General features: G+C 52.0%; 7 protein-coding genes, 1 non-coding gene and 1 pseudogene across 13 annotated transcripts in view; 5 read left to right on the top strand and 4 right to left on the bottom strand.

Annotated features, from left to right (window-relative positions):
* Positions 1–16,481, top strand: part of STX1A (syntaxin 1A) — a 17,128-nt gene extending 647 nt beyond the window's left edge. Inside the window, exons 2-13 of the mRNA XM_047089551.1 lie at positions 288–377; positions 5,254–5,356; positions 7,349–7,488; positions 7,544–7,621; positions 7,992–8,091; positions 10,797–10,871; positions 11,593–11,666; positions 11,770–11,878; positions 11,980–12,053; positions 12,819–12,956; positions 14,642–14,752; positions 15,004–16,481. Coding sequence (XP_046945507.1) covers positions 288–377; positions 5,254–5,356; positions 7,349–7,488; positions 7,544–7,621; positions 7,992–8,091; positions 10,797–10,871; positions 11,593–11,666; positions 11,770–11,878; positions 11,980–12,053; positions 12,819–12,956; positions 14,642–14,752; positions 15,004–15,081 — 1,170 coding nt within the window. The 3' untranslated portion in view covers positions 15,082–16,481. The remainder of the gene's footprint in view (positions 1–287; positions 378–5,253; positions 5,357–7,348; positions 7,489–7,543; positions 7,622–7,991; positions 8,092–10,796; positions 10,872–11,592; positions 11,667–11,769; positions 11,879–11,979; positions 12,054–12,818; positions 12,957–14,641; positions 14,753–15,003) is intronic.
* A 676-nt stretch (positions 16,482–17,157) lies between these two features.
* BUD23 (BUD23 rRNA methyltransferase and ribosome maturation factor) lies at positions 17,158–29,002 on the bottom strand. 3 transcript variants are annotated; one of them, XM_047089363.1, is made up of 12 exons: positions 28,934–29,002; positions 28,799–28,836; positions 27,394–27,489; positions 27,219–27,301; positions 27,024–27,120; positions 24,326–24,422; positions 23,212–23,262; positions 22,454–22,539; positions 22,214–22,259; positions 21,988–22,046; positions 17,556–17,645; positions 17,158–17,409 (listed from the first exon to the last, which is right to left on the bottom strand). In XM_047089363.1, the coding sequence occupies exons 1-12, from the start codon at positions 28,979–28,981 to the stop codon at positions 17,355–17,357; spliced, it is 846 nt and encodes a 281-aa protein (XP_046945319.1). In that variant the 5' UTR covers positions 28,982–29,002; the 3' UTR covers positions 17,158–17,354. The 3 variants fall into 3 exon arrangements, with proteins under 3 accessions (XP_046945319.1, XP_046945320.1, XP_046945321.1); XM_047089364.1 differs by lacking the exon at positions 17,158–17,409 and adding an exon at positions 18,272–18,381 and having other exon boundaries at positions 17,557–18,183; XM_047089365.1 differs by lacking the exon at positions 17,158–17,409 and adding an exon at positions 18,272–18,381 and having other exon boundaries at positions 17,559–17,645.
* LOC124519428 (small Cajal body-specific RNA 20) lies at positions 18,097–18,227 on the bottom strand. Its single transcript, XR_006964109.1, has one exon. It is a non-coding gene; the product is annotated as a small Cajal body-specific RNA 20 (non-coding RNA).
* A 186-nt stretch (positions 29,003–29,188) lies between the features above and the next one.
* Positions 29,189–30,328, top strand: DNAJC30 (DnaJ heat shock protein family (Hsp40) member C30). The gene has a single exon (XM_047089297.1). It carries the CDS (start codon positions 29,189–29,191, stop codon positions 29,867–29,869), a length of 681 nt encoding a protein of 226 aa, XP_046945253.1. The 3' UTR covers positions 29,870–30,328.
* Positions 30,329–37,473: 7,145 nt separating this feature from the next.
* On the bottom strand, positions 37,474–40,642 carry VPS37D (VPS37D subunit of ESCRT-I). Its single transcript, XM_047089130.1, has 4 exons — positions 40,505–40,642; positions 38,993–39,164; positions 38,431–38,513; positions 37,474–37,836 (listed from the first exon to the last, which is right to left on the bottom strand). The coding sequence occupies exons 1-4, from the start codon at positions 40,640–40,642 to the stop codon at positions 37,474–37,476; spliced, it is 756 nt and encodes a 251-aa protein (XP_046945086.1).
* A 26,157-nt stretch (positions 40,643–66,799) lies between these two features.
* MLXIPL (MLX interacting protein like) lies at positions 66,800–84,806 on the top strand. Of its 4 annotated transcripts, none has more exons than XM_047089461.1 (17): positions 66,800–67,107; positions 71,062–71,168; positions 74,661–74,743; positions 74,898–74,987; positions 75,271–75,315; positions 75,765–75,966; positions 76,092–76,172; positions 79,717–79,886; positions 81,137–81,683; positions 81,911–81,978; positions 82,056–82,203; positions 82,367–82,482; positions 82,575–82,694; positions 82,859–82,986; positions 83,102–83,225; positions 83,800–83,929; positions 84,246–84,806. In XM_047089461.1, exons 1-17 carry the CDS (start codon positions 66,815–66,817, stop codon positions 84,362–84,364), a joined length of 2,571 nt encoding a protein of 856 aa, XP_046945417.1. In that variant the 5' UTR covers positions 66,800–66,814; the 3' UTR covers positions 84,365–84,806. The 4 variants fall into 4 exon arrangements, with proteins under 4 accessions (XP_046945417.1, XP_046945421.1, XP_046945418.1 ...); XM_047089465.1 differs by having other exon boundaries at positions 66,815–67,107; positions 82,581–82,694; positions 82,916–82,986; XM_047089462.1 differs by having other exon boundaries at positions 66,815–67,107; positions 82,581–82,694.
* A 5,924-nt stretch (positions 84,807–90,730) lies between these two features.
* On the top strand, positions 90,731–98,434 carry TBL2 (transducin beta like 2). Its single transcript, XM_047089453.1, has 7 exons — positions 90,731–90,873; positions 92,589–92,719; positions 92,955–93,139; positions 93,618–93,769; positions 94,110–94,236; positions 94,524–94,676; positions 94,917–98,434. The coding sequence occupies exons 1-7, from the start codon at positions 90,744–90,746 to the stop codon at positions 95,377–95,379; spliced, it is 1,341 nt and encodes a 446-aa protein (XP_046945409.1). The 5' UTR covers positions 90,731–90,743; the 3' UTR covers positions 95,380–98,434.
* Positions 98,435–109,512: 11,078 nt separating this feature from the next.
* Positions 109,513–115,860, bottom strand: LOC124519366 (uncharacterized; annotated as a pseudogene).
* Positions 115,786–133,006, top strand: BCL7B (BAF chromatin remodeling complex subunit BCL7B). Its single transcript, XM_047089420.1, has 6 exons — positions 115,786–115,950; positions 119,527–119,602; positions 128,541–128,637; positions 130,837–131,007; positions 131,593–131,672; positions 131,937–133,006. Exons 1-6 carry the CDS (start codon positions 115,859–115,861, stop codon positions 132,027–132,029), a joined length of 609 nt encoding a protein of 202 aa, XP_046945376.1. The 5' UTR covers positions 115,786–115,858; the 3' UTR covers positions 132,030–133,006.
* Positions 133,007–137,610: the final 4,604 nt, after the last annotated feature.

Raw genomic sequence — 137,610 nt, 5'->3', positions numbered from 1 at the left:
CCAGGTCCCAGAGGGGTCAGATTCGCCCCCCATCCTCCGGTCCACCTTCCTAGCCCCCGAGCAACCCCGACCCTGGTGGTGTTTTCAGACCCTTCCCGGGTTCCTGGTCTGGTTCCAACCTGAACCTGTCTATTTTTCCACCTGTGTCTCGGGGCCCCCGGGGTGTGGCTCCCGGGGCGGGGTTCGTGGGGAGTAAGAGGATGCGCAAAGGTTCTGACCAGAGCCCACCCTTTCCCAGCCCTGACCCAGAGCCCTGCCGCCTGTTTCTCATGCACCCCCCTCCCCAGCCTCCCGTGGCCGCTGACGTTTACCCGGGCATTCTCACCTTTGCCCTTAGAGATGGCAAGCCTGGGGGCCCCGCGGGAGCAGTGAAGGAAGTGAAGCCTGCCTGTGGGGAGGGGGACATGAGGACTCTAGACCAGGCTGACCCTTGTCTGATCCCCTAGTTGACCACCCTGCTGGCTGGCAGGTGCCCTTCCCGTACCACTGATCTAGGGTGGGGGGGGGCCCGCTAGCTCGGTGGCCCCTCAGAGCCCTCCCCCTGCTGCCCCACCTGGAGCCAGAGACATAGGTCCTCTCATAGGGAAAGTTTCAAGTGTGCTTTGGGCTTTTGATCTCATGGCCTGACCTCTCTGTCCAGAGGCTCCCCGCGTTTGTGCCCCGTCTCCCCCATTATACCAGTCCTGTGTCCTGGGCAGCGCGGAGCTGCGACCTGTACCATCCAGCCTCTATCTCCCCCTGGCTCTGGCTACCGGCCCCACCCTCCCATCAGACCTTTTATTCCTGGCCAAGTGCCCGGCCCCTAGGGTAAACCCCACGAGGTTTCAAAGGAAGAAGATGGTCCCTCATGTCATATATGATGTCTAAACACTTCCCCCGCCAGCCCTTGCGGTTGCCCTCAAGCTTCCTGTGCTACGTTGAGTCAGAAAGAATGTTATCTTGGCGATGTATGTCCACGTGGTGCGTTTGCTGATGTTTGGGTGCCTGGTGGGTCAGACGACAGTATATGTGGGAACCAAGTGGTCAGGGAAACGCAGTCCTTTCCGTGTGACAGGATCTGTGGCTCATCAGCCTTCATCCCCTCTGATAAAGGGGAAACTGAGACACAAGAGAGCCTAGTCCCGAAGATAGACTTAGGCCTGGCTGGGCGGGGAACCGCCAGGAGAGCTAGGGTTGTAGGGAGGTTGAACCCAGGTGTTTGGCTCCGGTATGTGGCTCTGTGACCCCTCACCCCCACCCCACCCCCCACATACACATAAACACTAGCCAGCGTGGTCCCCTAGAGGGTGAGGCCTGGCTTCTCTGTGAATTGAGGGGGGCTTCCTCTCTAGACCCCACCCCTCAGGCAGTCAGAACCCATGGAGGTTTGCTGTATCCACTGCTGGGTGGCCCTGCCCATTGGGCGTTTCTTGCAACCTCCAGGAGCCCACACTGTGTGGGGTGGAACAGGTAGTCTGTGGGGGGCTATCGTTTCCCACAAGTCCCCCTCCGGGCCTTGAGTTCCCAGCTATATAGCAGAGATGAGACACCTAGAACCCAGTTTCTCAGGGCAAGAGGTAGTCACAGGTCTCCTGAGTCGCCTCCGTATTTCGGGGAGACCTTGAACCCCAGGAGCCAGAATTTTCAGATTAGAATCCCCAGGACCCAAGAGGCCGGTACTGGCTGGGCTGGACAGAGGTGGTGCTCGGGACAGTGACTTGCACCACCACCAACCCTCCCTCCCTTCTCCCCCCTCCTCCTTCCCCACCCAACGCCACCACATTTGGAAGGAAGGCAAAGGGAGCTTATTTATAAAAGTCACACTTGGGGAAGGAGCTGGCGCATTTCCTCAGCGCTCTGCAGGCCAGGCCCAGCCCTCCAGCCTCTCCCATCACTCATAAGGCTGATTCTCTAGTTGTGCAGACAGACCGAAGGGATCATTGGGGGCCCTCAGAGATCAAAAGGGCAACCCAAGGGCCTAAGAGGGGCAAAGACTAGCCCAGGGGCACACAGCCAGAGAGACTTGGGGCAAAGTGTCCCTGGGCAGCCGCATCTGGCACGCAGCTGCCTCCTTCCCCCAATTCAGAGGCCTCTCTGGTTTTCTTTCTGAGAACCAGAAGTTCTCAGACCTACCCCTCCCCGAGCCCAGGACGGTGTTTATCTTTGTCCCGAGTCGTGTGCGACACAGGAGGCCTGCTGCGGAAGCCAGAGGATGGAGAGGAGGGAGTGTTGGGGCAGCCAGACCCTGGGAGAAGAGAACTTGGGGTGGCCCAGAAAGAGGAGTTGGATTTAGATGGGGGGAGGAAAGGTGGTCCAAAAGGAGAGACCCGCACGAGTAAAGGCAGAGAGGTTGGGATGCCCAACCGAGAGTGGTGGGTGGTCTGACGCCTGCTCACTGGAGAGCAGGGGCAGGCCCGGAAGGGAAAACCCCGTGGGCCCCTCTGTCCCCCAGTTCCCCTTTTCTCTCTCATTGCCGGGAAGAGACAGGGTGCCCTAGGCAACACCAGGCAGGTTCTTGCCTTAAGCTCTCTGTGCCCATTTCACCCATACAGTGGAGCGAGTGGGATCCGCCTTGCAGAGTGGAAGAAATGGGGATGTAAGAGTAGGCCTCCTTCCCTCCTCTGACCTCCTTGGGGTGCAGCGAATTTGGGCACATTTTCATCTGGGGTGCAGCCGGAACGACCTCCAGGGACTGTCTAGTCCAACCTCCCCTTTCACAGATTGGAAAGCTGAGGTCTGGAAGGGGCCAGGGTGTTATCTAAGGTCACACCATGTGTTGGAGGGTGCCGGGCAGAGGCCAGCTCATCTCCTGGGGCTGAGGCTGCCTCCTGGAGCTGCCCTGGGGGCCTGCTAAGGGGCAGGGATCTGGTGAAGGGCACACACAGGATGCAGAGAGGGGGAAGGGATCAGATGCGGGGAGCCCTTCTTTACTGGGGATGCAGCTTGGCCTCGCATACCCCTGACTCAGCTCTGGGTCTGTCCGCTCTGGTGGTATTGACTTTGATTCGTCATTAAAAAGGAGGGGGGGGAATATAGTCCTCGAGGCAGACAACAGCAACTCCTGCTCAGGAGGAATGAATCAGCCCTGCTGGCTGGCCTCCCACTCTCCATCCCTGGGGACAGGCCTGGAGGCTGCCTGGCCTCCGAGGCTCTTGGAAGAATCACTTTTGTTTCCAGGAAGGTATCCTGGAATCCTGGAGCCTCTGCCAGGAGAGACCACCAGGGCTGTCTGGCCTCCACTAGAAGGTTGGGGCTTCTCCCAAGTGCGGCTTTCATTCCTGATTGCTTGGGCCAGAGCCTATGGAGAGGAGTAAGACCAGACCAGTGGTTCTCAACCCCTGGGGGGGGGGGGGGGGCGGAGCTTTTTAAAAACAGCCTCCCCAGCCCCACCCCCTGAAAGTCCAATTCAATCTCTCTAGGATAGAGTCCTGGAAGCTGGTGGGGGTTTTTTAAGCCCCCAAGGAATTATGGTCCTGGAACAGGGTTGAGAACCATGGAGGGATGAACAAAAAAACATCATGACAAGTAAAATATTGGTTGGATGTGAGAAGAAAAGGAAGAATGTGAATGTACCCCGGTTTCTGATTTGAGGGTCCTCGGGAATGGGGGCTCAGGAGAAAGAGGTGGAACCTCGTTTGGGCCAGATGGCAGGTAGGGTACATCACAGGATGCCTGGGTGGGTTTTTTCTAAAGATGTTTGTAGCTTCCAGCTTGTGACCACTCCAGGCTCCAGCTGCCACCTCCAGCTGCCACTGGGGACCCTCAAGTCTCCAGTCTAGTCCAGCCCTCTTTCTGGAGCTGTGACTGTCACTCGCAGAAGGCTGGCAGATTTCTAAGGGAGCCAGGGCCCTCATGATTTAAAACTATCTGGGTGGCCCCTGTGTGCATGTAGGTGATGTCTGCCCTGACCATCCCCAGACACTGGGAGATAGCACACCAGCCTACTTCCTACTTCCTTTTGGGTCAGGAGCGTGTCTGGGTTTGGGGCTTGTCATTTACTCAGTGTCCCATGAGACCTGACCTCAGTCTTAGTTAACCTGGAGGATGTCTCTAGAAAGGTGCCACAGGGCACCGGCCTAGATGTGGATGAGGTTGCGGGGGGGCAGCAAAATCATGAGCCATCAGATTCTCACAAAGTAGAATAAGGATCTGAACAAATGAATAAATGAAACAGAAAAAAAAGTCCTTCGCTTGAGCCTAAAATCCAACCAAGTAGACAGTGGTGGGGAAGGGCTTGGGGTTTTCCTGGGCAGGAAGTGCTATATGATCACTGATACGGTCATATATCATATATCGTACTGATTTCTGGTTGCATTAACAGAGGTAGACCACATAAAAAGAGGGAGGGGATGGGTCAGCTCTTTGGTACCATTCAGACCACAATCAGCAGCAAATTCAGTCTGTATCATGTACTGCAGGAGAAGATAGAGGCTGAACCAAGTAAGTCTGGGGCAAGGACTGCAACTTCGGGCCCTAGGAAGGATCTGAGGGGAAGGGAATAGCCAACATGAGTAGAAAAACCCAGAGAAGATGCTGATGCTGTCTTTAGATCTCTAGCAAGTCCAGCCCAAGGAGAGGGCACCAACAGGTTCTTTATGGCCTAGGGCCAAACTGTACAGGAAAGGGACAATTGGGGCAGCCCAAGATGGGCAGAGCTGCCCAGGAAAGGTAGTAAGCTCACCATCACAGGAGGTGTGCAAGCTGAGTCTGGAAGCTGAGGCCAAGGTGATTTTTCAGGTCCCTCAGGGCCTGAGAGTCTGTGGTTGTGGTTCCAGTAGAGAAGGGAATAGTGCAGGGGAAAGCAGAGGAACAAGATAGTGGGGAGCTGGGGAAGGCTTCTGGAAGGAGGCAGCATCCAAGGATGAGGGGAATGAATGCCAGCTTCATGGAATCGGCATTCCAGGCAGAGGGAATTGCATGGGGAAAGGGAAGACAGTTGGGTGGGTCATCGAAGCAGGGAAGTGGTTATAGGTGGGGCGTGCTGGGTCCAGTTTTAGGCTGCAGCAGTGAGGTGATGAAGGGTGGTGGGCGAAAAGTCCCGAGAGGAAGAAGTGCTGAGACTTGGTAAGGAAGGGGTCCCCGTGGAGAATCCCCTCAGGGTTTTGCTTGGAGCCACCACTGGTGTGACCGAGCCTGTGAAGTCAGGCCCTAAACCCTCCAACCAGCTTTGGGGCTAATCTGAACGCCACCTTCGGGACAGACCCCAACCTGGGGGCCCCCACCAGGCCCTGGCCCCAGGTATCCCCTTCCTCAGCTCTGCCCTCATTGACACAGGGCCTGGAGGAGAGCGTGGGCGTCTTTCCTGCCAACCCTGTGCTGGAGAAACTGCCTGAGGCCAGGCTTCTTCAGTCTTCTGGGGAGGCTGTGGAGGGAGCAGGTCAAAGCTCCTGGATGCATGGAGATCCTCATTTTACAGATGGGCAAGCTGAGGCCCGGGGAGAGCCATCAGCCCAGATCCCAGGGGTCTCTGGCAGCGACTCTCATCCTTGGAAACTCTGATGCCCTTGTCTTTGGCCCCCGCCAGTCATTCCTCTTTCTGGGAGGGGAGCTGGAAAATTCTCCTCAGTCCTTTCCTGTCCACCCTTGTCCCTCTCTAGACACCAAAAAGACAGGGCAGGGTGCTGAATGGCAGGCGCTCCTAGGGCCACCTCCCAAGCTGGCAGCCTGCCCTGAAGGGGGACCTGGGCTCCTCCAGACTGCACTCTGCCTCAGTTTCCCTAGGGAGTGCTCTTCCAGCTTAGCTCCCGGGCCTGGCAAGGCCCAAAAGTGTAGAAATGGCTCCTAGATTTTCTTTGTCTATAGGTGGGCTCGGTTGGGGGGAGGGGGCCACCTGGTAGCAGCCACAGACACTTGTGGGAGCGAGGATTTATTTTAGCTGCTGGGGGAGGAGGTGTGATCTCTTGATGAGAGGGGCCTGTCAGAGCCGCCTCCAGGAAGCTCCCAACCAACCCCGTCTCCTGGTTGGTCCCACTCCGGTGGGGCAGTAGGACCCCGAGAGCCCCAGGGGCACAGCCCTTTACAGAACATGCTGTGCTTTCCCACCCTTTCTCTGCCCTCTGTCCCTGCGGCCTGACATCGCTGTCCCCACTGCAAACAGGAGCAGACAGACCCAGAGGGCAGGTCCCTCAGTCAGCCCCTGCTGGGTGCAGAACCTGGGTCCCTCCCCAGCAGGCTAGCTGGGCCCAGCCCTCGGGGTCCCTCAGCTTCACCGACCCTCGACCTCCACCTGCCCCTATCCTTGGCTCTGACCCTGATGTAAGAGAGATTGAGGTGAACGCCAGTGCTGAGCCAGCTCATGCCTGCCCTGTGGGGTGCTAAGATATGAGATGTGACCAAGCCTGAGATCCCCAGTCCAGGGCGAGGCCGGTCCTGCCCTGGGTATCCTGGCTTTGGCTGTGGAGACGGACTTGCCCTTGCCAACAGAGTGGGCTGCCCCTGGCGACTGCAGGCGCCTAAGGCGGACAGTAATGAGCACGGCCAGTGCACTGGGAAGTCAGAGGTGTAATTACCCCGCCCCCCAGGGTGGGGGGCTTTTATACAGCTGCTCTCAGGGTGGTGGGGTGCGGCTGCACCTGTAGCTGGGGCCTAGGGCAGCCCCTGAGCCAAGTGACATGACTGGTCTTGCCAGGCCCACCTCTGAGCCTGGAGGGAAAGAGGATCGAGGTCTGATGTCAAGAATGACAAGAAGAGGGGCGCCTGGGTGGCTCAGTCGGTTAAGCGTCTAACTTCAGCTCAGGTCACGATCTCACAGTTCATGGGTTCGAGCTCCGTGCCAGTCTCTCTGCTATCAGTGTGGAGCCCACTTTGGACCCTCTATCTCCCTTTCCCTCTGTCCCTCCTCCACTGGCACTCTCCCTCTCTCTCAAAAATAAATAAACATTAAAAAAAATTTTTTTTAATTAAAAGGAAAAAAAGAATGACAAGGAGAGAACAGAGTTCACAGAGCCCCGTGCAGGCAGTGTCTCTCAGGCCTGCCTGAGGGGCTGTGGGACGGCCTCTTTCTGAGTCATGCTACCTTTTTAGAGGCAGGTGTTGTTGGCACATGGGCCTCCCCTTCCCGGGTGCCCCTAAGAAAGGGAACTCGGGAACTTTGGGCCCCATCTTAATTAAAACCTTCAGGCCCAGAAAGGAGAGAAGAATGGCTTCCAGGCAGCCTGTCTCAGGCCAGGTCTGTGAGTTGGGGCCACTGGCCAGGGGACCCAGCCTTCCCAGCTGTGCCCTAGGGTGAGGGGCATACTGGGAGGACCCCAGTCCTGTGGGGAAGGGGCAGGCAGCTGGGTAAAGGAAGGAATCCCTGGCCTAGAGGTGGAGACCCGGTCCGGTCACCAATTCGACAGGCCAGGCCTCTCTCCTCATGCTGGTCCCCCAGGGTCCTCCAGGCCTCACTGTGGCCGGGAGCCGAGGGCACAGCCGGACCTCGTCCCTGCCAAGATGACGGAGGGCAGTGGTCAGGGCCCTGGAGCTGAGCTGCTGAGTATAGATGCGGGGCAGTTTGTGGCCCCAGGTCCAGCGGGCCCCAGTGGGCCCACCACAGGTCCGCTCATGTGTCCACACCCCTGTGCAGGCCAAGGACAGCGATGATGATGACGATGTCACTGTCACCGTGGACCGAGATGGCTTCATGGATGAGTTCTTTGAACAGGTGGGAGCCAGCACACCCCACCTCCTTGGGCAGACCTCCAAGGCAGAACTCGGGGCGGGGGGGGGCCCACATCCGTCCTCTGAGTCAGGCCCAGGGCCCTTACACCAAATAACAGAGCCATTCTGAGGGAGAATAGACTGAAGCTCAGAGGGGAGCAGAGTTTAGGATTGGACTCGCCCACTCCTCCCCATCCCGTTCTAGAAGGATAGTTGGAGTCCCTGCCCCCACTGCTCCCCTCCCCCCTGCCCCGCTTCCCGAAGCCTGGTCCAGCCTCTCCCTGAACCTGACTGCCAGCCCCAGTCTGGGCCAGCCCCGGGCCCACGAGCCCCCTCCCTGGATCTCCCCCTGCCTGCCTGGCCCTGGTGCGCAGGTGGAGGAGATCCGTGGCTTCATTGACAAGATCTCGGAGAACGTGGAGGAGGTGAAGCGGAAGCACAGTGCCATCCTGGCCTCCCCCAACCCTGACGAGAGTGAGTGTGGAGGACCGAGGGGCGGGTTTGGGGCCTCCAGGAAGGCGCTGCTGCCCGGGAGGGGCTCCCGGAACCCCAGCACCCTCACCGTTGGTCGGCAGAGGGGTACCTTGGCGTGGCCGGGACGGGGAGGGCCCCTGTGGAAAGCTTCGGGAAACACAGTTGGCCCAGGCGTGGGGCGGGGTTCAGCGCCCGGGTCCCACGCGGACTTGTGCGGAGTGGGGCGGCCATCCTGGGGCCTGGGTGGCATCGGGCGCCAGCCCCACCCTCTCCAGGTAAGCTGGGTAGGTGGGTGCTGCCCAGCTCCCAAGGAAGCCTCCCCGCCCAGCCCCTCCCCTTCCCGAGCCTCCCGGGGGAGCAGATGGCGGTGCCGAGGCTCAGCGCCGTGGGAGGGCAAGCCGGCCGAGCGGGAGGAGCTTCCGGAAAGAGCTGGCAGCCACTGGTACCCCGGGGCTGGGCATTATCAGGATTCCAGGAAGTCACCTTTCTCCCTCTGCACAAGGAGCCTCTGTGTGTCTGCATTCCGCTCTGTCCCCAGACAAGTCCTCCTGACCCTGCCGTCACAGTTGCTGGGGAGGTGCTGATGGCTGCACTGCCCTGTGTGGGGCTGGTGGCATGCGGGCCCCAGATTCCTTCCCCTCGGCCCCAGGGAGTCCGCGACAGGGCTGGGGTCCCGGCCCGCGACCTGGACGGTTGACTGTGCATATATGCACACAGCTTCTGTCTGCTCATCTCCTCCCTCACCTCTCCAGCCCTTTTGGGAGGCACCAGCCCACGGGGCCCCAAGAATGCAAAGGGGAGGCTCCCATCCCTGGGTGGGCCAGGCGAAGTGTCAGGGCTGGGTTTCTGTGTCCTCGACAGCAGTGCGTCTCCATCCATAGGCCCTCAGCCCTGGTTCCACTGGTGTCCTCAAGCGCCCAGAAGACATCTCTCCACAGCCCCAAAGAGTGCTTGAACGTGAGACCAGTGCCAGGCCCTTGGGAAGCAAAATGAGTCCGCTGGGAGCCAGGAGACTGTGCTGGGAATGGGTGGGAAGGAGAGAGGGGTCACCCGGGGCAGGGCACACATTCGGTGTGGCCGTCATGCATTGGCCCTCTCCCCAGCGGTTTGTCTGGGAAGGCAGCTGTGACGTGGTGGGTTTTAGTGCGCATGTGTGTCTGAGTCCGTGTGGGCCCCCGTGTGGGCCCCTCCTGATGAGAGAGGGGGCTGCCGGTGAGAACAGAGTACTTGAAAGAGCTCGGGCATTGGCCTGTCACCCGCTGGAAGACGGGGAGAGTGTGGGGCAACGGAGATGCCAGTCCGTTTCTCTTGGCTCCCCTGTGCCACCTTCCACACAAGGTCTCCCCGAGTCCTACAGTCGGTAGCGACCCGCTAGGAATTGCCACCGTGAGCTGAGCAGTCAGGACCAGCCAGCGGTCACTGATGTGGGCTCACGGGCCATTCCTCATGGGGAGGGGACTCCTTCTAGGGCAGAGGGCGCCGTTAACAAGGAGTGACTGGGAAAGATGGCAGTGAGCGGGCGGGGGGGCTTGCCCAGGCCGAGGCTTGCTCGGTCTCCCCTGGGCGCGGCCATCCGGGCCGGGCTATTTTGGGTCTGAGCAAAAGCGGCTGAGACATCAGAGCAGCTGGTAACTAAGTTTCCTTTGTTTGAACGAACGAGGCGCCCTCCTCCGCTCCTCGAAGCCCCCCACCTCATGATCCACTTGGTAGGCACCCCCCCATCAACCGCTATAAGCCCCTCCCAACCCCTTACAGGAGAGGCCCCAGCCCCAGAGGAAAACAGACGGTGGATAAGAAAGGCTCGGCCAGGAGCTCAGTCCTGGTTTCTCCAGGAAGTAGAGCCCTGGGGTCGCCCTGAGGCTGGGGCGCTGTCCGGAGCCGTTGCTGCATCACCCCACGGGAGAGCAGCCCCCTGGCCCCCCTTGGCCGGCCAGCCCTTCGCTGGGGGTCGAGCAAGCTGAGTACCCCTATGGCCTCTACCAGCTTTAGAGAGATGGTTCCAGTTGGAACAAGGGCCCGAGAAACACTAGGTCACGGCCTTCCCCCAACTTCCCCCTCTTAGGCCCAGCCACCTGCTGCTTCACGGCCAACTGTGGGCCGAGGCCCACCTCTTTGAGGCGCTTCTCCGCCAGCTCCCATCCAGGCCAGGTGCCTCACGCCCCCGTCTACCCGCCGGGCTCAGCACCTGGGAAGGGGGGACTCTAGCAGAACAAGGTCTACCCCACCCAAGCTGCTTGCTTCGGCCTCTCTGGCCCCTGGCTCTGTCACCCCCTTGGCTGGACGCTTCCCCCTGCGCCAGAGCTACCAGGTAGCGCTAGGTGAGCCCGCTCCCCCCACCTTCGACTCAGGCAGGCATCAAGTAAATGTCCCCCAGCGCCAACTCCAGCATTGCCAGCTGCTCCACAATTATTTCTGCCTTAAATTTAGACCCATCTGTTATCTGCAGGGGGTGGGAGAGCCAGCAAAGGAGGAAGGGAGGCTCCTCGGAAGGCAGCACAGAGGGAGCTAGGCGATAGCTGGTGTGGCCCCCGCCCAGGATCGGAGGGGCAGGCAGAGCCTTAGCCGGGGGAAGGGGGAAGACCCAGGACCCAGGCTCTGCCCAGAGCCCCCCCCCCCCCCGGGCCCCCTGGGCCAGAGGCTGCGCCTGAACGGCAGGCAGCAGGGGAACCCCAGGTGTCTACCCTGTACCCCTTCTGCCTCCCCAGAGACGAAGGAGGAACTGGAGGAGCTCATGTCTGACATCAAGAAGACAGCAAACAAAGTTCGCTCCAAGTTAAAGAGTGAGTCTGGGCTCCAGGCCTTGCCTGGGAGGTGGAGGGGCCCTCTGGACCCGCTTCCTGTGTGTAGCCGTAGGGGTTCACTAACTCTGAAGGGTACATTGGGTCTTGCTTTCCTTTATGAGGGTGCCATCATGCGCCCATTCCCTCAATTGCTGCCTGGCAAGGCTTGTGTGTGCCAGGCTCTGGGCTGGGCCTGGGGACGCAGGGGCCTGAGGCTTCACTGAGGGAGTGCTCCCCTCTGAGCATTGTCCCCCACTGCAGCTAAAGAGGGTTCAGGGAGTGGCCAGCGCCACAGATGTGCCCACCCCACAAATGCACAGGACTGGGGGCCGTGTGCTCTGCAGGTTGTGGCCACCAGGCCCTCCCCACTCTGGGCATGGCCCCTTGTTGGGCGCACAGGAGGCAGGGTGGGCCTGAGCCACCAGGCCTAGCGCATAGTGGGCATTCACACCCATAGCGTGGCGTGCACTTGAGGCCTCACAAATGGGCCGCATGTATGCACACACCGAAGCGTGCATCATGCGAATGGGCCCTTTTTACCCCCCAACCCCATCAGTCCCGCGCTCCCTCCTCCTCTGCTTCCCATGTGACCCCACTTACAGACCACAGGAGATCCTCTCTAGGGGAGGAGGTCCTGAGCCAGATCCTGGGCATGTGGGTCAGGGGGATGGGCAGTGGCGAGGGAGACAGGCTATGGCTCAGCAGCCATTCGTTCCCCCAGGCATTGAGCAGAGCATCGAGCAGGAGGAAGGCCTCAACCGCTCATCCGCAGACCTGAGGATCCGAAAGACACAGGTGCCGCAGGCAGGCCTCAGGGTGGGCAGGCGGGCGGGCGCTTGAGGCTCTGGTGTTGGGTGGGGCCGGGCCTGACACCTGCACCCCCACCTCGGATCCCCAGCACTCCACGCTGTCCCGCAAGTTCGTGGAGGTCATGTCCGAGTACAACGCCACGCAGTCCGACTACCGCGAGCGCTGCAAGGGCCGCATCCAGAGGCAGCTGGAGATCAGTGAGCTGGCGGGGCGGGGCCGGGGCTTGGGGGCGGGGCCGGGGCCAGGGCCGCCGCCCATCTGCGGGGTGTGCAGGACTCGGTGTGACCCCTCCTCGCAGCTGGCCGGACCACGACCAGTGAGGAGCTGGAGGACATGCTGGAGAGCGGAAACCCGGCCATCTTTGCCTCCGGGGTGAGTGGGCACCACACCCCTCCCACCGGGCCCCCAGGTGTGCTGGGACAGGGCAGTATTTGGACACAGCCACCTTTTGAGCCTCAGAGAAGGCGGAGTCCCAGAGAGAAAAAGGGACCAGGCTGAGGCCACATAAATGTTAGTGGCGGAGGTAGAATTAAGACCCATGTCTCCCGGGTCCTCCCAGTTAGGTCCACTTCCTTGCTTCTCCTGTCCATTTGCCAGCTAGGGGTGCCTTCCACTATCCTCTGGGCCTTTTTCCTTTCCTGGGGAACACGGTGCCCTTGGCCGTCTCTCCATTCAGGTGAAGCTTGAGCAGGGGGGCTTTCTGAAGGAGGTGGCCACGGGGTGGAAGGCGGCTTGGGGATGTGGGTTCCAGGAGGAGAGAAGGGAGAGGCAGTTACCCTCTCTGGGAGGCAGAACAGAAGGAGAGGGGAAGAGAGAAAAGCAGTTCAAGGCCTGGGTCCTTGGGACAGTCAACTTGGGCTGTACAAGACTGGTGACAAGAACTACCACTTAGTTACCATGTGGCAGGCACAGGCGGGGAGTGTTATTAGCCCCGTATTAAGGAGGAGAAATCCATCTCAGAGAAGTCAAGTAACGGCTAGTAAGAACCAAGCAGGAAGTGGGAGAATGCTGTGGCTGAGGAGGGAGCCACTGCCATCCCAGCTGCCTTTGCCCTTGGCCTGCTGTCCTGGCCCTGGTCCCCATCCCTGCCCCCTTCAGCAGGCCCCTGGGTCCCAGCCCACTGCTCCCACCCCCTAGATCATCATGGACTCCAGCATCTCAAAGCAGGCTCTGAGCGAGATCGAGACGCGGCACAGTGAGATCATCAAGCTGGAGAACAGCATCCGTGAGCTGCACGACATGTTCATGGACATGGCCATGCTTGTGGAGAGCCAGGCGAGTACCAAGGGCCCCACTGCCCTCCGCCCCCCAGCCCACAGCAGCACCCAGGGCTGCACTAACCCCGACCCTTTCTGCCTGACACGCTGCCCTGCCCGGGAGGGACCGAGTCTCCAGGTAACTAACCGCCTGCTGTTGAAACTGCCTCCAGGGCCGTGCCCACCTAAAGGACCCTGTCCTCTGCATGGCTCTGCTACCGGGACCCAGTGCTGCATGGCTCTGCTTGGCCCTCCAGGACCCCAGGCCCTGCATGGCCCTCTACCCAGCCTTGTCCCATCGTATTCATCAGCTGTTTGTCACATGGGCACAGCGGACGGCCACTTTTCAAGGAACTGGAAGTATAGCAGTGACCAGGACAGCTGAGGGCCTGCTTCCCGGAGCTAATGTCTGTTGGGTGAAAGGGCAGCATAAGTATATGACAGATGGAATGTTCTCCAGTTGTGCCAGGTGCTCAGATGTTAGGAGGCAGTGTGAATGAGCGGTGATTCTCCAACTTGAAAGTGCCCGAGAATCACTTGGAGGGCTTATAAGTTTCCTGGTTCCCGTTCCCAGAGATTGGTAGGTCAAGGTGGGAGCCTGTAAGTTTGCTTTTTTTTTCAAGTTAATTTTGAGAGGGAGACAGAGAATCTCGAGCAGGCTCCATGCTGTCGGCACAGAGCCCGACATGGGGCTCGATCTCACTGGGAGATCGTGACCTGAGCCGAAATCAAGGGTCGGCCGCTCTAACGACTGAGCCACCCAGGCGCCCCGGAATTTGCATTTCTAACAGTTTCAAGGGCGATGCCGATGCTGCCAGTCTGAGGGCCACGGCTGGGGTAACGGTAATAGAGTCCCTGAGGTGGCCACTTTGGACGGGGTGGTCAGGGAAGACTTCTCTGTGGAGGTGGCATTTGAGCTCTGAAGACTTCCCGGGGTCACAGTGAAGAGCTGGCCCAGGCAGAGGGACCAGCAGCAGAACTGTCCTGAGACTGGCAAGAGCCGGGCTCTCGGAGGAGGAGGCCGTGCAGTTGGAGCTCAGGGGCGGCAGGGAGGAGGCAGAAAGTGGTGCTGGACGCCTGGATTCTCTTCTAGATGGAGGGTCTTCAGTGTGGGCATGGTGTGGGCAGAGTTAGGAAGCAGGGAGGCCACAAGGAGGCTGCTGCCACCGGTGGCTGAGAGACCGTAGCTGTATGGACGCCAGTGGGAGCAGTGGACTCGGAGAGAGCAGTCGTGTGTCACAAAGCTGCTGCTGGGGGTCTCAGCGCTGTGGTCTCCAGGGGGCTGCGTGGGACCGGATTACGGGGCCCAGAAGGGCTATGGGAGGGGGCGAGGAGTCTTGAATGTTGAAGACTGAAGACAGAGCTGGATAGAACCACTGTGCCTGCGGAGGACGGAGTGGGACACCGTCCAGACCGCCTGCTCCCGCCCCGGCCTCCCTCTGCCGCGCTCCAGGCCCCAGCTCGGCGCCCTCTGCATGGCCCCCATGCCCTTGGCTGAGACCGCATGGCCAGTTCCCTCCCCCAGGATGACTGCTCTGCAGGGAGAGGAGGGAGCTGCCCCGGGGTGCCTGGCCTGAGGGGCACAGGTGAGAGGCTGTACCCCATCCTCACACCCCCACTTTCCTTTCTCTGACTTCAGGGTGCTGCCCCAAAGTCCTGCCCTGAGGGGGGCCCTGCTGGAGCTTGAGTGCCCTGGCCCTGCAGGGGGAGATGATTGACAGGATTGAGTACAACGTGGAACATTCGGTGGACTACGTGGAGAGAGCGGTGTCTGACACCAAGAAGGCCGTCAAGTACCAGAGCAAAGCACGCCGGGTCAGTAGCCTCCCTGCCCCCTCCCGTGAGGGCCCCGGGACCACCGTAGATCCCTCCCCACTCTGCCTTGACCGCTTGCCCCCACCTCGGAGCTGAGCAGAGCCCCCATCCTGAGGCCTTCAGCTCTTGGTGTCACCGCCTCTGGGCTGCACCTTCCCCAGCCCTCATCGCCACCCCTCTCAGAGCTCTGACCCAAGCCCTTGGCCTCCCTCCCTCGTCTGAGGCTGCTCCTTTGTGCCTCTCCGGTGCAGAAGAAGATCATGATCATCATCTGCTGCGTGGTCCTGGGCATCGTCATCGCCTCCACCTTCGGAGGCATCTTCGGATAGAAACCACCCCACCTGCCACCCCGCTCGGGATGGTCTGCCCTCAGGAGGCCCCTTGGCTGCTGCTGCCTTCTGGCTCGGAGCCCCTTCCTCCCCGCCCCGTACTGCTCCTTTCTCTGCCGCAGGGCCCTCCGTCCCCACCCCGAGCCGTCGTGTGCATGATCTCTGTGACCGTGTGTGTGTGTCTGTACGGGGAGCCAGCGGGGAGCCGGGCTGGGAAACAGCCAGTGGGGTGGGGCAGGTCAGCAAGGCACAGACTCAGGCCCTGGCCCAGGCCGCCTCACCCTTCCCAGGTAGTGCCACCCAGGGTAGCCATATTCCCCCCTCCCCCTTCCCCTGCCTTCCCGAATTCCACTCCAGCCTGGGGTCTGCCCTCTCCTGGGACCGAGGCTCGCTCTGGACCCCAACCTTGCCTCCTCCTGACTGGCCCATCTGCCCTGACCTCTGTCCTCTCCAGCTGTCCCCCTAAGCCGAGCCCCCTGAGGGGTGGGGACCAGCTGGCCACATGGTGCTGCTTTTCAGGTTAGGGGAGGGGTGGCCCTGAGAGACAGCCCAGCTCTAAGCCTCTAACAGCTGATCACTGCCAGGGAGGCTCAGGGTGCTGTGGCCAGGTGGCTTCTGGCTGTCGAGACCAGGCTCCCTCCCCTGCCTAGGGGCAGAGTCCAGCGGGTCTTGGCTGCCTCCTCCTCCCTTCCCGCAACCCTGCAACCCCAGGAGCAACCCCTTTGGGCTGTGCCTGACCCCAGGTAACATTCCACAAGAGACTGTCCGGTGCCTGGTTTCCAGCCACCCTTCCAGCCAGGGAGGCAGATCGGGCCCGTCAGTTCTCTGCCATAAGCCGAAGCCTGCACCCTGGGCCAGCCACTCTCCCCGGCAGGCCTCAGTCAGGTCCTCAAGCCATTGTGTTGCATGTTTGGGACAGTGGTTCCTGCTCTCTCGTGCTCTGGGAAGTCAGGTGTCCCTTCAGGCCTGCAATCGCGTCCTGCCCTTGCTGTTCCCCAGTGATGTGCCACGTGGGTGTCTGGTGTCTAGGATGCAGTATTCAGCAGCCAGCCAGGGAGGAGTACCTCCCTCCTCCCCATCTCGGGGCTTCTCAAGTCAGAAACGTGCCCCCACCCAAGCCCCCCTCTTCCTCGTTGACAGGCAGGGAGTGTGCATGCGAGTGCATGCAGTAGGGGATGGGGCCGCATCCGTGCCCCGCCTTCCCTCAGCTCTGCTCCTGCCCAGTGACTGTGACCACTGTCCGTGCTGCCTTCTTTAACAGCAACTTCCCTTCCTCCACCCCTTCACCAAAGGTCTTGGTACAACCAGCTGCCCCTTTTGTGAAATTTTTATGTAGAATAAACATTTGTATCTGTACCGTGTCTCTGCCCTAGGTTTCTTACTGTCATGAGGTCACAGCCTTAGAACTTGGGGGTAAATGTGCCCAGCACTAACCGGAAGAAGGGGTTCAGAGGCAGAGGATCCCGCCTCCCACCTCGGCCTTCAACCTCCAGATCCTCTGGCCCCTCCACCCCAGCCTGAACGTTTCTACTCCTGCTTAAAGCCTGATGCCCCGTCCCTTCCGTGCTGAGGGCGCAGATCTACCCCTCCTTCCGCTTTCCCAGTAGCCACAAATGAGGCCTGGATCCCCACTTGCTCAGCCTGCTGCTACAGACCCCCCTCCCCCGCACCCCAGGGCAGGCTTGCCTGCTCTCCTGACCACTAGTAATCGGACAGGAGACACACCCAAAGGCAACCGAGTGCGGGCCAATCAGCAGTTGGTGTAGCTCAGGGCCAAAGGTCAGCCCAGGCCCTGGCTGGATGCCGCCTTCAGACTGGGAGACAACCAGAGGCTGGGCGGTGGCCTCAGAACAGTGGGTCCCACGGATACTTTGACCCCACCCATTTTTCCCAAATTTGCCTAGTGCTGGAATAAACAGACCAAAATTCCATCTACCTGCGTTCCTTGTAGGTTAAAATAGGGTGCTTTTCATACACTCAAGTTCTCTGAGCCTCTTTTGGATCAGGGGAATCAAGTACTCGGAGAAACTCGAGACTTGTTCAGGATCCCAGAGCTAGAAAATGCCAGAGCCACAGTTCCACAGAAAGTGGTTTATTGCTTTTAGAACAAAATAAGATGCTTTTAGAACTTTTGTTAAAGAAAAACGGTTAGAACTTGAAAACGTTTCTAAAGCAATGTTTTGTCAGCGGATGCAAGTAGGCACTTCGACCGAGAAAACTGCCCGCTTGCAACTGTGCAGACCCAAGCTGCCCGGTTACGTGGAGCGAACGGCTTAGAAGCGGGGCTTGCGCTTGCGGCCGGTGTACTGGGTGTCGGGTCTGACCTCCCTGTGGCAAGGAGACAAGGGGGCGGTCTCAGAAAAAAGAACAAAGGACCTACACCTCAGGGACGCTTTCAAGTGCAGGCGATCACTTGGTGGCCACGGACCACCCCCTCCCCCCATCCCCAGCCTGTCCCCAGCCCAGGTACTCACTTGCCCTGCCGCCTGCGGCGCTCCTTCTTCTCCAGCACCCACTCACGGCTCTTCCTCACCACCCCGCGCCTCGCCATCCTGCGCTGGATCCTATGCGGGAAACACAGCTCTGAGGGCACGGGTGGAACCCACGTGGCACTCAAGCTAGTCCACGCAGGGAAAAATAGTGGTCCTCCCCGAGGCAGGCGGCCTCCGATGCCCCTGCCACAGAAGTCCCTGCTTCTGGACACCTCTCCTCCCCCAGTGATATCCCCTGGGGCCAAAGCAGTTGTCTGGTAGAAGAGCGGGAGGTGAGAGGCCCCGCTCCCTCACGGGCATCTTTGTGGCAGTGACCACCTGTTTAGGTGTGTTCCCTTGTTAGGTGCTGCCTGTCGGGCAGGCAGGGGGCCGAGCTACTTTTAGGGCAACACAGGCTGGGGTCAGCCTGGCACTGCCAAGGACAGCCAGAGGCCCGATGCCCAGTGCTGCCGACTTCGGACCCTAGTCCGGCTGCGGGGTCGGCGTGCCTGGCATAGACCAAGTGGGGGTTCCCAGCAACGACAGATGTCTGAGGCAGGAAAACAAGGCTGTCAGCTCACGGCAGCCGCGACAAGGATCCTCAAGCACTGATGTTGGCCTCCAGCCCTGGCTGAGGAGAAAAGGGACCCCTCACAGCCCCATGGGAGAGAGGCCCTGGGAACAGGGAGAAGCCTTTTGTCCCTAAACCACATCCCCACCTGGCAGCTGGGCTCAAACGATTTCCAGCATAATTCCTGCCACGGAGGGCCGCTCGCCATTTGAGTAACAACCATTTCCTGAGCACCTGAGCGCCGGACCCGTGGATGTCCTACGGCAGATACGAACCAGGCTTGCCCTTGAAGAGCCCACGACTGGGCCAGGGCAGGGACCAGCCACACCAGGCAAAGCGAGTACAGAGACCCAGCAGCTACTGAGGGAATGACACGGAAAGGAAAAGCAGAGTCTGCGGAAAACAAGAAGGCTGCTGAGATAAGCGGGCATTTCTGCAGGCCGAAGGTGGGGTGGCAGCAAGACCAGAAGAACCACGCAAGGGTGCGGCACTGAAAGGACCGAGGGAGAGTTAGGGAACAAGAGACCCGTGTGCCAGGCGAGAGAAGGGGAGGGGTCCAAGTGAGATCCTGAGGGTCCAAAGCACAAGTTCCCTCCTTGCATGAGGGCCAGTGCAGGCCGGATTCCAGCACAGACCATGTTTGCAGCTACTTCTCATCTGTTCTGACCTAAGAATAAAAGTCAGAATCATTAAAAACGAAAAAAGCTCAGGGGCTCGGTCGGTTGAGCATCTGACTTGATTTTGGTTCAAGTCATGATCTCATGGTTCGTGGGATCAAGCTCCGTGTCAGGCTCTGAACTCAGCATGAATCCTGCTTAAGAATCTCTCTCTCCCCTCTGCCCCTCTCCCCTGCTCACACGCTCTCTCCCTTCCTCTAAAATACAAAGTTAAGGGCGCCTGGGTGGCTCAGTCGCTTCAGTGTCTGACTTCAGCTCAGGTCATCATCTTGCGGTTTGTTGAGTTTGAGCCCCACATTAGGCTGGCTGCTGTCAGTGCAGAGCCTGCTTTGGATCCTTTGTCCCCCTCTCTCTGTGCCCCTCCACTGTTCATGCTTTCTCTCAAAACTGAGTAAAAACACATGAAAAAATTTTAAAAAGAAAAAAATCTCAGAATCTCACTTGGCTGGGCCAGTTCACGGAGGTGTGAATACAGGCAAGGAGTGTGCTCTCCCTTCAGTAAGCAGTGGGCGGCCAATGAGGTTTCACAACAAAGAAGTGAGACAATGTGATCTAGACACTTCAGCACGTACAGGCAGTGGTGCATGAAAGAAACATTAAGAATGCCCACAACCAGGGGGCAGGAGTCTGAGGCACCAAGTGCAAAGCAGGAGGCAGCTGCCAACAGGGGGCTGGAAGTACAGGACTAATGATCAAGGGTCTGTAAGGAAGGACAAGCTGGGTGGCAAGCTGGGAGCCACAGAAGTAATGATGGGAAAGAGTCATGGGGGCAGATAAGAGCAGCAGGTGGGGGCAGTGAGCGACCCAGACCAAAGGTGCCAAGAAGGAAGTTGGGCAGTAGTGGCAAATGCCACAGGTGGACCGAGTCATCAGAGAGAGTCAGAGACTGACAAGAATGATGAGACAAAGGGGCGCCTGGGTGGCTCAGTCGGTTAAGCGGCCGACTTCGGCTCAGGTCATGATCTCACGGTCTGTGAGTTCGAGCCCCGCGTCAGGCTCTGTGCTGACAGCTCAGAGCCTGGAGCCTGTTTCAGATTCTGCGTCTCCCTCTCTCTGACCCTCCCCTGTTCATGCTCTGTCTCTCCCTGTCTCAAAAATAAATAAAACGTTAAAAAAAAAATTAAAAAAAAAAAAAAAAAAGAATGATTAGACAAAATGACAAGAACACGAGAAGGCCAGATCATCCTCCCAAAGGACAACAGCCCCCTGCCCCCCCACCCCCCAAGCCGAGGACCCACAGAGCGAGTGCCCACAGAGCCAGGGAGACAGGCCCGTGCCGGGCACTGTGCCGGGTCTGCCCACACACACGCGCTCTGCTCCTCCACACGCTGCCCGGGTGCTGGCATTATCCCCTCGCTGAACAGCCAAGAAACGGACGCTTACCTAAGTTTACAGTTAGCACATGTCGTCTGTAGACCCCAGTGTGAGGACAAGAGGGATTCTATGGTGGGTGGAGGGGGATGAACCACGTGCACATCCTCTGTGAGGTGGGAGAGGGCGCCACTCGCTGGGAGCAAGTGGTGGGCGACTTAGAGCAGAAAACATCTAGGAGAGCCCCCCCACCACCGGCCCGCAAATCCCCACGGGGAACACGGGCTGAGGAAGCTAACAGAGATGACCGTGGGGAGGTCAGGGGGCTCCACTCTGTAGTGGACACAAGGAACACACTTGTGATCTTCACCACCCGTGGCCTTCCTGACCTATTCTCTGCGCATTTTTCCCCTTAAACGTCTTAAAAGTCTTCAGGCTTCTCACTCACATCAACCAGAACTAAGAAATAACCTCCTTCACTGCCTTACCATCAATTATCCAGTTAGCAAACACCGGAAACCTTTCACTAACAATAAGACCCTACTCTGGGATCAGGGACACACCAGCAGAGCCCAAGTCCTCCTTCTGGCTGGGGAGCCAGCAAGCAAACAAACACACAGGATTCAGAACAGTGAAAGGTGGTAAGGAAAATAAAGGGTAAGGAGAACTCACCAAGGATACTGGAACAGATAAATGGCATCGTGTGATTTCCCTTTCTCAAAAATTAAAGGAAAAAGAAAGAATTCACCTTGCTGCTGTGCAGAAAATCAATTCAAAGAGGCAAAGTGGAAGGAGGCCAGTGCCGCAACTTCCACACTCCAGGCAAGGATGGTGGGGGTTCAGACCAGGGGAGGGGACCGGCTGTCACCCGGACAGACACAGAGGACTGGTCAGATGTGAGGTAAGAAAGACAAGAATGACTGTGTGGGGAAGGACAGAGGAAGGCAGTCTTGGTGTGAAAAACAAGAGCTGGGTTTTGTTCCCAATACTTGTGGGAAGCCTAGGTATGGATACTTAGGAGGCAGTTAGGAAAATGGAGGTGAGGTTGAGACCATAGGCATAAACCCAAAGCAACAAACCTGGAGTTGGTGATTAAGGCAGCAGAGAAAGGGTCCGGGCTGGGCCCCAGAGTGCTCGGAGAAAGAACAGCCAGCAAGCTGAGGACAAAACCAGGATGGCAGGCAGGAGGCCGAACTGGGAAAAGCATCGAGGGAGTGGCTGGCTGTCGTCAGTGCCCGAGGAACAGGCAGGTTAAGAGGAGGACAAGAGAGAAAGCGGACTGAGAAGCAGCCACAGATTTGGCAAGACAGAGGCTGGCGTGGCCTTGAGAAAAGCAATCCATGAGGAGACGGAGGTGGGAGCAGAGAGGAGTGAGAGAATGGTGTGGTGGAGCAAGCGGCACACGTGAGATGTGACCCAGAGGGAAGCCCATGCACGAGGGGGCGCAGCGGGGGGAGTTAGGGCGCTTAGGGAGAAGACAGAAGAAACAGGGTCTCTGCAAACTGAGGGAATGACCCAGGAGAGTAAACATGAGGACACAGGAGCGGGGAGGGAGAGCCAAGAGGGGACAGAGGCCAGGATGCAGGTGGTGGAGGCAGCCTCGGGGAGGGAGGAGACAACCCGGCAGTCCTGGCAATAGGGAAGGCAGAGAGAGGAATGAAAGATGGTTGCCTGGCTGTCCACAGACATCCAGAAGGGCCCCTGCTGCCCAGCCTGAGGCAGGAACAGGCACAGGCCCACAGGGTTCCCCACTGTTACCACCCTGGTGTCACTGCCACACTTGAACCTCCGAGACCTGGTGCAAGCAGAGAGCCACGTAGGACGACCCCGGCAGAAGCAAGCCCCCGCACTCCAGGCAGGGGTGACAACTGCTTACCTCTCACTCGTGAACGCAGACTCCGTGGCCTCCTCTTCATCAGTAGTTTCGGTCAGGGCCTGCGGGGACCAGCGTGCTCTTAGATCAACCTGGAGATCTCTCAACCCACCTGCCCCACCCCAGAAGGTCAGGCCACCCAGGCCTGAGTCCTTCCAACAGGTACCAGGCCCAGCCCCACAAGAAGGGAATCTAAAGGACACGAGCCTGCAAACTCTGGATCCCTCACCTTTGGCAGAAAGGTCGAAGGCCCAGAAAACAAACAGAGGTAGAACCTGAAACCAGAAAAGTACAGAGTGAGGGCTGGGCTCATAAAGCCACGCACAGGTACAAGTCTCCACACTCCTTCCCAGGAACAGGTGCAGAATGTGTAAGCCCCGGTGACCCAGCCGAGCACTCCTCTGGCCCACTCATCACCCCAACACCCTCTCCGCTCAACGCGGACAATACACTAGCCCCCAGCACTCACTTCTTTGCCTTGGCGCTGTTGGGGAAATCCACCACCACGCCACCAGTGAAGCCAGCCTTGGTGGCCTGGATCGTGATCAGCTCCAACTGAGAAGAAAACGGCAGCGAGTCAGGCAGGGAGACTAGGGGAGCAGACAGCTTCTGCTCCACTCCTTTCGAGAAGCCAGTCTGCCCCCCAGGGTGGACCCTACCCAGGAGAGCTGAAGGTCTTCATCAAACTGTTCCCAATTCTGAGTCCCCAAAAGGCGTATACACAGGAAAGTGCAGGCTGGAACAGCAACTCCCCTGGTTCTCACTTTTCTAGCCCAGGGACCCGTCTCCCTGCTCCCATCTCAGGAATGAAAGGCCACCATTCAGGAAACAAACTCCTTCAAGTTAGGGGCCGGGGACAGCTCACCACTGGTCTATCAGGGTCTGCACCTATATCTCCTCATCCCCATGGCGTGACCCGCCACAGAACAGACAGCTGTTGCCATCCTATCAAATCCTCCCCCCACTGCCATTCATTTGGTTACAGAAATCAGACACATCCTCATAATTGTAATACCACAGATCAGCCGAGAGGACACACAGGTCGTATCCTAGCCCGCAGAAACCTCTCCCTCAGGTACTCACTCCCTACTTTTCCCACCAGTCAGCAACAATTTCCTTGTTCCGTCACCTCCCAACAGCAAGAGGGCAGGTGAGGGAGGCACAGGACAGCTTACCTGTTCTGGGTCTCTCCCCCTCCCCTGCACCTCCAGTAGCCAAGGCGCTCACCTGCTCAGAGTTCTCAGGATACAGCTGCAGGACAGCCCGGGCTCCACGGACCTATAAGCAACAGAAACATCACTCTCCTACAAACATACCATGGGCTCAGGGCCCAACACTTCTCTCTTCCTCGTTCACTAAATATCTGAAATCCCACTGTGCACGTGACCCTGTTCTCAGGGCTGGGGATGTAGCCGTGAACAAAAGAGAGAGTGCCTGAACTCTTGAAGGCCCGTTGCAGTGAGAAAGGCAGCTAATACATGGTGGTGACTTAGTGCCAAGAAGAAAACCAAATCAGGACAAAGGAATGGTAAGTGACAGGAGACTATTGGGTTTACTTTTGGCTCAAGGAAGGCCTCTGTCTGAGGAACACTTGGGCAGAATCCTGACTGTAACGGGGAGCTGGCTGAACATAGAAGGGAAAACCATTTCCACAGAAAGGCAAACACAAAGGCCGTTAGAACCTCAGATTAACCCCAGTGTGTGTGTGTGCAACAGAAACCACATAACACATAAGGACAGCCAGCCATCCACAAGAAACAACCCATTCTAGGAAAACCAGGGATGAAGTGAGGTGATTAAGAAGAACCCAGATATACCTGGCCTGTTCCAAAAAGGAAAAGAACTCATTTTTAGGACTTAAAATCTCAAACTATCAATTGATCCTATTAAACAACTGAAATCAACACCATCAGTTACAAAAATAAAAAGCTATTGAAGGCTCTGTCTGTGATAAATAACCCTCCTGCACCCCATCTGAGCATCAGCAGTAGGGGAGAGGGAGGGTGGGAGTCACAGGATGTAAGCACTCTGCATGCCCTGGACAGGAGGTCTCTGTCCTCACTCCGTGGAGTCCGTGCCCCCACACCAACTTCCGATTAAAATTTAGTGCAGCCAGACACAGGAACTGTGATCAGTCTCAGACACCACCATCTTTTGCCATTTCATTAGGGAGTGTCAGACCACCAAGCTCTCTCTTTAGGCCAAGACAGGAGAACCATAAGGTCCTGCCACCCCATGCAGTACCATTTGAATGGCTTTCCCCTGGGAAACTTCCTACTCTGTTACTGCCTGTAGAAGGGAGAAGTGGCCAGCCCAGACTGGGAGACGATCTCATACTCACCAGCACAGAGTAAAGAGAAGAAAAAAAGCAGTATAGGCGCTTGGCAGGGATGTCAGACTTCTTATTTGCATTACAGAGCCACTGGACAGCAGAAATGCTGAGAAAGGAAAGGACCCCAGTCAGGACAAGTACCAACATGCAATGCTCTCTCCAGCCTCTTCAAGACTCTAACACCACACACAATCCTTGAGCCCCAGGTGAAACCCTCCTGCCTACAACTCTCTTTCTGGGCCTGTGCAGATCCACTCCAGGTCACCATTCTATAATACCGGATGGAGGAGAGTAGAGAGAAGGTTGGCATCAGCTTCCTTGTAGCCAATCTAAACCAGTATTTTCTCAACCTTGTTTCTCCATGCATCTCAAATTTAAAATTACTCAGTGTGTCAAGGCTCTCTGCCACCTACCCCTTCATTCCCTTCCTCTAATCAAGGGAAAACCCCTTTATAGTATGTACACGAAGGCACTCATTCACTTTTTCTCCTCTTCAATCGGTTCCTTCAACTGTACCTGTGTCTTCACCATCCCCAGATTTAAAACGCTCAAGCAACTATTATGTACTCCACTCAGGTGTTTCCCCCTTCACTGCTGTGTACATACATGAATGGAAGCCCAAACCCCACTTGTCTGTCCAACTGCCTCTCCCAGGTTTTACCTTCCTCTACCACTCTCCTGGTCAGCACTCATCACCACCTCCAGCTTGCTTCAACAACCTAACTAATCTCTCCTTTCTTTTCCTTTTTTTTTTTTTTTTTAATTTGAAGGAGTGGGGGAGCACATGCAAGCTAGCAGGGGAATAGGGGCAGAGAGAGCGACAGAGAGAGAGAGAGAATGAATCTTAAGTAGGCTCAATGCTCAGCACAGAGCCCAACACGGGGGTTAGCCCCACAACCATGGTATCACGACCTAAGCCGAAATCAAGAGTCGGCCCCTCAACCAACCAAGCCACCCAGATGCCCCTCTCCTCTCTTCTCAATAATCTTCCCAAAATACAGCTCTGATCTGGCTACTCCCTAGCTTCCCATCAATTACTGAATAAAGCTCAACCTTCTCAGCATGGAATTTAAAAAGCTCTCATTCTTGAGGTGCCTGGGTGGCTCAATAGGTTAAGTGTCCAACTCTTGAGATCGGCCCCTGAGTCGGGCTCTGTGCTGACAGCTTGGTGGAGCCTACGTGGGATTCTCTCTCTCCCTCTCTCTGTCCCTCCTTTCCTTGCATGCACCTGCATGCATGCTCTCTCTCTCTCAATAAACAAACTTAAAAAAACACCTCTGGTCTTTCCCACAATCTATCAGGTTCCTTTCCCTGGGCACTTCTGTGCCTTTGTTCACACTGTTCCTTCCCTCAGAGCCCCATCCCCAGTCCCAGGACTATCCAAGTTCCTCTGAGCCTTCAAGGCACAACCCCAGCCCCTCCTCCTCCTCAAGGCTTCCCCGTGCTCTCTAGCTTTTCTTCACCGCTCTGGTGGGTCCCACAACTCTGGTCACACCCCACACTCAACTTCATGTTTAGCTGTATGGCCCATGTCTCATACTACCTGACACACCACGAAGAGTTAAAAATTTAAAGAAAGGGGGGCACCTGGGTGGCTCAGTCGGTTGAGCATCCGACTTCGGCTCGGGTCATGATCTCACGGTTCGTGGGTTCAAGCCCCGCATTGGGCTCTGTGCTGACAGCTCAGAGCCTGGAGCCTGTTTCGGATTCTGTGTCTCCCTCTCTTTCTGCCCCTCCCCCACTTGCACTCTATCTGTCTCAAAAATAAATAAACATTAAAAAAAAAAATTAAAAGGACTGTGTTGTATTTCCACAAACCTCGCAGCACCTTGTACCATGTCTTACATATAACAAATGCTAAAAAAAAAAAAAAAAAAAAAGTAGTAAGTTTGCCATACTCTCTCTCCTCTCAAAAACAAATAAAAAGTGACTACTTACTCCTAAAACATACAGACCGTATCACCGGCCTTTGGTTTGCTGCAGCTTAGAACAATCTCACTCAACCGTTACTAAAAAGCAATTGCTTTCCTTGAAATGATTTCCCCCACTCTTGTTCCCAGATGTAAACTAATCCCTTACCCTAGAAGAAAATCTTCAAATCTACATTTTTACTGCTTACCCAGATCCCTAATGCTCAACCCACAATCACAGGATTAAAGCTGACTTCTTCCCCTATCCCCTACCCTCCACCCCATCAACAAAGAGAACAGAGAATACACCAAATAATCAACAATTTACCACAGGACACAAAGAACAACTTCATGTTTCTAACAGTCACTTCAACGTTCTAAGATCTGTTATCGAAGTACTACGTAAAGGCTCAAAACTTAACCCAGACAACCCAAAAAGGACTAAGCCACTGAAGAAACTGGCAAATCCCGGACCACTCTCCATTACAGTTAGTCAAAAAGAAGGAAACAAGATGGCTGCTGGGGCCCACAAGATGGCTCCCACAAGAGGTGTAAGAAGCCACCTCTCCACCACCCTCCAACAAAGCACAGAGAATCTATAATCTATACCAGTGGTACCTGAACCTGGCAGCGCAAGATGATCAAAGGAGTAGACAGTTTCAAAACACAAAAAATGCGTAATTGGGGACACTGCTCTAACCAGGGATGTGTATTTCTAAGTCTCCTGTGTAACTCTGCACAACCAGTTTAGGAAGCACTGACCTGCAGGACTAAAAGCAGGAACTGAAGACTCTTACCTGATACAACCATCAAAAGTGCCTGGTTTGAAGGGAATGCCCTGGCCCATGTCCCCCAGAAGCAAGTCTCCCTCAGTGTCTCGGTCCAAGGCCGCATCTACATTGGACGATAATACGTCAGGAAAACAGACGACGCGTAGCTGCTCCGTACTCATGAAGCGTAGTCTGCTCCAATGCTAAGCAGCACATACTTACCCAGCATGGCAGGGCTGATGTCGATGCCCACCCAATAGTGCCCCTCATCCGAGAGATAATCTCCACTCAGCCCAGAACCACATCTGGAAGACACAATAAAAACAGGAACTCAATAGTGTGAGCAGGAAAGACACTCCTCCACCTGGACAAGCTGAACTAGGCCCCAGGATCTCACCCAATATCCAACAGGTAACAGGGCTGACCCTCGGGCAGACAAAGGAGCTCCAATGCGCGCCCAGCCATCTTGGTCTGGACATCAATCATCCGTGAGCTGGGAAGGCAGAAAACACAAGTGATAAAGGAGTTCTGGGCTAAAACATTGCTCAGAGCAAAAGAAGAGAAAGAGAACAAGGCACAATCACCCTGAGGTACCGTCCCAGTCACCATACCCAACTACACCTATTTAAGAGCGACCCCCAAAGTCCATGTAATACAGCAACAAGTTATTTTGCGACACAAATTACAACTTTGCCAGCTGCAAAACTGATGTGAAGGGAATAAATCGCTTAGCTAATGACTAACTATTGCCTATTTTCAACTCCATGTGGTTCTGATATGTTTATTACTTCAAAACACGTTTTCTGGAAAAATTACCCACCATAGTTACTCTCCTGTATAAAGCTTAACAAGGTACAACAAAAATCCATAGCAGTTGCTACCCATGAGAAATATAATGCAAGCCACGTGGGACTTTCTTAGTGCCATGATTAAAATGAAATGCTAAAATTAATTGTAATAGTTTACCCAACCCAATAATCCTGGTAATATATCTTAACCCGATATGCTCCAAATAGCATTTCAACACATCATCAACATTCAATAGGTAAAATGTTAACATTTTCTTCAAAGTCATTCCGACCAAACATTTCTTCAAGAGAATACTGCCTCTTAACAAAACGGATCTTTGGTGTTCTCTGCCTTTCCCAAGATCAAGAGGAAGAATCGCACTGAATTCTGCAGCTGGGAAAAAAGCTTATGTTGCTACATAATGACAACCGGATCAGAGATTTCTGCTGGCCTTGGTCTTGGACTCTAATTTGAATGGGAAAGTGGAGAACAGTTATCTCTAGAGTAGTGGTATCAGAGAGAGCAGGCTTGGAAGTCCCTGTTCTAGCCTTCACCTGTTAAATGACTCTATGGTTAACACAAGTTAACTCCCCCCCTGAAATTCAGATTCTACACCACTTGTCATAAGACCTTAATGATAATGCAAACAGGGGCACACCGCATTCTGGGAATACTACTTCCTCCCCCTCAACAGCACTGACCCCCCTACACGTATCCACCGCCCCTGCCGATTTTACCGCATGCTTCAAACAAGCTGTCACATGAAACTTTGAGAACCCCCTAGAGAAAGTACGCACGATTCACCTCCATTTTAATGCTAAGTTCACCGAGGCCCAGAGGGTTCCGAGACTTACTCAAAAGTTGCCTTTCCCACCGTAAAAAATAGGAACAATCCGGGTCCCTTCCTTCCCCAACACCCCAAACTCTTGCGTGCTTTCCAAGTAGCGCCAGCTATCACGGTAACTTGCCGGCCCCCGAACCCCGACGCCGCGCAACATCTAGGCTCCCCTTACTTGCGCACGTATTTCCGGGCTTCATTCTTGTCATAAAACTGCGGGAAAGAAAAAGAGAAGAGTAGTATAGAAGGAATCAAGACGCGAGGGCCTTAAATGGAGGAGAGAAGGACGCGCGCGAGCCGCAAGCCTCACCAGCTCCGGGGGCCCGCCGTGCTCCGGTCTCTTCCCGCGGAACGCCATCCCCACGCCTCAGCCGCGAGACTCACGCTAGTGTTCCGGGAACCCGGCTTTTATGTCTTCGGCCCCGCTCCCGCCCAAAAACACGCATGCTCCACCTTTCTCCCCGCCTCCCTTTTTACTCGATTGGCTAGAGGGCCGACGCGCTGCGAACAACGCGCGCTTCCCATTGGCCAGTTAGTCTCGCACCGCCCGCATGGCCCGTTCAAGATGGCAACCAAGCGCGATCTGAGGTGGCCACGGCGGTTGCTGTGGGGGTTGTGGCTGGCCCGGGGCGCTCCACAGAGCCCGGGTTCCGGCCTGGGCCTAGAAGGGAGGACTTATTCCCAGGGCGACGGCCCATACTCGCGCACGGCGCTCTATGAACTGCTCGGCGTGCCCACCACAGCCACGCAGGCGCAAATCAAGGCGGCCTACTACCGGCAGAGCTTCCTCTACCACCCGGACCGCAACTCGGGGAGCGCCGAGGCTGCCGAGCGCTTCACGCGCATCTCCCAGGCCTACGTGGTGCTGGGCAGTGCCACCCTGCGTCGCAAGTATGACCGCGGCCTGCTCAGCGACGAGGACCTGCGCGGACCTGGCGTGCGGCCCCCCAAGGCGCCGGTCCGCGACACCGGCTCGCCCCGCCCCCCGCCCCCTGCGTCTCAGGCCCACGGCCGCGGTCAGGCCACCGCGGGCGGCAACCGCACCATGTTCGACTTTGACGCCTTCTACCAAGCTCACTACGGAGAACAGCTGGAGCGTGAACGGCGCCTCAGGGCCCGGCGAGAGGCCCTACGCAAACAGCAGGAGGACCGGGCCAAGAAGGGCTTCCACGGGGACGATACCCGAGACGCGACCTTTGTCTTCCTTCTCCTCACGGTCTTCATCATCATGGGCTTTCGTTTTTAAAAGGAGAGAGGAAGAAAGGGAGCAGCCCCCCGCCAGCCCCGAGAAAATGGCCTTTCCGGTGTTCTTGAACCCTTTGCCTTCCATAGTCTACCTCTGCGGGGGTCCGGAGAAACCGCTCTCCCCCTCCTGCTCCCCGCCCGCCCAGCTTAGCCGTCCACGTACGCTTCCCTCTCCTACGGTCCAGAAAAGAAGGCTTCTCGATGCCCAAGAAAGAGGCCCCAAGAAGAAGAGTCCCAAAAGCCCGAGAGTGAAGGGTTTTCTGGAGTCCCTTGGGTGCCTGCTTCCAGAGGTTGCCTTCCTGATGTCAGCTTCTGGAACACTTGCTCGGGCTTTATTGTAAAGCTCTGAGCAACAATTGTCTGCTCCTGCCCCGCGCTTGTACCGTGGGGCTCCTGTGTAACCTTGAACCGTGCAATGTGACCAATTGTTGGCTGCCAAAAGAAAAATTGTGGGGTTGTACGAACCTTGTCTTTCTGTGAGTTCCCCAGCCACAGGTGAGACCTGACGTAAGACTGTGATCTTTGGAAACCTTGCCATTCTTGTATGATCAGCCCCAGACCCCACTCCCTTTTCTGTTGATGGCATGTGGGAGTGGGAGAGCAAGGTCGTGGAGCATAAGGAATTGAGTGTTCCTGTGCCCACACTTATCTAATGTGTATGACCTTGGAGAAATTACTCTGTGGGCATGACAGCAGAGGAACAAATCATTTGCTCTCTTGAGGCCTGTCACACTTTATTATCTACAGTTCTAATGGGCTCATTGATTAAAACATGATGTGATAGAGTTAGGTTTATCCTTGGGACAGTCAGTATGCCTGTCTCTTGGTCATTCCTTTGCCAGCCAGCCCCATTGCTAACTGTGCAGCCCATCCCCTCCCAGAGATAGAGCGGCCAGCTGGGACGCTGAGTCGCTTGAATGTGGCCTGTCCTCTTGTTTAGCCCCACAAGCCAAGTCCTTGAAACCTGCTTGAGTTTAGGGTATACGGTAGTACAAGGGACAAGAGGCTTGTGGTGAAAACAAATTTCTTTATTCAGAGCTGGCTGAGGCTTTCTGTCTCTCCCTCTCTCTCTCTCTCTCCTTGTTTTGTTTTGTTTTTTAATATTTATTTTAAGAGCACATGTGTGAGCCCTGGAGAGGGGCAGAGAGAGAGAGGGAGAGAAAATCTTAAGCAGGCTCCATGTTCAGCCCGGAGCCCGATGTGGGGCTCCATCCCAGGACTGTGAAATCATGATCTTAGCCAAAGTCAGGAGTCGGACGGTTAACCCACTGAGCCACCCAGGTGCTCCTCTCTCTCTTTCTAAGCAGTTGGTCATCACTTGGCAAGAGCTGTAGAAGTCAGGCTGTCAACTCTGAGTCCCTGCGCGTGGTACATGTATTGGCTGTAAGATTTTAGGTGCTTAAGCATTAATGCATGGGGCCTAAGTGTAAAGCTGCGAGCTAGGGAAGCCTTTACAAGAGAGATCTACCACAAGGGTGAGGACAGAAGTGAGCGTAAGTTCTAAACAAAGCCAGAGGTGCTTGGGTATATGAGTAAGAAATCCTGCATTCAGTCTTTCATGTGAAATCCTTGTAATTAGGATAAGCCCACAGCTAGTTCAAACTGGTGTCTTGGAAACCATTTGATTCCCTCCAGCCTTGGAGGTCAGGGGCTGCAGTGACTGTACGATTCAGTGGTAAGGATTTGAGCCTGCTTGGATTCAGGCTTGGTGAGCTCAGCTAGCCTTGGTTTGGGGGGAGGGGTGTATGTACTTTTGAAAAGAACATTTAATGTTATTATGTTTCATATTTGGAAAACAAGTTCTTTTCGAAATCCAAACAACAAGTAGTGTTAAGCTTAGCAAAATGCACAGAAACTAGTGATTCTCAGCCAAGCTGTTGGCATTATTTGGGGCAAGGTTCTATCAAAGTTTCTATCAGAAAGGATTGGGGTTCTTTTGGGTTGGTTTATAAAAGCACTCGTGGTCTGTAAATTGCTGGGCCCTTTCTCATGGGCTCCTTAACGTAGACCTCAAGTTTGTTTTCTCTCGGTGAACATTCCCTGGGGCTCCAGAACATGGAGAAGGATAGAAAGTTACAGAAGACTGGAGGAAGGGGCAGACCCTGTGGAACTTCTGGAACATTCCATGCAACTCTGAGCAGGGTAGTCAATAAAGTTTGTTAATCATCCAACTGTAAGCCTCTCCTTAGGCATAGGACCAGGCTCACACTATATTTAACAGTGCCTTCTTGCCTACCTCAGGTTTTTCTTAGCCCCAAGCTGAACTCTTAAGTTCCTACTCTGTACTCTCCCTAAAATGGAGTTTGGGCTCTTTATGGAAGGGGAGATGTGTAGGAGGATTTTTGAAGGACCCTCAGACCCCTTCCCACCTATCCCCCATGCCCGAGGATCGTCATAGGTCGTTCTTTTCTCAGTTTCTTACCTGCTCTGGAGAGGAGAGACTGAACCAGGTCGTGGACATTATCCCCTGCCTTCTAGGGGCTGCTCCCCAATTCCTAATAATGGAAGAAGGCTCAGACACGCTCAACTTGAGTCCCTTTTCTCCTTTTGATCACAAACTAAAACAAAACTCCCTTGAAGGTTTGGACCTAGGACAGAAGGTGGACCAGAGCAGCCCAGCCTGCCTTGGGCTGTGTTCCCTGGGGTGGGGATGGGGTTGCGAGTACAGTATCAGGCTGAGTGAGCAGCACACACAAGGCCTAAATGGGGAGACCCGGCCGACAAGCCAGGAGTCAGGTTGTCAGGCAACTGTATGTTGTATACTGTCTTTGGACTGGATCAGGACTTCGTTTCTCCTGAGCCTAACTTTTCCCTTTGTCGCATTTTGTTTATTGCTGGGTGAAATGATCTATTACAAATCCCAGTGCTGAGGGAGCAGGATTCCTTGCTTCCCCTCTGAAGTTCTGGCATTTCGTTCACTCGGCACACCTTGCCTTCTATAGTGATCCCAGCGTGAGCCAAGATGAGGAAGAAGAGCCTACCTTAGGCCGGTGTGTGGCCTCTCTGGTCATTTTTATACACGTGTATATAGTCCTTAGAGCCAACAGCTGAGGTGCCAAGGATGGAACCCAAGTGAGCGGCCATCATACTCCCTTTTGGGCAAATGACGGTGGGGATGGGGGAAGGGGTGTGTATCTCGGACCTTCCTGGAAGGTCACCAGATCCCAGGAAGAAAGGCTGAAACAGGACAGCTGGTAAGTGGTGGTGTTACTTCAGTCCACTGTCTCGAATTCAGTGCACTAGATAAGTGCGCTCTATCCTGGTCTTTGCCTCCTCTCAGTTCCTCACCTGGTGACAAGGTCACACACTGTCACCTGCCTATGATCAGGATCATAGGAGAAGGCCCGCCTTACCTGTGCTCAGTGCCTTGGTTCTCAGGCCCAGCTTGTGGCCTCGGTGGCCATAGGGTTTGTGCAAAGCAGTTGAGGGTCCCTCTGAGGATGAGAGTGACCTGAGTCTGGTCCTCTGAACTTGCAAATACTGAGAATACTCGGTGCTGTTGTGCCCAAGAAGCAGGTGCAGAGAACTCATCTTCACCATTTGCTATGAGGTCATAGCGTCACTCACGATCTAGCCATCTCACCACCATCTCTTAAGCCTGTCCAAACCTGGGGTCCTCTAACCAGACTTGAGGTGTGTTTGCCTTTCCATCCTGCTTTGGCCCCTTCAGCGTTCACACCCTCAGTCCTGGGAGGGGGCTGCTCCTAAACAAAAGAAAGCCTGTTTCAGGAGGACCAAGGAGAGGCTGAGATTTGTGGGTCACAGGCCACAAAGCCAACCTGCACACAGTGTTTGGCTGTGGTTGGCACAGTGTCTTAAAAAAACTTTAGCCAACTTTCAAATCTTGGGAGACTGTATAAAAATCTAGAATTCTGACTTGTCTCAAAAAAATGAGAAAACGTGCTGCCATTGTCCTCACACACACACTCGAGTGTACTACCACGTGGGAGAAACTGTAACATTTGCCTTTGAGACAGGACATAGCCCCCCATTTCACTGTGTTCCCACCAGCAGACAGGAAATGTAAAAGGCCTTGATCTACACACTTGGACATTTTGCTCATAATAGAGAGGTGTCTATATTCCATGTCTGTCGAGATGGAGAAAAAAAAAAAAGAACCATGCATTTCCAAAAAAAATGAGGGAGGCTGTATTCCTTTGTGGAAATGGACTGCTTTGCACCTCTGTGACCTTCCTAGCCCTGGCAGACATTTGAGTTTGCAGATCCCTGGGCTACATCATATGTTGTTTTGAGAGCTCACACTGAAGCGGGGAGGCAGAGTGTAAACCTTATTTTCATTGTGGGACAAGAAGGATCTTTTGAGAAGTCTACAGCAATGGCCAAGGTCCTAGACAAAGCCAGAGGTCCTTTGGTACAGTAACATCAATTCCTGCACTCGCACTCAATCTTTTGTATAAAATCCGTGTATGTAAGTTGGGATAAACCAGCAGCGAGTCCAACTTGGTCTCTTAAAAACCATTTGATTCTCTCTAGACTTAGAGGTCAGGGGCAAGTTCTTAGCCGTGGCTTTGCAGTGACCACACCACAATTCAGTGGTAAAGATTTGAGCCCACTCTGGTTCAGGCCTGCTCAGTTCAGTAAGCCTTGATTGGCTCAAAAAATGGTATTATGTTTTATATTTGAGAAGGAGGGAAACTTAGGAAAATACTCAAAAGCTAGTGATTCCCAAACAAGGATATGCACATAACAGACTTTCTTAAATGGTGGGAACTCTTGTGTTGTGTGTGTGTGTGTGTAAGTTTATTTTGAGAGAAGAGAGAGAAAACTCCAAGCGGGTTCCGCACAGGGCTCGAATTCATGAACCATCAGATCATGACCTGAGCCAAAGTCAAGTATCAGACACTTAACCGACTGAGCCACCTAGGTACCCCTGGAAACTGTTTTTATCAAAAAGAGATAAAAGTTTTGTTCTTTGGACAATTTTTTCTTTTTGGTTTGTGAAAGCACTGGTGGTCTGTAATAGGTGAGACCTTTCTCATGGACCCCTTGATTTAGATTCTCAAGTTCGTACTCTCTCAAAGAGGAGTGCAGCAGCCAGGAACATTCCCTGGGTGCCGGGAACCCCACAACAGAAAGTTCCAAAAGTTGTCTGGCAGCAGAGAGTACACAGACCACCTGGAACCTTCCAGAGCCTTCCAGAACATTCCATGTACTTTCAAGCAGGGGGCTTAATGAAGTTTAATTAACCATCCAACTCTAAGACTTTGCCATGGCCCAGAACTGAGCCCACTCTACTCTGTCAGTATCCGTACCCACCTGCCTCAAGTCTTTTATGCTGGAGCTGAACACCAAAGAACCTCGTTCCGTACCCCTTCTAAAACTGAGTTTGAACCCTTTGAGGGAGGTAAGGGGTGTGTAAGACTTTTGAAAGACATCATCTAGTTCCCTTGTTAACACTCTTCCCCTCTCAGATCCTCCCTTGGGTCATTCCTGTTTCTACTTACCAGCCCTGGGGAGGGGAGGCTGAGCTACTAGGCTGCGGACATTAGCCTGTGCCTTCTAGAGGCTTCTCCCCAATTCACAATAGTGGAGGAGGATTCAGGCACGCCCAATCTTAGCTCCTTTTCTCCTTTTGGTTGCAAACGAACAACCCTGGAAGCTGGACCAGGAATGGAAAGCCAAGACAAGGGGGGCCCACCTTGCCCTAGGCTGTGCTGAGAATGTGGGAGGTCTTCCAAAGTTGTTCAGTCTTCTGTCATCTCAGGCAGGTACCTGGTGGTTCCAGTGTCCCTCAGCCCCCAGCAGTTCAAGTGCTGGCAGCAAGGACAGTAGGGGAACCAAGGCCAGTGTGGGGTAGAGCTTCTCAAGTGGGCACTATCTGTGTGTGCTTTGGCTGGGCCCCTGGCAGGGATACCTCTGCCTGCCTGCACTTGAAGGGCTCTGGAAGGCTCAAATGAGCCAGTCCCTCCAGCCATTGCTTACATCTCTAAAACTCCCATCAAGCAGTCACTGGGGTACTGCTCACACATCTTTGTGGTTGGTCCTCATTCTTCCTGTGGTTTCCACCATTGGTCTTGACTCTGACCTCCAGCTCTACATCTCTAGCCCTTGGAGATTCAGAGGCTAACTGTCTCACTTGTAGCCAGATCCCTCAACTACTCATCATGGGATTTAGTCCCAATCCTCTTTCTCATCATACACACTAGGGACATTCTAAGGAGACCAAAGGCGGTAGTTTGGTGGGTCGGTCCCTCTTACAGTGTAAAACTTCGGTGAAAAGCAGAGCCAACCCAATACTTTACTCTTTCTAGACGGTTCTATCCCTATTAACATGGACCAAGATCACACTCGCTTCTACAGCACTCTGCCCCCTCTTGTTTGCAGGACCTTCCATGCCTCCCTGCCAAACTTCATCTCATTAGGCTTGACCTAAGCTGATCCACGGCCTGTTTCTGCTCTCCTAACTTCTTGTCCCACACTCATCAGCCAAGCTGGTCACCTAGTATTCACCCTGGCTGAAGACCAATACCTTCAGCCTTATAGAAGCCCTCCATTCCTCAGCGGAGGTGGTCATCTGGCAGGCCAGAGCAGGAGCAGGCACCATCCTGACTGGGCTTACAGGCAGCCCAGGAGCAGAAGGTGCATACAGGTGAGGCGGTTGGGAGAACAGAGGTGGAGCAGAGTGTGCTTCTGGCCAGAAGTGCTGGGAAGTTAAGAGTTAGGAAAGACTCCCAGTCAGTAATCAGAGAAGGCTTCACGGAAGAGGCAGCAGCAGTGCTGGACCTGAAGGAGCTAGGCTTTGGACAGGCAGAAAGGAAGGGAGGGCATCTCAAGAGGAGGAAGCACAGGAACTCCGGTGTGGAGGCTGCAACGGCAGAGGCAGAGTGGCTGGTTGAGGGAACAGAGACGAGTCGGGCAGCATCGTCATCCTCATCATCACATTTATTGACGGCCCCTGGGAGGTGGGGCTGGGGACAGAACATACAAAGACAAGGACCTGCCCTCAAAAAGGTTCCATTCTAAGGAGACGGGGACAGAAAAATACAGAATGGTCTTTCCTGGGGATGGCCCACTCTCATCTGTGCAGGTCAGGAGCCCCTGGCCTACCTTGCCCCAGCGACCGGAGCATGAGTGGGGCACAGAGTAGCCCCAGGGCCATGGTGTCCCCGGCCCCGCAGCTGGGGTCTGACCACCTGGCTCCTAGGCTGTGGGCCCCAGAACTGGGGAAAGGTAGGAGCAGGACGCGATGGAAGGCGCTCCCGCGCCCGTTGTGCCAGCCCAGTGGAGTGGTAGGGTGCTTCGGCCCCCTGGGCAGGGTCCCCGGGGGCGAAGCAGGCACCTTTCCAGGCGCCCAGGCAGAAAGTCCTTTCACTGGGGCTGGCCCATTACCCGGGAGGCCCCAGCCGGGGAAGAAAAAAAGGCAGAGTTTGCTCAGCGCCAGAGACACCCTGCCCACCCCACCTCCGGCCCGCACTCTGGGCAACTTCCAGGTGACCCTCCTCCCCAGCTCAGCCTCCAGGGCCGGGGACTGCCTGAGGCCAGGGGGAGGGGCCTGCCCCTCCCCCCACCCAGGCAGTGGGGGAGGAGGAGGAGCCACAGATCAAGTTTCTCTGGGCCCCCCACCGGGGGGCCGCACGCCGGATCCTACCGGTGGGGGGGCTCCGGCTGCGAGGGCCGAGGGCTCAGCAGAGGGGCCGGGCCCAGGGGGCACCCGGGGGAGCCCTTCAGGGGGGGCACGGGGCGGGAGTCCAAGGGGGGCAGGCTCCGGGGCACTGCCGGCGGCCCCCGGGCGGCCCCGGTGGGCGGGACGGCCGCGGCGGGGAAGGGTCTGGGGGGGTCCGCGGCAGCGGTGGGGGCTGGCTGGGCAGACCGCTCCCGGCGCCGCAGCAGCTCCTGCAGCTTCTCCGCCTGGGTCCGCCGCAGGTGGGCCAGGGCGCGGCCGCGCTGGAAGGCGGGCAGGAAGGCCTCCAGGCTCTGCTCCCCCAGCAGCAGCTGCTCCATCTGCTCCTGGGGTGGGAGGGCCGAGCCCGTGTGAGAAGCGCACCCCCGGAGACCGCCCTCCCTCCCTCCCTCCCCGAATCTCTCCCAGGGGCCACCACCCCGCAGCTGGGAGATGAGGCGCCCGAGTTGTGGCCTGGGCCTGCCTGGGGCTAGCTGAGGGACAGCGGACACGTGTCCTCTACTCTCAAGCCTTGGTTTCCTCACTGTCACCAGACCTACTGGGCGGAAGACGAGGCAGAATCAGAGATGGGGCACACTTAAACTTAGGTGTCTCTCATCGAGTCCAGGGCCAAGGCCCCTCCTCCCCTACCTCCTTCAACTCAGCACTGCGCTCCCAACCCGGCAAGCTTGGAGAAGTCTGTCCCAGCTCCTCGGGGGACCCAGTCTACACTGTCCTACACTGAGACAGTCACAGGTGGTGAGAATGAGCCTTGCCGTCCAATGCGGACAGCAGTGTAGCGGGGCTCTCCTCGGGGCCAGGCACTCCAGGTGGGCTTCCTGGAGGAGGGGCTCTCAACCCTACCATGTAAGAATGAAGGGGGGGTGATGATAGTTTGGGTCTCCCACCCTGTCCCCAGGCGCAGCGGCCCCTCCCCTCACCTCAGCTTCCTGCTCGGCTTCTTCCAGCTCTGCCTGCAGCCAGCCCAGTGCGCAGTGGGGGCTCCAGCGATGCATGCTCTCCTCTGAAGGCCACAGAGGGACCACAGTAAATAGCTCCTGCCTTCGGGACCCATGGCCTAGGACAGACAGGCCAGAGCCCCAGGGCCCGATCCTGACACTCACTGAGCCTGTGTGTGACTCTATGCCTCTCGCTGGAGCCTCAGTGTCCTTATCTGTGCACTGCCCATGGGATCAGTTTGTGAACCTCCCCCCCTCCCAGGGTTCTGTCCCCGTCCTAGTGCAAAAGAGGAAGCAGGGGCTGTGTCCCCTGGAGCACCCCAGGCCACCTTCCTTCCCCTACTCAGGGCCCCCAGTTCTACTCACTTACTGCTCACTTCCCCAACTCAGTCTTCCAGGAGGAGGACCCCTAAGCCTCGCCCAGGGAAGAGGTCTGCCCACGTCCTGCCCTTCAGAGCCTAGCACCTCCCCAAGGCCAACCAGCCGGATGGCCAGCTGCCCCCCCCCCCCCCCGCCACAGCCAGTTCTCCCAGATGTCCCTCACCCAGTCGCTGCAGCTTGTCCGCACAGCTCTCGGCCACCTCTCGAAGCTCCTGGTACTTGATGGCGAGGGCAGCCCGGCCCATCTCCAGGCGGGGCCGCAATGCCAGGTTCTCCTTGGCTAGCGCGTGGTTGGAGGCCAGGCATGCCTCGCGCTCCAGCTGCAGGCCCTGGAACTGCCGGCACAGAAGAACCAAGAGGCCCGCTCAGGGAGTCTGCCCGCGTCCACCTCCTGCCACCCCGGGGGTAACAGGGCCCAAGGGCCAAGCCGAAGGCACCCCAGCCTTCAGGATGGCGGACTAACAGGTGGAGGGACTGGGAGAGGCCTGGACGGAGCTTTGCCTTGAGGTCCCTCTCTGGGCCTCAGTTTCCTCTCACACAAAGTAAGCTAAAAACATCTACCTTGTGGGGTTGTTGTGAGACCAAGTGAGGAAAACGATGACCGCCTCCACAAATGTTAGTTAATTTTTAATTTTTCAATTAATATGTCTGCTCAGGTCCCTAAGGAGTCCCCCGCCCTCCTCTGTCCCATTTTCCATGCATGGGCAGCTTTCCTCTTATTCCAGGCCTTTGTCTGCTTCCTCCTCAGGTGTTTGTGCCGAAAACACTCCCCCCTGCTCTTACTCTCCAGAGGGATGCCTTGGCCCTGTCCCTGCATGATACCCCCCTCAAGCCACCCTCTCTTTCCTTCGCACCCCTCCTTCTGCCCTCCAGTGGAATCCCCACACCCCAAGGAATACACACCCCCTTTTCCTCCCTGATCCCCAGCACCTGCTCCCAGCTTTCCTTCTCTTGCAGAAAGCAGACCCCCTTTCTCTCCTGGCTCTGGAGGATGCTTTTTCCTTCTGTTTCTCGGAGGGCCAAGCCCCCCTCCCTGCCCCTGGAGAACGCACTACCCTCCATCTGTCCCCTATAGGATGCACATGCCCCTCCTGTCTGCCTCCCTCCAACATACACTTTCCCTTTCTGCCCCCCACAGACAAGCAGCCCGGGCCTATCTCCTGTGAAATATACAACTTTCTCTTATGGTGGCCTATGGAATACACGCCTCAGCTTCCAGTACCCCTCCCCAGCGGAAGACACAAAGCCCCCTTCTGCACCCCTAGAATGCGGACGCCCTCCCAGAGGTCCCCCCAGGTGTCAAACAGGCCCCTAGTTCTCCCTCTAGAAGGCGCCTCCCCTTTTTGGCCCTACTGAACGTGGGTGTGCGAGACAGGGCCCCCCACAACACAGCCGCCCCCTGTCCCCGGAACACACCTCCCCGGAGCATCCGCTGGAGGACACGCCTCGCGGCCATCCCGGGGGTGCACGGGCGCCTCCCTGGGTCTCCGGCGCCCCACCCGCCCCAGGCCGGCTCCGGGCGCCCCCTCCCCCGGGGGCGACTCCGCGGGGCCCACTCGGACGTGCCAGGTTCCCGCGGTCCCGCGGCCCGGCCCGCGCGGCCCTTTGGTCGGTCGGTAGGTCCGGCAGGCCGCGGCCCGTCCCCCGCGCCCCCCGCCCGCGCCCCCCGCGCTACCTTCCTGCTGAGCCGCACGATCCGGTCCAGCTTGGGCTCATCCTGAAGCAGGTCCCGGAGCTGCCCGGTGCTGAGGATCCCAAAGCGCCCCGGGCTGCCGGGCTCCGGCCCCGCCCGCGCCGCCCGGGCCCGGTACATGCCGCCCGCCCGCGCCCCCAGCTCGGCTGCTGGCTCGGCCCGCTCGGCCCGCTCCGCCCCGGCTCCGCTCCGCTCCGCTCCGGCTCCGGGATCCGGCTCTGGCTCCGGCCGGGCGCGCCGCTCAGCCGCCAGAGGGCGCCCCGCCCGTCCTTAAAGGGGCCGCGGCGCTGGGGCTGGGGGTGGGGCGGGAGGGGGCGGGAGGGGGCGGGCCGCACCCCTAGCTGCCGGGGCAGAGCCTCGCCTCCCGCACCCGCGATCTCCCGGCAAACCCATCCTCCTGCCGCCAGGCGGGTACCCGAGGCTTCTCTCCCCGCACCCTGGCTCCGGCCGGCATTCACCACGCCCCCCCAATCCCCCCTCCCCCTGGCGCGGACTCTCCCACCCCAGACGTTTACAGTTTGCAGGGCTATTTCACATTTCTCCCTTGGATCCTCATAACAATTTGCTGAGTTTGGCTGGGCGCCAGGAGCTTCTGCCCTGTTGCTAACTTGGGCAAGTCCTTTACCTCCCCAAGACTCAGTTTTCTCTTCTGTAAAATGGGGTGACGATACACCACGTGAAGATTAGAGCTAGTGAATGCTGAGTGTCTTATCTGTAGGAAGTGAATACCTAATGTGAGTGATGGTTATATTAGAGATGAGGAAACAGATGCACACAGATGATGTAATCTCCCCAAAGTCACATTACAGGTAAATGATAGACATTCTCCTTTCTTCCTGTCTGTGCAGTATAGTATGCACAGAGCACATGGTGCCTCTCTGTGCTGGGCACTGGGCTGAGCTCTGTGAGGGCCTGGTCTCTGCCCTCAGAGAGCTCACGGATTAAGGCAGAGTCACATTCTCAGCTTCCTTTAATGGCAGGTATCAACCACATGATGTCTTCTTTTGTGATTCCCATGTGATGCCAGAGGATGTCATGGACCTTATCTTCAGGAATAGGTTTGGCCAGTGCCATTGTCAGAAAACAGAGCGTAAGTCACTTGTCTAAAACCAAACCGCAGGGGCGCCTGGGTGGCTCAGTTGGTTAAGCGTCCTCTTGATTTTGACTCAGGTCATGATCTCACGGTTCATGGGTTTGAGCCCCGCTTAGAGCTCTATGCTGATGGCACGGAGCCTGCTTGGGATTCTTGCTCTCTCCCTCTCTCTCTCTCTCTCTCCCTCCCTCTCTCTAAATAAATAAATGAACATTAAAAAAAAATAAAACAGCAATGAACAAGCTTATTCCACCTCATCACTCTAAGAAAGCACAGAGGTGGGACCAGGACAATCAGAAAACCTCACAGTGGTGGGGGGCGGGGAGGAAGGAGAGGACACCAGAAGAGGTGATGTTTGAGCAGGGTTTTGAGGGATGAATAGGAGTTCTGAAGCTCCCTATCTTCATAGGGAAAATAATGAAACCAAAGGGAAGCCCAGAAGCCAAGGACTCTCCCAATCCAGCCAGAGCACATATCTCTACATGGTAGAGATATCTGAGAAGCGGAGAGAAAACTGATGGAGCTGGGCGGGACAGGCTTATTGACAGACCACGACGATAATATTTCTTCCACATTTTAATGATAACTGAATTTGGTTTTCCCCTTCAAGACTCAGCTGGAACACCACCACCTCCAGGAAGCCCTCTCTACCTCCCCAGCCTGGGACGTGTGCCCCTCTCTTCTGCGCTCCCACTGTCCCATCCCTGCTGTCCCTCCATCCTGGTCCTGGCCATGATCAGGAGCACCTCTACACCTGCCAGTTTCCTGGCTATGATCTCCCTGGTTCTGGCCTGCCTCCTCAGGACCCACCATTTCCATTAAGCTTCCGTGGTTCTCCTAGATACCCCCCTAGCTGGCCCTCCTTTGGGCCCTCCTACTCCGGGCTGCAGGACCTCTGCACTCTGGGAGGCGCTGGTAAGATCTGATGGGAGACACCTACGCCGCTCCATTCCCCACCCTTTCTTGCCCACCCCCCTTTGTTCACCAGTCCCTCTGTTGAATGCCCCACAGCAGCGCCTCCTGCCTCCCGTAAACCCTCCCCACACTCCTCGGACCCTCATACCTACTCCTACCTCTCTCGGCAGGGGAGGGGGGAGAGGGGAGGTAACTCTGCTGCCTGTCACCTGGAGAAGCTTCCGCCACTTTCTGCCTCACCTCTTCGGGTTTTCTCTGCATCTGCTCCGCAGGCAGCCCTTCCTTCCCTCCTGCCTCCAGGAAGAGCAGTCCCTCTGGTTCCAAAGCCAACCCAGGTACCTTTGCTATGGGTCTCACCTTCACCTGCCTCCTCTCAGATGTCCTGATCCAATCGAGTAGTTATGTCTCTCTTTCTGTCTCTGTCTCCTACATCTTTAATCTCTGTCTTTAGACTGGCACCTTACTTTCACTACCACCCCCAATATTTTGTTCTCTCTCTCTCTCTTTTTTTTAAATATTTATTTATTTATTTATTTAAGAGAGAGAGAGACAGAGTGCAAGCAGAGGAAAGACAGAGAGAGAGGGAGGCACAAAATCCAAAGCAGGCTCCAGGCTCTGAGCTGTCAGTACAAAGCCCGATGCAGGGCTCGAACTCATGGATCGTGACCCGAGCCGAAGTCAGACGCTCAACCGACCCTGCCACCCAGGCGCCCCATCGCCCCCAATATTTTGAAGTAACTTATGATAGACTGAATACTTGTGTCCCCCCGCCCCGCCCTAAAATTCATATGTCAAAGCCCTAACCCCCAGTGTGATGGTATTTGGAGGGGGGCCTCTGGGGATGATTAGGTTTAGACTAGGACATGAGATTGGGGTCCCCATGATGGAATTAGTGTCCTTACAAGAAGGGGAGGAGAGACTAGAGTTCTTTCTCTGTAAGCCCGATCTGTGGTACTTACTTTGATCTTGGACTTCCCAGACTCCAGAATTACGAGAAATAAAAGTCTATTGTTGAAGCCACTTGGTCTGTGACACTTTATTTTGGCACCCCAAGCAGACTAAGATGTCCCCTCCACACTTCATTCCCTGCGTCCATTTCCTCGCCCTCCTAATTCCTCGACTCAGTCTGACCTCACCCCCTTCTCACCGCTTGGAAGTCACTGGTCTGAGCCAGGGCTGTTCTTTTTCACATTCACCACCATTGACCACAATCTCTTTCTTGACCACATTGCAGTCAGACCCCAGACATTCCATAGCCATTGGGCGACAAAAATTAAAACGTCAGATAACGTCAAGCGTTGGTGAGGATGGGAAGCAACAGGAATGCTCGTGTCCTGCCAGCGGGAGAGAGAATTATTGGTTCCAAGAGCATTCTGGCAAGCTCGTCATTCAAAGATCCCCGTATCACGTCCCTGCCATGTTGGACAGCATAGTGCCCCCCAAAGATGTCCACAGCCTAAACCCTAGAAACTTAATATGTTACCTCACAAGGCAAAAGGGACTTTGCAGATGTGATTACATTAAGGATCTTGAGACGGGGGGTGGGCCAATGTAATCACAAAGGTCCTTATAGAGGGGAGGCGGGGGTGGGGGGTGAGAATTAGAGGAGCTGGTAACGGAAACAGAGGGCCAGAGTCAGAGAGGAATCTGAAGACACTGCGTCACTGGTTTTGAAGACGAAGGAAGAAGCCACGAGATACAGAATGGAAGCCTCTAGAAGCTGGAAAAGGAAAGGAAACGCATCTTCCTCTCCAGACTCTGGAGGGAGCATGACCCCCCATGACACCTTGACTTCAGCCCAGTGAAACCCATTTTGGACTCGTGAGTCCAGAACCGTAAGATAATATCGTGTTGTTTCGAGGCACTAATTAGGTAATTTGTTGTAACTGCGAAAGGAAACTAAAGCAAACTCCTAGGAATTTGGGGAACGGGAATGTTCACGGTGGCCCTAACTTGTAAGAACGGAAAACTGGAAACAACCCAGACGTCCAACCCCAGAAGAACAGCAAAGGAACTGGTGAGCCTTTGTACAGGCACCCCTTTGTCCTAGACACCAAATACAGGAGCAAATCATAGTGCACACGACCCTTTGGGTGAATCCCACAAACAGCACTAACTGAGAAAAGGCAACCTGGGAAGAGTTCATCAAGTGTAATGCTGTTTACACAAAGTTTAGAAACAGGCAAAAGTATGGGGCGCCTGGGTGGCTCAGTCGGTTAAGCGTCCGACTTCGGCTCACGTCATGATCTCACCGTTCGTGGGCTCGAGCCCCGTGTCGGGCTCTGTGCCGACAGCTCGGAGCCTGGAGCCTGCTTTGGATTCTGTGTGTGTGTGTGTGTGTGTGTGTGTGTGTGTGTGTGTGTCTGCCCCTCCCCCACTCACTCTCTGTCTCTCAACAATGAACAAACATTTTAAAAAATTTAAAGAAAAGAAACAAACAGAATTAAACTTCATAATGCTTGGAGATATGTACAAAGGAAAAGCATGGGAACAATAAATACCAAATTCTGGAGCATGGCTGTCTGGCAGAAAAAGGTTGCAGTCAGGGAGGGACCAAGGGAAGTTCAATGGCATTGATAGATAGTTCGATTTCTTTCTTTCTTTCTTTCTTTCTTTCTTTCTTTCTTTCTTTCTTTCTTTCTTTCTTTTTTAATTGAAAGAGAGAGAGAGAACAAGGAGGGGAGGAGCAGAGAGAGTGGAGCAGAGGACCTGAAGTGGGCTCTGTGCTGACAGCAGAGAGCCTGATGCGGGGCTCGAACCCACAAACCGTGAGATCATGACCTGAGCGGAAGTTGGACGCTTAACCGACTGAGCCACCCAGGCACCCTGATCGTTTGATTTCTTAAGCTGGTCGTGGTACACAGGTATGCACAGTATTATTCTTTATGTTTTTAGTAAGTCTGAAAACTTTGATATAAAATTAATAATTTTTAAGGTCTATTTTTAGACTTTACCTTTGGAGTCAGACAGACCTGGATCCCTTTCTGAGTTCTGCTACTTCCTGTGTGGCCAAGAGTAAATTCCTTAATTCCTTGAGCCTCAATTATAGTAAAATGGGTAGTTGAAGGGTGTGACTTGATGTAAGTGTCTCGCATGAAGCCTGACATCCGGTCAGTGCTTCAAAAACAGCAGCCGCGATGTGTTTCTCTTTCTGGAAATGCTCCCTTGGTTTTAATTTATGGAGCACCTACTATCTGCCCGGGACGTCCAGGGGCTGACCCTACAAAGGGGACCCTTCATCTTCTCCCTGGTTCAATTTTTAAATTCATTATTCTCCAGGCGCGCCTGGGGGGCTCTGTTGGTTAAGCGTCCAACTTCGGCTCAGGTCACAGTCTCATGGTTCATGAGTTCGAGCCCCGTATCAGGCTCTCTGCTGTCAGGACAGAGCCTGCTTTAGATCCTCTGTCCCCCTCTCTCTCTACTTTCTCTTAAAGTAGAAAAGTAGTAAAGAAAGTTCTCTCTTTCTCTTAAAGATAAGTAAACATTAAAAAAAATAAATTCATTATTCTCCAAAAATCCAATCGCTACCCCTTAAAAAAAACAGCTCTATTGAGATATAATTCATATGCAATATAATTCAACAATTTAAATTCTACAATTCAGTGCTTTGGGGTACATTCAGGGTTGTACAACCTTCGGTACAATTTTAGAACATTTCCAACACCGCAAAAAGAAACTTTGTACCCATTAGCAGTCACTCCCTATTCCTGCCCCAATCCTGGCCTCACCACCAGCCCCAGCATGAGGCAATCACTAATCTACTTATTCTATAGATTTGCCAATTCCGGACATTTCATACTGATGGAATCCTATAAGATGTGGTGTTTTGTGTCTGACTTCTTTCATTTCACATAATGTTTTCTTTTTTTCTTTTTAATGTTTTCTTTTTTTATTTTTGAGACAGAGAGCACAAGCGGGGGAAGGGCAGAGACGGAGAGAAGGACAGAGGATCCTAAGCGGGCTCTGTGCTGACAACAGCGAGCCCGATGCGGGGCTCGAACCCATGAACCATGAGATCATGAGGTCATGAGCTGAGCTGAAGTCCTACGCTCAACCGAATGAGCCATCCAGGGCACCCCCCATTTTAATCATTTTTAGGTACACACTTTGTGACACTAAACACATTCACACGCTCAGGGACCATCACAACCATCCATCTCCAGAATGTGTTGATCTTCCCAAACTGAAACTGTATATCCATTGAATACTATTTCCCCCTTAGGTCGGATCCTGATACCTACCCTACTGTTCTACTTTCTGTCTCCATGAATCTGACTACTCTCGGAACCTCGTACAAGTGGAATCAGACAGTATTTGTCCTTTCGTGACTAGTTGATTTCACCGAGCGGAATCTCTCCAAGATGCATCCATGTTGTAGCACGTGACAGGATTTTCATCCTTTTTAAGGCTGAATAATATTCCACTGTACATGTGGTGTGCAACTTGTTTCTCCATTCATCAGTCGATGAACATTGGGGTTGTTTTCACTTTTGGGCTCTTAGGAACAATGCTGCTACGAACATTCGCACAAGTGTTTTTGTGACCTGGGTTTTTTTTCCTCTGGGTTATGTACCAATGAGTGGGTACATGATAACTTCAGGTCTAACCTTTCTGAGGGAAGGCCAGACCATTTCCCAAAGCAGCTGCACCTCCCTACACTTGCACTAACGATGTAGGCAGGGTCTGATGTCTTCACCGATACTGTTATTATCCATCTTTCTTGTCACAACTCTTCTGGGGCGTCTGGGTGGCTCAGTGGGTTCAGCCTCCAACTCTTGGTCTCAACTCAGGTCTTGATCTCAGAGTCCTGAGTTCAGGCCCCGTGTGGGGCTCCGCGCTGGGCATGAAGCCTACTTATAAATAAATAAACAAACAAACAAATAAATAAATATCCTAGTGGATGTAAAGTGGAATCTCACGATTTTGATTTGCATTTCTCTGATGGCTAATAATGTTGAGCATCTTTTCATGTACTGTTGGTCATTTTTTTAAAAAGTTTATTTCTTGGGGCGCCTGGGTGGCTCAGTCGGTTAAGCGTCTGACTTCGGCTCAGATGGTGATCTCATGTTCATGGGTTTGAGCCCTGAGTCCAGCTCTGTGCTGACACCTCAGAGCCTAGAGCCTGCTTTGGATTTGTGTCTCCCTCTCTCTCTCTGCCCCTCTTCCTCTCGCTCTCTCTCAAAAATAAACATTAAAAAAATTTTTAGGGGCGCCTGGGTGGCGCAGTCGGTTAAGCGTCCGACTTCAGCCAGGTTACGATCTCGCGGTCCGTGAGTTCGAGCCCCGCGTCGGGCTCTGGGCTGATGGCTCAGAGCCTGGAGCCTGTTTCAGATTCTGTGTCTCCCTCTCTCTCTGCCCCTCCCCCGTTCATGCTCTGTCTCTCTCTGTTCCAAAAAAAATAAATAAACGTTGAAAAAAAAATTAAAAAAAAAATTTTTTTAATAAAATAAAATAAAAAAGCTTATTTCTTTATTTAAGTAATTTCTACCCCCAACATGGGACTTAAACTCACAACCCTGAGTTCAAGGGTCACTGTGCTCTTCTGACTAAACCAGCCAGGTGCCCCACTATTGGTCACTTTTATGTCTTCATTAGAGAAATGTCTCTTCAGATCCTTTGCTAATTTTTTACTTGGGTATTTGCCCTTTTATTTTGCAGTTGTAAGAGTTCTTTATATAGTCTGGAAAGTAGTCTTTCATCAGATATACAGTTTGTACTTTTCTCTCATTCTGTAGGTTGTCTTTTCACACTCTTGATGGTGTCCTTTGAAGCACAAAAGTTTTTATTTTTTTTTAATTTTTATTTCATTTTATTATTTTTGAGGAAGGCAGGGGCATTTATTTCTTCCTGCGTCCCCCATGGGAAGCCTTCACCCAGGGGTCCACCTGCCCAACACCACTGGGCGCTTATTTCCTGCCAACAGGCACGAGAGTTTTTATTTTGGTGAAGTCCAATTTATCTATTTTTTTCCTCTGCTACTTGAGCTTTGACATTATATTGACGAAACCATTTCCCAACTGAAGATCACGAAGACTGGGGCTCCTGGGGCTCCTGGGTGGCTCAGTCAGTTAGGTGCCCAACTTCGGCTCAGGTCATGATCTCGAGGTTTGGGAGTTTGAGCCCCGAGTCAGGCTCTGTGCTGACAGCTCGGAGCCTGGAGCCTGCTTCAGATTCTGTGTCTGCCTCTCTCTCTGCCCCTCCCCTGCTCACATTCTGTCTCTCTCTCAAAAATAAATAAACATGAAAAAAATAACTTTACTGAGGTGTAACTTCTGCAAAATAAGCTGCTTAAAGTTTATTTATCTGAGAGAGGGAGGGAGAGAGAGAGAGAGAGAGAGAGAGAGAGAGAGAATCCCAAGCAGGCTCCACACTGTCAGAGAGGAGCCCAATGCAGGGCTTGAACTCCAGAAATGCAAGATCATGACCTGAGCCAAAGTTGGACGCTTAACCAACCCAGCCACCCAGGCACCCCAAGCTACACGTATTTTAAAGTATACAATTTGATGAGTTTTGGCTTGTGAAACTACCCTCAAAATCAAAGCAATGGGGGGCGCCTGGGTGGCTCAGTCGACTGAGCGTCCAACTCTTGACTTCAGCTCAGGTCATGATCCCATGGCCGTGGGATTGAGCCTTGAGTCAGGCTCTGCGCTGAACATGGACCCTGCTTGAGATTCTCTTTCTCTTTCTCTCTACCCCTCTCCTCCGTTTGTGGTCTCTCTCTCTCAAAAATAAACTTAAAAAAAATCACGGCAATGAACACATCCAAACCCCCTAAAAGATCATTTATGCTCTTCTGTGATTTCTCCCTCCAGCCTCTCCCCTACCCCTCAGCCAGATAACCCCTGATCTGGTTACTGACCAGATCCCTGACACTACTGATTAGTCTCCATTTTCCAGAATTTTATATAAATGGAATCGTACGGTGTATGCTATTTTTTTTTTTTTGGTGTGTGGCTTCTTTCACTCATAATAGCTATTTTGATATTCATCCACTCTGTTGCATTTATCTGTTGCAGTTTGTTCCTTCTTATTGCAGGATGGTATTTCACCATGTGGATATATCATAATTTGTTTATCCATCTGTTGATGGACATGTGGGCTGTTTCCAGTGTGAGACTTTTACAAGCAAAGCTGCTATGAACATTTGTGTACAAGTCTGTGTATGGACCTATTTCTTTATTTCTCTTATCTAAATACCTAGGAGTGATGTGGCCAGGTCAGATAGGAGGCACCCATTTAACATTTTAAGAAAACCCCAGTCTTCCAAACTGTTTCATCATCCCCACCAGCAGTGTGTGAGGCTTACTTGATCCACATCCTTACCCACGCTTTATAAGCTCAGCCTTTTCCACTTTACCCATTCTAACAAGCGGTAGTCCCTTCGCTTTGCTAAAAAATACTTTTTGTATACACACGTGCATCTAGACAATATACTATTTGTAGGTGTTTTGAACATGAAGGCTCTGGGGCGCCTGGGTGGCTCGGTTGGCTGAGTGTCCAACTTCGGCTCAGGTCATGATCTTGCGGTCTGTGAGTTCGAGCCCTGCGTCAGGCTCTGTGCTGACAGCTCAGAGCCTGGAGCCTGCTTTGGATTCTGTGTCTCCCTCTCTCTCTGCCCCTCCCCTGCTCACGCTCTGTCTCTCCCTCTCTCTCAAAAGTTAAACATTAAAAAATTTTTAAATAAATAGTTGAACATTAAAAGAAAGAAGAGAAAGAAAGTGAAGGCTCTGACCTCAGCCATCTCTTCTTAGGGCTGCACAGGACGCCCTCCTGCATTTTGATGATGCTCCCACCGGCTCAGGATAAGGCCCACGGGAGGCAGCAATACAGGCTGAAGAAACAGGCAGTGTCCTCAGAGATCCCCATCTGCCTCGTGGGAGGCGCAGACATGACCTGCCATCCTGACGACAACAGCCTAGTGGACGTCACCCCCTGGCGACCTTTCAAAGCAGTATCTTCCCATTCTGCCCGGTCAGTCTCCACTGCACCCCCTTATTTGGTTTAGGGGGTCGGCATCCTGCCGGCCAGCGAGGCTCAAACCAGGAAATCTTCCAGCTGTTCCCAGACCTTCTTGGTGCAATTCTGACGACACTTACAAACATGCTCTTTTGTTTCAGGTCCTGCTCGGGGGGGGGGGGGGGGGGGGGGGCTGGATCCAGAGTTGAAGGAGAGCCCAAGTCATCTGGAGAAGCACACGCAGAAATCATGGTGACAACCTGTCCCTTCAGTCTGGTGAGTCCGCCATCCACCTCCCCTGGTCGGTCACATGTTCGGGCCCAGCTCAGGCAGGCCTGCCACCCCTGGGCTAAGGCACCCACCCCCACGAAGCCTCCAGTCTCCTCCCCCTCCCAGTGCTTCCCTCTAGCTGCAGCCCCAGTAAAGCCCTCCCACCTTCTGCCTTTGCTCACCATCCTTCCATGGCTCCCTGCTCTCTCTCAGCTGGTCTTCATTTCTTTGCGTGACATCTGTGTTCCTCCATGATTCTCTCCCTCTTTCTTTTCCCCAATCTCGTACTCGACGCAGAGACCCTTTTCCAGTCGAGCCAGATGCCTGACAATTCCCCAACCTTATGCTGCATTTCCACATCTCTCCTGCTTTTGGACAAGGTGTCCCTCCACCGTGGATGCCTTTCCCCCCCACCACACGCCTTCTCCTAAAGCTGTAGAAGAACTGACCCGTCCTTCTTGACCTAGAACACACCCCCTCCTCCAAAGGCGGAATCAGCCTTTCCTTCCCAGCATTCCTTCCTCATGCCAACTTGACCTGTTATTAAAGACCCATCTATTCCCCACCTGAGAATAGGGGTCCCCTGAGAGCAGGAACAACATTTATGTCCTCTTTCCAGCAAAGGATCTATTTATTACACAGCAGGTGCAGAGTCGGGGCACCTGGACTCAGACTCCAGTTCTGCCACCTACCACCGATCTGAACCTCCCTGCACCTCTGTTCCCTCATCTGTAAAACCGGGAGAAGACACCCACCCCTTCTGGCCATTGAAGGGATTCAATGAGTTAACCCACATAAAGGGCTTAAGAGGTGTAGGCGGGACCCTGGTAAGTAGTCAATGCTGGGCGAACATTAGCCAGAAATGGTAATGATTTGTTGAGTTGAAATGAAACCCTGCCCTCGTTCTAGAGAATTTTCATATGAAGAGGGAGATACTTTCTGTTGATCTTCAGGAGACTTTCTTAAATAAGGAGCCCCTCCCCCCGCCCATGCCTCCCCAGCTTCCATTAAAGGAGAGTAGCCACTCAACAGAAGCTGTCGAAATCATCTTCTTTCTTTCTTAGCTTCAAAGTAACCATGAACATCTTCCTCCTTCAGGAAGCCCTCCAGGATTGGATTCCTTCAAGGAACTTCTTTCTTCTACCTTTCTCTGATGTGAAGGCCCAAGACCATCGCCATCCCCTTGCCCTGCTTCCTATCTTACACAGGAGGAAACAGGCACAGGGAGGAGAGAGAGGTCAGGAGGGGATAGGCGTTCTGGAAGGGCCAAGGGCTCCGTGAGGGTGGAGGGGTGTGTGTGTGTGTGTGTGTGTGTGTGTGTGTGTGAGAGAGAGAGAGAGAGAGAGAGAGAGAGAGAGAGAGAGTAGGGGGCAGGCTGCTCAGGGAGGAGAAGAGAGCCCAGGGAAGGGGTGGGGGGGGGGCTCGGTGAGGTCCAGGTGAGGAAGTGGGTGAGTGGGCTTAGAAGCCCAGCGGACTCAGGATAAGACCGGTAGAACCAGGGGCGGGAATGAAGGGGTTTCGGTGAGCCAGATGGGAGCTCAACAGAGACAGGGAATTCAGGAGCCAGGATGAGGTTCCCAGAGGGGCTGGGGCTCAGGGAGGTGACTGCAGCGTCCCAGGCTCTGCCTCTGTCCACCTGGGCCATGGTCCCATACCTGTGGCTCCTCCTTCTCAAACCCAGCCAGCGGTTTGGGAGCCTGGCACCAAGCCCTCCGGGAGAGGGGGGTTAAAGGTGAGCGGGCACGAGTAGGTCCCAGACGGGGATTGGCAGGCGCCTGGGCCCGTGGCCCAGGCCCATGGCTGTGCCACAGGCCGCCAGACGGGTGAGCGGCTGCCACCCACGTGCTAAGGAGAGAAGGAGGCACCGGAACAAGGGGCAAAGGACACCCCGAACGGGCGGGGCCGAGCAGTGCCCGCGTCCACACCCGCTGCTAAAAGCCGGGCCCAGGCCGAGGCGCACAGAGCCCTCTGCCGCCGGCGCAGAGAAGACGCGGCGGCTGCTGTCGGCGGTGGCCCAGGGGCATCCTGCGTGCGCCCCTAAGGCTCCCGCTCCCCAGACGCCGCCCGAGGAGGAGACCCTGTGGGCGTGGCCCACCCTACCCGCAGATCGCTCGGAATCCAGGCGAGGGGTGTGGAGGAGATCAGGTGGGTGCAGGTGCATAGCCCAAGGGGAGTCAGATCCTCCCCTAGGCTGGACCTCAGTCCCCGCACCTGTTCAATGGGGGAGGGCCACCGGTTCAGCTCTGCCGGGCTGGTGGGGTCAATACTCTTGTGTACTTGCCCTGGCTCAGCTGCCAGGAGAAGGAGGCAAGCTCAGACCCCAGAGAGGGCTTAGGATCAAGAATCTGAGAATTCATCCTGCCTGTTCTTCCAGGAGCGGAGGGTGAAGTGCACACGGGTTCCCACCGCCTCCTGGGCTCCCACCAGCTGGGGAAGGATTGAACGGTGCTCTGGGGACTCTCCATAGAGGTGACTGTGGGGCCGGGGAGGCAGGAGGGAGGGCCTTCTCTGTTACACCCTCTGCCCAAGACAGGTGTGGGTGCCAGGAGAGAAGCCAGGGTTCCAGGTGGGCCCTAGGATCACAGCAGCAAGGACTCAGAGCTCCCCCTGGCTGGGCAGGGAGAAGCCAGATGTTACCGTGGGGCAGGGAAGCCACGTGGATTCATGGCCACCAGACTTCTAGCCAACAGGTAGGGGCTAGGGAAATGGCAAAGGGCACTCCTTCTGGTCTGGCCCAGGAAGGCCAGGGCTCCCTTCGGCCTCCCAGCCACCCTACCCCCACCTCCGTGTCTGCTGAGGTCACCCTGGTGGGCAAAGAAGCCAGGGTCAGGCCTGGGTTGGGTTTAGGAGCTTTGACTTCTTGTCTGTGTCTGGCTGTGTGACGTTGGGTCCATTACTTCCTTTCTCTGGGCCTGGCTCTCCCTCTGTGACATGGGGAGGCTTGTTGCTGGGACGCTGGAGGGGAGATAGGGACAGGATTAAATGGGACGCCAGGATGCTTTGGAGGACAGGGAGGCCCACTCCAAGCAAGGTCCTTGTGGTCCTTCACAAGGAGGATGATGTCCCAGGGTCAGCTGGATCAGGTGTTGGGTGGGGCCAGGGACCTGGCCCAGGCCTCCATCTTGTCCAGGTGAGTTTCCTTCTGTTCTCTGCATGTGGCCTGCCCATCTCCTGCCCAGACCGGCAGATCCAGGGGGAGGACAACTGGGGCCTGGGGATCTCAGGCCTGGGAACATGGGCAGGGAGGCTCAGCTCCTTAGCTCCAGGGCAGGGCTAGCTCCTGGAGGAGGGGAAAGATTCCCACTGAGGAGCTCTGTGCTGTGGCAACCAGGATCCTCCCTCTCTTGAGAGGGCCATCCTTCTGGTTGCACCCAGGAAGGACACGATCTACCCCAGGCCAGGGCTCAGTTTGGAATTGCGCTCAGGGCTCAGGGTGGGATCAGGACTCAACCTGGGCCCAGGTGAGGGGGCCAGGGTCAGGGGCGCACCTGGGTTCTTGGAATGTTGTCAACGAAATCGTCTGGCCTGTGTGTGAGTAGCACTGGTGGAGGTGATGTTTGTAAACTGAGGTAGAGGGCGCAATGGGCTTTGAGGAACTGCAGGGTGGGACGGAGGGAGAGGGGCTGTGCTCTTGAGGCTCCTGTGGACTACACCTGCCCCAGAGCCCACTTCTTCCCTTTGGGCAGAAGCCGTACCTGGAGCCTCCCTCTGAGGCTGCCCTTGACTCTGCTGCCGGCTCTGTGAGGGGCAAGGGCAGGTGGAGACTGGGCTGAGAGAGGCCTTCATCAGCACAATTCTCACTCCCTGTTCAGGGCTGACAAAGGTGTTTGGGCTCAGATGTGAGGCAGGGGAGGAAGGAAAGGGGGGCTCCCTCAGGCCCAGGGTCGCTTGGAAGGGGGAAGGAGGGACTGAAATTTGCCGGACACCTACTACGTGCCAGGCACTGTGCAGGCATTTTCTGTCACTGTTTCCTTCTTCCTGATAACCTGAGAGGGAAAGGATATCGTGCCCACTTTATAGATGAGGAAACAGAGAAGTCAAAGCACCGGCTCAAGGTCACACAGCCTGGAAATGACGGGGCTGGGCTTTAAAACAAGCCACCCTGATTCCAAAGCCCTGATTTCTGCTCCCACTGTTACCTCTGCCTCGTCCCCTGTCACCTTCTGGGCCTCACCCTGTGCATCCGTTGACACTGATGCTGACACCGTCGAGAGCAGCTGTGAGCAAGCGTGTGTGTTGCATCCGGGGAGCAGCACACATCAGGGGGTGCACTCGTGGATGCTCGTGGGTGTCCACATGGTCTGCACCCCGCTCCCCACCTCCCCGCTGGACTTCCCTGCCCTTGAGCTTCAGGAGCAAGGCAGCTCACATTTGCCTTTTCTCTTAGAGGTGGGCTAAGCTGATCTTGTGTAGGGGGTCCCCAACAGGGCAGGAGGAAACCAAACATTCCCAGGGTAGGGTCTGGCACTGATAAATAGGTGACGCATCCCTCCAGCTGGCCCCGAGATGTGGGGTCAGGCTGGCTGGCATGTAAGCCGGCCTGTGACAGTCTGCTCCATCCTGCCCAGAATCCCCAGGTCTCCCTAGTGCTGGGTAGCTCTGGGAGTCACGTCAGCTCTTGTCCCACACAGCCCCATCAGCCACGTGACTCTGGATGAGAGGTATGCCTCCCTAGGACCCCTTTCTGTGTCAGTCCAGGGACCCGACGCCCTCATGGGGCCCATGTGACTCCCTGAGCTCCTTAGCAGTGGGAGGCCTGGGGATTCTGGGCAGGGCAGACCTGACTGTCCCTTCCCATGGCTGGTTTGAGAAGCCATTTTCCATCCTCAAGTCCCCTGATGGAGGCTGTCCCCCCATGGCCTGTCCCATAGCATCTGGTTCTTTCTCTAACACCGTACTCAGAGGTATTGGTTAGGAAGGAAAGAAAAAAGGAAGGACAGGGGTGGGAGAGGAAAAGAGGGAAGGAGAAAGGAAATTCACACTCATGTGCCTACCACTGGCTCTTACATATTTCATTTGATTCTGCCAACAACCCCGTAGGGTGAATTTAACATCAATTTCCCACACCCATTTTAAATGTTTATTTACTTGTTTTTGAGATCGAGAGACAGAGAGCGTGAGTGGAGGAGGGGCAGAGAGAAAGGAAGAGAGAATCCCAAGCAAGCTCTGTGCTATCAGGGCAGAGTCCTATGTAGGGCTCAAACTCACGAACCTGTAAGATCTTTACCTAAGCCAAGATCGAGAGTCGGACACCTAACCAACTGAGCTACCCAGGCGCCCCCTTCACACCCATTTTAAAGTGAGAAACCAGTGCTCAAAGCCCATGATACCACTCTTTCCTTGTATGGAGCACACTCAGAGAGGAGCCCAGGGTCACACACAGGGGCAAATTTGAGCACCACAGTCCACACCCTGCCCCCATGCCTCTGTGCCAGGGAGCCCTGGATGGCAGGGGCATCATCTGACCTGGATGCTGAGGGGTCTGTGGGACCAGGGGGCTCTAGCCTTGATGATAATCCCCTCCCCTCCAAGGCACTCCCCATTCTACTCTCTTGGAGCTGACTCTGAACAACCAGGCACAGACCCACCCTGGCACACTGGGGTGGCCAGAAATGCCACAGGTACAAAGAAGGAGACTGTACTGCAAGGCGCACCTGCTCTCCAGCCCTCTGTTTTCTCATCTGTAGAATGGGTAGACTAACACAGTGTTACCTGTTCTACTTCTTCTGGAACTCCAGAAGTTCAGTGTGGAGGGGTCGGAGCTGGGAGGCAGGAGACCTGGCTTGGTCACTAATGTGACATGCACCGGGTAGCCTGACGCAAGCCGCTGCTCCAAAGGAGCCCCTCCAAGTCACATGAGCCCGTTGCCCTTGCTGATTTCTACATCTTATTCCAATTCGGATGTGCCAAACTTCCAAGTAGCAGATGTGAGTCCTGAGCAGTGTATGTTTAGTCCTTCTCCTGTGTTTCTGGCACACAGCTCCTAAAACCCTTGGAATCTCCAGAGCTATGAGTGTCTTTTGTATGCTAATGAGATGCCTGGTGGCTGGTGGCCCCTAATAGTTTCAGGATGGAAGTTGGTCACCAGGGAGATCAAGGTGGGATTAGAGAGTTGGAACTTTCAGCCCCACGCCCCCATCTCTCAGGAGGGGAATGGGGCTGGAGACTGAGTTCACTCGCCAATCACCAAAATCATGCCTGCCTAATGAATTTCCATTAAAAACTCCTCAACGAAGGGGTTGGTGAACACATCGAGGTGCTGGGAGGGTGGTGCACCTGGAGAGGGCATGGAAACCCCATGTGCCCCCCGCCCTCCATACCTTGCCCCGTGCCTGTCTTCCACATTTGGCTTTCCTGGGTTGTATCCTTTATGATAAAATGGTAAATGTGAGCAAAGTGCTTTCCTGAGTTCTGTGAGCCTTTCTAGCAAATTGGAAAAACCTGAACAAGGCGTGCTGAGATTCCCCTGATTTATAGCTGGTCGGTCAGAAGTACAAGTGTTAACCCAGACTTGTGGTTGGTGTCTGAAATGGAGACAGTCTTAACGGGACTGACCCCTTAACTTGTGGGGTTGGATGCTAACTCCTGGGAGATAGTGTCAGAAGGGAACTGAATTGTAGGACTCTCAGCCAGTGTCAGGGAATTGGAGAAGTGGTGTTGGAAAAGACATCATGCATTTGGTGTCAGAGGTGTCACGAGTAAAAATTGTCTACTGGTAAATTGTGGCCAGTGACATTTTTGCAAACTGACAGACTCTTGGTAGGATGGCTCTTCTTGGCAAAACCTCATCTCCTGGCTGACCCCCCATCCCTCCACTGCTGTGACACTGCACTACCGTATAGCACATTCTCCACCCTGGCTGGTCACAGCCTACCTACAGGCTACACTGCTTCCCGTGCTACAGGGAGGGCAGCTGAATCCCAGAGAGGGTGAATGGTTTGCCTGAGATGACTCACAGGTACCTGATGAGCCAACCTACTGGGCTCTGTGCCCTAAAGAGAAAATGTCCCCCATGGCGCCCTTGGGCTCTGTGGATTGAGAAGGAGCATTCAGACAAGATGGGGCAGAAGGCTGAACCTTTCCCTTCCCCAGGGTCCGGTCAGCCAATCAGGGACCCTTTCCTTTGTTTGGACATCTTTGATCTGTGGACTTTGGGGTCCTCAAGAAGAAAGCAGCCATCATCTACTGCCCTATCTCCTCTTATTTTCTTTACTCTACTGAAGGATTTTTTTTCTGGTTTCAAAAGTAATATACAGGCCTTATACAATTTTAGCATTTATGGAAATTTACAAGTGAATGAATGTCTGTTTCCCATATCCCATAAAGACCATCATAATGCCATAGTTTGTTGGCTGTGTGTCCAGACTTTTCTCTTTCCATATATGAATGTTCACCATTATTTATTTCTACTTGAGTGAGATCACACTTCACACATTGTTCCTGCAACTTTCTTCTAACATCAGCATTGCACCTTAGCTACCTTTTACTATTTCTACACTTATGATAATGATAGCATGTCTTTACCACCTGAGCACTTTGAAGGTATTGATTCACTTAATCCTCATAAAAACTGTGAGAGGTGGGTACTCTGTTTATCCCCATTTTTTTTTTAATTTTTTTTCAACGTTTATTTATTTTTGGGACAGAGAGAGACAGAGCATGAACGGGCGAGGGGCAGAGAGAGAGGGAGACACAGAATCGGAAACAGGCTCCAGGCTCTGAGCCATCAGCCCAGAGCCCGACGCGGGGCTCGAACTCCCGGACCGCGAGATCGTGACCTGGCTGAAGTCGGACGCTTAACCGACTGCGCCACCCAGGCGCCCCTGTTTATCCCCATTTTATAGACAAAGTTGTTAACAGCTACATGGTTTTCCACTGTAGAGATCTGTCAAAATTTATTCAACCATTCTCCTGTTTGTCAGAATTATAAACAGTGCTGTGAGGAACATCCTTGTACATCTTTGTACATTAGGGACACATTTTTATTTTTATTTTTTCAAATGTTTATTTTTGAGAGACAGAGAGAGAGAGCACCAGACGGGGAGAGGCAGAGAGAGGGGGTCAGAGGATCCAAAGAGGGCTCTGTGCTGACAGCAGACAGCCTGATGTGGGGCTCGAACTCACAAACCATGAGATCATGACCTGAGCCAAAGCTGGACGCTTAACTGACTGAGCCACCCAGGAGCCCCAATTTTTACTTTGAGTTTTAAAGTTTTATTTTTATTTTTTTAAAGGTTTTATTTTTAAGTAATCTTTATTTTAAGTAACGTGGGGCCTGAATTCACAACCTCAAGATCAAGAGTCACATGCTCCACCGACTGAGCCAGCCAGGTGCCCCAGGGAAACATTTTTATAGGATAGATTTCTGTAGTTGAACTTGATGAGCCAAAGAGTATAAATGCTTTTGGTGTAACAGATTTTGCCAAATGGTCATCCAAAAATATAATCCCATGTTACCTGTTTACAGCAGAGTAGAGAAAAGATGTTTTGCCCCACCCACATCATTTCTGCCTCCTCCTGGCCTGGGATGGGGTTTTAAGACTGCCCACGAAGCAGCCAAAGTGTTGGAGAAGGGGAAGTTTCCAGATAGATAACCCCACTGGTGATGCCACTGTTTTCCTCCTTCCCAGCTATCCCTGCACACCACCTACCCACACCCCCAGTCCCACCATGGGCTGCACCCCAGGGCCCTATGGAAACGGCTCCCCTCTCCTCACTACTATTTTAACCATGCTAGTAAAAAAGTACAGGGTGAGGAATTAGAGCCTTAGATTACTTGCTCTGTGACCTCAAGCAAGTAAGTTAACTTCTCTGAGCCTGTTTGCTCATAGATGACAAGTAATCATAAGCCCTGTTCATCTAGGTTCCTCAAGGGACAAGAGAAGATTCTAAAAGTTCTGTGGTTCCTGCCAATGGCCAGGCAGAGACTGGTGGTTTTGTCGGCTAAACTTTGGGCAGGCTTTGGAATTACAGATGGATGGACCAAGGCCCTGGCCTTGGGAAGTTGGATGATGGGAAGAAAGGGGGCACAGAAGAAGAGGAGGGAAGAAGACGGAGAGGTATTGAAGTGGGCTGGGCCTGAAACTAGCCTCACTGCATGTTCCCCCAGATCCCAGGGGCCTGGGCTGGTTTTTCTAGGACTATCTGGGGAAGCCCAGGCTGACCTTCCGAGTCACTCTCCTCCTTTTCCTGTCCTTCCTCAGTCTGGGACAGGCTCTGGATCCTAGCTCCCACTGTGTCTGCTGGTCTTTCTCCAGTTGCTTGTTTTCCTCTCCTGGGCTCTCCACACCCCACACCCCAGCGCAGCCCAGCCTGGGGCAGGAACCCATTGCAAGCTGCCAGACATGGTATCAGCCTTGGGTTCAAATCTCTGCCCTCCCCACGCCCCACTACCCCGGGCTTAACTAAGGGCCTGATACAAGGAGGCAGTTAATACGTGTGCTGGATGGGCAGCTGAAGGGGTATTTGGGTGGAGAAAGGGATGAAGAGATGGAAGGTTAGGTAGATGTATAAATGGAAGGAAAATGGACAGATGGACAGATTGGGAAGATATGAATGGATAAATAGATGGATGCAAGAAGAGATGAATGGATGGGTTGAGAGGTGATGAATGGACAGATAAGTGGGCAGATTGGGATGGATGGATGGATGGATGGATGGATGGATGGTTGCATGGATGGATGCACGGATGGATGGATGCATGGATGGATAGGTAAATGACTAGATGTGCAGATAGATACAGTTGAATAGATGAGGGGAAGTAGCTGGGTGCTCACTCCATCTCTACTCTGTTGTTCTTCCTCCCCTGCCTTTCCTCCTCCCTTCTCACAATCTCAGAGCACAAAGAGCAGGACTTCTCAGTGGGACCAGGGGCAGTTGACATAGAATGTATTTTTATTTGGTATTTTCATAATTTAAAAATGTATAAACAATACACTTATAGTATCCCTAAATATAAATATAGAAGCAGAAAGTCTAGAAACGTGAGACGTGCTTCTTGCAAAGGGAAGTGACTTTTTTCACTCCCTTTGGGTTGAGACCTATATTTTTTTGATAGAACACTTGGGTGCTTCTGATGTGAAAACTAATCTGGTCCAACTTGCTCACTTTAATGTAGTCACATTTATCGACTTTTCCTTCATGATTTGGTCCCCCATTTCACAGATGCAGAAAGTGAGACTCCAACAGGGGAAACTGTCTTCCCATCTTGCTGCCAGTTAGAGACACAGCTAAGACTCCTCTTTCTCATTCTTGTCCACCCCTGCATCCCCTGCTTCTTCAACCCACTCAATGATGTCCCCAAATCCTCTTCTGGCCTGATGTGCCACCTCCCTCCTCCCCCCACCTAAATGCCCAGTTCACCTCCAGCTGAGGGAGGCTTCAGGTAAGAGCATCCAAGGTGACTCGGGGTGGAGTGGCTGATTGTGTGTGTGTGTGTGTGTGTGTGTGTGTGTGTGTGCGTGTGTGTGTGTGCAAACTTGGTTTCTCTTTTCAAAAGCTTTTTTTTTTTTTTAATTTTTTTTTCAATGTTTTTATTTATTTTTTTTTGGGACAGAGAGAGACAGAGCATGAACGGGGGAGGGGCAGAGAGAGAGGGAGACACAGAATCGGAAACAGGCTCCAGGCTCTGAGCCATCAGCCCAGAGCCTGACGCGGGGCTCGAACTCACGGACCGCGAGATCGTGACCTGGCTGAAGTCGGACGCTTAACCGACTGCGCCACCCAGGCGCCCCTCAAAAGCTTTTTTTTAATATCAATTTTTGAGAGAGAGAGAGAACGTGAGCAGGGGAGGGGGAGGGGTAGACAGAGAGGGAGACAGTAGATCTGCGCTGACAGCAGCAAGCCCAATGTGGGGCTTGAACTGATGAACCTTGAGATCATGACCTGAGCCAAAGTTGGACACCCTATTGACTGAGCCGCTCAGGTGGCTCTCTTTTCAAAAACTTTTAAATCAGAGTGCCTGGGTAGCTCAGTCAGTTAAGTGTCCGACTTCAGCTCAGGTCATGACGTCGTGGTCCATGAGTTCCAGCCCCGTATTGGGCTCTGTGTTGACAGCTCAGAGCCTGGAGCCTGCTTCGGATTCTGTGCCTCCCTCTCTCTCTTTCTGCCCCTTCCCCACTTCTCTCTCAAAATAAACGTTAAAAAAAAAAAACCTTTTAAATCTAACATACCTATGTTAGAGTACACACATCGTAACTATCCAGCTTGATGAGTATTTCCAGCAAATGCACCCATGTAACCTGAACCCAGATACGGAGACAAAATGTTAGCAGCACTCCAGGAAGCCCCTTCTTGATCCCTTCTCTCACCTCAAAGCTAAACACTACCCTGACTCCAAAACCACAGATTAGCTTGTTTTGGAGCCTTATATAAATGAAGTCTTACAGCACATACCCTCCTGTGTCAGGCTTCTTTTGTTCACCATATTGTCGGTGAGATGTACCCATATGGTTGCATTTGGTTATACGGTGTTCATTCCCGTTACTGTGTTAATATTCTGTAGTGTGAGGAGGCAGCGCCTGGCTGCATTATAGGAATAATGCTGAGTGAATAGTCGTGTATATGTATTTGTTGCACATACACACCCGTTTCTGTGGAATCGCTGGGTTATAAGGGAGGTAGATGTTCAGCCCTAGTAGGTACTGACAAATAGTTTTCTGAAGTGATCGGGCCAAGTTACCCTGGCAGCGGCATGGATGAAATTCTGCTGGTACCACGTCCTCCCGAGCGATCGCTCATCCTTCTAATTTGAGAATGTAAGTTCTTGGGGGCAGGCTGGCATCAGATTGCCTGCGTGTGAATCTCAGTTCTCCTTGTACCTTTTGACCTTCGGCAAAGCCTGTTCCTTTGTCTACAAGACGAGTTGAAAATCACGGAGCTGTCATGAACATTCTACAGACGGGTTAGGTTAGGCGCCACCAACATTAGCCATTTATGGTTCACTCTCACAACAGTACTCTGAATCACCTCCCAGAGCCTCGGTTTCCCCTCGGTAAAATGTAACACATCCACACACGTGCACAGTGGAGAGGACTACCAGGAAATGGAACGATATATAAAAGTGCCTGATTTTACTGAGATATAATACACTTACTATAAAATTCACCCTTTTTCAGTGTCATTCAGCATATTCACAAAGCTGCACAACTGTCCCCAACTATCTCATTCTAGAACATTTTCACCATCCCCAAGGTGAAACCCAATACCAATTAGCAGTTATTCTAATTGCCCACACCCAACTATTCCCAACCCCTAGCAGCTGCTAATCTACTTTCCATCACTATGGATATTACAAGGGCCAAATCTTTGCATTTCTGTATTTTTTAAGCTTTATTTATTTATTTTGAGAGAGATGGAGACAGCACCAGCAGGGGAGGGGCAGAGAGAGAGGGAGAGAGAATCCCAAGCAGGCTCCACACTGCCAGTGCACAGCCAGACACGGGGCTCGAAACCGTGAGACCGTGACCTGAGCGGAAACCGAGAATCAGATGCTCAGCTGACGGAGCCACCCAAGTGCCCCTCTGTATTTTTTAACTTTCGCAAAAGTGAAATACTAGCACTAGGATAGGCACATAATACACACTTAGTAAGTGTCATCTGTGTGTGTCTGTGTGTCTGTGCGTGTGTGTGTAGATGGATGGACAGATAGAACACACGTAGTAGACAGATACAATATAAACTCAATTCATTCAACAAAAACCCGTCTGCCCCGTTCGCACTTGGAGAAAAATGGTCTATGGAGAGGATGGGATTCTCGCTTTCAGGCAGTTCGCCATCTAGTGGGATACGGAGGGATGTGCAGCCCTCACTGGGAATGCAGAGCAGAACGCAGTTAAAAGTTGTATTGGAACAAGGGTTGTGGGAACTCCGGGAAGATGTTGGAGGTGGAGGCGGCACTTCTAGTTTGGGTGAGCTTTCCAGACGAGGAGGGAAAGGAGGGGATCCTGAGAGCGAAGGCTGGGACACAGGGCGGGTGTGATGTCAAGCAGGACGGTAGGGACAGCCAGGGTTTTACACCCGGTCCTGCACCTCCGTGGCCTGTGAACGAGACTTGGCTGTAGAGAGAGGCTGTAAGCCCGGGGCCGTGGGTAACGGGGGCCAGATGGGAAAGGGAGGAGAAGGGTGAGCCCAGGCCAGCTCGCACAAGCCTGCACTGTCATCCGGGCAAGGGCACCCTGAACCAGCTGTGCCGAAGCCCAGGCATGCCAGGGCCCCCATGCCACCAGCTGGTTTGACTTCTCCAGTTGACCGTGGCTAGAATCGTATTTAAGAGGAGAGAAGTGGCAGCCTCATAAGTGAAGGAGGCTGGACTTCAGAGTCAGACCTTGCTCTGCCCTTTCTCACGGCAGGACCTTGAGCAAGTGCCTCACTCCCTGACCTGTTTCTTCAACTGTAAAATGGAGGTAATATTACCTACCTCCGTATGGTTAGGAATGATGACTGGGGGAGGCTGGACAAGGCAGATGAAGCATGCATTCCAGGCCTCGGCAAGCTTGGAGCATTGAAACGTTTTCTTTTTTCTTTTTCTTTCTTTTTTTTTTTTTTTTGAAAAAAAAATTTAGTAATGGATTTTTTTTTTCCAATTGAAGATGTCCTCGTGGAAGAAATTGGAACTTATGAACTTCCTTGTGTTTATTGTACAATGTATTGTTGTTCTGTTTTGAATTACACAGAGAGGGATTGTCTTTTTCAGTCCTTAGCCCGCCAAAGGTATTATCAGGCCCCAAGGAGGGCAAGAACAGGGTGCAGAGGGCCAGCTGATGGCTGGGGAAAGAGAGGATAATGGGGTGAGACAGATAATTCACCCTACTGAGTCTCAACTCATGAGAAAGTCTCTCGAACCACAGGAGGCCATTCTGAGATTTTCTCCTGGGGACAGGAGGCCAGCAGGAGCGTGGTGGGGTGAGGTGGGATGCTGATAGGACAGACTTAGAACCCAAGGTGTTAACAGTTACAGAATCCTAAGAAAGCTCTGAATTCCACTTCCTGAGTTGACAGAGACAAAGTGAGAGACTGAGAGACAGAGTCCCAGTAAGAGAGAGATTTGTCCAGGGGCATTCATGGAATTAGCAGCAGAGCAAGGATCAATTCAGACCTCTGCCTAAGGCGGGGTCCTTGAAACTAGGAGGCTCCAACAGAGAAGTGGCCCTGCTTCCCACCCCTGCTCCCCAAAGTGGCCGCCAGGTCCTCTTAGTGTCATGCCCTTCTCCAGGCATTCCCAAGCCCCTGCATGCTCAGTGTGGGGGTTCAGACACCCGAGGAACAGTCCTATCTCAGGGCCCATAGGCCAGGGGCAGAGCCAGACAGGCACATAAAGGATAGGTAGTGACCCTGTCGGTCTCCGTGCCAAGGATCCCAAAAGGACCACTTAGGAATGGCTCTCTCTCCAGAGGAGGCAGGCTAAGGTGGGTACCTGAGGCCCCAGAATTTGGCCATCAGATGAGCAGAGAGAATGCACACCTGCAGAGAGCAGCACTTGGGGCTCCAGGGACTGAGAAGTGACTGTTTGGCAGGGACAGAGGGTACCTGGCCAAGGGACATGGGGTGGGTGGGTGGAGAGGCGGGACTGTGAGCAGCCTTGGGCAATCATTTCAGCATCTCAGGTGATCACAGGGGCCCTCGAGGCACTGCCATTTGATTTCAGGAGCTGTGTGACCCTACCAGGGGAGGGAAGAAAACACTCTGAGAGAACCTTCTGCAAGCTTCCAGCCCCCGCTTTCTCTCCTGTGACTACACATAGGCCACACTGTCCACAAAACCAAGGGAGGTTAGCTTTGGCCTCTAGCCCTCCCTTCCCCCACCAGAGATAACCCTGGATGGGAAGTCTGGAATTCTAGACCAGGTTCCATTTCGGGCCCTGTGTAGATATTCGGGTGTTTCCACTCCTGTGAACGCTGGTGACATGCGCTGAAGTGGGGCAAGAATCCCACCTCTGAGGATTGTTAAAGATGCCAGCTAGGTGACAGTGTGAGTGCTCTAGACCAAACAGCCCAGTTCTCAGGGTGAGAGGAGAGACTTCAGAAACAGGTACGTGAGCTGGACCCCAGGGCCGGTGAGAGGGAGGACCCAAAGCTCCAGAGCAGATGGCTTGCCTGGGGGATGTCCAGGGGAAGGTGACCAAGGCTCCACCTTGCCAGTCATCACCTGTCACCACTCATGGATTCACACTCATGTAAACCTCGGGGCCTCTGTGCAGGTGTAGTGATGATCATAATGGCAACTGGGGGGGGGGGGTGCTGGGACCTTCCTGTGGGCCAGGCCACACAAGACTCTGACAGGTGCGTGCTTCCAGCTGTGTGCAGGACTGAGAGAGGGTGAATGTGAGCCTGGACACCAGAGAGGGCAGGGAGGAAGGGGTGTAGTTAGCTGAGGGACTTCACAGGAGGGCACTGGAAGCAAGGAATCCCAGGCACTAAGGCACTTTCTGGCTCAGGTGTGAATGATTAACAGTCAAACTTTTTTCTTTTTCTTTCTTTCCCTTTCTTTCTTTCTTGAGAGAGACAGTGCGCGCACAAACACGAGTGGGGTAGGAGCAGAGAGAGAGAGAGGGAGAGAGAATTCCTAGCAGGCTCCTCACTGTCAGTGCAGAGCCCGACGTGGGGCTTGAACTCTCTGAACCATGAGATCATGACCCAAGCCAAGATCATGAGCTGAGTGGAGATCAAGAATAGGTTGTTCAACCGATTGAGCCAGCCTGGTGCTCTACTCGTCAACTCTTCTTGAGACCCCTTTTGGGTGACATAGGGGAACCGCATAAGGAGGGGCAGGAGGGGAAACAGGGACCTCTTCCTCTTCCAAACTCCAGACCCGCAGTAGCTCCGCCCGCGCTCTCGCTTAGCATATTGATCATGCTAATTTATTTATTTTTAGCGTGCATATTGATTATGCTAATTTAAACCCAGTCCCGCCTGCTCCCGCGCGCTGTCCCCAAGGCCCCGCCCCTCCTGGAACGACCTATGGCTGCGGAGGGGCGGGGTTATGTTAATGAGGCCAATCTGGCCACACTGGCCGCGCCAGCTGCTCCACGGAGCCCGGGTGAGGCGGCGGCGACGAAAGCCATGGCCCGGGCGTTGGCGGGTCTGGCCGCCGGCTTGTCCTGCCCGCGGGTCGTCCCCAGCCAAGACTCGGACTCAGACACAGATTCGGAGGACCCGAGTAACCGGCGCAGCGCGGGCGGGCTGCTCCGCTCGCAGGTCATCCACAGCGGTCACTTCATGGTGTCGTCGCCGCACAGCGACTCGCTGACCCGGCGGCGCGACCAGGAGGGGCCCATGGGGCCCGCCGACTTCGGGCCGCGCAGCATCGACCCCACACTCACCCGCCTCTTCGAGTGCATGAGCTTGGCCTACAGGTGAGGGCGGCTCCGGGGCCCGGCAGCCTCGGCCCTCCGTGGCGGCACCACGCGCTGGGGCCCCGGACACCCACCCGGCCCCAAACTTTGGTCCCTGGATGCTCTCGGAGAGTCCGACCACATCCTGGACACCCTTCTCCCCCAACCCCGAGCGTCCTCTGGCCCCGGCCCTGCCTCCAGATTCCCATGGCTCACCACTTTCACTCCCTCCCCAGGGTGCGGACCTCCTGTCCTCCACCTCGACCCACAAAGGCCCCTCTCCCCGTCCTGACTCTTCTGCCCCCAAAGAAATTCCAGGGCATCCCTCGAGCTCCCAGGACCCTAAGCCATTCCCACCCTCCACTCTGGGGGCCACTCCACCAGACCACCTCGGCCCTCCGCTCCCTCCCCAGTACCCAGGCCCAGACACACTCCATTCCTGCACCCTGGCGAAACTCCTCACGCCCATGATTGTCCCGATTCATAGCCAACGTCTTTTGAAACCCAGTCTCTTGTCCACCCTGTACTTCCCAATTGCCGGGACACCTGTTCTTGACCTGTTAGCTCGAGGGTGGCGGGAGAAGGGTGCTCCGGCGGGCCCGGGGGCCCAGCTGGCAGAGTTTCCCAGCGGGCGCCCGGCAGGGGGTGCTGCTGGTTCCCCGGGAGGCCTGGGTTCGCCTACCCGGGTCGCAACGCGAGGCTGAGCGCCTAACGCTGCCTGGGACCCCTGCTAAGCGCGTCGCGGAGCTTGCGGACCGCGCCTGGCCCGGGCTTCCACGCCTGCCTGCGTCCCAGGAGAGGGCGCGAACCCGGGGTCTGGCCCGGTGCCCTAGAGCAAAGTTCCCAGGAGCTGAGGGGCCAGGATAAATTATCAACCGAAAACTGTAGAGGTGAAAGGGGGATCGGCCAGCCTTGATCTTTTCTCTGTGCAAATATTCCTCTTCCTCAGAGGCGCCTCCTCCCCTTCTGAGAACGGCGGGATACAGAACGGTCCTTGAGGCTCTCTGATCTGGAGCCGGAGCTGGGGTGGGGATTGCGGGGGTGTTGCCCACCCCCAATCGCGGCAGCCCAGCCACGACCCCATTGGCTGCAGGCGGTGTAACCTTGGCCCATATGCTCTGGCCCCGGGCCCAGGTCATGTTGCAACCTGATCGTCCAGGGCGCCGGACCGATGTGGAAAGTTCAAATTCCCGTCCCTTTCTTCCCTTCCCCCGCCTCCTGGGACATCACGGGACAGACTGGGACAGAGCATCTAAGGTCCTGGTACACCGGATGTGGGCACCCCCCAGGTTCTCCCAGCCCCCCCCCCCGGCCCCCACGTTTCTCACCTGCTCCCAACTTCAGCTTCCTTCTTCATACTACACCCCACAGACCATGGGTGACCAAAAAAGGAGGTTCAGGGGAGGGGGCAAGGTCAGGAGCAGAGCACACTCCAAAAACTGCTCCCACTAAGAGGCTGGACTAGAATCTGATGTGACCCAGGGCAGCTGGGGAGGAGAGGGCTGTTCTTTTCCCCTAAATACCCAGCATACTTGGTCTCTGTGGGGGCCTTAGAGCCATGGATGGAGGTGACTCAGTACTACAGGAGCCTTTGGCTTCCCCTGTTTGGTAGAGAAAAAAATCTGAGGCTCAAACTGGGACAGTGTTTTAGCCCTTGAATACCCCTAATTATAGGGGTCCCCCGGAGAGGAGTGGATTAGAGAAGCCAGGATGCCCCGAGAGAGTGACTGGATGGCAAGGGACAGCAAGGCAAGGGGTCCCCAGGTGCTTGGCCCAGAGGACAGCCTGTGGGTGCCTGGCCAGCTTTCATCCTCAGCAGGGCATTGTGGGCGGAGGGAGGACTTCTCTCCTAGGAGGAGGTGCATATTCCGTGGTTCTGTGGTTGGAAGCCCCAGGGAGACAGGGTCTGGAAGTTCCAAGAAAACACTTGTTTGTGGCCAGAGCTGGCTAGCTGTGGAAAGAATGGCCCCGGGCATGTAGACCCGAGGCAGGACCCTGTCAGAGAGACTCTCAGGGAGTTCCTATAAGGGAGCTTGGACTCATGAAGTGGGAGCGGTGCTGAACTAAGAGTTCTAGGTTTTCTCCCACCCATCCCTGAGATTCCCAGATTTTCTATTGGTCAGAAGAAGCCTTTGAGCCCTGGTCATGGGCTTTTTCCTCTGGGCTGAGCCCCTCTCCTCCCCTCCCAGCCAACAAGCCCAGCACAGACCAAATCCTTTCCTTCTGGGCTTGTATGTTGTCACTGTCTCATCTCCCTGAGCCCTTCCTGGCCACAAACCCCAGAACCTCGGCAAGGACAGGGAGGGAGGGGAGGCAGGCTGGGCGTGGGACACTGAGTGATCAGAGTGGGTGGGGAGGTTGCTGGGATACAGGCAGAAGCAACAAACTCAGGAGTCCCCCCAGGTGCCAAAGAAGCTGGCCCAGGAGGTATCAGTGCACCCCACCCAAGTCTCCCTTCGAGACAGATGGTGTTTATCTAACTTAGGAGGGAGAGGGCCAGCCAGCAGGCATGGGCTATGTACTCTATTTGGGTAATGAGGCCTGTGGTACCCTGGGGTGGCAGCTCTTCCCACTCCATACCCCAAAACAAACACAGGAGCTTGGAGACCAGAGAGGAGAAGAGACCTGGTGACCCATGCGCTTCAGGGGCTGTAGGAGTCAGATTGCCACCCACCCACCCATCACCCCCACGATGAGGGAGAAGCCTTGGGAGAAGGCAGGCCTGGTGTCCCCCAGGCCTCAGCCTTCCACGTGAGCAAGGGTTGGAGGAGATGGGCCAGAGGGGACTCGTATACAGCCCTGGCTTGTAGACCACGAGGAGGGAGGGAGGAGGGAGGGATCAGTGGGGGTCTAGACTCTGAGCATCTTGACCTCCTAGGTCAGATCCTTAGCGGTAGCAGACTGGCCTGTGCCTAGCACATCTTGACCTGGAGAGTCATTGCGAGAGTGGATTTCATTGACTGCTAGGATTAGGGTCAGGGTGAGGGCTGGGGTAAGGGTGCTGCCTCCCCACTGCCCACCACTCCACCATCCCAGCTGCCTTCCTTTGGGGCCTGATGGCTGTTGTTTTGCACACGCCCCTAAGAAGGGGTGCACCCCATCCAGCTCAGTCCAGATTGCCATCCTGGGATTCTGGAGTGGGCAGACGCCAGAAGGGCCCGGAAAAGGCAACGGCTGGCTGCTTGGAAGCCACTGGTAGTGAAGAGATTCTCTCCTCACCCAGGCACACCTTACCCATCCCCGGAGGAGGCCGAAGAGGGCCAGTGAAACTGGTGGAGAAAAGGCCACAGGGCCTGAATCAGTCTCCACCATGTGACCTTAGGCATGTCCCTTTCCCTCCCAGGCACTCAGTTTCCCTCTGTAAGAAATGGCTCTGAGAACCCTCCCTAGCCAGCCTAAGAAAAGGATGCCCATGAGGCCATGGTATTATTGTCCTGAGGAAGGAGCTGACAAACAGGTTTCAGCCTGGTTTTAGTTCTGGTGGTAGGTTAACGAGCAGCTCAGCCTGGAGCAGGGACCTGGGAGGGTTTTTTATTTTTATTTTTATTTTTAAAATTTTTTTTTTCAACGTTTATTTATTTTTGGGACAGAGAGAGACAGAGCATGAACGGGGGAGGGGCAGAGAGAGAGGGAGACACAGAATTGGAAACAGGCTCCAGGCTCTGAGCCATCAGCCCAGAGCCCGACGCGGGGCTCGAACTCACGGACCGCGAGATCGTGACCTGGCTGAAGTCGGACGCTTAACCGACTGCGCCACCCAGGCGCCCCTGGGAGGGTTTTTTAAAGGCCTGACTCTCAGGGTAGGGATTTCAGGCAGAGTGAGGGGCAGGATTTGTGGGGTTGCAGGGGAGTCCTCAGCTTGCCCAGCATGGATGAGTAACCAGCGCATGGGAAGAGTGGGGAGCCAGCCCTGCAGGAGGCCTCCCTGAGCTGCCCCTTGTCCAACCGCCTGACCCAGCCCTCTCCCTCTGACAGTGGCAAGCTGGTGTCTCCCAAGTGGAAGAACTTCAAAGGCCTCAAGCTGCTTTGCCGGGACAAGATCCGTCTCAACAACGCCATCTGGAGGGCCTGGTATATCCAGTGTGAGTGGGCACCATGGGCCTCGCCAGCAGGGGGGCTGCATGTGGGAGGTGCCCAGGAAACCCCCTTAGGGCCAGCACCAGCATCTGACCCCCAGAGTCTCGGGGAACATGTCCCAAAGGGTACTCTGCCCTGGGATGCTAGGCACAGCGGGGGTCACCCCTTGGAATCCTAAGGTGGGCAGAGATTTGGAGGGCAGTTCAAGACCCTTTCTGCATTCCGTCAGCATAGTCAGTGCTCCAGATGCCAGGGTGGAAAGAGGTGCTAGATGCTGGCTAGGCCAATGGCATCACATTGCCAATGGGGAAGCTAAGGATCCTGCCTGGGTCTCCACCAGCCTTTCACTAAAGTCCTCACTGAACCCCCATCAGGTGCCCCCATGGAGACTGGGGACAAGGGGCCAGAGAGGCCATGTGGTACAGTGGAGGGGGGCTTCGGACTTGGGAGTTACCCAGAGCTGCTTTCCTCCCCAGTCTCTGCCCTTGCCGGCTGTGTGACTGCAGGCCGTGTGACTAACCTCTCTGAATCTGTTTCCTTATCTATAAAATAAGACCAATAGTCCTACTTTTCCTGGTTGGCATGGTGATAACAAGTATGAATGGGCCTGGCACAGAACTGATGCTAAATAAATGATGGTTGAATCTGAGATGCCCTTGAGGAGGTCACGGTCATTCATTTGGGGATATGAGACCCACCCACCCACCACGGCCCAACAGCAGAGGCTGAGCGGCCTCAGACCAGTCGGCCCTGGGTTGGGACCTTGTCCAGGTCAACCAAGTCCCACTTGATCAAAGGCTTCCCTGAGCTGGGAACACACAGCCCAGGAGGGACCATACTCAGTATTCTCTGTCCTGGCTCCATTGGATTCCATCCAAGCAGAGAGAGGGAGGGTTTTCTGGTTTCTATTTATCTATGTGCCCAGTGCTCCCTAAATCATCTTACTTGAGGCTTCCTAGCAACCTTGGAAGATAGATATTATCACTCCCATTTTATGGATGAGCAAGTAAGGCCCAGAAGGCCAGTAACCTGTTCAGGGTCATGGAGCATAAAAGAAGAACTGTGATTAGCTGGAAGTCCAGGGCTCTCCTACTCTGAACCCAGTGCTCCTTCTACTGCTCCGAGCAGACTGGCTTCCAGTCCTCACCTGACAACACATAGGATGGGCCCTACTCAGACCAGGAAGCTGATAGGCCAGAGGGAGTCACTGCCCACCCCTCCACACACCTCCGCGCTCTCCACCCTTCCCCACGAAGCTGGATGGGCTGCAGATCCTTCTCTCTGCAGAAGACATTTCTGATGCCACCCAGGGCCCTCACCCAGACAGGCAGACCCTGGTCTCCAGCTATTGCACGAGTTGCTGGAAGCACCCCACGTTCTGTGTCAGACAGAGGCGGGTTGAGACAAGTTCTAGGATGCCCCAGCTGTGTGACCTTGGGAGAGTCCGTAGCCTCCTTAGCTGGAGCTCACTCATCTGCAGAGTGGGAATAACAGTAGGTCCCGCTCTGAGGTTTGCTGTGAGTCTTCAGGGAGATCATTCATATCTCAGCACAGGGCCTGACACACACAAGGGCTCCCCGAAGGTGATGATATTTTTGTGATGATAGTAACAGCACGCGGCAGGCATGTAACAAATGTCAGCACGCGCCTTCTCCCTGAGCACTGAGGGTTTGAAGGTGGGCTTCAGGAAAGGGAGAGGGGTGGGGCCAGCTAGACGACTGCCTGGCTCATCCTCTCGAACCTGCCACCTCTCTGCAGGCTCCTGGCCTCCAAGATCCCCTCCTTTCTCACACCCCCAAATCCTGGTGTCCTCTGAGCACCCAGGGCGCTGTGCACCTCTCATGGCAGGCTCCCCACCTTGCTTTAGCTTGTGTTCTGTGTGTGCTTTCCTTATCTCTCCAACTAAGCTTGAGCACCCCGATTTATCCACCGATTCCTTGTCCCAGTATCTGTCACAGCTTAGGTGCAAGGGGCCAGGTGGTTGCCTGAATGGGTGAACTTATTGGTGTTGAATAAAGCCTACCCCAGATCCAGGAGCCACATGGTCACTGCCCTTCTGTCTGGAGCACAGGGTCCCCAAGGTGGGGGAGGAAAAGCCCAGCCAGGCCTGCTCAGACCTGACCCTCTGGGGACCCTGGACAAACTTATTCTTTCCTAGTGCCCATCTCCTCATCTGGGAAGCCAGGACAGCCACTCTCTGAGACCCTCCTTGCTCTAACCCCAGGGAGTCCCTACACCCGAGGGCCCATCCCTTTGTCTTCCCAGCCACGCTCGGGTACCAGGACAAACTCCCTCTCCCATTCTCATGGGGATCACTTGGGAGAATGTCCTTTAGGACAGAACTTTGTAAATGATGCTGAAGGTCCCAATAAGTGTCACGTTCGGGTGGTCCCCCTTGTCTGTCAATTGTCTGAGAGGAAGTCTGCTGAGGGCTAAGGCGGAAAAAGTCACTGCTTGGGGAGCCCAAGGTTTGGAAGCCCGACTGTGTGCCAAGCTCTGCTCCAGATTCAGGAATTTCGGTCTAAAGGGCAACAGCTCCTGCTTTTACTCCCGGCAGGGAGGCCAGCATGCAGAGAAATGGCCAAGGCCAAGTGGAGAGTGAGGCAGATAAGACCATGGGGTTTCAGAGGAGGGAAGCTTCCTGGAAGAGGGGTGGCCCTGGGCAATCCTGATGGGTGGGCAGGTGTGGGTGAGGCAGAGGAGGGAAGGGAAGGGCGGTGTAGACAGGGAAACAGGAGAACCAAGGGAAGGTTCCCTTGTCGAGGGAGGAGGGGGTGCTCCACAGCTGAGGCCCAGAGGGATGGGCCTTGGGGGGGGGGGCAGACAAGGGCCTTGACAGAGCACTGGGGGCAGGTACTGAGTTACAGGAAGTGAAGAGGAGACCAGGAGGCATGGAGTGCAGGTAGTGGTGGCAAACCTTCCAGAACAAGGAGCAAAACAAAGGGGTGAAAGGGAAGAAGATTAGCTTGTTGGGGAAGCAAAGGAAGGGAAAGTTTGGCAGGAAAAGGGGAGCTTGGAATGTGTTTATGGGCCCAAAAGGAGGAACCTGGGGAGAGACCAGGATTGGAGATAGGGAAGGGAGTGGAGGAGGTGGCAAAAGGGCTCAGCTAGGTGGCCTGAAGGGACAAGGGGTGGTTATCTGGCATCAGCTTGGGCAGTGCCTGAGGCAGGGGACCAAGGGCTCCAGGCCCTGGCCTGCTGGTCTCAGGGTCTGATGTTGGAGCAGCTCATTTCCTGTGATCACACAATCCCATTCAGCAACCATTGCCTGCACACCTGCTGGGCTGCCAAGGGGGGCAGAGGAGGTGTGGGAGGTTCCTTTCACGGGGTCCCATAGAAGAGGGAGCTCTGGGAGGGCTGGAGCAGGCAGAAAGACTTCTGGAGGAGGTGGTACTTAGTCTAAGCAGGATTTCCTAGCGTGGCACTTGAGTCCCAGTCCCCTTGGAGTGGGAAGTGATGGAGCTGGGTACCCTCCTGACCTGGCCCCCTTCTCTCAGATGTGGAGCGGAGGAAGAGCCCCGTGTGTGGCTTCGTGACCCCCCTGCAGGGGCCTGAGGCTGATGAGCACCGAAAACCAGAGGTAGCTGAGACGCAGGACCTCCCGCCTGCCTGCTTCCCTACCAAGCCCGGTGCCTCCTAGTGCCGGGCAGGAGGGGCTGGCCCCGATGGGGATCCGGTGAGGGGTGGGGTCCGTGCTGCCCGTCTCACTGAGCCCCCTCCCGGGCCCTCTCCAGGCCGTGGTCCTAGAGGGCAATTACTGGAAGCGGCGCATCGAGGTGGTGATGCGCGAGTACCACAAGTGGCGCATCTACTACAAGAAGCGGGTCAGTGGGGGGGCCCCGGGGGGGTTGCTGACCACTGCCTCTCTTGAAAGAGCCCGGGGGCGAGACGCCCCTCGACCCTGCCTCCCATTAAGACCCAGGCTGACAGCGCCACCGTGTGGCCGAGGGTCCCCTCGCAGCCTCCTTACCTCCCAGCGCGGAGGAGCTCCAGAGGGGAAATCGGCATCCCTCTCATCTGGGGGAGCTTGTGAGTAGGGGAGGCCTTGGCGGGAAGTGATGGAAGAGGGACAAGGGATCCATTGTCCACCTCTGTGTGTTCCTGCAGCTCCGTAAGTGCAGCAGGGAAGGGGATCTCCTGACCCCAAAGCAGGTGGGTGCTCCCTGGACCCAGAGAATTGACAGCTTCTAGGAGATGAGGCCGGGACCCGATGGGGGCAGTGGGCGTGGCCGCCGTCCTCTGGTTGATTGAGCCCTTCTCCTCCTGAGGGGTGGCAAGTCCTTGAGCGAAGTGGTGGGAGGCATCGGGGAACGGAAGTCCCTAAGAACTGAGGTTCCAGGCAGAAAAAGTATAGGGGACAGGAAGAGGCCCCTTATCTGTTCAGCAGGCCATCCAGGTCTAGCTCGTGGGGACAGTTGTTAAAAGCCAATGGGGTGACCATAAGCCTTCCAGTAGGCAAACTGGATCCTCCAGAGAGAGAGGTGAGGAGGGCCATGTACTGACCACTTCATCCCCCAGGCGGGGGCCATATGAAAGGGCCAAGGGCAGCGGGAGACCCCGGTGTCCCTCTCTCGTGGCTGCTGAAGGTTCTGTCTCCCTAGGCGGAAGGGGGTTGGCAACCACCGGAGCGATGGTGCGAGCAGCTCTTCTCCAGCGTGGTGCCCGTGCTGCTCGGGGGCCCAGAGGAGGAGCCTGGCGGGCGGCAGCTTCTGGACCTGGACTGCTTTTTGTCCGACATCTCCGACACGCTCTTCACCATGACTCAGCCCAGCTCCACGCCCCTGCAGCTGCGCCCTGAGGACGGTAAGGGCCTGCACCTGCAAAGGGAGGCCTGTGAAAATCCGGGCAGCCAAGGGAGGATGGCCAGGGGTGGGTGGCCCCCAGTCCACCCGGCCTGCCGCTCCTGACGTCACCACTGCCCCCTCCAGCTTACGTGGGCAATGCTGACATGATCCAGCCGGACCTGACACCCCTGCAGCCCAGCCTGGATGACTTCATGGAGATCTCAGGTGAAGCAGCGCCCTGTCCTGGGGGCAGGGGGAGGCGGGGCCCGTGGCTGGGTCAATGTGAGGAAAGTCCCAGCATGACCACCAGACCTCAGGCCCCTGTGGGAGGGTGGATGATCTGAGTGATTTCTGAGGGATCTTCCTGGTCTCCCTTTGTCAGGACTTGGGATGCAAATGACTTGGCCTCAGGTGAGAGCAGGGCCAGACTGGATACTGAGCAGGGGTCAAGGCTCAGGGGCATTGAAGCTTCAGGCTCTGGGCTCTTTGGGCTCCCAGGAAGCAATGGATGCTGGGACTCTCAGGAGAGAAAGGGACTATTCATTTGTTTGGGTCTGTTTATTATTTATTTAATTCCCTTTAAAAACTATTTATTGGGGCACCTTGGTGGCTCAGTCGGTTGAGCATTGACTCCTGGTTTCGGCTCAGGTCATGATCCTGTGGTTTGTGGGTTCAAGCCCCTCATCAGGCTCTGTACTGACAGTTCAGAATCTGCTTGGGATTCTCTCTCTCCCTCTCTCTCTGCCTCTACCCTGCTTGTACTCTTTTTCTCTCTCAAAATAAATCAACTTAAAAAAAAAAAAGGAAAAGAAAAAGAAAATCCCAGGAATTGTATCTTGTAAAGCACTTAACAAATTTTTTTTAATGTTTACTTATTTTTGAGAGAGAGAGAAATGAGCACATGAATAAGGGGCAGAGAGAGAGGGAGAGAGAGGATCTGAAGCGGGCTCTGTGCTGTCAACAGTGAGCCCGATGTGGGGCTCGAACCCATGAACTGCGAGACCATGACCTGAGCAGAAGTCAGATGCTTAACTGAGTGAGCCACCCAGGCACCCCAAGCACTTTTTAAGTAACATGTTTCTGTGCCTCCCTCTCCTGACCCCAGGGCCACTGGGTCACTGGTTTTTGTGTCCTCCCAGAGATACCCATGTCTGTATAGCAGCTGTGGACAAATGTCTCTTTTTGTTTTCACAACACACTCTTCCTACATCATTTCTTTTACTTAGCTATAGATCTTGGAGACTGTCCCCGATAATCAAACATTTAGGGGATTCTGGAGCCATGCTAGGGGTCAGGTAGCCATAGAGACTTGGCTTGCCTTAGCCAAGGCTCCGGGGCGAGAAAGGGGGGTTCTGGGATACAGGTTTAGTGGCAATGACCCCTCCACTCCTTTTTCACAGGGTCCTGGGCCTGTCAGTCAAGAGGTGGGGAGGGAACTAGGGAATGAGGAACCACCCCCACCCCTGCCTCAGCCCTGGACAGGGTGGGGGCTGTGGGGGCAGAAGTGTTGATGGCAGTGCCCTGAGAGCAGACCAGCCTGGGAGGGCAGCGGTCCTGTCTGGGCACACGCACCCCTGCCACAGGTAGGAAACTTCCTGGACCCCGGGCTCCAGGGCCAAAACTGGGGCTGAGAAGCCGCTTCTCTCAACCCAGGGTGGCTGCCTGGGTGGGGGTGAGCATGGGCAACCTACGATAGGGGGTGTGGGTCATGCAGAGGAGGTGGTTAGTGTGGCCCCCTCTCGTGCTCCATTACAGGGAGGGTAGGGACCACCAGGGACACCGGGGCTGGTGCTTTGATTGTCTCCCAAGAGCTCCTCGCTTGAGAGGAATCCCAGTGAAGAGGCCGGAACTCTATGGAGGGAGGGGGCTTGGTGAGGAGTGCTCAAGGAAGGGGAGGGGGCTTGGAGCAGGAGAGGGTCTCAGGGAGGGGATGCACATCGATGGTGGGGGTAGAAGCTTGGGATGGGGGAGACTAGGGCTCCGTGGGTGGCTGGCCAGGGCTAGGAAGCGGAGAGGGGCAACTGAGGGTAAACTATGGCTGGGGGTTGGTGGTGACTCAGTGGCGAGCTGGGCTCCTTACTGCATGAACCCTTCTGAGCACCGGGGGGCAGGCAGCAGCAGTGAGCAGGAAGCAGGCCCAGTATGTGGCTAGTTCTAGAGCCTGGGCCTCAGGGGGCCTAGTGGTGAGACCCACTGTCCGTGGGGGCTGGGGGATAGAGGATCGGTGACCACTCATTCTCTGCCACTCAGTCCCTTGGTTAAACGGAGACAGTAGGACAAAAAGATCCTTTCTGATCAGGTGGCCAAGGAAAGACACACACACACCAGGCACAGAGCAGACATGCACATGCCGAGCACCTCACATCAAGGCAGGCACACAGGCTCAGACAGAGCTACACGCACACACAGGGAGACAGACAGATGCTACACGTAGAGCCACCTTCCAGTGACAGGTGGGCACCAGAGTCACGTAAGATGTGCAGACAAGTTTAGGGGCACCTGGGTGGCTCAGTCGGTTAAGCGTCCGACTCTTGGTTTCGGGTCGGGTCATGATCTCGCAGTTTCGTGAGTTCGAGCCCTGCGTCGGGCTCTGTGCTGACAGCACACAGCCTGCTTGGGATTCTCTCTCTCACCCTCTCTCTCTCTGCCCCTCCCCCACTCATGCTATCTTGGTCTCTCTCAAAATAAGTTTTAAAAACTTTAAAAAAAAGAAGGAAAAGATAAAAAAAAAAAAGATGCACATACAAGTTCAACACACAGCAGGCTCCAGATTTGGCATGGTCTTATCTGTCCCACTCCTGAGTCTCCTTCTCTTGGGAGGAGGCCTGACCAGCTCCCCTGCCTGGGGAGCCAGGGCCCATCCAAGGCCAGCGGAGCTGGGTGGGACAAGACCAGGAGGTCTTGGGACCTGCTGCAGGCCAAAGACTGGTCAGGGTCAGAGAAAGGTGCCCGGAAGGGAGCGGGTGGGCGGGTGGCGCCCGGGCCCGGGATGTGGTCAGGCCGCAGGCAGCTGCTTCCCAAAACCAGAATAGCCTGGGGCTTACACAACCCGCACCTCAGACAATCCGGCTGACCCTTCCCGCCAGCTCTTCCAGGCTTTCCAGTGCCCCCCCCCCAACTCCTGCCCCCGCTCTGAGCCCACCCTCTGACCCCTGCTATGACCCCCTTAGCCCTTCCACCCCACTCCTGGGCTCTACTTTTGAGGCCCCACTTGACCTTCCCACAAGCCAACTTCGCAGACCCACTGACCTCCTGACCCCTCTCACCTCTATCTCACCCCTTGAACTCCTATCACCCCGGGGCTCTTCCCTATCCAGGACCTCTGCCCCTTTGCACCCCACCCCTGTCCCTTCAGGGCACTCTCTATTACCCCTCCCCTTTCTCTGGCCCCAGCAGGGCTGGTAACAGGAGCAGAAGAGGGGAGTGCCCAGGCCTGGGACAGGGAAGGGGGCCTCATGAGCGGAGTGTGGGGCTCGGTGGGAGGGCTGTTTCCCGGGGGGTCCTGCTCACGCCCCCACACGGCCTCTGCTGTCCTCCACGCAGGCCCATCCCAACCGAACCTCTGTTGCTGCTTCCCCTGAGTGAGACAGAAACTCTCTCAATTTCACAATCTCCTGTGGAAGCCCCCCCTCCCCCGCCTACCCCCACCTCACCGCCAGCCAGGCCAGCCCAGCTTGGGGACAGGGCACGAGGCCCACTCTCCTCCCACTGCCTCCAGCCACGCCTGGCCCTATCCTTAACTGCCACCACCCTGTATGTTGAATTACAGATTTCTTCACCAGCTACCGCCCCCCACAGACACCCACGCCCTCACACTTCCCGGAGCCCCCCAGTTTTGGCACCATGGCTGACCCTTTCTTCGGCAGTTCGATCCTGGGCTCAGAGGTGCCCCCTGCCTCGTCAGGCATGACCCACCTCTCAGGGAATAACCGCCTGCAGGTGAGCTCCCACCCCACGCCATTCAGCCGTGCCTCGCTCACCTGCCCATGTCCAGGAGATATTCAGGGCACTTCCTGGGTGCTCATTCCTATGCTTGGTCAACTGAGAGGGACTGGAGGGGGGAAACAGACCCCATCTCTGCCCTCTGAGTGGGCGCAGTTCAGCTGAGGAGGAAACCGTTGTGAAACAGAGATGGACCAGGTGGTTCTGGGAGGGAGGCTGAGGGCAGGGGAGCATGGAGCAGGGTACCACGAAGGACTGGGGTGCTTGGGGAAGGCTTCCTGGAGGAGGCGAGGTTCTGGGCTTAGTGAATGTGTTGGGTTTGGCCAGAAGAGGCCCGTAAGGGGCAAGCCAGATGGGAGGAGAGCACGCAGAGACAGAAAGCTCAGTGTGAGCATTTAGGAAACAGTGAACCTGCCATTTTGGATACGGAACTCACAGGCTCAATTCGGTGGTTGCCTCTCTGCTGCCAGGTCCCTCTGTCATCAGACTGTTCCGGCACTATTGTAGTTCATTGCTGAGAGGTCTCTCTCCTCAACCAGACCGTGAGCTCCTTACTGGAAGAGCTAGGCCTTGCTCACCGCTGCATCTTCCATACCTACCACAGTTCAAGAAGCATAGGGTCAATGGTTGCCCAATGGTTGAGCCACTAAGTGAATGAGTGAATGTGTGGATGGATGGGTGTGTTGGTGAATGGATACACGGGTTGTAGATGGGGGTGGATGCTTACATGGGTAAGCGAGTGGTTGGTTGGATGCATGTGCTGGTGGATGGATTTGTGGATGAACAGGGTGGTGGCTGGATAAGTGGCTGGTCAATGAACAGATGGTGGATAGGTGGATGGATTATGTCTGGATGGGTTGGTGGATGAATGGGTTGGATGGATTGGTGAATGGGTTTATACCTCACAGGTTGGTGGAGAGATAGATGAGTTAGCTCACAGGTGAGAGGCCAAATAGGGGAATGGAGAACGAATGGATTGGTGGTAGGATGGAATCATTATTTGGTGAATGAAAAGATGGGCAGGAAGATTGATGCTCTTTCTTACACCTAATGTGTGCCTAAGTGTGTTCCACTCCCTCCCCTCATTAGGTTACAATTTCCTTTGGTGTGTGTAGGTGGGGGGACAACAGGGATCATTTCTCCTCTCTCTCCCAGTGCCCAGTCCAGACCTCAGCCAGGGCAAGAGCCTGCCTGGGTGGCTGCAAAGGCCAGCTTTCTCCCCTGCTCTCTCTCTGTCCCCCAACCAGGCTCGGAGCAGCTGCCCTGGCACCCTGGACTCCAGTGCCTTCCTGAACTCTGATTTCCTCCTTCCTGAAGACCCCAAGCCCAAGCTCCCACCCCCGCCAGCACCCCCACCCCTCTTCCAATACCCTGCCCTTCCCAAGGGGCCTGGTCTAGAGCCCTGTCCCCCACCCGCCTTCCCTCCCATGGCTCCTCCCCCTGCTTTGCTGCAGGAAGAGCCTCTCTTCTCTCCTAGATTCCCCTTCTCTACTGTCCCTCCTGCCCCAGGAGTGTCCCCACTGCCGGCTCCCGCTGCCTTCCCACCTACCCCCCAGCCTGGTCCAGGCCCTGCCCCTGCTCCCTTCCCCATAGACCTTCTACCCTCAGGGTATCTGGAGCCCCAATTTGGGCCTCACTTCACAGTGCCCCAAGGCATGAGATCCAGAGGCAAGCCCCCCGCCCCATCCCCTAGAGGGGAGAAGCCCAGCCCCCCAACCTTGGCCCCTGCCACCGCCAACCCCACTACCCCAGCGGGGGGCAACAACCCCTGCCTCACACAGCTGCTCACAGCAGGTGAGATGGGAAGAGCACTGTCCTCAGAGGGGAAGTGGGAAGCCTGTGGGAGCAGAGGGTGAAGTGGTAAGGGGTGGGCTCAGCTGTGGGGGAGGTGGCGAGGAATTAGGGACATGGGCCCCAAACCCGAAAGGGGAGTGAGCTATCTGGAGGGGAGGGATGGGGTCTTGGGAGATGACGGGGCTAGGGCTGGCCCCAGTGTCCCTCACAGTTCTGCCTGTGCACAGCCAAGCCTGAGCAAGCCCTGGAACCACCACTCGTATCCAGCACCCTCCTCCGGCCCTCAGGGTCCCCGGTAAGATGGCGGGCACTGGGAGGTGAGGATGAGCCCAGGGCTTCACCCCAACTCTCTGCCCTTCTCCACCCCTGCAGGAGACAGCCCCTGAATTCCCCTGCCCCTTCCTACCCCCGACCCCGGCCCCCACACCACCCCGGCCCCCTCCAGGCCCAACCACACTGGCACCTCCCAGGCCCCTGATTGTCCCCAAAGCGGAGCGGCTCTCGCCCCCAGCACACAGCGGTAAAGAGGGCTCGCAGGGATCCGGGAGGGGGGTCCCTAGGGGATGGAGAAAGGGGAAGGAAGAAGGGGGACCCACATCTGAGGCCAGGATGAGAGGGAAGGGGCAATAGGACCCCTCTCCCCTGTGTCGGTCTGTCTGGGGGTCTGTCTTTCCCCACCACAGGTGGTGAGCGGAGGCTGTCTGGGGAACTCAACTCCATTCCAGGCCCGGGGACCCTGAGTGTCTGCGTCTCTCCCCCTCAACCCATCCTAAGCCGGGGTCGTCCAGACAACAACAAGGTGGCACCATTCCCTCACCCCAAGATCTGTTTGCTACCCCCAGGCCCTTCCATGCTCCTTCCTAGGCTCACCCCCCTGTCTGCCTCCCCAAGACTGAGAACCGGCGCATCACACACATCTCTGCAGAGCAGAAGAGGCGCTTCAATATCAAGCTGGGGTTTGACACCCTGCACGGGCTGGTGAGCACACTCAGCGCCCAGCCCAGCCTCAAGGTGAGCCTCCAGCCCGGGCCGGCAGCCCCGGAACCACAGGGCTCCTTCGTAGACCCCCTTCCCAGGACCAAACCCCAGGGCCCCCCAGACACCCAGTTTCCTCCTCAGTGGGCCCCAGAGTGGGGCCACCTCCAGCACCTGAGCCACACTGGGGATGCCTGCAGGTGAGCAAAGCAACCACACTGCAGAAGACGGCCGAGTACATCGCCATGCTGCAGCAGGAGCGGGCGGCCATGCAGGAGGAGGCCCAGCAGCTACGGGACCAGATCGAGGAGCTCAACGCTGCCATTAAGTAGGTGTAGGCCGGGGGGGGGGGGGGGGGGGGTGCGCATGCGCGTGCGCACGCGTGCGCCGTGGGGGAAAGGGGCAGGACTCCCAAGCCCTGACCAGCCCCATGTACCCCCCAGCCTGTGCCAGCAGCAGCTGCCTGCTACCGGGGTGCCCATCACGCACCAGCGTTTCGACCAGATGCGAGACATGTTCAACGACTATGTCCGCACCCGGACACTGCACAACTGGAAGTTCTGGGTGGTATCCTTACTTGGCCAGCGGTAGGGTGAGCGCCGCAGCCGGACCAAGCTGTGCCTGACTGCAGGCTCAGCGCCACAGGCCAGGCAGGGTCCCAGAGCTGCTCCCAGGGGAAGGGGCCCCGGTTCCGCTCCCTCTTTCCAGGCCCTTGGCATCTTGGCCAGCAGGAGTGTCCAGTGATCAGCCGGGAGCAGAGGGCAACCGAGGGAGGAGCCCCTGGGTGAGGGGAACACAGCCCCGCCCACAGAATGTTCCGAGGGCAGTTTGGAAGAGCCTAAAGTCTGGGTGATGTGAGTGGGGTCGGTCCTAAAGAAGACATGGAATCTCTCACTCCCTTACCTGGTCAAGTTCTTGGCTGAGCCTGGGCAGGAAGCCCAGGGAGGGGGGATAGTCCAGCTAGAGGAAGGGCATAGAGGACCCGGGCAGAATTGGATGGTAGCTATAGCGGGAGGCCTCGAGGTTCAAGGTGCCACAGTGGCCAGGCCCTTCCCCTTGTTTGGCCCAGATGTCAGAGCTACACGTGAGCTGGGTGAGGGTACTGGGTGGACAACAGGCCTGATCCTTGACCTGGGCCCAGTTCAGCATCCTCATTCGGCCTCTGTTCGAGTCCTTCAATGGGATGGTGTCCACAGCAAGCTTGCAGAGCCTCCGTCAGACCTCACTGGCTTGGCTGGACCAGTACTGCTCCCTGCCTGCTCTCCGGCCAAGTACGTGAGCCACCTGCCTGCCCACCAGAATGTCCAGGCCTCCGGGCAGAGGGTTCCACCTGCTCAGACTGTAGGTCCAGCCCGACTTCAAAATAGCCTAGAGTTTGGGCCGTCCCACTATGTACCCTGGATAGTCCACTGGCTACCAGGACACCTGCAGACAGAGGTCCTACGAGGGGCTGACAGTCTTGCCACCTAGTATCTCCCCGCTGTCCCTTTGTCCTCAACATCCAAGGGTAGGGCCCTGACCCAGGAGGTATCTTTCCCTTTCTCTCTCTCTCTCTCTCTCTCTCACTCTCTCACTCTCTTTCCCCAGCTGTCTTGAACTCTCTCCGCCAGCTGAGCACATCTACCAGTATCCTCACAGATCCAGGCTGTATACCTGAGCAAGCCACACGGGCAGTCACAGAGGGCACCCTTGGCAAACCTTTATAGTGCTGGCCAGACACTGCCACTTACTCAGCTGCCCAGGGGCTGCTTTCCTTGGGCCTGGGCTCCAGGGACAACTTCTGGGCACTCCCCTCCTGCCCCTTGCCCTGGCTGTCCCTTTTCCTGAGGGTCTAGCAGGGCCCAAATCTCTTCCACCTCCTGGAAGCCAGGAAGAACGGCGTTCCATTCCCTGCCCCACCAGACACTAACACCGTGACCTGGAGGATTCATACTCTCTCTTGGGACCTTCACTTTCCAGTCTGAAAAATGGGGATGGAGAAGCTTCAACCAGAAGATGATCCCAAGGCCTTAGCAACTGTGATACTTGGGGCCTAAGCTGACAACTCAGGGAGCTTGTAGGAGGAAGGGGGATGATCCTGTTTCCCCACCATCCCTCCCTGTACTCCCCCCTCCAAATAGGGCACAGGCCTCTGTTTCTGATCAGAGAGACAGAAAAGGAGCGTCCCATTCTCTGCTCCTCCGCTGGTAGCCCAGTGGGGGGTAGGGTGCTGCAGGATGGCAAACCTGGGTGAGGCCAGGAAGGTCTGATCCCAGGAGAGAGCAGGGCAGGAGGTGGCCAGACCAGGGCAGGCATCTTGTGTGCGTGTGGATGCGTGTGTGTGTGGATTTTGTAAAGAATTTTCAACCAATAAAAACAAAAACTGTTGGGGACTGTCAGTGTGTCTCACTGGGACGGATAGACAGAGCCAATTGGCAACGGGAGGTGGCCTTCAAAGGACCTTAGCTTTTCCTCTGAGCTGGAAGCCACTGGAGGGTTTGGAGTAGAGGTTTGACAAGATCAGGTATAAGGTCTTCACAGGATCTCTCTGGGTGCGGAGTCAGGAAGAGGCCACCATGGGGCAAGGGCAGGGGCAAGGAGGCCAGTTTTAGGCTGTTGCTGTCATCCAGGTCAGAGATGACAGACACTCATCCTGGAAATCCTCGCTCCATGGCCAGGAGAAGGTTCAGAAAGGCTTACCACCTTCCAAGTTGGAAGAGGGCAGAGCCGAGCCCATGAGTGGAAATCACAGGGAGCCATCCGGAAGGAGAATGTGTTGCCCCTGGGGGTAGTGATGTGCAAGTAGAGGGCAGACACACACTTGGTTGGGGTGTCTTAGAAGGAACTGATACTCTAGATGGGGAGTTGGGGTGAATGGTCCCCATATTTCATTGATTCTTCTATGGAGCCATTTAACAGATCCTTTCTGAGGGCCCACTGTGGCCTAGATGATGGTCTTGGTGCCGGGATTCTGGTCACCACTGGATCCCTCCCCTCATGAAGCTGATTCAAGGCGGGGGAGTCTGAGTCTTCTCACATCTCAACTTCTGCAGATGCTTGCAGGATATAAACAGCAAACGGTCTTCTGTGGCCTTTGACTTTCCCTCATTTATGTGGAATCATAATAGCGATGACAATACTAACGGCACACTCCTCTAGCATTCACTACGTGCCAACTATTTTAAGCATTTTATATATATTAACTCACTTCTTACGTATTAACACCTATCTCTATGGGCCAGCTGTGAGGATCTCAAAGTAAATATATACAAAGCACTTACAGCAGTGACTGGCATATGTAACACTACGTAAGAGTTATCGTAATAGTTACTATTAGCACCCCCATTTTACAGATGAAAAATTGAGGCACAGAGAGGTTAACTAGCCCGACATCATATGGTTAGTGAGATGCCCACTCACACCGTCTGACCCTAGCCTCTGCTTTTAGCCATCTCTCTTTTAAAAAAATTTTTTTTTAACATTTATTCATTTTTGAGAGACAGAGAGAGACAGAGTATGAGTCGGGGAGGGGCAGAGAGACAGGGAGACACAGAATCTGAAGCAGGCTCCAGGCTCTGAGCTCTCAGCACAGAGCCTGACACGGGGCTTAAACCCACAGACCGCAAAATCATGACCAGAGCGGAAGTCAGATGCTTAACTGACTGAGCCACCTAGGCGCCCCTAATTATTTTTTAGTGTTTATTTTTGAGAAAGAGATGGGGACAGAGGATTCAAAGCAGGCCCCGCACTGACAGCAGAGAGCCCGATGCAGGGATCAAACCCACAAACCGTGAGACCATGACCTGAGCCAAAGTCTGACACTCAGTCCGACTCAGCCACCCAGGCGCCCCTAGTCACCTCTCTTTACTGTGCAGGTACCAGGTGCACCCAGGCATTGAGTGCTATTTGTTGCCACAGACAAAGGTTTGAAGTGGCTGAGAGGTAAAATCCTAGCAGTGTGCTCTGTTTTCACCGCTCACACCCTTCCAGGAAGGTCCCTGTAAGACTTCCTTCTGACCCTGTGTCCCCCCAATAGATGCCACTTTCCTTTGAGAAAGTTATCTACACTTGCTCTCCCTCTCTCCTCCCCTCCCACTCACCCCCTGTCTTTGGTCTCCTTCCGCCAGCTTCCACCCCAGCCTCACCCCTGCCCTGACTCACTCTTACTGAGGTCACATGACTCCCTTGTTGCCAAATCCAACAACCACTTTGCAGTGCTCTTTTTCCCTCAATACTCCCCCACCGCCCCTGGGCCCCTGGACCTCATTCTTGAACCCCTTTTTCCCTGTGACTCTTGAATTCTCTCCAGGCTCTCCCACCTGCCTGACAGTGCCTTCCCAGTGCCTGCTGTGGGAGGCTCTTCCTCCTGGCCAGTTCCTTCCTGGCTCACTTCTCACTTGGTGGCAAGCGTTAGGTAATACCATTCCCTTTGCCCTCTCTGCTGAGGACCCACTATTCTGCATCTGTCCTGCTCTGCCCCTGGAGCTACTCAAGCACATATCCAACTGCCACCCTGCCCCCTCCCTCTGAATGTTTCACAGCTCCCTTTAGCTTCAAGGAGCAGAACTCATCATTTCTGAGACTGCAGCCCACAGTCTTCCATCTCAAACATGGTCCTTTTCGTGTTCCCCATCCCCAGGAAGGGTGCCACCACCCAGACATTTGTCCAAGCTGAAAACAGCCATCGTTACCAAGGGCTGGTCAGTTGACCTCCATCCCCACAGCCGCCACCCTGGTCCAACAGAGCATCCCCTCCTACACAGTCTTGTACTGGCCTGCTGGATCCCTGGGAGCTACTTCTCGAGCTTAGGCGTGCATTTGAATAGCTTGGAAGGGCTTTAAAAAATCTTCACAGCCGGGTCCAGTCCAGACCAATTCAATCAGAAGCCCTCAGGGTGGAAGTTTAGACACTAGCATTTTTTTAAGGTGATTCCAATATGCGAGAACCACTGTAATCGAGGCTTCGAGCTGCAAATAACATATGCCTGGAACTCAAGTTAGTTACATGGGTGGTTCAGAGTTTCTGAGTCTGCAGGTCTGGGGTGGGGTCTAAGAATCTGCGTGTCTAATGGTGCTGGTCCAGGGTCCATACTCCAAGAACCGCTACTTAAACAAAGGAAGAAATTTATTGTTTTGCCTAACACAGAGGCCAGGTAGGAAGGCCTCCAATCAATACAAGGTGGGTCTTCAGTTGCAGATTGTGAAGTTGTGTTTCCACTATGGTTTCTGGGCCCATGGTCAAGGTGCTTTGTGAACGGGCCTTGCTACCTCTCTGGCCTCATTTCTCTCCACAGCCTCCCTCCCTTCACATTCCTGTGGTGCCATCAGCAACACTCACCCAGATGGGCTGCCAGAGCCACTCCCTTCCACCTCCCCTATCTGAATGCCCACCCCGCCAAAGGTATAGCCAAGTCTCACTGCCCCTCCAAACTCATTGGTACAGCTCCCTCCCTGACCTGCCCAGCCTTCCCAAATCCTGCTTTGTGTCATTGATTGTCCTTCCACAAATTGACTTTGGCTTCCAGCTGAGCCCTGTGACACCAGAGGTAAGAGCCAGGCCAGATCACCACCCACCGAGTGGCGAGTGGCATGGCGAGTGGCGAGGCCAGTGGCAAGGTGGGAGGAGTATGTGTGTAGCCCATCTCAGTTTACTACCCACCCCAATGAGCTCTTTCTCTTGCTTCCTTGTTGACCTTGGGTAAATCACTTGATCTGAGCCTAGTTGTTTTTTTTTTTCTTTCCATTTGCTTAATTTCATAGCATCACTTTCCTTAAAGGCCACTATAAAAATCAACCAAATTCTTGATGTGAAAGAATCTTGTAGCCTTGACCGAGCTGTACACAGAATCCTACTCTTTCTTCTCCTTTTCCCCCACATCAACAGATTGGAGTCACAGATCTGCATGGGTTCCCATGTCACTCTTCCCCTGTGTGATCCCTGGAAAGTCACATAATGAGCACCTCCTAGAGCATCAGTTTCCTAATCTGTGGGATGGGAATGTGAGATTAAATGAAATGCAAAGCTCCCGGATCAATCAATGTCACATGCAAAATGCTTGGTGAAGGAACTTTTTTAAAAAATGTTTACTAATTTTGAGGGACAGAGAGAGAGAAAGAGAGCACACACAAGCAGAGAGGGGCAGAGAGGGGTCAGAGGATCCAAAGCGGGGTCCACGTGGACAGCAGCCAGCCCGATGTGGGGTTTGAACTCACGAACCATGAGGTCATGACCCGAGCCGAAGTTCTAAGCCACCCAGGTGAGTAAAGGAAGTTCTTCTAAAAGTACAGCTTTGTCGGAGCACCTGGCTGGCGAAGTCAGTGGAGCATGCAATTCTTGATCTCGGGGGTCATGAGTTTGAGCCCCATGTTGGGTGTAGAGACTGCTTAAATAAAAAAGTAAATAACCTAAAGGAAAAAAAAGTACAGCTTTGTCTCTAGGTGATGGAGAAAGTGGTTCATGGCTGGTGCTACAGTTCTCAGTAGCAAATTAAAGAGGAAAAGCCCCAGGATGTTCTGGACCCCTTCCCTCCCCCTGCTTCCACCACTGCCCACAGCTGAGTCCATGCCAATCCCCCCCCCCCCACACACACACCTCCAAGGACAAAAGGGAAGGAAATGAGGCCACCCTCTGTTTGTTCTCTGACTGGATCTATGTCCTCAACCGAGGTTATGGGTGTATCTGTCTGTCCTCTAGTCTCTGCAGCATCCTCTCTCCTTAGAGGGTCCTTCTAAAGGCCTGAGAGCCTGCACTTCAGGAGAGGTTCCCTGTTGGGCATGGAAACTTTGCATCTGGAATCCCTGACCCTGGTACTTACTCTGGGTTGTAGGGCTGGGAGACCCATGGAGCACTGCTCCCTGTTCTGGGAACATTTCCTTTCTGTCCAAGCAGGTCTAATTAAAATACTATCAATTAGTCTTTCAGAATATCTCCTTTTTGGTTAGAGCTGAATGAACTCTGTAGATTGTATCCAGGCCAATTTCCTGGTTTTGATATCACACTATAGTTATGTAAGATGTTACCATTGGGGGAAACTGGGTGAACGTTCGTGGAAACTTCCTGTTCCGTTTTCTCCAACTCCTTGTGAATCTATAATCTCAAAATACAAATATCTTGTTAAAAATCTTTTCAAGTTCCTTTCCACTTCCCAGCCCACCTAAGTCCAGGCCCTTATTATCTCCTTCTTGGATCCTTGCAAACACCTCCTGATTTTCCTTCTGTCTTTGGTTTTGGCACACAACTGATCTTCCCAGAGAATTTCAAGAGACACCAGTTTTGCCCTAACTCGCCCTGAAATAACCAGCAGAGGCTCCTTTCTGCTGGTTGGATTCAGCTGGCTCTCAAGGCTCTCCAGATCTTTCCATTCTTATCTACTACTTACTTTTTTTGCTCATGCCCTTGCCTTCCCAGAGCATCCCCTCCCGGGTCTTTGCTGAGGCTATTATTCCATGCTTCAATTCTAGGGCTACCCTTTCTCTCCTCCATTAATACCAAAAGCCCATCTAAATTTCCTCTGATGTTAAGACCTGTTAAATGGGAGTAATAATTCCTGCCTTGGCTCCTTGAAAGGATCCACTGTGGTGATGGCTGGAATAACGCCTTTAATAAACAATTATCAGTAAATTACTCAAGGAGAGGACTCAGCAGAGCCTGCAGAATTCGCCCCCCAGCTTGGGGGACAGCACAACCTCCAAAACCAGACCCCACAAGGGCCAGGCCCCGCCCCTCGGCACGACCCATGGGTGGGCCCTGCACAGCGGGTCGCTCCAACAGTCAGGCCCCGCCCCGCGAGACGCACCAACGGTTAAGCCCCGCCCGTGAGACGCAACGGCAGCCAGGCCCCGCCCCTCTCGCCGCGCCAACGGTCCAGCCCCGCCCCGCGAGTCGCACCAACGGTCAAGCCCCGCCCGCGAGACACTCCGTAAGCCAGGTCCCGCCCTTTTGGACGCTCTGAAGGTCAAGCCCCGCCCCGCAAGATGCCCAACGGCCAGACCCCGCCCCTCGGGACGCGCCAACGACCAGGCCCCGTCCTGTGTGCGTGCGCGGTCCCGCGGAGGCGTGCAAGCGCCCGCGTAGTTAGAGGCTGAGGTGGCAGCGGCAGTGCAGTCATGGAGCTGCTGCAGTTGCCGGAGCTGATGGGCCTGTCGCTGTTGCTCGGACTGCTGGCCTTGATGGCGACGGCGGCGGTAGCGCGGGGGTGGCTGCGCGCGGAGGAGGAGACGAGCAGCCGATCCGCCGGTTAGTGGGGCAGGGGCGGGTGGGGGCGACCCACGAGGACCATGTTCCTGGCCTCCCACTGGTCCGACCTGCGGTTTGGGGGGGGGGGAGACCCCGTGGGCCTCAGTTTCTCCTTTTGTTAAATGAGTTTCGCTTCTCGAGACGAGGTGCCGGCTCGCCGGGCTGGTCGCGCCTCTTCGGGAGGATTAGTTACAGCGTGGGTCCGGCCCTGCCACTTTCTCGGTGGCCGAGGACGAGGCGCTGTCCCGCTGAGCCCCAGCGTCTCCCCGGGGTTGCCGCGAGAGCCCCTGTAAACTCTCTCGAGCGCGCTGCTTGTTCGTTATTTTACGAAAATAGGGAGAGGTGAGGGTAGACGGGCACCATTTGTAAGTACTCCGACTCATTCCCCGACATGAGCAACGTTTATTGAAGTATATACATACTATCGCAGTAGGTGTCGGGACTTTTCCCTTAGGAAGTACGCTGCCGCGTAAGGGAGAAGAACATCCTAAAATGTAAGTGAAAAATACACTGTAATAGATGTCACAGAAGAGGTCAGTCCTGGCACCAGGAAACCCAAGGGTGGGAGTGGTCAGCCCTGCTTTTTCGGTGGGGAGGGGTCAAGAAAATCTTCGCTGAGAGTAGGAAACACGTGGTGTGGGGTCTTGAAGAATACACGGTCAGAGTTTGGCCAAGGAGGGAGGAAGAATACTGCTGGCAAAGGTTACATGCATGAAGGCAAGGAGTTCTGAAACGGCATTTGGTGTGCCCTTCAGGGGGGAGGAGGACGCTTGCGGGACAAGGCTGGAGAGGGCGGGTCGTGGTGGTCTCTGTATAGGAGCCTCGGGAGTTTTTTTTCTGTACGAATTAAGGAGCATCTGCAGTAATCTAACACATGCCCACTTTGCAACTGATCTGATTCTCAATTAGATTAGCAATTTTTTTTTTAAAGTTTATTTTGAGGGAGAGAGCGCTCCAGCAGGGGAAGAGCAGAGAGAGAGAATCCTAAGCAGGCTCCCCACTGCCGTCTCGGACCCAGACGCCGGGCCTCTGCGGGGCTCGAACTCACAAACCGCAAGATCATATGACCTGAGCTCATCTCAAGAGTTGAGTGCTCAACCGACTGAGCCACCTAGCTGCCCCTAAATTAGCTATTTTATACAAAAGTGACTGGCACCATTTCTGGCACAGGACAGGTACTCCCTCAACAGGTACTGACTACCTCTCATCCTTGAGTTCCTTCTGGGAGTTTTCTGAGCCTTTAATACTCGTCTTGGGTACTCTGCTTCTCTTTTTTGTATATATTGTCCACTTCTCACAACTTCTCTTTAAGGAAACCGAAGCCCAGAGCAATTAAATAACTTGCCCAAGCCCAGGACCACCAGGTTTGGTTGTGCACATTATTTCCTACCTAGGGATGTGTGGCCAAGGATCTGCCCTTTGTTGGCTGTGCTGTGTACCCACTGAGCTGTTCTTGCAGAGAGGGCTCCTTTTCTAACTTGCAGCGAGGTGCTATGTGGACTGACAGCAAGCAGTCTCCTCAAGAGCCCTCATGGTAGAGCTACAATCCAAACCCAGTCTGATTCCAAAGCCCTGTTTTTACTCCCATCACTCTCTCTCCTCGAGCCCGGGGCCTGTCTGGTCATCTCTTGATGCTCCCTCGATTCCTGGCCAATTATAGGCGGTCAGAAATGCTTAGTGAGCAGATGGATAGATGACACGGCCCTTCCTCACAGGCCAGAAGGCAAATGGACTTCCACTTGACAAGTCGTTGAGATCCAAGAAGCAGAAACAGCATCAGCGAGTTCGCAAGGAGAAGCCACAACAACACAACTTTACTCACCGCCTCCTGGCTGCAGCCCTGAAGGTACATGGGTACCCATGCTCAGCACACATATACAAAGACTCACACCCCCGCAGACTTCTCCTTTTTAGTGTTCTGTGCACACGACAGACCCTGCTGCCTCTGACCAAAATCAGTGGGGGCTGCCCCATCCTGTCCCCTCTCATCATACCCCATCAGCAGCTTGCTGTTAATCCAGGCAACAGACTCCGTCTACCCAAGGGGTCCCTGTTCATACTTCCTGCAACCCTTCCCTTAGAGCCACAGTGGGAACATATCTTGCATGGACTTTAGCAGCAATGGCAAGTACCTGGCCACCTGTGCAGATGATCGCACCGTCCGCATCTGGAGCACCAAGGACTTCCTGCAGCGGGAGCACCGCAGCATGAGAGCCAACGTGGCGCTGGACCACGCCACCCTGGTGCGCTTCAGCCCTGACTGCAGGTGCGACAAGATGGAGCCTCAGCTGTGCCTGCAGAAGCCCAGGCTTCTGTCCTTCCCATACCTGACTTGGGATGGTGGGGGGGGGGGGGACCCTGCGTCTCCCTGGGGGTGGCAGAAAGAGAACTGGACAGCTTGAGCACCACCCGGGGCTCCCTGGAGGTCTGTGCATTTTACACAGCAAGGAAGCAGAGAGGGGAAGGTGTGTTCCTACTTGGGAAGTACCAAAGCCTGGCTCCAGATTCGTCTTGGGAGCTGTCATGGTTTTCCAAACCCTAGAGAGAAACTGAAAGAGCCAAAGCTGGGAGAGGCCTACCTTCTGAGGAGTAGTAAGAGGTTTTGAGCCAAGGGGTTAAGTTGCAGGGCCGGACTGGGGTACGAAGGAAGGCCCATGATTTTCCTCAGAGCCTAGCATAGGAACTGGCACACACAGGCCTCCGTGTCCAAACAAGTGAGTGCCTTGTCTGCTACCTGTCTCTAGAGCCTTCATCGTCTGGCTGGCCAACGGAGACACCCTTCGTGTCTTCAAGATGACCAAGCGAGAGGATGGAGGCTATACCTTCACGGCCACCCCAGAGGACTTTCCCAAAAAGCACAAGGCACCCGTCATCAACATCGGCATTGCCGACACAGGTAAGAGGCTTGCAGAGGACGGAGCTTACCTAAGACTAGAGGGAACAGCCCCAGTTATTGGCCGAATGAGTTAATGCTGCCCGAGAGTTATGCTCAGCCCTAGTTTTGACAAAGGGACTCTGGCTCTGGGTTCCCCTGGAGTCCTGGGAGCCACAGCAGGTCCCCAGGAGAGGCAGGTAAGACCCACAGCGTTCAGCAAAATCCTAGTCTGTGGTGACCCTTGGTCCAGGAGGGGAGCATGGATACTTGGGACAGCGGAGACCTTCGTAAGTGTCTGCGTAGAGGATGACACGTGGTCAGGGCCTTGACCTTGGCTCATGTCACCCTCCTGCCCTCTCAGGGAAGTTCATCATGACTGCTTCCAGTGACACAACTATCCTCATCTGGAATCTGAAAGGTCATGTGCTGTCTACCATCAACACTAACCAGATGAACAATACCCATGCTGCTATATCCCCTTGTAGCAGGTGAGGAGGGAGGGACTTGGCATCTGGGATGGGCAGAAGGCATGACCAGGAACAGAGCAGAGAGCCCGCTTCAGATAGTGGAAGGAGCAGACCCTATGGAATCACATGCAGTGGGGGTACCATGTATCCTCTAGCCTGGCCATGAGGATGGACCGAGGTCATATTTTTAAAAGCACAGTGTTATTGAGGTAGAAGATGATGAACTTTCTCAGGAATGAGGTTTAGCAGGTTGGCAGAAATGAAATGCCCTCAAGATGAAGTTGTAAAGGAATCTGGTTGTGTGACAGGTTTGTGGCCTCGTGTGGCTTCACCCCGGATGTCAAAGTTTGGGAAGTCTGCTTTGGGAAAAAAGGGGACTTCCAGGAGGTTGTGCGAGCCTTTGAACTGAAGGGTCACTCGGCCGCCGTCCACTTCTTCGCTTTCTCCAATGACTCCCGCAGGTGAGTGAATCCTCTCTGATGTCTTACCAGAGGCTCCCAGCCCCTGTTGGCAACCAGGGCCTTTTTTTTTTTTTTTTTGCCTATCTCTGCAGCAGCTCTGAAGTGGGTAGAGTGCCCGGCCCTCAGCAGGAAGTAGACCTAGCCGTGCACTTGGCTTCCTAGCTGGAGCCCCTAATGCTGTCCCAGTGCCCTCCACTCCAGGGTGCATTGGGGCTCGAGCCGTGATTTTCCATGCTGCAGGATGGCCTCGGTCTCCAAGGACGGGACGTGGAAACTGTGGGACACAGATGTGGAGTACAAGAAGCAGCAGGATCCCTACTTGCTGAGGACAGGCTGCTTTGAAGAGGCGAGCACCATGCCGTGCCGCCTGGCTCTCTCCCCTGACGCCCAGGTCTTGGCCTTGGCCAGTGGCAGCAGTATTCATCTCTACAACACCCGGCGGGGTGAGAAGGAGGAGTGCTTTGAGCAGGTCCATGGGGAGTGTATCACTGACTTGTCCTTTGACATCACTGGCCGGCTTCTGGCCTCCTGTGGGGACCGGGCAGTGCGGCTTTTCCATAACACCCCTGGCCATCGGGCGGTGGTAGAAGAAATGCAGGGCCTCCTGAAGCGGGCCTCCAACGAGAGCACCCGCCAGAGGCTGCAGCAGCAGCTGACCCAGGCCCAGGAGGCTCTGAGAAGCCTGGGCGCCTTGAAGAAATGACTCTGGGCGGGTGTGTGTGGCAGGAAGGATCTGGCCTGCGCCGCGGCTGCCACTTCCTCCTCCCAGGTACTCCTCAGCTGGAAGCCTCTTGAAAGGAGTATTTGGATTTTTAGTGGTGGCTCCTCTCTCCTTTTCCCCATTGAAACTCTTCTTGCCTACTTTGATCTGTCTCTTCTTGCCGGTTGTGACTCCTGGCCTTACTTGACTTCCCGGTCTAATGACCAAGGTGCTTCTCTTTCTCCTGGGCCCAAGGGATGGAATCTGTCTTCACCTGGTGCTGAGGGAAATGGACAGTTGGAGAGAGAGGACATGGCCTTTGACCTTGGGGCAACACACCCTGGTACCCAAAGGAGTTTGCAGTTGTGGAGGCAAAACCTAGGGAACCCCTGAGTACTAACCAGCAGTTTCGCAGGGGTGGGAGCCTGGGATACCCTCCAATTACAGAACTGTGGGATCGTGTCAGGGAAGGACCAGTCTTAATCCAGGCGAAGCTCCGAATTCCATCAAAAAGGAATTTAGGGATTTCATTTGGTGCCTCAGTTTTTTTCTTGTAAAATGGAGAATAATCCTCTCTCTTGGCCTCCTTACAAAGATGTTGTTAACGTATGCACATATAAAGCCCCTAGATTTGGAAGAAAAGTGGAAAAGGGTAATAATACACGTTGTCTGTTGGCCAATCTCGTTTCTTAACTACCAGGTAAATATGGGACTCAATACTTTGAAACTAAATGAAAAAGAAAGAAACCCGTCCCTTGGGAAGGCGAAGTTTCTGGAACTTGATTATACATTTGGCAGCTGGTTCTTTAAGTTGTGTAGAGGAATGCTAGAATTCCAAGATAGGACTCCTCTCTGCAAGGAGGTTGTATTCTATCTGAGGAGACCTCTTTTCAGTTCATCAAATATTTGAGTGCCCACTGTGGGCCCAGCACAGCACTAGCACCGGGGATGAATACGAATAGGGCGTCATCTCTGCCATCAAGGATGGCCAGTGGGAGAGAGGTACGCGTGGGTAGTAAGTGCTTTTTGCTAGTTAATTCATAGCTGTAGAAGGCTGTTGGGAAAGTCCCGGCAAGAGACAGAATTGGATCCAGACGGAGGCGGTGGGTCTGAAGTTGAAGGGATAGAGTTGGTAAGAGGTGAGGCATTTACAAGTTCAGCTTTTTGGATTTGAGAATGCTGGGGTGTGGGAGAAGGGAAATGAGGCTCTAGGACGACTTGCGTCTTGGCAAAATTTATTCATCCGAAATCCCCGTCTTGCCCTCGGTCCCTGCGATGGGGGCCTCCCCTAGACATCCCTTTGAACAAGGTACAACCTTAGAGTTCTCTCTCGTTACTCCCTTTTCGTTAATCCTTCCGGCCCACTGGCACTGTTGCCATCCACTCCATCAGAAAATTCTTTTGGTTCTACTCCAGATTATATCCTGAATCTGCTTTTCTCCATCTTTTCTGTTAACCATCCTGGTTCTAGCCACTGTCACCTGCCGGACTACGATAATCCAGCTTTCTCGTTGGTCTCCCTGCTGCTTCTCTTGCCTCGTTTACATCACTTCCCTGCATCCCAGAGTGATCTTTGAAACCAGATCACATTGTTCCCAAGCAAAAGCCTCCCAGAGGCTTCCTATCGCACCTGGAATAAAATCCAAGATTCTCATCATGGCCTTTAAGGTCCTGTGTAATCTGGCTTCTTCCTTCCTCTGTGAACCTCTTACCCCTCTCCCAACCACCCCAAACTTGCTGCTGTTACTTGACCAGGCCAAGTTATTTCCTGCCCCAAGTGGAACCTGTGCCCGTGCTGTTCCCTCTGCTTGGAAGCATTTTTCCTGTTGGTAATGCAGTTCTCTGTTTCAGTTACACTTCGGAGAGACCCTCCCTGGCCACCCAGTCTGAAGTAGCCCTTTCCACCAATCCTGTCACTCCTGTCACGTTAGCTCATTTTATTTCTTTTGTATGACTTTATCTGATCTGAAATGATCTCCTTTGAATATTTGTTTGCTTCAGGGGTTTCAGCTTAAATGCTTTAGGATGTCGAGTAGGAAACGCAAATGCATGAATTGGGCCACAGTTGCCTGGGTGTAAGACAGTGGGAGATCCTGGGAACTGAAGTGATCTCCAGAAGATACGTGTCCTGGCGGCGGAGGGGCTGCTACTTCTTATTCGGGAATCCCACAGAAGTTGCCTGTTTCAGAGAAGCTAGAAGTTGGCGACTTATTATAAAAAGACAAAAATGAAACAGTGTGGACCAGACAAAACACTAATGTGGGCCAGATGCAGCCCACCAATCTCTCATTGGCAGCTTCTGGATTGTTCATTAGCCCACGGGCATGTGAGCTCCACAAGGGCAGAATCTTTGTCTATCTTGTTTGCTCGGTATCCCAAGCACGATACCGGGAACAGAGTAAGCGCTCGGTAAATACTGAAGTCGAATTGGGGGCAGTTAACAGATATTTCTATACCCTCTGTGTGTACCCTTCTGCTCTCAATTTCCATTGCAGTTTTATGCTCCTGATAAGACTTCTGATTGATAATGCTGTGCACATGGGTCCTGGTGAATATTTGCTTTCAGACGGTCAGAAGAATGAAGCTAAAACACTTCTTTGCATATCTCTTTGGCTCCGGCTTTACTCTCACTGTATATCCAGGAGAGAAGTGACCCGAATATGTTGAGTTACTGAAGTCAGAAGTCTTTGGTTCCAGGTTCGTCTGGGTCACTTACTGACAAACCTTGAGCAGATAGATCACTTGGCCTGAGTTTGTTTCCTCATCTGTAAAATGGGAATAAATCCTGTGCAAAGGGCCTTGCAGGGCTGTGAGTTTCTAATGAGATCAGTGAAGTCCTACAAAAAAGAACACTGAGGCTTCCTGAGGACACTGCTCCTCTCACTAAACATGAGGCTGCTTCTCTCGTAAGCATGGAGAAGGTATCTGGATATTAACATAGAGCAGAGGCCGCCGTGGTTTTTTTTGATCAAAAATGTGTGTGTGTGTGTGAAGGCGGCGTTAATATTTTAGTACTATTTGAACTTCTGTGGGTTTGCAATTTTTCAAAATAAAAAACTGGGGAAATATTTAAAATGTATGTAGCCTATTTTTATCAATCATCAAAAATAGAAAAAAAGTGTAAACCACAAAAGTGCACATTTAGAGATCTATGAATAGTCTTGGTCAATTTCTATCAAGGTAAGGAGGATCCTCAATATTTAAGATTGTTCTGTAGCTGGAGATGACAGGAGGCGAGTAGAAAGCAGACACTGTCGTGATGAGTCCTCAGTGATAGTAGGTCATCTCAGCGTTAGACTGAACGTTGCCCCAAATTGGCCGCGTATCTAGAAACTTAATAATTTGGGGATTCATGTGCTTCTCTACACAATTCCAGTAACAGTCTTCTTGGCGAACAAGGCTTGGTGTCATACCCAAGTTTTGAGGCTGAGGCGCACTGATGGGCACAGGTTGGTGTTTGCAGAATCAGCCACAGCAACCGAAAGCGTGATTCATACATACGACCGTAGTGTGTCTTCTGAGATTGTGAGTGCATTTCCAAGGCTTCCTTTCTTCAAGCTGCCAACTCATTCCAGAATTCGGGGCAGTTGGAAAACGAACACGGTTTCCACTTGCTTTCCGTTCTGTATGCATACCTAGGTTTGAGTCTATTTGCCTTTTCTCCATCACATCAGTAGTGGCTCACGTTGAGCACTAAGCATTTATTCCCCCATCAAACCACTCGTTTTTGCTGCAGTTATTCTCCTGGTAACCGCATCTTAGTTTTTATTTGGTGAAAACGACTTCCCTGACTCTTAATCCACATGATTTGTAGTGGATAGACACAGACCCTCTATGGTGGGCATATAACCAATCATCAGATCCCTGGATTTTGCCAGATCTTTAGAAAAGTGATACCTTTCATTTTCTGCAGGGATTGCTTCGTAAGTAGGATGTAAGCTTATGACCATGTGCGTAGTCCTGCCCAAGAAGGAAGGTAGCACAGGAAAGCAGGGCCAAAGATGTGGAGACCATGTGCTGAGGTTGCTGGTGAGACTGCCGGATCCAGACACACCTGAGGTTTCTACTACTGGACTTGTCAGTTGTAGGAACCATCAAATCCCTTACTTACAAGTCCATTTGAATTGGGATACTCCTTGGAACCGAACGAGCCTTAGCATCAGTATTATTAGAGTGTTGAAGTAAATTGCCCGAGGCACGTAATAAATGGCACACTCAGATGTTTCAGTTTTGGCCTATCTGGTACTAAAGTACGTGTCTTTAGCCATCAGGCGCACCCCCCCAACATTTGTGAAGTCAGAGGCAAGAATGCAAATGGAGACCCACATGCCAGGTCTTAATGTTTAAAAGTTGTAAATCAAGCTGAGCCCAAATCTGTTCCACCCTCCTACCTTGACATAACATACTGGAAGGCCAAGTTTGAATTTGGAGTTCTCAGAGTCCAGTCTCTGCCACAGTGTGGTGTCACAGCTGGCCATCCAGTGGTCCAGGCCTCTCCTCTTCCCACCTGGTTCTTTGCCACATTGCAAGGGAACCCCAGCACACGCCTCCCAAGTGCCCTGTCGCTGCACACCACCATCCCTTGGCCACCCAGGACTTGGGCCCTAGGGTGTGCACCATGGGGCAGCACTGCCTTTGTGAAAATGGACCTGGAGAGAGGCTCCTGTAGGCATCAGAAGCGGGCTTGGGTCACTTTGGACAGGGATTCCAAGGTCTAAGGTCTAACCTCAACTGTCTGATGCGTGAAGTGAGGACACAAGTGCTGGGTGTCTACGTTTCCCTGGCCCCACAAACCTGTGCCCCGTGGGCAGGGGCACAGCAGGAGGAGGCCACGACAGGTTCCCCAGAAGGCATCCTCTTCGCCCACACCTAACGCTGTTACCCACGCTTGGTTTTTTGCCTACGGTTTCAAGTTCACCCACCTAAGCTCTCCTTAACCCATCAGAAAGGAGATGGGTTTATTGTGTGTTCCCAGGGGGTTCAGCCGAGTATGTCTCAGAATACTTCTAGAAGTTCTGGATATGTGGAAGCGACCCTGTATATTTTCTTAACAGGTACCTGTGGCCTGATGACTGGCTCTCCAGTCTCCCCTTTAAGTTCTTCCAAGTATCCCAGAGAGCAGCTGCAGGCGGGGTACCCGTGTGGGAGCCTCTTCCACCTCGATCATTCCTCCATCACATCCCAGGATCGAGCCAACAGGAAGGAAGCCATGTGGAGAGCTGAGCACCCCAGCTTTCTCTAATAAACTGAGAGAGCTTTTCCTCCTCCTGTTGTTGGCTGCTGTCATGGCAACCTGGGCGCTCAGCTTCTCACTCAGACGTCTCAAGCTGCTCACTGGCTGGTCACATATGCTAGCTGAGTAGGGTTTTCTGTTTTTGTAAAAATCTCAGTTAAATGTACTGAATATCCTCTCTTACCCTGCAATTCCTTTAATTTTCCTCTCTAATGGCAGCCTTCTGCCACAGATGACACAGGTTGGAGAATAGTGACCACCATTCCCAGAGTACATCTTATGGTCCAGACACCGTTCCAGTGGCTGTGCTGCTAACAACTCATTCCTCCCTCCCAGCAGTTCTGAGATAGGTACTGTTAGAAGTTCCAGATCACAAATGGTGAATCTATAGCATTGCCAGAGTCGCTGAGGAGACACATGGCCGAGCTGGGATTCAAACCCACGGAGTCTGGGTCCAGAGCTCATGTTCTGAAAGGTTCTCAAGCTGCGGCAGGTGTCAGAATCACCGGAGGCTGGGATATAACAACAAAAGCCCGGGTCCTATCCTGCTTCACCAGGCCTGGGCCTCTGCGTTCTTTATTAGCTCCCAGGTGATTCGGATACCAAAGTTTGGGAAGCACTGCACTGTGCTATCCTGCCTTCATTTGGAATGTTCTTCATACAGGACTGCCTTGCCCAGGGTGTGTCCTGTCCCTACAGGTGAGTGTTCTCTTGCTTGTGCCCAGTGGTCATCCAGGGACCCTCTCCGGCTATCCTTTCGTTGCTTGGCACCAGAAATCCTCCAGCTGACCACACAGGCCATCACCTTAGCTGGCTCAGGAGTTTGTCTTTGGAAACTGCTTTCCTCTCATTACCTCAGACTAACTTGAATGGCTCCTCATTGTTTTCACAAACCTTCACATTCCTTCATCCCTGCCCCACATTGTGTTGTTATTTATCTGTGCTCTGAGCCCAAGGGAGAGCCAGTCAGTTGAATAAAAGATCTTCGACCTCCCTGGAACCTTCCCCAATTGCCCCAGCGCCTCAAGATCCCTGAGTGCCCACCTGGGTGCTCGTTCTGGACACCTCCCTTCAGAAGTGGCCTTTCCAGCAGGACCCACGGATCCCGAAGCCTTTAACCAGCCTGTGGTTTGGGGCACATCCTTTAAACTCCCAAGAACCTGGGAGGGTCAGGAACAGACGTGTCTTGTAGGTTTTTACAGCACATAACACAGGGAGAGGTTAAGGCGGAGTTCTCATCCATCCATGGGATGGCTGGCTGTCACATCCCAGGGACTCCTCGCTCCCTCTCCTTGGCCCCAGCCCCACCCTCATCCTGACCACTTTCCCAGGGGCAGTGGGGCCTTCCCACTGCCTGCCACCAGTGCCTTGGGAGCATCGAGGAAATCAGCTGCTTTGCTGAACTTTTTGTGATACTTGAAGCTTTGAGTAGTGCCTTCTGCATGGATGTGTTTTCATAATTACAGCTGCTCCAGCAAAGTCATGTTTCAGAGAGTAAGGTCTTGGAAAAAGGTGCATAAAGTTTTGGTTCCGTGTGGTCTGTTTTCTACAATGAGTGTGCATTTCTTTTACAAAACCAGTAAGGCCATCATGTGATACATTGAAAGTATTCACAGTAAACTCTCATGACATTTTCTCATTCATTTCAGAGAAGCTCTTGTGAGGTAGCAATTATCCCCATGTTGCAGATGGAAAAACTGAGGTTTGTTGAGGTTAAATGGCAAGTAAGAATTCAACCCCGGGATGGAGTGTAGGGTTCAAGCTTGTTCTTAATGTTACCCCACACTGTCTCTGATCTTGCCATCCAGAGGCAAGTTCCTTGAGGACAGGGACTTTATAGTTTTAGGAGTCTATCTTGCACCTCTTTCTATTCTTAGCGTACCCATGCCAAGTGAGCACACAGTTGGCACTTCATATTTGTTGGCCAACACGATGAACACATAGACTTATTGCTCAACAGTTAATGAGCTCACTATGGCCTCTGCTTACCCCATCCACCATGCAACTGCGTTGCCAATGGAAAGCATTCCATTACTTGCTGGGATGACATCTTGTGAGTTCACACACTGGAGTGTGATTCTTCCAGGGACTAATGACTCCTGAGTGAGGAGATCACTAAAGCTCTAGCACCAGAAGGTCAAACCCTGGGGTTTGGAGGCTATAGCCACCCTAAGGATCTACCAGGACTTCAGTTCACCTCCATCACGTGCAGACAATTTGAACTCAAGGCACAAGCTACTAGCTACCAAGAAGCCTTCACCCCCATGCAGTAAGGGTGGGGTGGGGGTAGCTGCAATCCACCAGACCCCTCATACCTGCTTGCTCCCCTGCTCTAAGACTTTCTGGAATCCCTGGAACCCAGAACCATCATCTCCTCCTACTGATTCTGGGGAATCAGCTGATGGGAGCAAGGCTGGGGGGGGCTCATTCCGCATCAGTGACAAAACATCCAGAGGCCGCCGTGACGTTGCAGGATTCAGCAACCCATTCCTTGCTGCTTGCTGGACAGCATGATCGCTTTTCCCTCTGTCCACTAAAAGGTCCCCCTTCTCATCTTCTATCATGTCTTTCAGATCCAGCTAATTTAGCAGATCTTAAATGAATGCCAAGTCCTCTGCCTTGGCATTTACAGGTTGCAAAACAATTTTTAGGTAGGGACATAGACATGTACACAAACTGTCCCCATGTAGCCAGTGGATTTGATGGTCCAGGCGTGTTTCAGTGGTTTTGGGAGCCCAGAGGCAGGGAAAACAGCGATCATCACAACAAACCCGAAGTGAAAGAGATGTTGATGACAGGTGACAATGACTGGTCTCTGGTCCCTGAGTGCGTAGTTCACCCTAACAACGTGGCCTCTGCCCTGCATACCTCATAAGCCTTTTGTGATCTGAAGCCCAGGGCAAAGGTGAATTTCTTGATGTGCCACACCCCAAGTTTGCCCACTATGGCAGAGATTGCCACATTCTTCTCTTACTCTTGGATACAAGGTTAGGCACTTCCCAGCCTCTCTTGCAATTAGGTGATGCCGTGTGATGAGTCCTAGAATGTGTGCAGAGTGATCTGTTGAGTCTGGGACTGTCTCTAGAAACCCTCCTGTGGTTCTCCGTGTTCTCGCTTCCCTTTTCTGCTCCACGGGAGCAGAGGATTCAGTGGAGACTGCCGAGGATGTAGATGGATGAGTCAGTAGATGGAGGGAAACTGGGCCCCTGAACGACTCTGTGGAGCAGATTCTCCCTGACCCCAGCATTGTACTGTGACCATGAAAAAGAAATAAATTTGTGTTGTGTTAAAGGCATGGAATGTGCGGGGTTGTTTGTTACAACAGCTAGCCTGTCCTGATTAGTACACTTAGTACAGAATGAAGAGGGCCTTACGTTTACGGAGGAAAGAAAAAGTTGAGAGGGGCTGTTTACAAGAGTTAAGGGTAGTGACAGCTTCTCATTGGCTGAGTACATCGGCTGGGCTGGGCAAAGAGAACTGCCTTCCTGCTGGGCTATGTAAAGTAAACTTCCTCCCTTTTTTTTTTAATGTTTTTATTTATTTTTGAGAGAGAGAGATAGAGCAAGTGGGAGAGAGGCAGAAAGAGAGAGGGAGACACAGAATCTCAAGCAGGCTCCAGGCTCTGAGCTGTCAGCACAGAGCCTGATGTGGGGCTCGAACCCACGAACTGTGAGATCATGACTTGAGCCGAAGTTGGACGCCCAACTGAACTGAGCCACCTAGGCACCCCCCGCCCCGGCTCCATTTTTAATGATGTTTCCTTTATTTATTTTCACACTACGTTATTATTAAAAGACAGAGCAACCAGAATATCTCTTCGGTTACTCCTGTGATACGATTCGTAATAAGAGATACATATTTCGGTCTTCGACCATGGCTCGTGGCTCACAGCTCCCATGCCCTTGTAATTTTCTAAGTGATTAGAGCAATAGGGGCAACTTTTGTTATAATATTTGGGGTTTCTTTGTGGTTCCAGAAATACCTCCATTATTCCTTATGCCACTGCCCTGCCTGAGGGTGTGTCCTATCTCTACAGGTGAGTGGAAGTCCCAACAGAGGCTGGAGAAGAAAATAGAACAGGCCCACTCGGAGAGGCAGGTGGAAAACCGGGCAGACCCAGGATCAGGAGGGTGGTAAGGAGGGCTCCTTCCCTCTTTTTTTCTTCTTTCATTCCTTCCATACATAGTTGCTGAGACTTCTACGGGCTGTGTGTGAAGTACACAAGATGTTTCATTCCTGTGGCTGTGGGGAAAAGGAAGGCCTGGCTGTACATGCCTAGGTTAAAATCCCAAAGAGTATTTTTGTTTGCTTATGTTTAAAGTAAGGAGAATATTTAAATAAAAATAAATAAACAAACAAACAAATAGATTTTATACAAAATCTATACCTATATATCTATATATCTATATCTATTGTGTGTGTATATAGTATATACATACATACATACATACACATACAGGTTAGAGCTCACTACTCAACCTTGCATGTTCTTTCTGAACTGGGCCCCAATTTGACTTCCAAACTGGGCTATACATACGATCACCTTTTAAAAAGTACATTTGCCTCTGATATGGACGAATCTCTATGCTGTGATAGAATAATGGCCTCCTCAAAGATGCCCACATCCTAATCCCTGGAACCTGTGAATTTGCTAGGTTACATGCTGTCTTAGTTTGGGCTGCTATAACGAAGCACCATAAGCTAGGTGGCTTAAACAACAGAAATTTTTTCTTATAGTTCTGGAGGATGGGATGTCTAAGCATGATCAAGGTGCTGGCAGATTTGATGTCTGGTGAGAACATGCCTGCTGTTTTATAAATGACCATCATCTTGTGTCCTCACATGGCAGAAAGTGAGCAAAGGAGCTCTCTGAGGTCCTTTTTTTAAAAAGTTTATTTATTTATTTTGAGAGAGAGAGAGGGAGGGGCAGAAAGAGAGGGAGAGAGAGAATCCCATGCAGGCTCCACATGGTCAGCGTGGAGCCCGATGTGGGGTTCAGTCTCATGAACCATGAAATCATGAGTTGGACACTTAACTGACTGAGCCACCCAGGTGCCCCTGAGTTCTCTTTTATAGGGTCACAAATATCATTCGTGAGGGGTCTACTTTTAGGACCTAATCACCTCCCAAAGGCCCTACCTCCCAACACCATCAGGAGAGTGGGGAGGTGGAGGACTTTAGCATAAGAATTTTGTAGGGACACATGCCAAAGGGGAATTAAAGTAGCAGGTGGAATTACAGATTGCTAATCAACTGGCTTTAAAATAGGGAGATTAGGGGCGCCTGGGTGGCTCAGTCGGTTAGGCGACCGACTTTGGCTCAGGTCATGATCTTGCGGTCCGTGAGTTCTAGCCCCGCGTCGGGCTCTGTGCTGACAGCTCAGAGCCTGGAGCCTGCTTCATATTCTGTGTCTCCCTCTCTCTGACCCTCCCCTGTTCATGCTCTGTCTCTCCCTGTCTCAAAAATAAATAAACATTAAAAAATAAAAAATAAAAATAGGGAGATTATCCTGGATTATCTGGGTGGGCTCAATGTAACACAGGGATACAACATCTTTAAAAGTGGAAGAGCAAGGCAGAAGAGAAAATCCGAGAGACAGCAGCAAGGGAAGGACTCAACCTGATACTGCTGGGTTTTGAAGATGGAGGAAAGAGCCATGTGGGCAGCTTCTAGAAGCTGGAAAAAGAAAGGAAACAGATTCTCCTTCAGAGCTTGTAGGAAGGAATGTACTTTAATCTTCGGCTAGTGAGATCCATGTGAGACTTCTGATTCTACAAGACAATACACTTATGGGACTTTCACAACCCACTTATCTCAATAGACAAATCATCCAAACAGAAACAGTGGCTTTGAATGACACATTGGACGAGATGGATTTAATGGATATATTCAGAACATTCCATCCTAAAACAGCAAAATATACATTCTTTTCAAATGCACATGAAACATTCTCCAGAATAGGTAACATATGAGGCCACAAAACAAGTCTCAACAAATTCAAGATCAAAGTAATTCCATGAATTTTTCCTGACCACAATGCTATGAAACCAGAAATCAACTGCAAGAAAAAAATCTGGAAAGAGCATAAATATATAGAGGTTAAATAATTACTACTAAACAATGAATGGGTCAAACAAACAAACAAACAAAAAAGAGGAAATTTTTAAAAATACATGGAGACAAATGAAAATGAAAACATAATGGTCCAAAAATCTTTGGGATGCAACAAAAGCTATTCTAGGAGGGAAGTTTATAGCAATACAGGTCTGCCTCAAGAAGCAAGAAAAATACCAACCTAACATTACACTTAAAGGAGCTATAAAAAGAAGAAGAAAGAAAAAACCCAAAACCAGTAGAAGGAAGGAAATTATAATAAAGATTATAGCAGAAATAAAGTAATTAGAAATTAAAAAAAAAAAAAACCCACCAGAACAGATCAATGAAACTAGGAGCTGGTTCTTTGAAAAGATCAACAAAATTGTAAACCTTTAGCCAAACTCATCAAAAAAAAAAAAAAAAAAAAAAAAAAAAGAAAAACAAATATAAAAAGAGAAACAAGAGAGAGGACTCAAATAAACAAAATCTGAAATGAGAGGAGAAATAACAACTGAGACCATAGAAATACAAAGGATTATAAAAGAATATTATGAAAAATTATATGCCAGAAAATTGGACCACCTGGAAGAAATGGATAAATTTCTAAAAACATATAACCTACCAAAATTGAACGAGGAAGAAAGAAAATTTGAACAGACCAATTACCTGCAATGAAATTGAATCACTAATCAAAAAATTCCCAACAAGTAAAAGTCCAAGACCAGATGGCTTCCCAGATGAATTCTACCAAACATTTAAAGAGTTAATACCTATTCTTCTCAAAGTATTCCAAAAAATGGAAAAGGAAAGCTTCCAAAGTTATTCTGGGATGCCTACACTACCCTCATACCAAAACCAGATAAACACACTACAAAAAAGGAAAAGAAAACAGTAGGCCAATATTTCTGATGGACATAGATGCAAAAATCCTCAACAAAACGTTAGCAAACCAAATTGAACAATACATTAAAAAAAATCATTCACCATGATTAAGTGGGATTTATTCCCAGAGTGCAAGGGTAGTTCAATATTTGCAAATCAACCAATGTGATACATCACAACAAGAGAAAGGATAGACACCATATGATAATTTAAATATATGCAGAAAAAGCATTTGACAAAGTATAACATCCATTTATGATAAAAGCCTTTAGCAAAGCAGGTCTAAAGGGAACATACCTCGGGGCACCTGGGTGGCTCAGTTGGTTGAGTGGCTGACTTCAGCTCAGGTCATGATCTCGTGGTCCATGAGTTCGAGCCCCGCGTCGGGCTCTGTGCTGACAGCTCAGAGCCTGGAGCCTGCTTCAGATTCTGTGTCTTCCTCTCTCTCTGCCCCTCCCCTGCTCATACTCTGTCTCTCTCTGTCTCTCAAAACAATAAATAAACATTTAAAAAATCAAACAAAAGTAAACTCAAAATGGATTGAGACCTGAAACTATAAAAATCCTTGAAGAGAGGCATGCCTGGATGGCTCAGTTGGTTAAGCATCCAACTCTTGATTTAGGCTTGGGTCATGATCTCACGGTTCATGGGTTTGAGCCCCATGTCAGGTTCTGTGCTGACATGACAGGGTGGAGCCTGCTTGGGATTCTCTCCCTCTCTGCCCCCCAGCCCCCACTGTGTCTCTCACACAACAAATCAATAAACTTTAAACAATTTTCCAAAAAAAAAAAAAATCCTTGAAGAGAGCACAGGCTGTGATCTCTCTGACATAAGCTACAGCAACATTTTTCTAGGTATGTCTCCTTAGGCAAAGGAAATAAAAGCAAAAATAAACTATTGGGACTACATCAAAATAAGAAGCTTCTGCACAACAAAGGAAACAACAAAACTAAAAGACAACCTACTGAATGGGAGAAAATATTTGCAAATGACATATCTGATAAAGGGTTAGTATCCAAAACGCATAAAGAACTTTGACAGCTTAACACCAAATAACCAAGTAATCCGATTTTAAAATAGGCAGGAGACGTGAGCAGACATTTCTCCAAAGAAGACATACAGATGGCCAACATCACTCATCATCAGGGAAATGTAAGTCAAAACTACAATGAGATGTCACCTCACACCTTTCAGAATGGCTAAAATCAACAACACAAGAAACAACAGGTGTTGGCAAGGATGTGGAGAAAAAGGAACCCTTGCACATTGTTGGTGGGAATGGAAACTGGTGCAGCCATTCTGGAAAATAATACAGATGTTCCTCAAAAAATGAAAAATAGAACTACCCTACGATCCAGTAATCACACAGCTGGGTATTTACCCAAACAATACAAAAACACTAATTCAAAGGGACACATGCACCTTGATGTTTATAGCATCATTATTTACATATAGCCAAGATATGGAAGAAGCCCAAGTGTCCACTGATTGATGAATGGATAAAGAAGATGCTATATATGTATATGTATATCTCATACACGTACACACATATATATATCATACATATATATATGATATATATCATATATAATGGAATATTATTCAGCTATAAAAAAGAAGTCTTGCCATTTGTAATGACATGGATGGAGCTAGAGTATAATGGTAAGCAAAATAACTCCATCAGAGAAAGACAAATACCAAATGATTTTACTCATATGTGGAATTTAAGAAAGCAAATGAACAAAGGGAAAAGAGAGACAAACCAAGAAACAGGTTCTTAACTATGGGGGGACAAACTGCTGGTTACCAGAAGGGAGGTTGGTAGGGGATGGGTGAAGTAGATGATGGGGATTAACGAATACACTTACCATGGGGGAGAAAGAAAAGACAATACACTTACGCTATTTAAGCCAGTAAGTTTGTTGTCATTTGCCACCACTGCAACAGAAAACAAATACAATGGTATATTAGGTGAAATCAAATCAAAGTAGAATATAATGCATAGAGTGTGCTATAATTTGTGTGGAAAAACAAAGGAATATGTACTTTTGTATGTGTGTTCATAACTGTGTGGACCAGTAGCTCTCAATCTTGGCCATACTTTAGAGGGATCTGGAAAGCTTACCAAACAAGCCCCAATGTCCAGGCTGCAGACTCTTAAATCAGTATCTCTGGAGGGGGGGTGGGGACTGGGGTGTGTGTGTGTGTGTGTGGAGAGTAGGCTTCAATACATGTTGAAACTTCCCAGGTGCATCCAGGTTGAGACCATGGGTGTAGACTGTCTCTGGAAGGTGAGGCAGTGAGGAACAGGGTGACCACAAGGTGACTGTAGGAAAGGGAGGGACTTGCTTTATTGTTTTAACCTTTGAACTTCACTGCATACTTTTACAAAAATGTTTTATTATAGACAGTTTCAGAGTATAATGAAAGGAGGGAGAACAGGATCACGAACCCCACGTACCCATCACCCAGCTTCAAAATTACTGACATCATTGTAGCCTTTTAATTTTCCAGCAGGTGGATGTGTTATATATTAAGATAAATATAATGAGAATAAAATACATGTGCCCAAGCTGTATCACAGAACTATGGAGATTAAAACCTTGGGGACAGGGTCCAGGGATCTGCATTTTAACAAGTTTCTTGGGGGGGGGGAGGAGTAGTCATCACCGTTGGGGGCAGCACTGGACCCTCTCTGCCTCTGTCTAGCCCTCACTGGCTGTATTCTTTTTTCTTTTCTGTTTTTTTTTTTTTAATGGGCTCTGGCCAGTTGTTTTTTTTTTTTTTTAATATCTGTTTATTTTGAGAGAGAGAGAGAGAGAGAGAGCTCACATGCATACACACAAGCAGGGAAGGGGCAGAGAGGGCGAGAGAAAATCCCAAGCAGGCTCTACAGTGTCGACGCAGAGCCCGACGTGGGGCTCAAGCCCACACACCGCCAGATGGTGACCTGAGCCGAAACCAAGAGTCAGGCGCGTAACCACTGAACCACCCAGGCGCCCTGGCCAGTTTTATTAAAGAGAAATTTTGTGTGATTGACTTTTCACCAGTCTCTTCTGGCATGCTTCTAATGATGTCAGAATCACCTGGATCAGTGATAGCCAGCGTGCAAACTCTCGTATCTCCCACAAGCCGTGCCCAGCTCAGCATTGTTGCCGCCGTCGTTTTGGCCAACATGGCACAGTATTCTCTTTCAGGTTTCCTCAAGGCTGGGCAGTTGTTGGCGAGGGTGACCAGTTCCACTTCGCCACGTCTGATCATTTTCAGTCAGCTCGTACCCTGGCAATGTACCCTCGTACATTCCACTTTCCATAACAAGCTGGAGCCTAGAGCTGATTGACTCCAGCGACTTTTTCATCTCCTTTGCAGCCACCGGCTTCCTGCCTTAGGTGCGGCCGGCCCCAACCCAGAGCCGCCACCAGGATGGCCGGGAGAGAGAAAGGAGAGCGCTCCCACGGTGCGAAGCTCCTCACTGCCGGCTGTACTCTTGTTTCTCACTTCCTGGCACTGCTCATTAGCAATGCATGAGGGACCCACCGCCTGTGAATATTTTAAAGTCCTTCTTGAACCTTCCATTTTTAGCCCATACAACCTCTCAAGGAATTCCAGTTCACTGTCCCAGCTTACAAAGGCATGGGGAGTCCTTCACAAGCACTCGTAGGTTTCCCTTATGCCTCAGGACTGGTTCTTGGGCCTCTGTGGCCTTGTAGGGGAGTACAGCTGCAAAGTGCCTTTCACAGAAAGACCACCCTGATCCTGGTACTCTGTCTTCTCTCTCAACAGGGCTTGTAACACAACCCAAGATGGAGGGAAGGGAGAAGAACTCCAGCATAGTTCAGGCTCTTCCTCCTCGAGGCCTGTCTTCAAACAGGTTCTCGCAGAAACCAGCATGGGAGATGGGCACTCAGGGTTCTAGGCTGGAACCATGGGCATCACCAGGTTCCTCGGGCCCTGTCCTCCACTGAAGCAGCCTGGTGAGGATCTCAGCTTTCCAGAAGGTAAAATAAAAGGAGGGGGCCGACAGAGGTGAATCCAGTGCCCTGGGGGTCCGAGCAAGGGTGGGATTACATGCTTCGAGGACCGCAGTGGAGGAGGTGAGTCTTGAGAGGTGGGCATTTCAAAAGGAGGGCGGAAAGCAGGTTCAGAGAGAGAGAGAGAGAGCGACCTTGCTCAGGGGAGAGGCAGTGTGCGTCATCGCACAGAGCTGGGAATGTGCGACGTCTGTGCAGGGAACGGGGAACACGTCTTGTTTAGCTGGAACTAAGTACAGGCAGAGCAGTGGCACTGGAAACTGAAAAGCATTTCTGCCTGCAAGGCACTTTGTACTTTCCCAAGTTCATCCACTCTCCCACCTCACCAGATCCTCAGTACAACCCTGTGAGGTACAGAGCCGTCGTTAGCGAACTCACTTCACAGAAAAGTAAAACAAAAACCCAGACGAAACTGGGATTCAGAGTGGTTAGGTGACTATGGCAAAGCCATGACACAAGTGTGTGGCTGAGCTGGGATTCTGACCCCAGCTTCTCTCTCCTAGCATTCTTGTTTCCCTGTGACCAAGGTCATATCGGGGGACCTGAGTAATGCCACCGTGTAAGTTTGCACCGAGGCAATGGGGAGCCACAGAAAGGATTTTAGAAGAGCCACAGTCGTCGCGAGTGCGCTGGGCCGTAGGTACGTGTGTTGGTTGAGGGAGCCGGAGGGCTGCGGTGGGGCTATGTCACTCTGACAGGGAAAGTGGGGTGCTCTACAGGTCACGTGGACAGGGCAGAGAGGGAGAACATGGTGGATGGTGGGCCCTGAAGAGAGTCTGCTGGGAAAGAATGGCATTCATTCATTCATTCATTCATTCATTCATTCTCCGTCGTAAGTGTCGTGCTAGGCATTAGGGATGTGATGGTGGACTTGAGCACGGGGTCCCCACCCTCACAGGGCTGATGCTCCAGGGGATAGCAGATAATAAAGAGCAAATGAGGGGCACCTGGGTGGCTCAGTCAGCTAAGCATCTGACTTCGGTTCAGGTCATGATCTCACGGTTCATGAGTTCGAGTCCCGTGTCAGACTGTGCTGACAGCTCAGAGCCTGGAGCCTGCTTCGGATTCTGTGTCTACCTCTCTCTCTCTGCCCCTCCCCTGCTCTCTCTCTTTCTCTTGCTCCCTGTCTCTCAAAAATGAATAAGTGTTTAAAAAGTAAATAAAGGCCAAATGAACAAGAACTTCAAATTATGGTTAAGCATAGGATCTTTGGGAACATATGAGGGATGACGTACACCCAGTGTCCTGTGGTCCTCAGGGTGGCTTCTCTTGCCTGTCCTGGAAATCCCTGCTGCTGAGTGTAATGCAGACTGTATTCAGGGTCCTGTGGGGATTCAGGGAAGGGAGGCATTCTTCCTCCTACTCAGAGTGACCTGGGGAAGGCTTCATGGAAGAGGATGCATTGAGGTGGGGTATTCATTCAACAAATATGTAATGAGCACCTACTGAGTCCCAGGCTCTGTTTCATTTTATTTTATTATTTTTTTTAAAAAAGACTTTATTTTTAAGTAATCTCTACACCCAACATGGGGCTCGAACTCATGACCCCAAGATCAAGACTTGCATGCCGTACCGACTGAGTCAGCCAAGTGCCCTCAGTCTCTTGTTTTAGATGCTACTAGGGGTAATCAGTGAACATAACAAAACAGACCATGTTGCTACCTTCACAGAACTACTGAAAGGAAGGATAGATAATAAGCAAGATAGACAAGTAAAATAGTGTTTCAGGTGGTGATGCATGCTCTGGAGAAAAATCAATTGTGGAAGGGGGATACAGAGTGTGCCAGGGGGATGGATACTGCATTCTTCCACAGGTGGCTAAGAAAGGCTGCATTGAGAAGATAACATTTGAGTAAAGAACTGAAGGATGTGGGAGAATGAGCCATGAAATATATATGGTATGGGTGTTTCAGGTAAAGGGACCTGCAGTGCAAAGGCCCTGAGGCAGGAACTTTGCTGGATGTTTTCAGACGAGCAAAGAAGGCCAGTGTCGTTGGAGCAGAGACAGCAAAGGGTAGAGTTATAGGAGAGGAAGTCAGAGAGTTAGTGAGAGGAGGTCTGGGGACAGATGGGGCATTGCAGGCCACCGTAGTGGCTTTTACTCTGAGAGAGGAAGTCACTGTCTTGAATGCAAGTTGCCCAAGGCAGAGGTCTGGGCTGACTCATCTCTGCATCCTCCTCAGCAGCTGGCACAGGGCTTGCACCTAAAAAATGTCAATGTGTGATTTTTTTTTTTTTTTAGAAAAGGATGTCAACAGAGGGCATTTGTGTGGCCTGTGGGGAGTAGTTGGTAGGTACTCACTTTAATCATTTTCTTATGCAGGAAGAGTCCCAGTGGAGATGAGGTGGGGGAATGTAGGGCTAGGTGCACAAATGTGGGCAGGAAAAGGGAGCTCACTGGGTCTTCAGAGCAGGGGATGGCCTGAGGAAGGTGGCTGACTGGAAGGGCGGGCTGGAGGAGAGATGGGCACAGAAGGCTAGAGCTGCTAGAAGGAGTAGCAGCCTTGGAGTGGAGAGAAGCAATAGGTGAGAAACGTCAGCTGGAAGACTGGCCAGGACTTGGACAAGGGTGAGAGAGAAGTTAGACATGACTGTCAGGAGTTGAGCTGTGTGTTTAGACCAGGGGGACCTCCGAACGGGATTGGAGAATTCTAGGGAGCTGGCCTCTTTCACGGCACTTGCCATGCTCTGCCTTGTTTTATTTTCTTACTGCTTTCCTTATCCTCACCTCAAGGGCAGGGAGTGTGTCTTACTCATCTTGGCATCACAGTGTCCTATATGCCATAGGGCATATAACAGGTGCTCAGGCAGCACTTACATTGAATTATTTTGGATCATTTGGGCTTGAGAAACAGATGTGTCACCTTTCATTCCACTCTAGAATCATCCCTTCCCTTCACATGCTGCTTTAGCTCTTCCACTCCTCAGTCAGGCAGCCGTTATTCGTGGGCTTCTCATTAGCAAGACAGCATATGCTTATCAAGCCATGACGTTAGTTAGTTGATCATGAAAGGCTGAACATAGGCTGTGTCAAGTTCAGAGTTAGCGAGGCATTTCTCTGGGGCACACAGAAGGATGTTTCTTTAGCGGTGAGAGAAGTAGCCACTACCAACCAATCAACGCAAACTGTCACCTGCTTCCTTCATGTCTCCTGAGGCAGCCACTATAGGATCCTCCCATTAATACTGCAGGCATCAATAAATGCCTGTTGGGGGGTGGGGTAGGGAGAGCAAGGGAGCTATACTCAAAACTAAACATTCACCCGAACACTTATTGAACATGTTCTACAATGTCTGTGGACACAGGCCTCGGAGCAATTGCATGTACCCTATTTTCAGAGGTCAGCTTCAGGGTTATAGTTTCCCAGAAGCCTCTGGACACCCTTCCTGTAGATTAGGGCTGTTATAGCATCTTGAACTTCCTTAAGCCTATCATTTATAAAATGACGTTTGAAATGACTGCTTTCCGGTCTACGGGTTTTTCTAAACTGGAAGCTCTTCGAAGGCAAAACCCCAGATTTTCGTTCTCTGCATTGAGCACAGAGCCCTGTACAAGGCAGGCACCATTCAGTTAATGATTGCAGAATTAAAATAAGGCAGTGATGTGGCATGCTACGTGAAACCCGACAATATCGGGGAAGGTTTCCCTGAGTTTGAGCTGGAGGTTAAACAAGTAGTCAGTTAATCAGGTAAAGCAATGAGAAACTTCCAAGTAGGGAACAGGTGTGTGCAAAAGTCAGAAGGCATCCTGAAGAAAGGTGTGAAATTCTGTGGTTAGAGCACCGCAGAATAACTGGAAAGCGAGGGCACTGGAGAGGTAACAGGACCCCGCACCCGTCAGGGTCAAGTGCATAAAGCATAAGTAATGGCAACAACCCGGGCCAGAGGACAAAGGTGCCGACATCCAAACCACTTGAGAGCCAGGGACCCCACCGGTAGCGCCTCGCACCTCGCCTTGCCAACAGCACGTGCCGCCTGGCCGCCGCGCACCCCGGCCTGCGTGGGGGCCGAGGGGACTCCCGGGGCGCCTAGGGAGGGACGCCCGGGGCGGGGCGCGCAGGCGCGCTGAGGCCTTGAGCCCCAAGAGGCGGGTGGGTGCGCGCGCTTCCTCGCGCACGCGCGCACGGAGGGGGAGACTGCCGCTGTGACGCTGCTGCGGCGGGCGGGCGGCGGCGCGTGAGGCGCGCGATTCCCCGTGTCTTGGGAGCAGTGCCCCAGCCCCCGCCGCTCCCGCTGCCGCCATGTCGGGCCGGTCGGTCCGGGCCGAGACCCGCAGTCGGGCCAAGGACGACATCAAGAAGGTGATGGCGGCCATCGAGAAAGTGCGGAAATGGTGAGGGGCTGGGGCAGAGAGTGCCGGTGGTAGTCGCCGGCCCTGGCCCAGAGGAGCGCGGTACTAGCTGGCAGGGTGGGAGCCGACCGGCAGGCGCTTGGGGGGAGGGGGGAGCGGGAGAAGGCGGGAGGAGGGTGCAGCTCGCGTCGGCGTGAGGTCAGAGGGCGCGCGGCTGCCACCAATCAGCGGGTCGCCCGGCTCGCGAGGCCCGCCCACCTGCCCAAGGGTCGCGCGTCTCCCAGAGGGTCTGCCGACTTCCGGCCGCGCTGGGGCCGCGGGACCGCTTTTGGACGCGGGGCTCCGCGGTTCTGTCCCTGCGCCCGCCTGCTTCAGGAGCCTTTTGCGTTCTTAACTGCCCCAAATAATATCTCTAACAATCCCTGGGGGGTCCCCGCCGGCCAGACCGAGCGCTCTACGTAGTAACTCGCTGTAAGTTTGGTGAGAGCTCACGCTGAACCTACCTGTCACGAGAACAGGCGTGGTCATCGGAATCAAACTCCCTCTCTTTCTCCTGATACCGGTCCACACGCAGCCAACTGGGTAGGCGTTTTTTTCTTGGTGCTGCCAGCTGTTGGTTAAGCAGTTGAGAGTTGGGACCCCACCCTTATTTGGAAACGGCTGGTGTAATGTTCATTGCAGGGCCGGTTGACCGCCTATTTTTTTTTTTTTTTTTTAAGAGAGAGCTAGCCAGTGGGGGAGAAGGACAGAGGGGTAGACAGAATCCCAAACAGTCTCCACACTCAGCGCAGAGCCAGACAGGGGGATCATGATCTGATCCGAAATCAACAGTCGGTGGCTCAACCGAGCACTCAAGCACCCCAAACCGCCTATTTTGTATGAGGAACTTTGATGTATTTTCACATTAAACTTTAACAGACAACTGTTGCACCAAGTTCATGAGCCCTTTTCTCTAGCTGACAGCTAGTAATAGTTTTAAAGCCCAAGTAGGGGTTAACTCCCTCAGCGGGAGACTTCCAGCCCTTCGTCCTCCACCCCCTTTTAGAGGCGTTGTTACCTTGGAATTTTTTTTTTTTTTTTGCGTGTTTATTCATTTGTACTCAAGTTTAAGTTCCTTATCTCTTTATATGTAAAGTCTTTATTGTAGTTGGGACGCATACATACTAGTTAAACAATGATTTATTTTCCCCTCCAAATCTAATCCTAGGGTTTTTTGGTGAAACCTAAGAATCGGCGCATCTTTGTCTTCTGGCTGTTTCTGTTCCTACCTGCAGTTTAGGCCAGATGACCATCCTCTCACCTGGAACTCTTAGCTTCTATGGTCTCCTTGCTTCAACTCTTCCTCATTACTCAGTCCATTCATCACATTGCAGTCAGAGTGATTTCACTTTCTTTCCAGTGTAAATATTATCATAGCACTCCCCCGCTTAAGAAACAAGGCTTCAGTGAACCCTTCTTGCTCTTAGGTTAAAGACCAAAGATCAAAGATGATCCTTCCTACCTTACCCACCTGGTTCAAACTGCCGTCTTTTCCTGGGGGTTGATGGCCATCTTTCAGCTGGAGCCATGTCCTGCCAGGCATCCTTCTCTACCCTCTCTTCCTCCTTGCCTAGTTAACTACTAGATCTGCTCAAAAATTGCTTTCTCGGGGCACCTGGGTGGCTCAGTCAGTTAAGCATCTGACCGGCTCAGGTCATGATCTCATGGCTCATGGGTTCAAGCCCCTTGTCAGGCTCTGTGCTGACAGCTCAGAGCCTAGAGCCCTCTTTGGATTCTGTGTCTCCCCCTCTCTCTGCCCCTCCCCAACTCACACTCTGTCTCTCTCTTTCAAAAATAAATAAACATTAAAAAAAAATTTTTTTTTTTTTCAATGTTTATTTATTTTTGACAGAGAGAGACAGAGCATGAACGGGGGAGGGGCAGAGAGAGAGGGAGACACAGAATGGGAAACAGGCTCCAGGCTCTGAGCCATCAGCCCAGAGCCTGACGCGGGGCTCGAACTCACGGACCGCGAGATCGTGACCTGGCTGAAGTCGGACGCTTAACCGACTGCGCCACCCAGGCGCCCCAAAAAAAAAAAAATTTTTTTTAATTGCTTTCTCAAGGGACACCTTTTAAAATCCCCAATCTAAATCAGGTCCCTTTCATAGTACTTTCCTCAATTGTATTAGGTTGAATTGTAAGATATTTCCTATATTTGACTTTTCAACTTAACACAAGTGGAAATTTGATGTGGTTAAGCCTAATGATTAAGCGACTGTGAAATGAGTTGTTTGGTGTCTGTTTCCAATTGAAATGGAGGCTCTGTGAGGCTAGGGACCGTATATATTGCTCCCTGTGTGCCCAGGGTCTAGCACAGGGTCATGTGTAGCAAATATTTATTGAATAAATGAGAAAGTGGAGTGCTCTGTATAGGAATTAATTTCAGTGTCTTAAGTATGTAGTTCATTCTTCTATTTGCTGAACAGCATTCTCAATATCAGCAGGCACAACGGTTACTTTTTTTTGCTTTTTTTGTAACCTCACATTTGGACTTGAAATTTTCAGAAGTCATACTTCAGGCTCCCCAACTCTGCTTGTCCATAATCTCGTCCTTATTCAAGAATGGGGGGAAAACTGCTCATTTTTTAAGTAACTTCCTTTGTAAGATAAAACCTTAAAGCAGTCTTTTTGTGGCTTAGTCTTCACCTCTTTCAGAAACCAGTGTAAGACTTGGAAGCATCCTGTCCTGTTCCTGTGATTATTTTTAAACAGAATTGTGTTTCAACCTAGAGTTCCACAGGGGTCCTAGGAGTTCTCCTTGCCAGGGGATGTCCTCATCTTAACCGTCTTGCAGCCTTCTCAACTTCCTTATCACCTTCATGTGTTACACTGATTTCCTTACTTGACTTTTTATTTCTTTGTGCTTCCGAGGTCAGGACCGTATCTTAACACATCCTTTGTCTTCTGCAGGGTCTTGTATAACAGGGCTTTGTAAACATCAGTGGAATTGAATTAATTTTTGGAAAATAAAGAAGTAATGCCAGGTAGATACCAGAGTGTGAAAATGTGCCAGTACTTGGTGTAGTCAGTGAGGTAAGAAGGGCTTTGGTACACTGCACATGAGGAAAGGCAAGTAGAGGGTTTGGACCCAAAGGAATTTGATAGAGACGTCTTTTTGGAAGGGTTGATTTTGCATCAAAAGGTAAAGTATAATTTGATGAAGAGGAAGTTTGGAAGGCATTTAAGATTGAAGGAATGTGGGGTGCCTGGCTGGCTCAGTTGGAAGAGCATGTGACTCTTGATGTCAGGGTCATGAGTTTGAGCCCCATGTTGGGTGCAGAGGTTACTAAAATAAATTTAAAAATTGGTGGGAGGGCATCTGGGTGGCTCAGTCAGTTAAGCGTCTGACTTGGGCTGAGGTTCTGATATCCCGGTTGGTGAGTTTGAGGTCTTTGTCATGCTGTGCTGTCAGCGTGGAGCCTGCTTCAGATCCACCCCCCCCTCAAAATTAAATAAACATTAAAAAAGTTATTTGTAAAAGATTGAAGGAATAAGTTGCTGAGAAGTATAAAATCATATTATGAACAGAAAATCTGTTTCATTATTTATCGGTTTTAAGAAGTGTCTTTCTTTCAGGGAGAAAAAGTGGGTGACTGTGGGTGACACATCCCTTAGGATATTTAAATGGGTTCCTGTAACAGACAGCAAGGAGGTAAGTGTGGAAGAAAATCAAAACAACAAAAAGGTACCATTTACTTCCTTCTTTTCTTTCCTTGATTGTCTCTTAATTATAAAGGAATTTATTTCCCCAGAATTGAGCTGCAAGTACGTCAGGGGCACCCTCTGTGGTTGATCCATGGAAAGTCTCTCTTTCTTTACCCCCTTTTATTTCCTTTCCTTAACCCATTCCTCTTTTTCAAGGCTTGATGAACCACACCCTCAGCCTGCTCCCTGTGATAGTATAGTTTAATTAGTACACAGCCATGCCTATTGATTTCCTTATTGTCTGTGGCCGCTTTTGAGTTCAGATGGCAGAGTTGAGTAATTGCCATAAGACCTAAAAGCCTGCGAAGTCTAAAATATTTCTTACATGGCCTTGTAAGAAGTTTGCTGACTCTTGCTCTTAGCCAAATAGCTGTCCGTTATAGTACATTATATGTGTTTTAAATATATATATATACTTTTTAAATTCCTCTTCCATGGGTTTATGTGGATAGCTGTGTATTCTTGAAAAATACACAGCATTGTATCATGTTCATATTTTAAAATTTATAGAGCACTGTGCTTTCTGTAGCTGTGAATAGAATTATTAACTTTGAATCTTGCATTGTATTTTCTTATATGCAATGACCACATTTATCTACTTTCCGAGTGACAAACATGTAGATTGTCTCCAACTTTTCTTCTCTAATTGTTTTTAAAAAGCTCAAATATCAAACACATACAGACAGTATATAAAACATAAATGTACGGTCAGTATAATGAAAAAACATAAAACTAGTACCCTTGTAAAAACCACCCAGGTCAACAAACAGAGCATTGCCAACTTCCCCAGAGGCCTGTGTTTGACTCTTGATGGTGTCCCCTCCCCCCGCTAGAATTCTCTTTCCTACTTTTGCTTTTCTTACCACTTCTCTAGTCCTTTGTAAACATTTTTAAGTTTATACAAACAGCATCATGAAGTATCTGTTTTCCTGTGTCTTGCTTTTTGTGCTCGGCGTTAGGTTGGTAACATTCACCCATGTTATCTTTGGAGCATTTGTCCCTTTTCATTGCTGTTTGGAATTTTATTATAGGCCTCGTGCCCTGATTTACCTCTCTGATCCTCCTGTAGATGGCTTTTTGGGTTGTTCCCCATTTGGGGTAATAGAAACAATGCTCCTGTGAACATTCTTACTCAGTATATGGGTCAGCCTGTACATGGGTTTTCCTAGGAAATATTCTTATGAGTGGAATTGCTGGGTCTTAGAGTGTACATATGTTGACCTAGAGTAGCTAATGCTAAACTGTTTCTCAGAGTGGTTGTACCAATTTACATTCCCACCAGGAATAGAGTTCTCATTGCACCAAATCCTCAACAGTTGGTATTGTTACTTATATGTAAAGATAAGTTGTGATTTTAGTTTGGTGACTACTTATGTAATAACTAATGAGTTTGAACATGTTTTTATAACAATTTTTTTAATGTTTTATTTATTTTTGAGACAGAGAGAGACAGAGCATGAGCAGGGGAGGGTCAGAGAGAGAGGGAGACACAGAATCGGAAGCAGGCTCCAGGCTCTGAGCTGTCAGCACAGAGCCCGACGTGGGGCATGAACCCACGAACTGTGAGATCATGACCTGAGCTGAAGCCGGACGCTTAACCGGCTGAGCCACCCAGGTGCCCCGAACATGTTTTTAATGTTTAGCACTGAACCTTTTGGATTTCCTGTTTCAGAAAGTGGCTCTTTAAGTCTCTTTGATTGTTTTTTTCCTTGTGACTTACAGGAATTTTCTATATTCTGGACACAAAGCCTTCATCGATTGTATACTCTTCATACCTTTTTCCATTCCATGGCTTGTCTTTGCACTCTCTTTAGGCTGCCTTGAGTACATAACTTTAAAAAAAAAATTTTTTTAAAGGTGTTATGTTTAAGTAATCTCTACACCCACGGTGGGGCTTGAACTCACAACCCTGAGATGAAGAGTCACGTGCTATCCTGACTGAGCCAGCCAGGCCCCTGAAAGTTTTGAATTTTAATGTAGACGAATTAATTAATCTTTTTTTTAATAATTACCTTTTCCTTCTTTGAGGCCACAAAGATCATCTCCGTATGGTCTTCTAAAAGTTCATTATTCAGTTCCCATTTATAACACACCTGGCACTGATTTCTGTGTATTTTGAAGTAAGGGCCTGATTTCATTTTTTTCCACGTGGATGTGCATTTGTCCCAGCGCCAGTTATGGAACAGATTGTTCTTTTCCTCCTGCTCTGTAGAGCCACCTTTGTCGTATTTCAAGTGTCCAAATATGGGTCTGTTTCTGTACTTTCTACCAAAAGCTCTAGCTTTTTGGTAGCACAGATGACATCCCCTAAACCGTCCCATTCTTCTGGAGGACTCGTGGGTTAGATGCCCAGGAGTAGGATTGCTGTCCCGGGGCGTGCACACGAATTGTTTTTACTGACCACTGCCCAATCTCTCCCGAGAAGGGCTGTACCAGCGTAGTTAGTACACTTCCCCAGGGGTACCTGGGGGCTCACACTGCCACAACTTCATGGCATTTGATATAACCAGTCCTGCCAGTCTTCAAGCTCTTTGTTTATTTTGCATTTCTCTGATCACTCATGAGGTTGATAATTGTCTCTCTTCAGGTTTCCATTCATACTTCCTTTTATCCCTTTAAATACCTCTTCTCTGATTTCTTTTGCATTTTTTGTATTGGGTTTCCGGTCTTTTCTGATTTGCATGGATTCATTGATACCGTAGCTACAGAAAACTCTGGTCACTTTTGTACATTGCAGGCATCTGTCTGACATGTCACCTGTCTGAGAACTTTGTCAATAATGTCCTTTAATTTTGTGTCAAACCAATTTTTTCATACGGGTTTGCTTTTTGAATCTTGTTTGAAAATTATTCTCCACTGCATGGTCATAAAGAACATCTCCCATCTTCTGTTAGGTTTTGGTTTTTTTCTTAGGTTTATTTATTTATTTTGAGAGAGACAGAGACAGTGTGAGCCAGGGAGGGGCAGAGAGAGAGGGAGAGAGAGAATCACAAGCAGGCTCCGCACTGTCAGTGCACAGCCTGACACAGAGCTCAGATTCATGAACTGTTAGATCGTGACCTGAGCCAAAATCAAGAGTTGGTCCTGTTAGGTTTTTGGCTATTGTTGTTTTTTAATGATGGAGATATGGATCTAATTTTAATTTTCCTTCATACAGAGAGCTTTTTCACCTAATACTGTTTACTAAACAATCTATTCTTTCTCCGCTGACTTGGGATGTCATCTGTGTTGTGTGCCATATTCATATCTAGATCTGTTTTTCAGCTCTCCATTCTGTTTTGTTGTAATTTTATCTCCTCCTGCACTGGAATGATTTTTATTTACCATCAGTTTTTAGTATTTATTAATATTAAGTAGGGCGAGTTTTCTCTCTTGCTGTAGGTTTATTGGGAAGATAGCCTTTATCAAAATAAAACTTCCCAGGGTGCCTGGATGGCTCAGTTGGTTGAGCATCCCACTCTTGATTTCGGCTCAGGTCATGATCCCAGGGTCACGGGATCAAGCCCACATCGGGTTCAGTGCTGAGCATGGAATCTGCTTGGGATTCTCTCTCTCCCTCTCTCTCATCCCCTCTCTTGCGCTAGTGTGTGCTACCTCTGAAATATTAACGATAATAATAATAAAATAAATACTCCCTTCTCTTTTTAGGTTTCTAAGATTTATTAAAAATTATGAATAGATGTTAGACTTGATCCAGCTGCTTTTCCTGAGTTTACTGAAATGTTCATGTGATTTGCCTCCTCTAATCTTTAATGTATTAGTATGGTGAATTAATAAAATTTCTGATGTTGACCCTTTTACATTCTTACATGCCTAAGAGAAATTCTACTTGGATATGCTTCCCCACATATAAGCTGGTGTTCAATTCACATTTAAGATACTTCATTTGAGGTACTTGCATCTGGGTCATAAGTGAAATTGGTCTATAATTTTCTTTTAATATATTATCCTTACCTTGTTATGGCATTAAGATTACATTAGCCTCCTAAAACAAATTAGGCAATTGCCCCTCTCTTTTGATTTCTAGAACAAAATTGAGTTTGGTAGAACTCACCTTTAGTACTTTCTGGGCTTTTGGTTGAGGGATGATTGTTATGGTGGCTTTAATGGCGATTGGTGTATTTAGATTTTCTCTTTTTTTTAATTTTTTTTTTTTTCAACGTTTATTTTTGGGACAGAGAGAGACAGAGCATGAACGGGGGAGGGGCAGAGAGAGAGGGAGACACAGAATCGGAAACAGGCTCCAGGCTCTGAGCCATCAGCCCAGAGCCTGACGTGGGGCTCGAACTCCCGGACCGCAAGATCGTGACCTGGCTGAAGTCGGACGCTTAACCGACTGCGCCACCCAGGCGCCCCTATTTTTTTTTTTTTTTAATTTTTTTTTTTTTTCAACGTTTATTTATTTTTGGGACAGAGAGAGACAGAGCATGAACGGGGGAGGGGCAGAGAGAGAGGGAGACACAGAATCGGAAACAGGCTCCAGGCTCTGAGCCATCAGCCCAGAGCCTGACGTTGTTTTCTTTTAAAAAAATACATTTCACTTTAGGGATGTCTAGCTGGCTCAGTCAGTGGAGCATGCGACTCTTGATCTTGTGAGTTTGAGCCCCGCCTTGGGCATAGAGATTACTGAAAACAAATTTTTTTTTCACATTAGTTGTCTCCCAAATTTTGACATATATGCATATCAAAATGTCATCGATAGTGTAATTGTTTTAAGTTTATAAATTCCTCTTTAGTTTCCCTCTTTAATCCAAAGTTTGTTTTATTTTGATTATTTTTTTAATGGTTATTTATTTTTGAGGGAGAGCACAAGCAGCAGAGGGGCAGAGAGAGAGAGGGAGACACAGAATCCGAAGCACGCTCCAGGTTCTGAGCTGTCAGCACAGAGCCTGAAGTGGGGCTCAAACTCACAAACAGTGAGATCGCAACCTGAACCGAAGTTGGACCCTTAACTGACTGAGCCACCCAGGCGCCCCAATCCAAAGTTAAATACAATGATTTTTAATTTCTAGATGTGAGATTTAAAAAAGAATTTTTTTTAATGTTTATTTATTTCTGAAGGAGAGAGAGACAGAACATGAGTGGGGGAAGAGCAGAGAGAGAGGGAGACACAGAATCCAAAGCAGGCCCCAGGCTTTGAGCCATCAGCACAGAGCCCGAAACGGGGCTCAATCTTACCAACTGTGAGATCATGACCTGAGCCAAAGTCAGACGCTCAACCGACTGAGCCACACAGGTGCCCCTGTGTGGGATTATTTTTTAGCTGTCTTTTTAAAAGTGGTGTTCTGATTTTATTGAATTGGTAGGATATTCGTTCTTTGGGATTATTGGGACTTTTTTTTTATCTGGTCTAGTACGTGATTGATTTTTGGACCATTCACTTGTGATGAAAACAAATACACTCTCTAGGTACAAAATTAAACAATAAACAAGCATTTATTATGTTACCCAAATTTTCTGTATCCTTGCTTATTTTTTGTATGTTTGTCCTGTTATTACAATTACATCATTCACACCAAATTTCCTCAAGTTGGTGGTTCTTCAGAACAACTTTCCAGTATCCTCTTCTTTCTGAGGAGACCTACAGTGTTTTATTGAAATTCTCGTGTCCTGTTAGTGTCCTTCTTCCGGTATAGCTTGTTCTGTTTCTTGTCTTTCCTGGTGCTTGTTTCCTCCGGAGTCTGGTTAGTTTCTTCTGTGCACTCAGTTTTTATTCCCGGGGGACTCTGAGCTGCCATGGGTAGAAGTATGTAACTGAGGGAGGATGTAAGCCCAGGCTCTGGTTTTCCTTCCTCTGAGTGAATTTAGGCCATTGTGTGAGCCTTGGGATTCAGCCTTTCCCTTATCCCCTGTCCCTCTTCCCCTGCCTCCCAGGGAAGTCCCTAGTACCAGTCTTCCAGATGCCACTTTATCTGGGAGCCGCCAGCCTTCCTTGTCATTGCCAGCCCCACAGAGCTGCTGGGTGAAAGTTAGGGGAGCTCTGGAGCCACCCTTTATTTTTCATCCAGCCCTGGCTCTAGTGGTGCCATTACCCACTAGGGGTCGAAGGTCAGACAATTAAATCTCTTGGGTATGTGGAGAGGGGGGTGCACTGGTAGAAAGCCCTTCCCTGCCCCAATGCATTTCTCACATATTTCCTAATTCAGATTCCGCCTGCCAGGGGCACCTGAGTGTCTTAGTCTGTTAGGCTCTCTCTCTCTCTAAATAGATGAATTAATTAATAAACATTTAAAACAACAACAACACATTCTCCCTGCCTAGGACCTGGTTCCCTTGGTGTCTCCCAAGGGCTTCTCGCAGTGTTTGCTGAGGTCCATCAGTTTATCTGTCCTCCAGTGGTTCACGTGGTGTGCCATCTTCTAAGGTACTAGTATATATCTGCTACATTAGGCAAAACAGGAGACGATGATCAAATTGGTGAAGAGAAAGTGGGAAAGATCCAAGGGAGTGAGACACCATTGACGAGGGTAGATTGGTACAAACTTTACACAGGTTAGGCTGCTCTCACATGTACATTGAAAAGTTTTCAGTGATGGCGGTGCTAATGAACTGGATGGCGGGAGCCCTTCCACAGTGTATGGCCTGGCATGTCCCCAGTGTGCACTGTAAATACCTTACCAGTTTAGTTGTCAGTTATACCTCAGTACAGTGGAGGGGGGGATCGTTTTCAAAATGTTTATCCCTTTGATCTAGAAGTTTTATCTCTAGGAACTTATTTTCAGGAGATAATCATGATGTGTACAAGGTACATCTACATTGTTGAGCATTATAATGTGGTTCAGAGTGTTTAAGAATTGCAAACAAAATAGATTGTATTGTGGAGAATTCATTAAGTTATCATGCACCTGTTATCTTGTAAAGCTTTGTAACCATTATAAAAGATGTTCTAGAAGAGTATTCAAGTGACAGGGGAAAACATTTTTTAAAGATTAAAAAAAATTTTTTTGATGTTTTTATTTATTTTGGGGGGGCGGGCACGTGAGTGGGGGAGGGGCAGAGAGAGAGAGAGACACAGAATCTGAAGCAGGCTCCAGGCTCTGAGCTGTCAGCACAGAGCCCAATGCAGGACTCAGACCCACAAACCGTGAGATCATGACTTGAGCAGAAGTTGGACCCTTAACTGACTGAGCCACCCAGGCGCCCCTTAATGATTTTATTTTTAAGTCCTCTCTACGTTCAGCATGGGGCTCAAACTTAGAACCTCAAGAGCAAGAGTCGCACGCTCCACTGACTGAGCCAGCCATGTGCCCTGGAAAATGTTTTTAATACAGATAATTGGGGGAGGGAAATAGGTTGCAATATTATATCATGATCCATCTTCATACAAATATATAGATAGGTTGTCTGGTTGTACAGGTGATTTCCTTTTTCAGAATTTTCAAACTGAATACGTATCTTACAGAACACAGAATCGTTAAAATTAAAACAAATGAGAGATCAGAAAAAAATGATGAAGCCAGATGTTGGCATCTGTACCAAATACATTGCTATGATCCTTTTAGAGAGTCATGAGGTACAGTGTATTTCAAGAAACATCATATGTTTATACTTTTTGATCTAGAAGGAATATTTTGTGTGTGAATTTATCAAAATAAAATGACCCAGAGAAGAAGTGAAAGTTGAGCATTGTGGCTTTATTCCTAGTGGCATTAAATAAACACAAACCGAAAAAAACAAAACAAACAAAACAACCCGAAATAAGTTAAAGCTAAATGGCCAATAGGTGAGGGGTAGCTGGGTGGCTCAGTCAGTTAAGCATTTTGACTCCTGATTTCAGCTCAGGTCATGATTTTGCAGCTCGTGAGATCAAGCCCTGAGTCGGGTTCCATGCTGACAGCGTGGAGCCTGCTTGGGATATTCTCTCTCTCTCTCTCTCTCTCTCTCTCTCTCTCTCTCTCTCTCTCTCTCAAAATAAATAAACATTTATAAAAAATTACCAATAGGTAAGAAGCGATTAAGTGAATTACGGTTTATGGAATATAATGCAGCTAGTAAAAATTGTGTTTCTGTAGTTCATGTGGTGAAATGTAAAGTGTAATTGCCTTAAAATTATGTCTGCATGTGGAAAAAATGAAGGGAAAGACGTGCACGGGTGTGTACAGTTGACTTGTTGCAGAGAGAGGATTGAGAGCTGTTACCAAATATTAAATGCATGTGCAATAAATAGACTTGTATAAAAAGTATAAATTAGTAAATTTGAGATTACCCAGATTTAAACTTTGGCTGCTCTCACTTGCAAACGTTCGCATGGATTATTTCCTTTCCTGTGGGCTCCTGTGTTGCAAGCTGGTGCTTGCCTCTGCACTGTGGTCACCCATGTGTGTAACCTGCATCCTGCTCGAAGGAAATGATGTTCTAGGCAGAGGTAGACATGGGGTGATCATTTTGAGTGGATGGGTTGATTGTCAGGAATCGTACTAGAGGGGCCCCTTTGTCCCGTCACTGCTTGCATTACATATAAAGCGACTCCTTTCTTTGTCCACTCTTTCACTTTTTGCTGCTGTGCTACCCAAACAAGAATCCTTCTCAAATCAGTACTCTGTATTTCCTGTTCATCCACACAGGGAACAAGTTGGATAGAGCATTCGCTCAGGGCAGGAAGCAGAAGAGAACCGCAGGGAGCTCTAGTGGAAGCCTACGTATCTGTTTCTCACTTTTGAGTCATATTAGTGCTGGAAGGGTCCGTTTTACAGCATAGAGACACTGAGACTTGGGGACACCTTGTCCAGGATTCTGTTATTCCTTGGGTCCTGGATTCTCAAACTGTTGTCATTATTCCTGTTCAGTCGTAATCCAGACCTCTGTGGTGTCTTACTAGCACCCTTCTCCCTCTCTGTGGGTCTCCCACTTGGCTGTGTCATATTCCTCTTTTTTTCCTTTTCTAGAAAGAAAAGTCAAAATCGAACAGTTCAGCAGCCCGGGAACCTAATGGCTTTCCCTCTGATGCTTCAGCCAATTCCTCTCTCCTTCTTGAATTCCAGGGTGAGTTGCATCCGTATGTCTTCCTTGCAGGAAAAGCAGCACTTAGATGAACCCATTAATAATGAGAAGAATAGCTTTGGGTGTCACTTCAGTGCCTGCTGTTTTGTTGGTATCTTGCTGGCACTTTACATCAAGTCTTTTAATTTAAGCCTCACAGCAACCCTGCAAAGTAGATGATAGCAGCTTCATTTTCCGTGTAGGGAAACCGAGGCTCAGAGAGATGAAGTTCCATATCTCGAGGTACATAACTAGGAAGTGACAGGCTTCGTATCAGGTTCTGGTTCTCTGGATGAGAAGCTCTTTTCTTTAGACTGTATGTTTTAGGATGACAGTGCCTTAGACCAGGCCACCCAAAGCCAGGGCCTCTCCCATCCACTGTCAGCCAAGTTCCGCCTCTGGAACCAGCCTGCAGTAAGTGTCCCGCCTGTGTCAGCACTGTGGTCCCAGTACTGCCTTCACACCTGTGTGGTGGCTGCTGTTCAGAAGCACTGAGCTTCTCATTTTTGTTCTTCCCCTCGGCCTGTGACCTAAAGTAAGCGGTTATCATCATCCCTATTGAAGGAAGCCGATACTCCGAGAAGAGGTGTTTGCCTAAGCTCAAAAGTGACAGAGCTTTATTCTTTTTACAATAGAATGTTGCTTCTGTTTTAGCATAGAAGATCGTGGTCTTTGTAGGAGTAAAGACTAGAAAGGGCTTGGAACGAGGCTGGGAGTGTGCAGGGATCCTCTCCCCATCTCCCCCAGCCACCTGAGGTCAGTGAGCATGGTGGAGGAAGGAGAATACGAGGGAACAGTTTTCTAGTTATGTGCGGGGTGGCCAATAATCACAAAGCTCTGGGAGACATCCAAGGCTCCGTTTCCTCAATCTGGCCTACATCGCATCCCTTTCATTCAGTGAACATTTACTGAACTCCTGCTGTGTGCCAGGTACCGGGTACTGCACTGGAGATCCAAGGACAGGACAAGTAAGCCCCCGAGCCTGCTTGCACAGAGCACAATGGAAATTGGTGTGTAAAATAGTAAATGTAGGTGTGCACAAGGTACAACAGGAGCATAATAGGGTGGTCACCCAGAGGAACCTGGGACACGGAGGAAGTGGTGCTCGAGCCGATTGGTGGCATGTATCGGGACTTTCCAGGAAGACCAGAAAGAGCAGGTCATACCGGACACCTGTGCTTGAAGCAGGCCTTAGGTTAGTCCGCTTCGCTGGAGCCGAGGCTGCAGTGTGGAAGCCTGCTGTATGGAGGAACAGTCGTCAGTAAGCCTGTAGGTCAGAAAAGATTTTGTAAGTTGTGATAGGGCTATCTGTGCCTGCCCAGGGTAGCCCTGGAGTTTGAATTGTATCCTTTGTGCAGCAGAGAACCGCTGAAGGACTTAGAGGGATCTCTCTGGCAACGGCGTGAAGTGTGGGCTGGAGTACGGGAGACTGAAGGAAGGGCAGTCAGGTGCCTGTTGCAGGAGGCCAAGCCAGAGACAAGGAGGCCTGAACTAAGGTGGCAGGAGAGGAAGGAATGAACACCACTGATGTCAGAGCGGTAGGCTGGACCAGATTTGGTGACCAGCTGCTGGAGGGGAGGGAAAGGAAGGAGCTTTTGACTCCTTAGTTTTTAACTTAGGTGGTGATTTTAAGCCTTCAGACAGACTATGCCAGATGGGAATTTCTTGGTCCTTGAGGTGGCCAAGTGGAGCCTGGGCCACTGAAGGGCCCGAGTGACCGCCTCTAGATACCACCACGCTCCTTGAGATAGCCGAGAATGCCAGGCAGATTTTAGCATTTTCTACACCTCTCGTGTTGTGAGAAAGGTTGAGAGGCACAGCTACATCACTCCTTTCCACTGGACAGTGAGAAAATACCCGGTCCAAACTATACTTGGTGAGTAAGAAAGAAGGGATTACTAAGTATACCCTGACCTTCCTGAAATGTAAATGTTGCATGAACTTAAAGATTTTGGCTGCATCTGGCGCTGAGAATATATGTTGTGAAACAGAAAATGTTTAAATGAACTCTCTTAGACTATGGATAATTTGCCCTACCTTTGTTTGTTTGCCTTCGGTTCTGGGGGCATCTGCAGCAGCGATCATTGTGTTTGGTCGTGCCCATGGCTGTCTAAGGAGACACCAGGCTCTTGGCTCTTGTACCGTTACTCTCAAGAAAAATGACTACTATCAGCTGTTGCCTTTGTCATGTTTGGTTTTCAGATGAAAACAGCAACCAGAGTTCTGTGTCTGACGTCTATCAACTCAAGGTGGACAGCAGCACCAACTCAAGCCCCAGCCCCCAGCAGAGTGAGTCCCTGAGCCCAGCACACACCTCTGACTTCCGCACAGATGACTCCCAGCCCCCTACTCTGGGCCAGGAGATCCTCGAGGGTGAGTCGCAGTTGGCCCAGGATGAGCATCTTGGAAGGGCCTGTGCTTTTGATGTTTCTGTTCTTTAGAGGAAGAGGTTAGAGAAGATGGACCTGGCAGCCTTGAGCCATTTGTCAATGTTTGAGCTGTTTTGGGGAAGGGTTGTGTTTTCCCCTCTCACAGAATGAAAGAAGAAAACAAGCAACACAATTGAGTGCCAGGCTCTGTGTAAGGCACTTTTCATGTTTGATACTTGGTATAATTTTCTCAAAGACCCTATGAGATAGCAGCTGTCATCTCTACCATGTACAGATGACAAAGTAGAATCCTAGAAAGGGTAAACTGCTTGTCTGAGATCACATAGCTAGCAACTGGTGGAACCGGATGTCTCCAATTTCATTCCTTCTGACTTCAGAGATTATGCTCTTTGCATTATATCCTGTAAATTTCTTCTGATGACATATATTGATTCTCTGGCCAGTGTTGCTCTTCCCCAAGGTGCCTCCACATAGCTCTTAGGGGAGCTCCCCCAGCTTGAGGGAGATTCCACAGGAGTCTCCTGTCTCAGGAGGCCCTGCAGTTATACTGACATTGCTGCTTTTTCAGAGCCCTCCCTGCCCGCCTCAGAAGTTGCTGATGAACCTCCCACCCTCACGAAGGAAGAACCGGTTCCACTAGAGACACAGGTAAGGAGCCACTTTGGGTTTCCCCATTTCTAAAAACAAGTCCGGACTCTGTTGATGCGAACTGGAGCTGACAGCATCAGATTTGCTATGACCAGGGTGGGGAGGCAGCAAGGGAAGCTGGTGTCTCCAGGTTATAAGGTAGGGGAAGAGGTTTGTTTATCTGCAAGAAGGTTGGGGGTGGGCTTCTGGGCTGTAATTAGGGTGGATGGGGAGGTTCTGGTACAGAGGGATGGTCCTATAATTTCATGCTCTGACTGCTCCTAGATTGCTGAGGAAGAGGAAGACTCAGGTGCCCCACCCCTGAAACGCTTCTGTGTGGACCAACCCGCAGTGCCGCAGACAGCATCAGAAAGCTAGCACCATCCTGGCGCCCTTCGCCTCCTGGCCCCCTGCCTCTATTTATTGCATTCTGGTTCTGGCCGTGCTTTGTTGCTGGGGTAAGGGCAAGCACTGGGCTCCAGAGCTTGCACATAGGAGCCTTCTGGGCTGGAAGGGTGACATAGGACTTGGGGTGATAGCATCATCTTCCCGTCCCTGGCACCTGTGTTTGCTTGCTCCTGAGAAGAGGAGCGCTCATGTTCTTTTTGCACCCCAAGTAGGCTGGGGCATCAGCCATCCCAAGGTTCATCTGTCACCTCCAGGTAGCAGTCTCTGCTCCAGAACCTCTGGACTGAGCCGCTGGCTCTTCTACAGGAGGATGTGGAAGGAGATGTGGAAGGCACCCTCTAGAGAAGAGAGTGCCCAGGGTTACTTGAACTTGAATGGAGACTGTAGATTCATGGACTTTCCTATCAGGCTAGGGGCCTGTAAGCTGCTGTTGGAGAAGGCCTGGTAGAGACTTTGGAGGGAAGGGAAGGCTGTGCACGAGGGCGGAAAAGTCTGTATAGATTTCTGTCCTGACACTTCTGCCCATTCCTGAGGTTATCCTGCCTCTCATGGGCTCTCCAGCTGCTGACAGTCCTTTGTCCCCTGCTGCAACCACCCCCTTTCCCCAACACACACACACACACACGCAGACACACATTCACACATACACACACAGCTTTCCCTGGTCTCACCTGTATGTTTCATTCCAGCATCCCCTGCCTCTTGCCACAGACTCTGCCCCAGCAAGGATTTGAGGTTCTGCCAACAGTACCCATCCCCCACAGTACTCCTTCAGCTCAGACTTTCTAGAAAGTTCCCTCTTCTTTGAAATCTGCATGTTTAATTGAACTTTGTGATTTTATTTTTTGTTCAAAAAAGTTTAAGAAAATGGAAATGGGCAACAGTGAGTGAAGACATATTTTAGCACTGAATAGAATATTTTTAAAATTAAACTATTTGAAATACGTCTTGTTGGTATTTGAGTGCTTCTTTATTGAAGGTTGTGGGGGCAGGGCCTGGTGGGGTGGTGGCTGAGTGCCTGCCAATTGTCTTACTCCCACAGAGGAGCTTTTTGATAGAAACGATTTGGAGATCCTTCTTGAAGTTGTCATGTAGTCTGATTTACACTTCCGTCCCTCTGCACACTGAATGCAACCAGTGTATGTTTGCCATGGCTCCAGGTCTTTAGGAGGCATTCATGAGTGGTTTTTTTTCTTTCATTTTTTCTTTTTTAGATTATGGTAAAGTGCATACAACATCAAATTTACCATTTTAACCATTTAAAAGGGTACCGCTTAGTGGTAATAAGTACATTCACAACACTGTGTGGCCATTGCTAGCTTTCTCCAAACCTTTTCATGACCTTGGACCCGTTAAGCAGGTGCTCCGTGTTTGCCACCCCCCAAGGCTCTGGCAGTCACAATCTGCTTTCCGTCCAGTTCCTTTTTGCGCTCCTGATTCCTAAGGAGACCAATAAAGTCATGTCACAGTGGAAAAGAATTCTACATTCTGTATGTTCAAGAATTTCATTTCAGTATTCCCTAAAGTAATTCGTCTGATCTCTCTCAGGGGCTTCCAGGTATCATGGATGAGACCAGCATCCCAAGTTTTGCTGCCCTGTTTTGTCATCCCTACTCTCTTTTTTCTCTTTTTCCCAACTAGGCTCAGTTGGGAGAGCATGCAACTCTTGATGTTGGGATTGTGAATTTGAACCCCTTGTTGAGGGTACAGTTTACTTAAAAAGAAAAAAAAGAAATATGTACTATTAAGTTGTCAAATGAATGTCACGGAGAGGGAATTGTAAGTGGTACATAAGTATATTCTAGGGGCACCTGGGTGGCTCAGTTGGTTAAGCGTCTGACTTCTGCTTAGGTCACGATTTCGTGGTTTGTGAGTTCGAGCCCCACATTGGGCTCTGTGCTGACAGCTCAGAGCCTGGCGCCTGCTTTGGATTCTGTATCTCCCTCTCTCTACCCTCCCCCGTTCATACTTTGCATCTCTCTCTCTCTCTCAAAAATAAACAAAATTTTTTTAAAGTATAGTTTAATGTGTTTAAACAAAGGAAGTTATTAAAAGTGTACTGAGATCATAAAAAATGACCAATAAGATTTGAAAAAGAATTAAATCATTTCTGTAAATGACAATTACTGAAATCAAGTGGCACACGAGGAAAGCAGGAGAGAAAACTAACAGGAGATAGCAGTTGGCATTTGCAGTGACTCTGTGACCGAGTGCTAGAACTGGGAACACAGGAAGCCAGGAATCCTATCCCTCAGGAGACAGCCTGGCTAGGGAATAGACCTTTGCATAGAACCTTCTAGAGCATACTGTAGCAGGTGTGGAGTGGAGTCCACGAAGGAACATGTGGGATAATGGAAAAGGTGAGATGGAAACCATTCTCTTCTTTTGTTGACATCACCTTAGCACCATTTCACTGATACTCTAAGGTATCAGGCTAGCAGTCTCCACCACTGTCCCAGAATGTTGATGGGGTAAGGGTTGGAGAAGAAAAAGAGATGAGGAAACATCAAGCAATGACCACAAGTTACTCACAAATAACTCAAAAAATGCTTCTGGGTATTATTAGGCCCAATGTATATGCACACTCGAAAACTTTTTTTTTTCCAATTTTACATTGAGTTTTTGCAAGTTTTTTTTTAATGAAAACTTACTGAAATACTGAATACTTTTTTTTTTAATCTTTATTTTTGAGAGAGAGAGAAACAGAGTGTGAGTGGGGGAGGGGCAAACAGAGAGAGAGAGACACAGAATCTGAGGCAGGTTCCAGGCTCTGAGCTGTCAGCACAGAGCCTGACGCAGGGCTTGACCTCATGAACTGCAAGATCATGACCTGAGCCGAAGTCAGATGCTTAACCGACTGAGCCACCCAGGAGCCCCAAAAAACTTTTTTTTTTTATGTTTGTTTGTTTAGAGTTAGAGAGTACGTGAGCAGGGGAGGGGCAGCGAGAGAGGGAGAGAATCCTAGGCAGGTTCCACACTGTCAGAGCAGAATCTGGTGCAGGGCTCGATCTCACAAACTGTGAGATCATGACCTGAGCTGAAACCCAGAGTCGGACATTCAATCAACTAAGCCACCCAGGTGCCCCCACACTTGAATTCTTTTTTTTTTTTTTGCCTGGGCACCCCCCCTTCCCCTGTGGAGCCAATGACAGCTTGCGGACTGCTGGAACCCACACTTGAATTCTTAAAAATAGATAGCCCACTAACTAAATTCATTGAATATGAATAAGCCCAAAGAAAGATCAATAGAGCTTGATGGGTTCTGCACAAGAGAATTTGGAGCATGGAAAAGCTGGGAGCAGATTTCCACATGTCCAAGGTATTTGTCGTCTTGGAAAATGGCGTTTATTTTACAAATATTGAAAGCACATTCTGGGTTCTCTCTATATAAACTACAATTGGTAGACAGGTCTCTGCCTTGCAGGAGCTTCCAGTCTGGTGAGGTAGAGAAGGTAGGCAGGAACCTGTGCCACGGTGGGTGGAGAAGGCAGAGTACTGTCAGGGTCCAGAGAAAAACTTCGAGGCTTGGAGATCACAGAAAGCTTTTGGAGAGGTGGCATTCGAGGCTGGGCCTTGACATTTTTCTCTGGTTATGAGGAAAGACTACTTGTGGGCAGGTTAATGCGGACAAATGGTGGCAGTGAAGCACGGGGTTAATGGGTAGCAGTAACCAGGGAATTGAGTTTCTATTTTCTCCAGCTCTTTGAGACTTTTCAAAGCTACAGAGAGCTGAAAGAAATAGTTCAATAAACTATGTGCACCCTTCACTTAGATTCACCAATTATTAACATTTGCCACATTGGCATCTCAATACACATTTTTTTTCTTTCTTTTTTGGGGGCGGGGTGGAAGGTGAATTACTTGAAATCGGTTGCTGTCATTCTGGCACTTTAGCCTTGAATACTTCAGCTTGTATGTCCCAAGAACAAGGCCATTCCTCAACACGACCAGAGTATCACGATCATACCCAAGAAACTTAACAATGATACAATAATAGTATTTAATCTGAACATATTTAAATTGCCCCAACTGTTCCAATAACGGTAGTAGTTCTCTTTAGCCCCTGTCCCCAGATCCAGGATCTAACTCTAGGGTCACACATTGCACACACAGTTCTCATGTCTCTTTAGTTTCCTTTTAGAAGTTGGAGGTGGGTGGATAGGTGTATCTTGTGTCATTGTTATTTTTGAAGGGTCTAGGCAGTTATTCATAGAATGTCCCACAAACTGGGTTTTTCTATTTTCTAAGGATTTCAGGTGGAATGTTTTTGGTTAGAATGCTACAGAGTTGGTATGTATTTTTCACTGCCTTGAATCAAGAGAAACACCCTTTTGTCTCATTATTGGTAATGCTGAGATCGATCACTTGGCTAAGGTGTCTGCCAGATCTTTCCATTTTCAGGGCACTTTTACATAAGTAATTTAGGGGCGCCTGGGTGGCGCAGTCGGTTAAGCGTCCGACTTCAGCCAGGTCACGATCTCGCGGTCCGTGAGTTCGAGCCCCGCGTCAGGCTCTGGGCTGATGGCTCAGAGCCTGGAGCCTGTTTCCGATTCTGTGTCTCCCTCTTTCTCTGCCCCTCCCCTGTTCATGCTCTGTCTCTCTCTGTCCCAAAAATAAATAAAAATGTTAAAAAAAAAAATATTACATAAGTAATTTGTAGGTCGGGGGGGGGGCGGGTGATAATCTTAGACCATTCACTTAGACCAGTGATTTTAGCATCCATTGATGGTCCATTTCTGAATCAAGTTACTTCACTAGAGTCTGCAAAATGGTGAGTTTTCTAAATCTAACATTCTTTTCACATTCATTCACTGGCAGCCTTCTGTAAATAGCACATTGCCCTTCCTCTTTTCTTTTTCTTCCTTCCTTCCTTTTCCTTATTCTTTCTTCTTTCTCCCTTTCTTTTCTTTCCTCTCTTTCTCCCTTCCTCCGTCCATTCCTTTCTTTCTTCCTTCCTTCCTTCCTTCCCTCCCTCCTTTCTCTGCACTTGATCTTAGCCAAAAGGCCTAGAAGCGATCTCTCTGAATATTACTAAGGCTCATGGTTTCCCCTTACATTCAATGTGCCACAATCTGTTGCTGTCATTTTTTTTTTTTTAATGTTCAAATTGTCCCAGATTTAGTCAGAATCCCTTCATGCTGGCTCCCGAGTCCTTTTGACATGTCCCCATCTCTATTTGAGCACTTCTTTACTTTTAGGCACAAGTTGTTCCTGACTCACCTTGAACTTTGCTAGCCCCATTCCTTTTTCCCAGGAGCCCTGGATCCTTTTAGTGGGGAATGGTATTTAGAAACCTAGATAAACCTAGTTTACTGGAGTAAGGGGTTTGAGGGAAGTAGGAAAAAGACTGAGGACAGATTGTGGAGGGCCTGGAAGGCCAGACCAAAGAGCTTGATTTTACTTTGTTGACTTTAGGGAGCCAGCCATTGAAAGCCCAGAGCAGGGGAGTGAGGTTGTGTTCGAAATGCCTAGGAAAGGAAAGAGGCAGGGGACAAATAGGAAGACTTGCTAGGTTTGCATGTATTGAGAGGAGTCTTAGAGTTGTGTCAGT

This window comes from Lynx rufus, unplaced genomic scaffold (assembly GCF_022079265.1).
Source record: "Lynx rufus isolate CCGP_SWC_20201006 ecotype Redwood Valley unplaced genomic scaffold, mLynRuf1.p SCAF_27, whole genome shotgun sequence".
Taxonomy (NCBI): Eukaryota; Metazoa; Chordata; class Mammalia; order Carnivora; family Felidae; genus Lynx; species Lynx rufus.
This window is presented reverse-complemented; position numbering and strand designations above follow the sequence as displayed.

Excerpts from the sequence above, each read along its gene's own strand:
- BUD23 (XM_047089363.1), bottom strand. The coding sequence starts at position 28,981 with ATGGCGTTCCGCGGGAAGAGACCGGAGCACGGCGGGCCCCCGGAGCTG. Across the intron at positions 27,490-28,798 it reads GCCCGGAAATACGTGCGCAA|CTCACGGATGATTGATGTCC; the intron begins GTAAGGGGAGCC and ends CTGCCTTCCCAG. Across the intron at positions 22,260-22,453 it reads AACAGCGCCAAGGCAAAGAA|GTTCTACCTCTGTTTGTTTT; the intron begins GTGAGTGCTGGG and ends TTCTGGTTTCAG.
- DNAJC30 (XM_047089297.1), top strand. The coding sequence starts at position 29,189 with ATGGCAACCAAGCGCGATCTGAGGTGGCCACGGCGGTTGCTGTGGGGG.
- VPS37D (XM_047089130.1), bottom strand. The coding sequence starts at position 40,642 with ATGTACCGGGCCCGGGCGGCGCGGGCGGGGCCGGAGCCCGGCAGCCCG. Across the intron at positions 39,165-40,504 it reads TCGTGCGGCTCAGCAGGAAG|TTCCAGGGCCTGCAGCTGGA; the intron begins GTAGCGCGGGGG and ends CTGTGCCGGCAG. Across the intron at positions 38,514-38,992 it reads GGACAAGCTGCAGCGACTGG|AGGAGAGCATGCATCGCTGG; the intron begins GTGAGGGACATC and ends TGTGGCCTTCAG.
- MLXIPL (XM_047089461.1), top strand. The coding sequence starts at position 66,815 with ATGGCCCGGGCGTTGGCGGGTCTGGCCGCCGGCTTGTCCTGCCCGCGG. Across the intron at positions 75,967-76,091 it reads GCAGCTGCGCCCTGAGGACG|CTTACGTGGGCAATGCTGAC; the intron begins GTAAGGGCCTGC and ends TGCCCCCTCCAG. Across the intron at positions 82,483-82,574 it reads GTCGTCCAGACAACAACAAG|ACTGAGAACCGGCGCATCAC; the intron begins GTGGCACCATTC and ends TGCCTCCCCAAG.
- TBL2 (XM_047089453.1), top strand. The coding sequence starts at position 90,744 with ATGGAGCTGCTGCAGTTGCCGGAGCTGATGGGCCTGTCGCTGTTGCTC. Across the intron at positions 92,720-92,954 it reads TCCTGGCTGCAGCCCTGAAG|AGCCACAGTGGGAACATATC; the intron begins GTACATGGGTAC and ends CCCTTCCCTTAG. Across the intron at positions 94,677-94,916 it reads TTCTCCAATGACTCCCGCAG|GATGGCCTCGGTCTCCAAGG; the intron begins GTGAGTGAATCC and ends TCCATGCTGCAG.
- BCL7B (XM_047089420.1), top strand. The coding sequence starts at position 115,859 with ATGTCGGGCCGGTCGGTCCGGGCCGAGACCCGCAGTCGGGCCAAGGAC. Across the intron at positions 115,951-119,526 it reads ATCGAGAAAGTGCGGAAATG|GGAGAAAAAGTGGGTGACTG; the intron begins GTGAGGGGCTGG and ends TCTTTCTTTCAG. Across the intron at positions 128,638-130,836 it reads TCTCCTTCTTGAATTCCAGG|ATGAAAACAGCAACCAGAGT; the intron begins GTGAGTTGCATC and ends TTTGGTTTTCAG.